General features: G+C 44.3%; 1 protein-coding gene across 1 annotated transcript; it reads left to right on the plus strand.

Moving 5' to 3' along the window:
* The first annotated feature begins 12920 nt into the window (after positions 1–12920).
* Positions 12921–118071, plus strand: TSPAN7 (tetraspanin 7). The gene is made up of 8 exons (XM_082043471.1): positions 12921–13055; positions 95953–96141; positions 98327–98401; positions 99880–99975; positions 101775–101930; positions 106460–106543; positions 116582–116654; positions 116965–118071. The coding sequence occupies exons 1-7, from the start codon at positions 12975–12977 to the stop codon at positions 116648–116650; spliced, it is 750 nt and encodes a 249-aa protein (XP_081899597.1). The 5' UTR covers positions 12921–12974; the 3' UTR covers positions 116651–116654; positions 116965–118071.
* Positions 118072–144179: the final 26108 nt, after the last annotated feature.

Here is a 144179-nt window from a genome sequence, read left to right on the forward strand (position 1 = left end):
TTCCAGATTTAATTTCTCTCTGCCCTCCCTCTACTGTACTTTAGAGTAAAACAGGGCTAAATAATTTATTTCTAATAAGCATTGATTACAAAATACCCTGGTCTCATCCTGCTTAGATTGTGTAAATAGCCTACTAGTAGACTGTTCTGAACTTGACCCTCATTCTGCATCCAAATTCAATGATACAGCCATTCATCAGCTTGGTTTTGGCAGTGTTATACATGTCCTCTGAAATATTATTTTTGGCAGGCTCTCAAAGAGCGAGTGACTTTCAGCATACAAATCTCACTGAGTTGCTGCATAGTCTCCTTCATGATCCTTGATGAGCATGAGCTCAAGATCTTGGCCGGCTAGCATAAAACTGAAACCAGTGTATTTGACACTGTAAGTCTGAATAATGATTAATATGCAACTTTAGTGATAGTGGTTGGTATGTACATCAGCTGCTCTGTGACTCTCAACCTCTGCTCAGCTGTGCTGGTTGGCGGAAAGAAGGTGCCCAGGAGGGACCTGCAGCTGGTCCCTAAGTGAAGCAAATGCTGCTGTAGGCTGACTTGTCCCACCAAGAAACATCTGGAGATGGTAACTGCTAAGAGCAGGCCCTTGAATCAGGGCCTTTTTGGTTAGAGAAAAAGTATTAATGACTCTGCATATTTTTGTAAGCTTTGGAAAATTTTAAAAGCAGTTCTATTATTTTTACCTGCCTATAGTTGAATGTTAGTTAGCCCTTGACTACCAACAGAGAAATGGTAGCACAGAACGAGGCAGGGCTGTCTCTGCCACTCAAATCTAGTACTTGAGAGGACTCATTGCCAGTATTTTTCTAAGATCATTGGATCTCATCTCTTTAAGTTTTCAAAGCCTCCAGAAAGAAGTACAAGGTGCCCTGGGATCCTTGTGTGCAATGCGTTAGTGACTCTGCAGCAGTGTTTTGGAAAAGCAGCAGGAAGTATTTGATTGCTGCAGTGATTTATATAATCCAGTAGCTACATACCCTTATGCAAAGGCACCTAGACCACCCAGAACTGAAGGAGTGTTGTGGTGATCTGCTCAAGTCCACTACAGCATAATCAACACCACCACACCTCAACCATCTTTCTTCAGAAACCCCTGCAGGAAAAAAACCTTGAGGAGCTACCCCAACCCTGGCACCATCCTCCGCTCCCTCAGGGGGAAAGCTCAGGACCAGAAGTGATTCAGCAGAAGATGTTGCAGCACAGTATTAATTTGCTTGGCAGCCACCCCACTGCAGGTCTGCTAACGCCACTGTGCAGCACCTTTCACTGATAAACAGTAAAGCCAAAACCCTTGCGTTTCATAGAAGGGAGATACTAAACACGATGCAGTTTAGTGTTGTTTTCTGAAGGCAACAACTTAATCCAGCAAGTAGGAGTCATTCTTCATAATGGGAACCCACATCTCTGTTCTTTCAGCCATGCTAACCAGAGTCCTTGTATTTCTCATGGTCCGGGAGCTGGATCCAACAACCAGAGCAGCTCTTCATGCCCCTTTAACGAAAGAGGAGACATGCATTCAGACTTATTCTTCTGTCGGTTGTGCGTATTTTATGCCACTAAATAACTGTCGCGAAATCTGTGCTGTAAGCCAGTAAAAGCTATTTTGTGATGATGGGGGACCAGGCTCTGTAAAACGTACCCAGAAATTAAACAAGTAAAACAGAACAAACAGCTCTGGCCTATCAAGGTAATTTATATCCTGTTAACCAGAAGGAAAAAAACAAAAGGCACAAGAAACATCTGGACGTGAAAATTAACTAAACCCAGACTAATGGCATAAACAAAAGAGAAATACAGCTTCCAGATCTGTGTAGTTGAGCCTGATGGATATCATAAGCTAGATTGCTAGGGGTTTTTATTTTTAAAAGAACACAACAAATCAGGAAGGAAATTTTCCATTTAAAGTCATAACTACTCAATTCAGAGATTTGTGGGGGCATAAAAAACACAAACACAGTGGAAAAAATCAGCTGCCAACAACTCTAGATGCGTGTTGGGCCCAAAACTAATTGAACTACAATAACCATTATCTGAGAATCATTTTTGTTGCAAAAATTCACAACTAATATTATTTACAATCTGCTATATAGCCATCTGCAAATCTAACTGAATTTAAAAAATACATACATGTACACACATAAATGGTCATAAACAACTATTCAAAAAAAATCAGTGTAGAATATACATTTTTAAAGTGGCAGTTAAGCAAGCAAATTCTCCCCATGTTGTAATATTTTCTTGCATCCAGATCATTTGCTCGTGGTAGTGAAGGAATTTCTGGGTTTGATGCATTTCCTTTAAATGTGTGAGAAAGGCTACATATGCTCATAACTGAAGAATATCTGGCCACTGTTTTCACCTCATCACTGACCTTGAAGCCACTTTCCTATTTTCTTGCATATCTAGCTATGAAATCTTCATCCAAACTGCAGTGGGCTCCGCCATCTGTTTGATTCCCCTGCAGATCTGGGCAGAGCAGTTTTGTGATCTGCTTTCCTGTCTACAGTAGAGAGTATTTTTATAAAGGTCACAAATGGTACTGCTTGAAAAACTGGGGGGATGTTGTTTTATTTTCAATGTTGGAAAAAATATCTTTATGGAGCTTTTATTTGCTCGTATTACCCCTCAAACCCACCAAAGCAATTGTTTGCTAAAATAATGGCAAGCTAAGCAAAGCAGAAATGATTAGGTTTTGGATTATATACCATTACGTCTTATGCACCAACAATACTGCTTGCCAAAATCAGACTCCACAAGATTTCTAAGCAGAAAAGTAATCTTCAAATCCCAAGCTAGGTTTGCAGTGCTGACAGATTAAAATGTTCACTTTCTTTACTTAGAAGTTGACCCAATTTGACAGAAAAATCTTCAGGAGAAAGTAAATGTAGAGCTCTGTGTTTTATTTGATACTACTTTACTGACTACAGCAATACTCTGAATGTCAGTGGTGTTATCCTGGTGCTAAAAAATGAATCTTGCATCAAAACATGTCCCTGAAAGGTGCACCTGGTTCTCTCATTCCTGCATGGAAATGGGGAAATTCTTTTCCTATGGTACCACCTCTGTGGTGCACCCACTGTGAATGTTTTCTGTCCTGCTCCTGCGAAGCGATAATATCCTATCAGTTATTCATAAGTATTATAGAGGCCCTTGCTGTGCTTCTGAAGCCACCAGAACCTAGTAAAACAAAACCAAAACCAAAGCCCCAGTATATAATTTAGTTTGACTTTGTGGGACTCGTAAAGTCCATGCAGCTCCTTCACTTACATATGAACTTCCCAAAGGTGGGATAAAAGACCCTGTACGTGTTTGCAGGCTGGACTGGGACTTGGAGGGGGCTGTAAAATGTAAGCTGGAAGGAAAATGAACAATTTGCTTCTCTGAAATGGCAAAAGTGAAGAGACAGAGAGACTGACTTTATTTTCTAAAGCCTATATGTTCTCAGGCACCAAATGGATGAATAAGAGACTTGCTGAGTTCTTCTTCCCGACTGGGGAAACTCACACCAGTGTCACTGGGATGCCTGTGGTGACTCCCTGGGACTGATGGCACACTTTTCATCCCTCATCCATGAAGTCGGCAGGGTGTCATGAAGACACAGAATGTCCTGGTGCTGATCTGCAGCTCTTGCCTACCAGGTCAGAAGCCTAAGGGGAACCTGAGGTCTTCAGAAATTGTTTCCACAGTGTGTTGCAGTGTCAATGTTTATGCAGCCCTTTTTTTTGTATTTCCTTTTGCCATGTGAGATTGAGTATTGAATATAAGTGACTTTTACATCATTAAAAATTCTTCCAAATGACTCAATAAACCTTTTATGTCAGTTCCTAATACAGGTATATTTCTGTTGGTTGCCAGTAAAAAAAAAAAAAAAGGCAGCATTAGCAAATACATACAATTCAGGACAAACCTGTAAAAGAACCATGCGTTTCAAAGGCAGTCAACTGTTACAAAACATTATCAGTCTCAAATATACATGCCAAAAAAAGGAAAGCCCTAGCTGATTCTGTATTACTTAAAAATCTTTGAGTGCATACAGTCTGAATCCAGCAGACCCAGCGTGAAGAGCCAGCAATACAGGCAACCTTTGTGCCTTATGCACCAATGACAGTGGCACCGGGACTTGCCTGCCATGCCCTGTGCTGGAAACAATGGCACACGTACAGGACCTGATCTTCTTGCCCCAGTGGTTGTTGCTGATACTGCTATTGGTTTCACCTGCACGGTGGGCTGAGCAGGCAGCTAACACAGCAAGGGCCTCAGAGAGACTGTGAGACCAAGGCAGGTGCGGGTGATGGTGGCCAAAAGTGATGAGAGATGAGAAGATGCCTATAAGCAGTAGCAACCTTGGGGGCAGGATATCAGTAGATGAAGTGGAAGAGGCATCCCCTTGGAGCTGCAGGGAGAGGAGGTGGCTGTGTGTAATCCACCAGTGCACCGTAAGGAGGAATGGGGGAGCATGACGCAAGATGTCCTGGTGGCTCTCCTGTGCACCTCCCTTCTGCTCTCAGCTCCCTTTGCCTTGAACTCATCCTTTTGCTCCTGCTGCTTGAGCATATGGTGCTTTGTTTCCAGTGCCAGGGAGACTTTATAAACAGGATGCATATGCTTCTTGCATTCCTTGTCCTGAACCCATCTACAGTGGTTGACCAGCTTGGACTGCAGGCATGGGCATGGGCACAGCTGCAACGTAGCTGCAGTGTACCTCAGGCAGAGAGCATGGTGGAGTGTCCAGTTTAAGAGCACCTCCTGAGAGAAAGTTCCCACTGAGGCTTCTTACAGTGTTTTCTCAAACACTTCTGATTCAAGATGTGATGCCTGTACCCATTACCTGTCAGGCCACACCTGGAATATTGTGTCCAGTTTTGGTCCTTCCTATACAAAAAATGTAGACAGGCTGGAGACGGTCCAGAGAAGGGCCACAAAGATGATCAAAGGACTGGGAAGCTGCCATGTGAGGAAAGGATGAGGGAACCGGGCTTGTTCAGCCTTGAGAAAAGGACACTTAGGGGAGACCTCATCACCATGTCCCAGTATTTAAAGGGTGGCTGCAAGGAAGACTGAGACTTCCCTTTTACAAGGAGTCACATAGAAAAGATGAGGGGTAATGGGTCCACGTTGCTCCTGGGGAGATTCTAATTGGACATAAGCAGGAAATTTTTCACAATGAGAACAATCAGTCACTGGAATAATCTCCCTAGGGAAGTGGTGGATTCCCCAACATTGGACACTTTCAAGATTCAGCTGGACAGGGTGCTGGGCCATCTTGTCTAGACCATGCCTTTGCCAGAAAATGTTGGACCTTGAGGTCACTTCCTCCCCGATATTCTGTGACTCTAAGCTGGCCCTGAGCCCAAACAGTCAAGACCCTAGGAAGGGTAGGAGGGTGTGCTAGGGGCCTGACAGACAGTGGTTGTTATGGCTGCTAAGACTGACACAGATTGAGTCCTGGACTGTTTGCTGCTCTTCTGTTTAGAGGAACGGAGCTCCTCACACAATGGCTTACAAAATTGCCATACAGTTGTGGAGGAAACAAGGCTGCTCACTGAAGGAACCTGAGAAGGATAAGCAAAGAGCATCTCCAGAACACAGTGCTGAGGTTGCTCTTCCAGAAGAAAAGGACGTGGGCACAAAGCAAAAAATCCTCCACAAGGGAATAAGAAGTGCTCTCGTCCACCTCTCAGCTCATCCAAGAAACAAGGTGTGTCTGAATGAGCAGTTCACATCAGCTCTGTTCTCCAGCATCACAAGGAAGGAGGCTGCTCCAGAAAAAAAAGCTGGGCCTCTAAGCTGGAGCTGTGTCCTTTGCACATTCATGTAACAGATACCTGTATGACACCTGTAACAGCCTGTCCTCAAAAATCAAGATCTCTGCCTAGACTGGCACTGAAGTGGGTGCAAGGTACGGTCTAAGTATCATTCTTGTTTCTTTGGTTGTTTCAAGATTTATTGCCAGTGTACTTTATCTGTAATGAATTGTTTTTTAAATGTTATTGCTTTCTACAGCTTAATCCTATTTGCCAAAGCATGCCGACTAATTAACTGTTGTATTTTTTTCTCTATTTATCACTAGCATGCTGTTGTAAAATAAATGGCTACTTTAAAAATCAATCCTCTTGTTTTCTGAAGCATGAAGAGGAGTCATCGTTAAGAGGAGGAGAAGAAAACCTAGGCACCACATCAAGAGAAAACACATTGGCTCCAAATTTATGTGGTGTACCTCGAAGTTACTTTCACTGTATGCATGGTGTCATTTTGCCACCTTGAGCACGGCTATTTATTGAAGAGCTCTTGGGCTAACCATGGCCTCTGTGACTGTCTACACGCTGCCCCTTGTCCTCCTCTATGCTGCATAAAGTAAGTATACCTCTGGGCCTCCCAGGGTATCTTCTTTCCCACTGGGAATGAGGTCCTGCCAGTTGTGCCCTGAAGTTAATGACAGAATTTGCAGATCCCTGATGTGACTCTCTTCTTACAGTGCTTTGCCTCATTCTACACTGTTGTATCATGCTAAGGCAATATCAGTTTCCATTGCAGTGGAAGTTCCACATCCTGACCTCCCTCGGCAGCATCCATGTTGTCCACAGTCCATCTGCTGACTCACACCTGAGCTTTCCCAATCCCTTTATCCCTAAGCCGAGGACATTCAGGATTCCTTTTCTGCTTAAACAGCTGCACAAAGCTTAGGTTATGCTTTCCCTGCCTCTAGAACTAGGCCTGAGATGCACATAAAGAAAAGCGAGCCCCAGGCTTTTCTGAAACTGGGGAAAACCACTGCAAATCCAAGCAGCTGCAACTGTTTGGAGTGGTCTCTGCTAAAAGGATGGTGAACATTCCTGCTATGGGGCTTTTACAGCTGCAACCACAGACATGGACAACCCCAGGCTAGAGGTTTGCCAGTGTCCTCCCCATATCCCTACCAGTGGCTGCTGTCAGAGACAAGGTAGGAGTTTGGGCAGGCCCTTGCAGGTGGCCAAGCTGACCCGTCCCTTTCCCTGGTGTTTTGCCAGGCAGAAAGTATCGCACATTATGCAGACACTTAAATGTCAATTAGGGTCTCCATCTGTCACATAAAGGGATAGCTGAACCTGTGTAACAGAAAGCTGGAATTTGCTAGCTTGTCCCTACTTCTTACGTAAAGACTTGCAAACCTGCGATGACAAGAGGTTAACTTCTGCCAGTGCTGGAAAATAGGCCAGGATCCCCAGCTCTGTCTGCACTTGCTTCAGGGCAGACTTAGGAGAAATCTAGTGAAAATAAATCACAGCACAGTCAGGAAAGGAAAAGGGGAGAAATGGAAACAGTATTGAATGCTGTGGTGTTCGAATTTTAAGATGCAGCTCCACCATGCTTCTTGACAGAACTAAACAACAGAAAACCATGGATAAGGGGGACCTCACAGATACTTTTTAACCCCTCATCTTGATTTTTCCAGAAGAAGTGAAAAGGTTCCACTTAAATTTGAGAAGAAACTTCTTCTCAGTGAGGGTGACAGAGCACTGGAACAGGCTGCCCAGGGGGGTTGTGGAGTCTCCTGCTCTGGAGACATTCAAAACCCACCTGGACATATTCCTGTGTAACCTCATCTAGGTGTTCCTGCTCTGGCAGGGGGGTTGGACTAGATGGTCTTTCGAGGTCCGTTCCAATCCCTAACATTCTGTGATTCTGTGAAGTGATCTAATTCCTCTCAAGGTAATTGTAAATTATCTGTTGACTCTAAGAAAATGACAAGACAGAATCTGGCACTGGTATTCAGAACTACCAATAAAGAAAACAATTTAAAAAAGCGAAACCACAGTGTGTGACAAACCAATCTGAGTGATTTGGCAAATGTGCAGGGTTAATTGTCACTTTATTGCTAAAGATTAAGATTATAAAATTGTATGGCTGCATTTCTCTTGCTCTGTGTCAAAACTCATATCATCTGGAAATGTAATAATGCTTCTCCTGAAATAATATAGATATGCTGTTTATGTATTTTTCTGCTCTCTGACCTCTTATCTTTTCCACGTCTTCCACCCTGTCTCTTTAAATGCTGGTGAGCTTAATTTATCTTGTTATGGTAGTTATACTTAGTCACAACTGTACTTCTTTTCCACTTCCTTCAAAGTGGACATTTTGCATAGCCTTGGAGTAATCAGGAAAGTAATCACAAGCCATCAGAAATGCCTGTCTACAAAACAGCTAGAAACTTCCCTTTTAAATCAAGGTATTTGCTGAGAAATAGGAAAAGTTATGAAAAGCAGATTTGTATCAATATTACTGACAAAAGCTAGATATTACATGCCTGCTCTGAAGGGAAACAGGATAAAGGACATCCCTCCACCACACACTCCCTCCTGCCTCCACATAGTACTTGGCTTTTGGGACAAAGCTGCTCAGGCTTTGGAAGCAAAGCTTCAAAAAATCAAGAATTTCACTGCCCCTTTGGCAAGAAACAATCCAGAGCCAAAGGAGATTCACAGAACGGCAGATCCCTTACCTTATCATCTAATAATTATAATAAAACATCACTAAAACAAACATGGCAAGCCAACAAATCTAGTTGTCATCTGGCTTCCAGGAGGCCGAGAATGTAATCTTTATGTCAGTTCTGTTAATCTCTGTACTGACTTTGGTCTTGTAACTAGTTATTTTGTGTTGTTAGAGGTATAAAGTTCACTCCTTTCACCACTTTTCTCCTAAAACTAAGTCTTTTGATTCTTATTCCCTTGACATCTCTTTTTGGCCTAAGATAAGCCAAAAGCCTTAATTTACTGAGCGTAATTCATAAAGCACGATCTGCATTCCCATAAAGCATCCTAAAGCTTTCTTAAAATGTCCATCCATACACTTATACTGCTTGCTCATCAGTTTGAGGTGGCACTATGTTCTCAATACTGCATATCCGTCCCACAAGACCTTTTTCCTGAATTGGTGCTGAATCTGTGTTTCATCCTAACTCATACTTGTTAGTAAGCTCCTGAAACTGATGTCTGCGTTTGCTCCCTTATATCTGTGCTGCAGGAGACTGGATCTTCTTCATCAGTTGTTATAAATGGACATACCTTAGTTGCCATCATCAACATGACATGTGACTCCTTACAGGGCCTCTTCTGACAAATAATTCTCTGAGACTGGCTGTGTACCTCCTGCCATAGCTTCCTTGAGGGCATATAAAGCCTGAAGATTCCTTAGAAAACACATTTTGGGGCTTGAGTCTGACAGCTTGGTCCCATTGATACACCTGCCAAAAGCACACAGCTATCAGCCATGCAAAGAATTGTCTGCCGTGCAGGCGCTCTGCTTTCTTCCAGCCAAATCACCATGTCGAGGTGCTGGTGGGACCTGAATGGAGCCATGTGAACTCATCTGAGACACATGAGACCAGCAAAATCATCAAACTTTTATTTTTCCCTTTGCTTTCTACCTTTCTCCAAAAAGGTTGTCTTTACTCTGCAGTAGACTGACCCAGGCTGTAGGTATAGTCAGCTGAGGACAGACTCTGGCACACAACATGGAGAGAGAAGGAACGAGAGCAAGAAAAGAAAACTCAAACCTCTGATCATCAGGGAGGCTGAAGCAAGTGTGGAACATAAGCCTAAATGCCCAGTAAAGGACAGCAGAGGTTGCAGTCTTTACCTTCAACAGCACTTCAGGGAATCTGGGAAAGGCCAGAGTGAGCATGAAGAGAAGAAAGCACCACATTTCCTTACACCTGCTATAATCACAGAAGGGTGCAAAGCCTTAACACACTTGATACAAGGGCTGTTTACAGCTTTCTATAATTTTCTCCAGAAAGCTTCTGCTTAACCACCAAATAACCAATGTCAGCTTCAGGTAAGGATGGAGGTCCTCATTTTCACTTTCTGCAATGTGATGCTCTCCTGTTTTAAGATGTAGGAGCTCCTTCTAGATTGATGTGCTGTAGGTAGATTTATTAAGAAAGAGAATATTCCCCATGCATTATGAAGAAAAGAAGCTCATGGGCACCACTTATCAGAAGAAAATGCTAGTGTTTTAAAGAAATATTTTTCAAATGACACAGCTAGGCAAAAATGTCCTGTTTTGAATAGCTACAAGAATGTTCTCTCTGTGGGGAGATGTGAAGAGCAATTATGTTCCCAACTTTGCAAACATGAATTAAAGAACTAAAAATGTATTTTGCTTGAGAAAGACTTGCTTTGATTTTGTTCAAGAAACTCCTGAAAATCTGCACTCCTAAATCTGCAAAACTATGATAAAATAATTTTAAAAGGTAAACCTGTTTCCAATGCACACATGAAGGACAGCAATTGTTTGGTAATTACATTTAAGCCGAAAATGTTTGATGGCTTGGTGCTCTGGTCATATTTTAATGGTATTTGCTGTAACCAGGCAGATTAATGTCCAGCTCTGTTCAGACATTCTCATTTTTAATCCAAAATTTGCATCTACATCAAATAAAGTATATGCTTCTTGACTGTATGTCAAAAAGCAACTCAGTGTTCCTCCAAATACAGCCTTGGCAGGAGGCTGTAGGTTTGGGTGGAGATAAGATGGATTCTCTGTTTCTCAGCTCTCAGGACATCATCCCCTCCAGCGACTGACATTTGTGGAAGAAGGAACCATTATTTCCTGATGTGGACTTCTTTTCTTGCACCTCAGTTTTCCCTCTTGTTCCCTGGTGCAAAACTCTCAGATTTTCAACAACATTGTAAAGGGAAGCTCTGTAGGCATTTATAGAGTTTCAATCCTCAACATATCATTGTGAGAAGACTTAGGGTCTGTATCTCAAATTAGGCACTACAAGGTGGAAGGACATAAAATCATGTACTATTGGCAAAAAAATGTGAATCTCTGTCAAAATCAGCGCTTACCAAAATAGCCATACGTGCTTTCAGTTGTCTGGATACTTACATTCTGGTTGATATTATATTTTGTTTCACACTTTCTTAAAAACACTCTAAGAGGAAGGGAGGTACAACCATAGCTACTGAAATAAATGGTTACTGTCCCCTGGCCTGTGACAGCAGCATTTATCTTTTCCACAGTCCATGTGTGAGGGGCAGGAAGATAAGTTTCTTTTGCTTAGCTATTTTCTGTCAAAAATCTTACCATAATTTTTCTACAGTGAATATTTATAACTGTTTTTAGTGTCAATATAATTTTTTGCAGTTACTGCACCTATTCACATTTTAATGGCCAAGTCAATAAAGATTTATACACCTGTCATCTGAATTTTCCACAAAAGTGGTGATTGCTTCAAAATACAGTATCTCCTACAGAATACTCCCCCTCCAAACATCCTTTAAATGCCTTCATTATTTCAGGAAACAGTAGGCTATCCATTCGAATAATCAACTCTTAAAGTCATAAGTCAAACCCAGCAAAATTTTGAGGCAGTCTTCATGGTAAAAATTCTGTATATTACAAAAGCCCTTGCTCAGGAACCATTTTTTTCTCTCTCTGTTTTTAAACACTGTCCCTTGAATGGCAAAGTCTGGTTTATCACTTTGATATGTCTCAGCTGCACAAACTACATTGTTTTTGCGGCTTGAGGAGATATGCTGCTTAGCATTGACCTTGTTTTGATTTTAATGTAGTAAAAGACGTAGTTTGGAGGACTGCTTTGGGGGGTGTGCAAGCACACCATTTAGGAGGTGTGGTACTAATTCCTGCTGTGTGTACCTTCCTCCAAAACATGAGCAACAGAAAGGAAAACCTGAAAGCATCCTTCCGCAGCTGCCCATGGGCTTTGTGCAGCAGTTCAGGCTATCAAGGCACATGTGCAAGCTCATCCTGGCCGTGCTTTTCTTGAAGGCACCACGAGCCTCTTTTATCCTCACCCAGGGGAGGCTGGCAAGACCCACACCATTGCTCTGCTGCCATGGCACTGCAGGATCAGCTTCCTTTCCATTCCTACACTAATATTGTTATTTCTCTGCTGGCTATCCCATGCTGGATTTCGCGGTGGGCTGGTAGCTGCAGTGACAATGACGAGAAGCAGGCTCTCTCTGGGACTCTGTTGGAGGCCCACCCTGGCTCAGTAGTGACGAGGCAGGCCTGTTCTGGCTGAAGCACGGTGTCTCAAAGACATAAAAAAGTACAAGGGTTCTGATCAGTTTAGGCTAATTTTCAATGTTCAGATTCAAGGCTGAGGTGAAGCCAAAGTTAGGGATCTGGCCCCAGCTTCATCCCAGCTTCACGACCTGCTCTTGTAAGGTAATATACATAAATCCTCCTGTCTCAACCCCATCGCTTGCACTGCAGCTGCCAGAGAGGTACGCGCGCGAGGCAGAGCTGGAGGAGCCCTGGCCCATCAAACAGATCTGCTGCAAGCTCTTAAGTACAGCCTGGTTCACCCATATGATATGGCCGTAAGCAAAGCACTGTTAAACCTGCGGTACTTGCACTTTCTACGATCTCCGGATCCTTGCAGCTTGAATACGAACATAAATTTTCATCATAACATTGAAATTTATTTTCTCCCATATGGGCAATTCCCTGTCCAGCTCCGACTTTTCCAACCGCACCTCCCCCATCCCCTGTGCAGGCCAAGAAAAACCTGTGAGCATCTTCACCAGGAAAGGGGGCTGCCAGGGTGGGTGGATCTTTATATTTCAAAACCAGGTTGTTCCCTCCCAACCCCGATATATTTATTCCAGCGAATTTCACCCTAGGGGACAGACCCCGGTTCCCTGCGGTCACCCCCCTGCAGGTGAAATTTCAGCGAGAGCAGATCCCGCCTGCGGGTCGCACCCCCCGCAGCTCCCGCTCCCCTCGGCGGCGCCCCGCGGGCAGCGCCCCCTGGCGGCGGGGAGCTGCGGGCGGCGGCAGGCGGCGCGGTGAGCCGGGCCGGGGCGGGCGGCGCGGCGGGGCGAGCGCAGCGCTGAGCTCACCTCCCTCCGCCCCCCCTCACCCCGCCCGCCTCCCTTTCCCCTCCCCTCCCTCCTCCTCCTCCTCCTCCCGCGCCCAGCCTGCAGCCGGGATCTCAGTATTATGGCATCGAGGAGAATGGAGACCAAACCCGTGATAACGTGTCTGAAAACCCTCCTCATCATCTACTCCTTCGTCTTCTGGGTGAGTGCAGCGCGGACACCCACGGACCGCCGGGCAGGGCCCGGGCACCCCCGCGGCGGCCGCAGCCCCCACCTGCCCGGGGCGGGTGGAGGGGCCGGTGACGGGCGCCTGCGGGGGCTCCGCAGCGCGGCTCCGCCGGGATGTCAGCGGTGTGCCGTGCGGGGACGTAGCTCTTTTGATGCCGGAATATAGATGTGCATACATATATGTATATGCACACATATATACACACACATTTATATTTTTATGAATATATATATATATATATTTTTTTTTTCCCCTCTTCTTGCGGTGAACAAATACCCCCGCGGGGGGGGGAAAGTTGCAGGGGTTTCCCCGGCTGCGCGATGGCTGCCCCCCCCTCTACCGCTTCCCTGGCCGGCTGGACCGGGGTGGGGGGCGCGGAGCGGCCCCTCCGCCCGTCTCCCCGCTGCCTGCCGCATCCCCGTCCCGCCACGGCGCCCGGCGGGGTGCTGCCTCCGTGCCCCCTCCCCGACAACCCCTCCGCGGTGCTCGGCCCGGCTCTTACCTGTGCGCACCGGGTGCTGACCTCCACCGCCGCCCGGTAGATCCGCCGCGCTGCGTTTCGTAACCCGGCTCTGGCTCCCGTAAACCATTTTTATGACCCAGATACATTAATTGAGTTGCAGTGATTGACTGACGGGGAGCCGGGTTTTTCAGGCGACCCCAGAGGCTGGAGGTTTTCGCAGCGTCCTGGCCTGTTACTCAGCAGATCCCTGGCATGAGCAGCGTATTGTGGAGGCAATCTTCTGATTAAAGACCTTTTAATGGTACACGGTGACAACATATGATAATGGCCCCACTGTGTACTGTTAAGAGACCGTAATCTGCACATCATTGATACAGTACACTGAAGCGAATTTGTCACTTCCTAGCAAGAAAAGCTGATTGTGTATTATCATTTTAATAGCTTTATGCTGTGAAAAGTGTCTTTGAAATGGAGTAATTCAGATTTTCGTCATTCTGTTTAAAAATGCATTCTAAACAAAGAATTGCTTATTCATGGAAGTAACGTTTTACATCTTTATAGTGAACATACAACTTTTCCTGTTTCAACTTTTACTTCATTGGCTTTTTTTTTTTTTTAAGGCATAATAGAAAGTCATAAGTCATTTTCCTAATCCATATTTATGGCAGTACCTCTGCGTTATTGACCCTTCCTTCCCCCCCGCATTTAACATACCCCCCCTTGTTTTTTAACAATTTCGGTGGTAACCGCAGCAGATGTGTCTGATGACTGAAATGGATAGGAAGCTGGAATCTTCTGTTGTTTTTTTGCTGTCCAGTAGATCCTTCACGCTAGTCTGAAGGAGGTAAGTTTCTAAGTTTGAACACAGTTTCAAGATTCAGCCTTTCCAGTTTTCTCAATGGATCTACAAGAAATGCCTCTTCTTCCTGCGATTAATGACCAGCTGCAGGAGCTCGGATGAATTCATGGTTATCTTTTCAAATGACGTCTTTTTTAAAAGTGACCGCTGTATCTGCTGTAGCCTGAATAAACAGAGGACTTAAATCAGCATGCCCGTTGAGCTAGCACGTTTCATGAACGCTAATCTCATTAAAAAAGAGAGAATTGTACATTAAGCCAAGCAGCTGGCTCAGGGCATTTGTGCTGTAGGCTGCTGTGATGCCAGGCCAGGTTGACAGCTGGGACCTCGTATGGTAAATAACACAGCTGAGCTCTGGTTTGGGCCATAGCAATGTGTCAGTGCTGATGGGATGCGCTAGTGCAGATTCTTCTGAACTTTATGTCAGGCTCCCATGTGTCTCAGTCTTCTCCAAGGGCATGGCCCACTAACGTGGCTCTTCCAGTTACTTGACACCCAACAGCCATCAGCGTGTTTGTCTGTTTGTGCTCTTCTTTGAGCCTGGAAAAGGAGGAAGAAAATAAACAGCTGGAGTCAGAGTCCTGCAACCGCTGGCAAAATCACAGAATCACAGAACGTTAGGGATTAAAAGGGACCTCAAAAGATCAGCTACTCCAATCCCCCTGCCAGAGCAGGAACACTTTTAGATGAGGTTACACAGGAAGGTGTCCAGGCAGGTTTTGAATGTCTCCAGAGAAGGAGGCTCCACAACCCCCCTGGGCAGCCTGTTCCAGTGCTCTGTCACTCTCACTGAGAAGGAGTTTCTTCTCATATTTAAGTGAAACCTCCTGTGTTCCAGTTTGCACCCATTGCCCCTTGTCCTAGCATTGGTTGTCACCGAGAAGAGCCTGGCTCCATCCTCGTGACACTCACCCTTTACATATTGATAAACATTAATGTGGTCACCCCTCAGTCTCCTCCAAGCTAAAGAGACCCAGCTCCCTCAGCCGTTCCTCATAAGGGATATGAGAACAAATTTCTTTTCCACCATGCTTGCTGTTGGATGTGGTTCCTCAAGGCACTTGCCTAGGGAAACCTAGGCAGATCTCAACAGGAGGAGATAACAAAGGGCATGGTAAAGGTTCAGAGTAGTTGACAGGAGGCCCTAAGTCTCTGTTAGTTGTTCTTCCTTTTAGCACAGAAGAATGAAGGTTAATTCACATTTTTGGCCCCTTTCTGGCTTTTGAATCAACACATTTAGTAATAATTGGAGCAAGGCTGCACGTATTGACATGCGTAGAGCAGAAACATGGTATGCTCTGGCGGTATCCTCATTTTCTTTTTACAGGCAAGTCTGAGAGCTGAGAGATGCATGGAGTTGTCTCAGCCCCCTCCATTATTTTCTGGGGTGCTCTTTGTGCTCTCAAAAGCTGCTGGATCTAGACTCAGCATAGCTCAAATTTGGTCCCTGTGAGTTCTTAGAGCTGAAAATATGGGAAGGACTCAATAGGAGGAACTATTTAAAAAAAATATTTCTTATCTAAATACCAGAAGGAAAACAAACCAGTGCCACAAATGGCTGAAATGGCTGGTTTGTAGAATTTTATTCTGATGGCTTACTCACTTTTTTTTGAGAGGGTGTAAGCTAATTTCTGAAGAAGAAAGCCTTGCGTTGCTTAGCTGCAGTTTGTACAGGTTTCTTTTTCTAGCTGTGAGGATGGAGTTGCAGTATAACACATGGAGGAAAGTGGTCCTGTGACAGGGAAGTATGTGATGGAAACCCTTCAGATATCTGACCGGGTGGTTATGGATTGTGATGTGAGGGGACAGGGAGAAAAAGATCCTTCTTTGAATCCAGTGAGCTGTTTTGAAACATCCAGAAGGACTTCTCTGTATTTACATTATTTATAAAAGAAGAAAATATATGTTTGCAGTACATTCCTATCATGAGTGATTATTTGTCAGTGTTAAATATGAATTGCATTTGTATCAGTGAGTGAGATGTAAGCAGATGAAGGCTTTTAGTGTAAGCATTAAATGAGGCTCCACTGACTATACAGGAGCTGCAGGGCGTTAATGAAGAGACATGGTTCATTCAAATTTCATACTGCGTAGCGTGTTCCTTTCCAAATAGGTTTTATTTAATGGTATTTGTTATTTTTATAGCTTTGTCTCCTCCCCATCACCGTACTCCCAACTTCTTTCTGTAAATGTATCGACATGGTAAAAAAATTCCATAAACAGAGATAACAAGCTTTTTATGTGCTCATATGTATTGTTATTCATAGTACACATTAAATGCCTAAGGTTACCGCTTTTGGTCCTTAAGGGACATAGTAATAAAAATTCAACAGCCGTTTTTTTCCTAATCAGAATTCTGTACTGAATGCATCTGGTTTGGAACTAGTAGATTAAAAAAGGCAATAAAAGCACTGCTTGGCTGTTAGCTATTTTTATTTTTTTCCTTTTGGGTATCATAAATTGCTTGCGTAGAAATCTAAGATATAACCTGTCTTGTTTTCAAGGGAGGATGAATTTTGGATTAGAATTCAAAGTGAATTTTTTATACGGGAGTGAAACCTTTAAGCACCCTTCAGTACCTTGTATTTATCTAGTTCTTAAGTGATCTTATGTCTTAAAATGTGTGTATATGTAACGTTTCATTGTAGGCTTTGAAATATATTTTGTTATCAAATTAACAGCCTGTGTTTTGGGAGGGAGCTTTAAGGGTGTGTGCACTGTTCCTTAAAAGGCTGCAGAAACTGGCTTTCATCTTCCATGCAAATCTCGTTGCCCAATCCAGGCACCCTAGCAAAGTGACTGGCTTCTGATTTTATGCCCTGTGAGACAGTTGGCATTCAAATTAATGCTTTTTGTGTGCTGTCCTGCTGGTATGGGAATTTCTTGCTATTAATTAATGCAATAAAAGCATATAAGTAGAGTTTCCATTCAGATATTTTTCCAAGGTGTGTCACTGATCTGAAGAGCATCTTCTGACCAAGATTGATGTTTTGGATACCAAATTAGGTCCTTAGGACTTTGCTTGTCTTTTGCTGTGTGATAAAATGATAATTGAGATACTTATTTGCAATAATAGTAGTTTAATTTTCCAAGTTTCTGTCACTCGGAAAATGGATCTGTGCATCCTGGTACAACACCTTGGAGGTTAGCAGGTGGCAGGAGAGCTGTGGTGTGTGGTGCCACCTGAGTGTGGCAGGACAGGTAAGTGTTGCTTGGCTGCGAGGCCACAGCTAGCTTTGCGATTTTAAAACAGCTGGAAACTGCACATTTCCATATCTTTAGTCTTCTTCTAGCCAGTTCCTCTGGTAGCTGCGGGAATGTGGCATCACCAGCATGGAGAGGTCAGGTGTTCAGAAGACGGCACCGTGAAGAATGAGGGGCTCAGGACCCCTCTGGCATGGGGGGTGTGGGGAGACCCAATGTCTGCTTCGGACGATCAGCCCCCACATCTGCCTCTTCTCTCAGGCTTCCCCGAAAAGGAGGTGGCTGGCAGAGGGCTGGGAGCGGCTGTGGTGTTGGGGTGGGCAGCTCCTGGTCCTCACACTGCAGGGGTACGGCAGAGGTGGCATTCGCCCACCATTTCGGGAGCTCACAAAGCTGTTTTCTGGGAAATGCCTGAGACAAAGAGCGAGCACGATGGCCTGCTCCATAACACAGATTTATGGCTGAACTGCTGACCCATCTTAAATGCAGCCATTTGAGCCACGCATTATAATACGGGACTAAATTTGCATGTCCCTTTGAGTTACTAGTGGCATTAGTCATCTTCACTATGAATGTCCAGCTGGGTTACTGAAATTACTGCTTTTCTCTCCAGAACTACTTCCCAGTGCTTCTTCATTGGTTTCTGCATGTGTCTGGTCTTTTTAATACCTCTTACCATGCTTATGTTTTGTCTTTTTTTTTTTTTTTTTTTAGTATCTGCTAGCAGACAGTTTTAAAGGAAATATTTTGGGAAATGTTTTAGCTTTCCCATATGGCTTAGATTGCTCAATCTTCTTGTGGTTCCATTGACTGCAAAGTCATCATTATACTTTTAGAAATAAATTTTATTATTTGTATGTAGTTACCTGAAATCCAGAAAAATCACACTCTCAAAAATGCACAATATTCCTGTTCTGATGGACATGAAGTGCTCCATTGTTTAGGCATAAACCTCATGCCGTTGCCTCCTTAAGTCAGTTGTTTCCTGTTCTGTTCTCATAATGACATACATGAAAGATTAAAGATAATGGTGTTTTCTTGTGAGTGTAGCCCAAGATGAATTCTACTGGCCAGATAAATAACAGGATTAAAAAAAACCTAGATGGTATTTAAAAACGTAGCTCCAGAGTCAGCTTTCTAAGGTTCCTGTTGGGGTATTTACCCAACTTGGCTTAGTTTTGCAGGTGGTTTTGGTGGGTTTTTTTGTTTTGATCACAAGCTAGACATGAGGAAGAAATTTTTTTACTGAGGGTGGTGAAACACTGGCACAGGTTGTCCAGAGAGGTGGTAGATGCCCCATCCCTGGAGACATTCCAGGCCAGGCTGGACGGGGCTCTGAGCAACCTGATCTAGTTGAAGATATCCAGATGTCCCTGCTCATGGCAGGGGGGTTGGACTAGATGAGCTTTGAAAGTCTCTTCCAATCCAAACTATATGACAGTCCTAATGGAGGAGAGCCATGCCAGCATGACAGCTCTGGTAAGTGCGAGTAAGCAGAGATAAAGTTGTGACTTCCACTTGTTCTCACAGGTGTGCTGGGAGGAGATGCAAGAACAGTCCCCTACTGTCCCCTGGGGCCACCCGTGGGTGAGACAGCACGGGGAGGGGGAAGCTGCCATGTGGTGCTGGTTGTGCCTGCAGACATCACAAGGATCTCACACTGTTCTCCTCCTTGACAGGGAGCTGGGTTTACCAGTGTGGTCAGCTTATGTATTTTGGAGCACAGGATTTGGCAGGTTGGGATAGCTTTTGCATTGCTGATACCCATTCATGCTCTGAAAATTATGTGTGTATGGTACAAATTAGCATTGTACATCTCATATAAGGGAGTAATTGATTTTGCTGTTGCTTAAATGCTCTTTTTTTTTCCTTGTTATTTGCGTAACAATGCTTCCGTCTTGATGAGGTACCTGCTACACCTTGACTTTTGAGTTTGTATCTGGACAGTTCTCTAGTTTGGGGATGGTAACTTTTTCACATTAACAGGTCAGTTTGGGCTGGTGAAGTGGGGCAGTGGGTGACTTGAAGTGTTTCAGTTATATTTGGGAAGACACAGAATGCATTAATAAACAAGCGGTGGCAGAAGTCCTTGCTCTTTCCCAGGTGATGGGAGAGGGGCCTGGTGAGGTACTGCTACCTGTGTAGTAAACACTAAGACTGTTTAGAGTTCACTCCTGCTCTAAGCAGCCTGTTGTCTGGCATAAACAGTGTAAATACAAATTCTAGAGAAGGGTGCTGGAGGGGGCCTCCTTAGCACTTCTCTGTCGAGAAGGCAGCGGAGTCCTTTTTCTTAGATGCTGGTTCATACCAGCCTTGCTCGTCAAGGAAACAGAGGTAGTTATTGTCGGTAAACCAAGGGAATTTAATATGGGTCCAAGAATCTGATTTTATCTCTGGTTATGTGACTATTTATCCATTCCCTGTGCTGTCAGGGCATTAAATTAGGTTACCTGGTACTGTTAGTTGTCTGCATCTCTGGATTGTTATTACTGTTTCTTCAGTTGTTGCAACTGTCCTACAAATTTATGTGCTGAGGAGCTAATAGATGAATATCTAGAAAGAATCTTTATGTATGTGAGCTTGCAGAAACACCTTCAGTCTTTCACATGCTTTTCAAGCGCAATGATACTTGTTACAGGGATGTTAGCTTTACTGTAGTATCGAATCTGTTCTGCATACACCAAATTTGCGGGTGAAAATCCTGTTGACTTCAGTGTCTTGCAACGTAGGTGATTGAAACTTTAGAATAAAACACAAGACTCCAGAGGGGACTATAAGGAGCAGATGACGGTTAGTGTAAGGCCATTTTTATTTGCATAATGTTATTTCTTTAGGCTCATCACTATTAATTAGCATTTAATCATCTCTCAGAGAATAGATCCTTCACATCAGAAGAGCAGGCCTCTTTCCATTTCCATTTGTTTCACCGTGGTGGGCAGATGGTTTATATGTTCTGTCTTTATAACAGTTCTGGGTTATGATAGGGAAGCATTTAAATTTTTCTTGTGCTAAAGGGACTCTGAAGCATGGCACACTTGTGTCTTACTGGATTATCGTTATTTCATAGCTGAGCTGGTTCTTTGAGCTCTGGGAGTAGGCTACAGGATTTTTAGGAGCTGTAATAAAATAGTAGAAATGATGCTGTTAATATTAATTTTGCTGTAATTTCCATGTAGTGCTTTGCAAGATGTTTTCCAGATTTTTACCTTTTTTTTTTCATCTATATGGTTCTGAGGACAGTGCTAAAATCCTTAAAAGGAGCAAGCAGCCCCCTTTCTCTCTCGGTTTCTCGCTTTCCCCATCTCTCTGAACTGCCATGCTGAGCTCCGGTGTTGGCTGGTCACTGTGCAGTGCCCATAGTGACCCCCTCCTGGAGCCAGGCTGAATGCACCACAAAACACGAAGACTCTGCAGAGCAGCCCGGGCTGGTTAGAGGGCTGAAACTGTGTCTTGCCATCGTTTCTTTCTGGGAGTTATTTGCTATGAGCTTTGAGAAAAGGTTGGGTTTGGTTTGGGCTGCATGTGGATTTGGATGGATCAGGTTGAAATGTTATTTTTAAAAAAGAATATATTCAAGCAGGCTTTTTGAACAGTTTGTTTGCTAGGGGAATGTGGTGGTGTGAATAATGAGGTGATGGACTTAATCTGCGAAAGTCTTTGGACTGGCGTGCTGATACGGTGTGGCGGAGAAGGTGGAAAGGAGAAGGAGGGTAAGGAGAAGGAGAAAAAGGAGAAGGAGAGAGTGAAACCCTGTAAACATCATAGGAAGAGGAGCACTTACATCTCCCTAAAACTGGGAAGTGAAAGAAGGCCCTGCTATATGACCCTTATTACCACTCAGTGCCTTTGAACAGAAATGAGCAACTCAGACCTGCTGGTGCCATAGGACTGAAATTACCAGTGAAGCTAACGAGTTCTGAATGCCACCACTGAAGTATTTTTACAACTCACCCCTAGCACAGGAGAAATTCTTCTTATTGCACGGACCTAAATACATTCCTTGCAACTGAAGTTTCAGCTAGACTGTGCTGATTCAATCCTTTGCTAAATTTTAGAAACATTTATCATTTGGATGGAGTTTCCTATGGGTTGGCCTCCATCTGGCAATGACTTTGAAGTGTTTAGAAAACTCCTTTCAGCATTTTTGGCAACAGAATATGAAAAAGTGCTCATTTAATATGTTTCTAAAAATACACGAGCTGTATCAAAACCTGAAATTTTTGATGGTGTTAGTCCTCTTAGGGATGAAAATTGCCAAATGGTGAATTGGGAAATCCTGAAAAAATGAAGTTTCCAAAGAAACAAGAATTTTCTGAATATGCCAGATAGTGTCAATGTTCATTTTGTAGCTGTACTTGAAACTTAGGCCAGTTTATGGCATCGTGCACTGTGGCATGGCATGCGTTGAATCAGTTCAGCTAGGCAGAACCAAGGCTTGCCCTGCCGAAGATTTGTAAAGTGCGTGGGCTTCAAAGTCATATCTGGGGCTCGGGGCCCAACCAGAGTTGAAAGTTTGTAGCTGAGATGGGGAACCTGTGGTCTGGAGGCCCACGCAGTCTGCGAGGATGTACACCTGGACTGGGATTTTTGTCCATGTTAGAAGATAACACAAAGGTGCGTGACAGTGTACAGCTTGCCTAGGGCTCTCTGAAGGCTCTGCTCTGATCTCACCAAAGAAAATGTGAAGGACATTGGATACAGTTTATGGAAACACATGCATATCAATTCCAAAAGCTATATGAGATGGAGGATTGCTGCAAATTTCCTATGGTAAAGGGGAGAGAGGAAGATCCTATGATTTCTGTTGTGTTCTCTAACAGTCTCCTGGCCAAAACATTGTCATTATGACTTGTGGTTGCCACTACTACATCAAAAGACAGTGAAAACAGCAGAAATCTGTCAGGAAAGTTGTGGCTTTTATTCTTGCAAGAATAGGTTCAGATAAAACAGAGGACATTTTCCAGGTATGTATTAACAGAAGAGAAGATGGAAATTCAATCCTCCTGTATGCAGTTTGCTTCAATAGCACTTAACATCTAACTGGCTCTAATTAGGCTTGGAATGATAACATAATTAAGTGCATGCCATTTCTGTTTCCCTTTGAAAAAAGGAAACAGAAATGCAGATAGGTTACCCACAGTATGTGGATGCTCTCCCTGATGGCTGCATCTCATTGCTGGGATCATTTTTACTGATGCAGCTGCCCTGTGCTGCATTTAGGACTTACTGCTCTGTGGCATGCACTAATTGCAGACAGAGCATGATTCAATTTACCTGTAAAATAATGTATTATAGGAAACAAGCAGCTGATATTATTCCATGTTTAGTGATGTTTTTTAACTTCCTCTTGGTTTATCTGGTACCGAGTTTCTTTTTCCAGTGTGCTTCAGGAAAAAACTGCTGAGTTGAATTATGCAGGTCAAATGACCTGGGGGCTTAAATTGATCTCTCTTGTCCCAGAACAACTTACAGACCATCACCTGAGACTTTAGGGTTTTTTTCACAGGTGAGTGCAGTTTAAAAATTTCTGAAGAAAGGGCCAGGACCTCAAGATGTCAGGGAGCTGGCTGTCAAGAGTGTTTCAGTATTATTTTCTGGGACATACAAACCAAGGATTTATAGAATCATAGAATAGTTTGGGTTGGAAGGGACCTTCAAAGCTCATCCAGTCCACCCCCCCTGCCATGAGCAGGGACATCTTTAACTACATCAGGTTGCGTAGAGCCCCATCCAGCCTGGCCTGGAATGTCTCCAGGGATGGGGCATCTACCACCTCTCTGGGCAACCTGTGCTGGTGTTTCACCACCCTCATTGTAAAAAATTTCTTCTTCATGTCTGGTCCAAATCTCCCCATTTTTAATTTAAAACCATTGTCCCTTCTCCTGTTGTAACACACCTTTCTAAAAAGTCTGTCCCCATCTTTCTTACAGGCCCCTTTTAAGTACTGAACAGCCACAATAAGGTCTCCCTGAACCCTTCTGTTCTCCAGGCTGAACAACCCCAACTCTCTCACCCTGTCCTCACAGCAGAGCTGTACCATCCCTCTCATCATCTTGGTGATTTACAAACACAAGGTCACACCTTTCAAAAAGAAAAGAAATACAGTTTTTGGGGATGGCATTACAAGTTTATTTTTGTCATGGCAGGTAAGAATTGGGACACATACAGGCTTTCCAGGAGGTGATGAGGCCTTGCTCTCTCTACTGAGTATGTGCAGAATCTTTACGCAGTTTTCAGAGTACTTGTACAAAACTCTTGTTGGCAGGATGGGGCAACTGTTGGCTTTGCCCATGGCCTTGTAGGAAAATACTTTACTGTGGAAAAATACTCCTTTTTAAATCTTTCCTCTTTGGTGTCCATCCTTTGAAGTGCTGCTTTCTCTGAGCATCTTTCCAGCACTGAAAGGGCAGCTCTGTGCCCTCCATCCCCCTGCGTGGTGCTGAGCTCACCCACCCTCGGCCAGCACGCTTACCGGAGAGGCATGCACGACAGGACCATTACTCCTTGCCCCATCCCAGGTGATCCCTGCCACAACTAGGGGTCCACCAGCAGCCGCCCAGCCAGAGTGAGAACACTGCCAGGGTCTGCCCTGGGTTGGGCAGGTGTGGGGTGGGCTGTCCCGCTGTGCTCACTGGCCTGTGAAATTGCAAGCTGTAGGAGTCGTGCTTGGACCAACCCCTGTGGTAATAAACTGAGTATCTGATCCAGCAATTGCGTTATTTTTGACTGAAACCAGCAACAAAAACAAAGGCAAAACCTCCCACTTCCAGGAGTTTTGTGTTTTGTAAGCAACGGCTAGTTGCTTTCTGACGTGAAAGATGGTCGTACTTAAAATAGGTACATCTGTGGGAGAGAGAATTTTCAGCTAGTGAAACTGTTCAAAATGGTAGAGAAAAGTTGCCTCAGTTTCTGTGAGCTGGTGTGAAATACATTTAATACTAAAGTAGAGAAATGTGTACTCTTTAACACAAAACTAACCTGGTCCTGGTCATGCAGAAACCTGAGCATGCTGCACCATAGCTATTTTTTAACAGACGTATCAGATTTAAAGTGTTCCCTTCCCCCTCACTCCGTGACCTGAGAGTGCCAGCGGACCAGACAGGATTAATCCCTGTACCCTGAAGAATATCTAGTATTAAAGCAAGGAGCTGGACTGTTTCCTAGAGCAGTGCAATCCCCAAATGATCAAGAACATAACTGAGCCACAACCACTTAGTTGATTTATTCTTTTAATTTCATCAAGTGCTTGGCTTTGCAGTTTCATGCCAGGTGTTAGGCCAAAATGACTTCCTGTTTTTTCCAGCACCATTGAATATGTAAAATATATAAGATGGAAGACCTCTAAATCTGAAGGATGTCAAGAAGAATTTCATGCTGACTCTTTGGTCTTAGGCAATCAATCAAGCTATTAATGATACAAAAAAAAGCCACCTCCTCAGTGAGAGTTAACCCATTTTTCTTCTGGTACCATTCATCAGCTGATCAGTTGTGCACCCAAGTCTGTGTGGCAGTAACATTTGCCTGCTGAAAGCATATTTGATCTATATCACGTTTGTGCAATACTGGTAAGCAAAATGATATGATTTAAAAAGACATTTTAAGAAGAATTAAATCAGCTGAGATTGATGAATACGTGTGGGTAACCTGAGTTTTTTCCACAGGAAATGTATAAAATATCTTGCAAAGTCAGCTTGCTCTGCTTAAAACCAGGGGGAACTATATATGACCAGACTGTCTTATGCAGTCAGCTGAATGTTTTTGAAACTCACTCGTGCATAATATTCATGTTCGGTGAAACAGAAAGTTATTCTGGCTGGGATTCCATAGAATTCCCATAAAGTTGGAATTGGGAGGGTTTATCACTCATTCTTGTGCTGGATATCTCAGCAGGATAAACCTTTTTTTACCTTCCTCTGTCAAGACATGGGACTTACTAATTTCTGCCTCCTGTCTCCACACTTGCATTGGTTGCCCTTCAATTCTGCAGCATGATGTCATTTCACAAGAAATGTGCACTCCTTCAGTGTGGTGGTTCCACTGAAACTCAGATGGACCCCAAAAGAGGTAGGATTGTGTTTAAATTTTGCAGCTTCTATAAAAGCAAATCCTAAACCAGAGATCACAAGAGCAAAAGACTCAAGCTGTAGATGTGTTGATGAGATAGTGTACTGCAAGAACACATGTGAGTCAGCTGGTGGATGAATAAATGCTGAGTTTTATGGCCGGCATCAGAGGGCATGGCAGAGTGCATGTTGTTTGGATTAAAGTCAGAAAAAAATGAAGCCTGGCTGCTCTTTGTATATTGATAAGGTGTTTTTTTTAACCAACATTGACACTTGTGTACTATGTTTTCTCTGTTCTACTGTTGTTCTTCAGAAGCATTGTGTAACTACTTATGGGAAAACGAACTCTTTGGATTTATTTACCAGTGGTAGTCCTTAAAAAATAATAGTTGGCATGTCCTTTTTCTGGGTGGAGAGCCTGATGCAAGTCAAGCAATATGTCTAAGGAACAGTCTGGTCAAATTTGGCGCAGCTGTGACTCACTTATTTTAAGTCACTGACTGTAATAATTATTACATTTTAGCACCCACTTTGACATCTTATTTCAATTCCAGGAATAGCAAACTGAAATAAAAATTACGTTTTACCTGCTGTTAAGGTAGTTTGTAGAGTATGGGAATATTTCTGAGAAGTCTAATGAATACTGCTTGTGGAACGGGATTATTGGATGGAGCAGCTAGCTGCATCTGAACTATGAAATTGGTAGACTGTGATGCTTTTTTATTCTGAAGTTGCATACACAATGCACTGGAAAAAGCATTCCAGGTTGCCCAGTATCTTGGGAGATGGAGCAGAGCTGCTGGAGCATGACAGCAGGTGAGTGGGCTTCCACAGTTGGGAATGGTCCAGGCAACTTTTCCTGGTTTCATAAATCAGACAAACCCTTCTGTGGGGGAAAAAATAAAAAAGGTAATAATTTCTCCTCATGTTGGGCATCGAGGGGATAGTTTTACTTTAAGGAAATAACCGCACATTTCTGTAGATGGATATTCACCTCCATCTTGAAGGAGCATTTGGCTGGGGGGCAAGTACGTTGACATGCTTACCCCAAAGGAAGGAAAATCGGTGTGCCTGCCTGAAGAATGTCCTCATCCTCTTCATGCTCAATGTCAATGATCTGTTGTCTCCATGGTATGTACCAAGTGTGGCCAGCAGGATCAAGTTTAAATGGTGACCTCCAGAACAAGCTATTTTGCTTACTTCTACCATGCTGTGGACATGGAGATGTGGAGAAGGATTTTGCTAACATGGAGCTCTGGTTAAAGACCAGTATGCAGAATTTTGTAATTTGTGGATTCTGCCAGATTTTCTGATTGAGATTGTCAAACGGTTCTGGAAATTGGACTGACTTCTTAGCTAAAGAAGGTTTTCTTTCTACTTTGCTCATACAGTGGATGCAATGACAGCTGTGAAGACTTATTAGCCTTTTTCTTTGCTAAATTTTATTTGGACCACTAAAAAGTACAGTCTGTGTGGGGATGGCAGCTCTCGGGAGTCTGCGTTAGTGCAGGAAAAGTGCCCTGGCATTTGCTGGTGCTGAGGCCACATTGTGCGGAGAAGGTCAGAGTGGGATTCCCAAGCTGCCGTTTAAGGCTAGAAGAGGTTGTAAGGCTAAGAGTTTGGGGCAACTGATTGCTTAGAGGGAGTTTTTAGTTTGGGAATTTCTTCAAGAAGAAGGGAGTTTGCTCATGCTGACACCCTGATCTGTACCCCATACTGTACGTCTGCACTTTCTCCCACATCTCAGTGAGGCCCTTCTGGAAATAGTTAATGCTCTCTGCCCTTGATTTTGTCTCAGAGATAAATTAAGGTTTTTCACTAGCCGAAGATTAAGGTGTATTTTGTTGTTAGGTGAGTGTAGATGGCAACAGCTCATGGAAAGATGTCACCACTCATCCTGGTATGCATCTTGAAGTTGAGTGCGTTTGGGTGAATGGCAGGCTGGTTTTATTTTGATGGTCCTTGTGCAGTTTTACCCTACCATCTCTTGTAATGACTATTGCTCCACTGGTCAGGCTGAGAGCACAGCAGAATAGTTTAGAGCAGTTACTCTTTTGTTCTGATCCTCTGTACAATCTGGTGAACAAGAGGGGCAAGGGTTCAGCAGGGACTCAGCAGAAGATCAGCAATTTCTCTGGCATTCCTGGACCTTGCTACCTAAAAAAGAGATTTTTTCAGGTAAGCTACAGCTTGATTTCTGTTTCCCACTTCTCCTCTGTAAGTGGTATCATATGGAGACAGAGACTGACAAGTGGCTTAGCTCATTCTTTGGTATCTTTTATCACCTGATTTGGCGCAGTTTAAATTACACTTTTCCAAAGGTAAATTACAAGCTGCTTAGGAAAGACTTTTTAATGCTGTTTTTGCTGGCAGTTTATTTTATCCTTTTCGTGTAAGCAGTACCAGTCTAGTATCTAGTGGGGCTGCCTGCTAAGCAGGAACAGATGGCCTGTGCTAGCTGGGACAGGAAGGATCATGGGGGTAGGAGCCAGTGTTATCTTCATATGTGTTTTGGATATCAACATGAATGTTTCCCAGGAGGGAGCACAGCTGGCACTGGAATGGTGGAAATCAGATTTTTGGTATTCTTTATTCCAAGTCTTGGCATACTTGAAAATGAACGTATGTGCTTCATCTTGGGCTATATCAATAATATTGAAATTATACCCCTTCTTGGATAAAATCGCTGCGCTTGCTATTTTTCTGCTTTTTTTGGCTTATCCTGTAATTACAAGTACTGTGTGAAGAAGTATACAGAAGAGACCAGTTCTGTTATGTAATCTGCTTCCATGTACGCTGTGCTACAGGGTGGCCTTAATATGTAGTAACTAATGCAAAACTGAAGGAGGAGAAAACAGAATTACTCATAGACATTTTAAACCAGTTTTTCCCCTGCTGTCCTTGTTCCTGCACTAAAATGCCTCAGTCCCAGGATGGGCAAAAGGCCAGAGAGGAGAGGGGGATGTGTCAGAAAGTGGCTTCCTTGCAGATCTCCTGTTTTGGGGTCCTCTCTTCTTAATGCTGGGCTGACAGCATCCTCCATGCCCCAGTTTGGTTTTCATCTGTAGCAGTGGGCACATCTCTAAGGTGGCAGGGGAAAACAGTGTGGATGAAGAAAGCTGTGATTGTAAACACAGTGTGTTGAGGTAAATCTTTGATTCTGCTAAGGTGGCTAAGGCTTAGCCACAACCACTGAAATCACAGCCTGCTTTGTGTACTGTGTTGTGCTGAATGTTTTCCCATGGCGCTAGCAGGCAAAGGCCAAGGGATCCTAGACATGTCTGTGTGATTATGATTTGCTAGATTGGGCCTTTTGGAGGGCTCTTACAGTATATATTAGTATTTTTCTCCTCTTAACACTAAGAAAATATGTGTCTGGGAGGCAGGAAACTGAGCTTTTTCACATGAAAAAAAATCACAGGAACATCTTACTGAAAAATTCCCTGTCAGACGGGGAATAATATTAATGTTGTTGTTTTCCTGGGAGTTTCCCATGCAAATCCAATTTAGAAGATAACATTCCATTCAGTTGTCCCCCTGCCACAGTTCTGAACTTAAATCCTTTTCCTTCCCCCTGGATGGACAAAGGCTAAGCAGTCTTTGCTTCATGTAAGGTAACTAGAGCTTATGTCAACTGTGGAATGATGTAACATTCTGACTTCTTTTCTCTATAGTAGGATGATAACCTGTACTAGATAAAACACATTAGAAGTGCCCAGAGAATGATGCTGAAGATGACCTAAGGCGATCCTGTCAGGCTGCGACCTTATCCGTGGGCAGCTGAGCAAGGGGAAGACAGTTCGCCTCAACCTGGCCTGGAAGCATTTCTGTCTCACAACTTGATTTATGAAAGTTGTGCTTTCATACAGCTACATCACTGGAATGGCAACATTTTTTGCTGCCTTGACATCTGCTTTCTGAGCATAAGCAGAAAAGGCTGGTGCTGTGTTATGAAAAGACCCATGAGGACTGTCTCTGAATTGCCCTGGGAGAGAAGACCAGGTGAGGCAGTGAAAACTTCTCCTCTCCCCCAGCCCCACATACACATGCTTGAGTCTGGGGTAAAGCCAAATTCTGTGTGGGCTCCCAGAGACGCTTTCCTGGTCATTCAAGAAATACAGAGATACAACTGGTACATGTGGAGCCTCTTCCCAAATTAATACAAGACTTCTTATTTTGGAAACGACCTTCCTTCCATTTAAAGCATCTTTTGCTTCATTTGATATTAAAGTTATCTCAAAGGCAATTAAAGCCTTCTTTGTGCGGTGTTTGTGAACTCTTTTTCTTCCACAAAAGGTCATTTTACTTGAGGCAGTTGCTTCAACTTCTAGAAGTGAATAGCTTTCAGGACACTAGTGACCATATTGCTTTCTGCCGAGTTTTCAAGGAACAGCTGAGATACCTCAGAAATTTATCTTCCAGGTAGTTACAAGATTCCACCAAAGAGATTCCTTGTACTGTCAGCTTTCTTCCTAAAGCTGCCTGCTTACACTAGCAAGACTCTTTCCCACATGTTTGGCAGTAGAAAGTCAGAGAGGCTGTGCTCATGGTGGGCTAAAAGCCTTTCTTTGCTATGATGTGAGTTATATCAAAGGTTAAGAACTCAGATGAGTTTGCCTCTCCTGTGAGAACTAGGACTGCCGGAGGATATTTTCAGAACAGTGGACGTAAATGCTTGCCCCAGTCCTGTGCCCTGCTTTTTCATTGATGATTTCCTTTGTGGAGGTGGGACTAGAGTTACATTGTTGGTCTTTCAGCGGAAGAAAAGGTGAGTTTAACCTCATTTTTTCTACAATCCACAGAATACATGACTGTGGAAAATGGTCACATGCACTTACCCTTGGTGGAGGTGACTGCTGAGATTTTTCTGGCTCTCCTATTCTCTGTTATCTCTGTGATGGAGTGCTGTGGCAAACCTTCCGGAGAACAGCAAAGAAATGAGCACCTGCTTTCGTACCTAAGCTGCTGAAGGGATCAAAGTATTTAATGCTAACTCTCCCTTGCACTTCCCTCCTTAAGCTCTGCTCTTGAGAAACAGCTCATTAATTTCTTAGTGCCCTGGTAAGGAAGGAAGGAAGAGGCAAAAGGCCAATAACAAATGAATTCGGTCCAGGTCTGGACTGGCGGGAAGACCAGGAGCTGGATGGTGAGGAATATGCTTCCCTGTTGTGCTGTATGCTGGTTTGGTTGCTGCTAATATGCTGGCTGCTATATATAAAACATATTCTTGTTGGACAAGAGGAGTTACGTAAAAATTATGGTGAAGGCTGTATAGGTTACGCAGATTCCTGATTTTACCACCACCTTCCTCTCAGAACCTCACACCAAAATTTAAGTGTAGTATCTTTCTTTCCTTTTCAAAGATCTCTGTGTATATCACAAGTTGACAGAGAAAATGTTCTTTATAATAATAATACTTTGACCTCATAAATCAGCTTTTCAGATAGATAGAAATTGGCAGGTTCCTTTTGTGTGGGCTTAGCAAGCACTGTTAGAGGAAAAGACAGTTCATTACCTGCTTAGGAAGGAGAATATCGGTGTCATAACACTGTCCTTTGCTATCCTTTTCTCTAGCTCACTGGTGAAGTCTGTTACAATGAACCACGGACTTTTTACCTGACTGTGAGACTGTCAAGAAAACCACAGATAACTGTAAAGTTTAAAGATTTGCACATGGTTCCTGTTGTAGGAAGACATTGTGGATTTTCACATAACTAATGCTTGTTTCAAATTAGGCCTGAGTTTGGGCAGAGAAAGTGAGGATGCTGGTAAAGACCCAAGATTTTACTATGCTTTGTATTCCAGCAAACAATATGTGAAAGATGATTCATCTAGAAAAATGGAAAGAATTTAGGTAACTTGATCTCTGATGACATGAAAGATGAAGGAAAAACCATAATTTTGAAAAACCATTGTTTTGAAACTCTTTCTTGTCTCTTCAAAGTGCTATAGTTACTGACAAACATCATACTACCAAAGTTTTAGATGTCTCCATTCCTGACATACCTGCCAGTCTTTCTGTGGCACACCTGGGTTGCACCTTTGAGGCTGCCAGTTTCAGGAATTAAAAGACAAATGATGAGGTGTTTGTCCTGAAACACCTCATGATAAAATGTTATTCTTATGCATATCTAACCTAAATAATAACAATAACAACAACAATAATATTTAATGTCCTGGAAGTGGTCTTGAAGTTCAAAGTTCACTCTGCATCCAATGCCTCTAGCTTATGTTTTGGTAGAATAAAGCAGCAAAACATTGATCCTGTTCTTAATACTTCTCCTTGGCCACCAAGCAGGTTCCCTCTATGCCACTGGGTGGTCCCTTCCCAGACAGCTGCTGTGAAGCTTGTCTGGGACACAGCCCTGGTGTCAGTGGAACAGGAGGGATGGACCCACAGCATTTGTCTTCTGGTGTAAGGGTAGCCACAAGGGTTCATCTGCGGTCATTAGACCACTGTTTCATGGCAGCAGCTTGCTTTGGGTCTTTCTGATGCCTCCTCTGGCAGGTACTATTTGCCTTGTACTTCCAGATGGATATGTTTAAGCAATCTTCCCATATCCCTCAAATGTATCACCTGTAGGGCTGCTTGTTCTCTTTAATTTCCTTTCAGAGAGGCTCCTGTGCTTTTGGGTCATTCTTGTGGAGAAGGGCAGTGGATTTCTTTGGTTTTTGTGGTGGCCACTGCTATGTTTGGTCATCATATTGCTAAGGCAGTGCTGTTGCTCCACTGATATGATCTAGTCGCTCCTAGGTAATAAGTAGCTTGTTTTTAAAGAATTCTATCTTCCTTTCACCAGTTTTCTGATGTTTCTAGTGTGTTGGCATTCTCATTTAAAACCAAACACTTCAGTTCCTCCTTCTACCATATTGTCTACAAGCATATACATTTGTTCTGGTTCTCTATTTCCCCATGCCCTTTTTAAATGGGACAATTTATTCAGACTTCTTTTTTGATTTTTCCCCTATGCATTTTGCCAGCTCCCACACTGTCCTTGACTTTGAGGATGCAGAGCTTTTTATGACCTGGTCTACAGGTCATAGCCTAACATCACCCTAATCATTGTGTGGTTTTGCATTTCCTTGCTGCCTTTGGTTAAAAAACCTCTCTTTTTATTTTCATTTTTTTTCCCCATCCAGCTTAAAGGTTTAACATCTGGTTTTGGTTTGGTTTGGTTCAATCTGCCGTCCCCTCTGCACACTCCCTCTATCTGAAACTCTACCCATCTCATCAAGAGTCCAAATGCTCCTTTTAGGCTGTGGTACAGTCTGGGCGTCGGAGCACTCACTGTAAGCTCTCGTCTCTGTGATTTTGTCCTTGTTCAGTTTTTTGGTGAGTTATGTGTTGCAGAAGATCTGCCTCTTAGAGCGGGCAACTGCGCTGTGATGGCAGGGGGTCCGGCTGTGGGGCACGGGAGGTTTATGCTAATGCTGAATTGCACAACCATGCTAAATCCGCCCTGTGCCAGCTGTATCTTGGATTTCTAATGCTTTCCTAATGAGGCTGTGGTTATTTACTGTGCACACTCAGTACAGCTGCCTGCCTGGCCCTCCTCAGCACCTGCGGCCGGGGGCAGCTGCCCGCCCTGTGGGGCAGCCGGCTGAGCCTGGGTAGCATTGCTCACCCTCTCGCTCCAGTCCTCGCTCTGCCCTTGAAATGCGTTGGTCTTTTTTTTTCCTATATTTAGCGGTGTGCAGGAAAAAAAATAAAAAGGACTGCATTGCATTAAAAAAGGGGAAGAGGGAGAGTGAAGGAGAGGTTAAAAAATGGAAAACAAAAGTGCGAAAGCACCAGTTTTGGTGCAGTGTGTGCTGGCACAGCAGGGCATGGCATCGGGCAAGGTGCTGGCACACACAGAGATTTTGGGAGTGCAAACTGAGCTGCGAGCCCTAAAAAGCTTTCTTGTCATCTCATTTGCAACTACCCCCCAGATAGTATGGTCTCTCTGTGAACAGATGAACCGTCACTTGCTGTGTGAATACCAGCAGGTGTACCCCAGAGGCAGTACTGGGGGCAGGCTGCCTGTGGTGTGAGTGGTGACCAAATATCTCCTCCCATGCTCAGGCAAGACAAAACTCATTCTGGAAACAAGCAAGTCAAGCCCAAGTGTGCATCATGTTGTGCTCATGAGTTATCCTCCTGCTGTGGGCAGTGATGCTGTGGGTCGCTGGGTGGCTGCAGTGGGGCAGCAGCTCTTTGCTTGTCTCCCAGTGTGGGGTGGGAGTAAGGAGACTGACTGCATTGGAGGTCCATACCCCTCACCCCCTAATGACCTTTTGGGATTTTTTCTGTGACGATGATATCATGTAATGCTTCTGCGGCTGGAGTTTGTCCTGTCTTTTCTTTGGGCTTTTCTGTCTTCAGATGGCTTCACCTGCCAGGTGTTAGTGTTGTTGGCTGCCTGTTTCTAGCTGTGTGAAATATGAACACCAATGACTTGCAGAGAATTTGGTTGTGCAGGCAAAGATGTATGACCAGAAAGAGTGAGTTAATGGAAAGATAGGAGGGGGAAAGAAAAGGAGGAGGAAGGAGAGAGAGTTAATGCAGAAGAAAACAGGAAAGGGAAAATGATGCTTGATGGGCAGTAAAATAAATGAGTGGCTGGATAGAATAAATTGGGCAGATGGAAGAGGAGATAGGGCTGGCAGGTAATGCTGTTTTATCACCCTGTGCACTTGCTTTCTGGCACATGTCACTTTTCCTAAGGTTGCTTGCCTCAGTAACAGCGTGCCTATATACATGCAGTGAGTCAATATAGCAGTGCTGTGTGAGTGCTGCTGTTCTGCTTGTGAGTGGTACCAGGTAACTCTAAAATGCTGTAGCACTTGGTATGTAGCCTTCACAACCCCCTTCAGTTCCTTGTCCCTTGGGGTGGGGAGCTGCTGCCTTGCTGACCACACTCTTTGAGGGGAAGGAGGCAAAGGGGGAAATGGAGAGGGGCCCGACTGGTCTGTGGGATTTGTGAGGCTTAGAGGGGATTGTGCTGGGATATAAGAACCCCTGGGAAAAGAAAGGGGAAGATATCCCTGTGCTGCCTTGCAACATGCCATCATGGTATAAGACCCCTTTCTCTGTAGGTTGGTCTCTGCAGCAGAATCAGAGGGGCTGGCGGGCAGGTGGGGAGGCAGTGTGGTAGTGAGGGTGGGGAGAGAACCCTCGAGTTGGGTGGCTGCAAAAGTCCCGTGAGCTCCTTTCCCAAATAGCTTCATAATGTCATGGCTCCTGGTGGCATCGAGATTCACAGTGCTTCCACCAAAAAAAAAGTGCCAATGGCATTGGCCATTAGCAATGTAGATGTGCAGGCAGAGCCAGGTAGCAGGGCACCTGTGCCTTGAATCCAGCCCCAAACCTTTGGATATGCTTGTGTGTTCTGAAACTGCATTTTATGTTCTGGCTGCATAGGAAAGGGAGAGCATATGAAAGGTACTGAGAAAACATCTCTGGCTCAAGTACTTATGTCACCTCTGGAGGGACTTGTCACAAAGCCAGTTACAGCAACATCTTTGTCCATTGGTCATGTTGCTGTAAGTGTAAACACTGAAACCCTAAACATACTGAGCAGTTTCCCAGCTGCATTGCATGCAGCTGCTTAATATGCTGTTGCTAAAGGCGTTTGTGCTGTGGAAATGGGGCCTTTAGTGTATCCTAAAGACAGAGCACCCCACATGCCCAGTTGGCTGTACCAGCTGAGCAGGCTCCAAGGGTCTTACTTTCCACCCCATCCCTATTACAACGGCATTTTGTCCCATTTCCTTTTCTTCTGTTGAATTAGAAAACCAGTATCACTAATAGTCCTATTAAAAAAAAAAAAAAAAAAAAGTTCCAGAAATTCATGAGCTGCCTGAGGGGGAATTGAGCACCTCTTTTGTTTACAGGAGCAAATCATTTCATCTTTGCTAGGCTGTGCCAGCTGTGGTTGCAGAGCAGCTTAAAGAGACTTTTCTGGTGACAGTAAGGGACAGAATGTGTTGAGGTGCCCTATAATAGTAAAGCCGTGCTTAGGTGAGCAAGCCTATGTTGGCAGCAGAGGACTGTTTCTGAACATTTGTACTAATAAACTTTCTTTGTGCTCTCCTTGTTTATCTGCTTTGTTCCCTTAAATGATGGCACATTTGTGGATAATTTCCTTCACTGATAAGCTACCCCCATCAAGTTGAAAGTTGTCTATTTTTAAAATGCCAGCTGCCTCTTGCATAAAAAACCCACTGCTGATGTACCGTTGCTTGCAATGCATTATTCAAAGTCCTTTTTAGACTCTCTCAAATAAAGAGCTTCATTAATATTTCAGCAGTCACTGTGATTCTCTCAAAGGGGGCTCCGTTCCCTTTCTCACTTGACATCCCTATATTTTTGTGTGTAGAGAAGATGCTTGGACTTTGAGTTACCTTCGGTAGAGTAAACCCATCATTTTCTGGAGGGAGCAGATCGTAAAAGAAACTTTGACCTTGAGATTGGTGCTAAGCAGATACCTGGTATACCCAGCATCTTACATCAGGAATAGGAGTGGTTTGGGGATGGAGGGGCTGCTTTTGTACACTGAATACCAACTGTTGTGCTCCATTACATGAACTGATCTTTCTGGCTGGCTTTGCTAGCTTAGAGGGGAAATAGGAAAGGGGATTGAAAAAGGAGAATCAGAACAGGTTGGATTTCTTTACAATAAAGATCTACTTAATAAAGTTTTTTTATTTAATATTTACTGCATTTGCACTAAGTTCAAAACCATATTGAGGGCTATTTTCTTCCCTATACTAGGTACAAAGTCTGTGGTAAGGCTGGCCTTTTAAGAATGAACACAGTGATTTCCTCACCTGAGGTGCTGGTGGAAAACCAGTATCAGGCAGGTCTGGAAAAAATGCTTTTGGCTCTAAAGAAGAAAGACTGAGACAAGGAGCACCAGTCATTCTGAACTAGCTGCGTAAGAGCAGTTTTCTTAATCCATAGGGATCTTACTCCTTTCCTTGTGATGCCACAGTAAAAGATTCCTTTGGCTTAATTGTGCATGACAGGTTTTGATGCTGGGAGATGGAGGTCTAGTGATACACAGCTGTGTAATAATTTTAAAAGGTAGTTTCTCAATACATCGAGCAATTAAGTGTTCAAAGGGAAGACAAGCGTTCAAAGCTGTTGCTCACCCATGAAACAAGAGCAAACGCAATAATGCTTGCTAAAAATCAGTGCTGCAGTCTCCTGGGTGCAGGAGAGCTCTGGGATGGAGTCACCCCTGCAAATGGAGGCACATGGGGAACGAATGATGGAGAGGTTGGTCTAAGTAGGGTGCGGACCATCAGTTAGTAAAGAAATAAAGCAATGACAGGTACCGAGGGGATTCAGACAGTGGTTAACTGGACACTGTGTTGCCTGCCTACAGTGCACCTGGGTTGCACATCAGGCAGTTCTTGCACTGTACGGCCCTTCAGTGCAGCAGCATGCAAGTGGAAGTCTGTGGCTTTGCTTGCACAATGCTAGAAATGCTGTGAGCTGCAGTGGCTGAGCATCCAGAAACCCGAACGCTGGTTTGCTGTTGAAGGAAATTATTCTGACCAGGTTTGTTAAGAATAGCTTAATATTTCTCTCCCAAGTCAGCAGTAAAGTGATTTTATGGGCAAGAAGTAAGTTTGGGATTTGGGGGGGTCTTGTTTGGTGTTTGTTTGTTGTTTTTGGTTGTTTTTTTTTTTTTTTTTCTGTTGATGCCACTGTGCTTTAAACTACATTTCATGTTTAGTTATCTTATTCAGTGGGAAATTAAATGACACCTTTAGTTTTGCGAGGTAAATAGTAGTTTTAAAAGTTCCAATCCTGCTTACCCAAAATGTACAGAGGGGTTGTATACTCCTTCAGGAGGAAAATAACAGCTGCTGTTCTTGCAAAATAAAGGGGTTTTTACCTCACCTCACTGGAATCACTCATGACTTTCCCAGTGTAGTTTGTTTAACATTTAAAAAAAGGAACTTGGCTTACAAGCTGTTCAGAAGGTACAGGAGAGCATATTGCATGGTGCTGGGAAGACGGAGAGGATGCCAAAGCAATGCTCATATCTTTAGACCAAAATATTGTGTCTTGGTGGGGAAGATGGGAGGATTAGGCAGTAGACAAGTCCAACAGCCTGCGGAGGTCATGAAGACCCTGTGGGCTTGTGTTGTGTGGTTGACCAGCTGAGGAGGAAAGACTCTGAGTGGAGGGTGCAAGCTTCAACATTGCCATGTTGTTAATGGTGGGTGAACAGAATCATAGAATCATAGAATCATAGAATGTCCTGAGTTGGAAGGGGCCCTTGAGGATCATCAAGTCCAATTCCTGTCCCTGCACAGGACAACCCCACAGTTCACACCATGTGTCCGAGGGCTTGTCCAGTCTCTTCTTGAACACTGTCAGGCTTGGGGCCGTGACACCTCCCTGGGGAGCCTGTTCCAGTGCTCCACCGCCTCTGGGGGAAGAATCTTTTCCTAATGTCCAACCTAAACCTCCCCTGGCACATCTTCCTGCCATTCCCTCAAGTTTTGTCACTGGTCACCAGAGAGAAGAGCTCAGCACCTGCCCCTCCTCCTCCCCTTGTGAGGAAGCTGTAGCCGCCATGAGGTCTCCCCTCAGTCTCCTCTCCTCCAGGCTGAACAATCCCAGTGTCTGTAGCTGCTTCTCATATGGCTTCCCCTCGAAACCCTTCACCAAATTCGTGTCCCTCCTCTGGACACTCTCCAGTAGCTTTATGTCCTTTTTATCCTGTGTTGCCCAGAAGTGCACACAGTACTCCAGGTGAGGCCGCACCAGTGCAGAGCAGAGCGGGACAATCACCTCCCTCACCCGGCTGGCAACGCTGTGCTGGATGCACCCAGGACACGGGTGACCCTCTTGGCTGCCAGGGCACACTGCTGGCTCCTGTTCAACTTGCCGTTGACCAGAACCCCCAGATGCCTCTCTGTGGAGCTACTTTCCAGCCAGGGAATTGAAGGGGTTGGCCCTGACCGGCAGCACTCGTTAAGTGACCTGAGTGTGCGGGAGCTGCGTGGGGGCTGGGTGACGCAGTGGTTATCGGCAGGTGTGGAGCTGGGAAGGATGTGTGCCACATCCCTGTCACAGCCCCTTCGTCACCAGCAGGGGATTATTGTGTCATGCGCTTACTGATTGACCTTAATCTTCCTAATACAGGATCGCCCTCCCTGAGAGGGATGATAAACAACCTGCTGATGGTAATGCGGTAAGCAAACCCCCTGCTCCAGGGAGGGAGTGTTCACAGCGTGATGAGACATGGAGGGTGGAAAGGGTGCTCTGGGGAAAACAGAGGACAGAAGGGATTTCTTCCTGCTTTCCCTACTGCTGTCCATCAGGGCTTTTGGGATTACCATCATCTGATGGGAAGTTCCTCCTTCTCAGATTGCTTTTCCTGGCCAAGAAACCTTCTCCCCATTATACCAGGACTTCCCGAGGTGCTTTGGCTGGCTGCCTTTTGCTCTTCACATCCCTGGAGATCTCTGCTTCTTGTTCCCTTCCCCAGGAGAAAAGGGAAGCATCTCCTTCTTTTGTATTCTGGCCCTGCTACCACTGCCTTTCCTTCAGCAAACTGTTAATTATTAATACAATTAAATGTCTATTACTGGTTCCTGCTGCAATTGTGTAATAGTTGCCTTGCTTTTGCAAGGGTTACAGAAGGGTCCTAGCCCAAGGGACCTATCTGAATGGTGTTTGGAGCCATTACTCCCATCTGCTGGTAAAGTGGTTGACACTCATTATTTTACCTGAATGGTGGCTGCTGGAGAAATTGGGGCCATTGTGTCTGAGGACTGGCCAGTGTAAGAGCAGATGCTCAAAAAGAAACTGGATGCTCAGGTCTGTCTGAACTTGTAACTGGCTTAGCTTGAAAAACGCGAGCCAAATTTGTTTTAATAGCTCTTAAAATTTGCTAAGGGTAAATATTTTCTCCAGCATAGGAAGCAAGGACTGTGTGCAGGAGGGGGGAAAAGATGGTAACCAAAAAGCAGAACAGGAGTTCAATTCTTCTGGGGAGATGTTTGATTCAGTGTCTTAATTGATCGAGTTAGCAATGAAGATACCTTTTTGTAGCTTTAGCCACTTCTTTTCAAAGTTGTGTGTTTTTTGGAAATGTCCTTCAACAGTCAGTATTGGCACTGGTGAACTCCATACACCCTCCAAATTTGGAAGGTTGAGAATTTTATGAAGGGAGAAAGGTGTTAATACTCTTACACTGAGATACATGGGCCTCTCTTATTCCTGTCCATTTTCCTTTCCTTCTTCCAAGTCAGTTCTGAGAAAGGTCTCCAAGCTTCTGTTGCTGAGTCCCTCTCCCAATGGGAAGAAGACTTTCTGCAAGCCTCTTGACTCTTATTTGGTCAGAAAGGGACCAGGAGATTCAGTCAGAAAAGCTGGTTTGGTTGGAGGACAGCCAAGCAAACAGGCACGTGCTCAAATCAGTGAGACACTGACAGAAGTGACTCAGAGGAATTGGCTAATAGGCCCTGCAGCTACAAAGAAGCGTACAGAGCAAAATGTTGTCAGCAGAACATCTGATGATGCAGTAGGTAAACTCGTTTTTAATGGAAACTGGGAAGTGAGGCTTGGAAAAATGTCAGGCGTAGCATTCTAGGTAGAAATGAAATGCTATATACTTGGATGTTTGCAAGACTGTAATGCTTATTTAAGAGAGTAGAAAGGTAATTTGTTAATTAAATGTTCTGTCACCTTGCTCCTGAGTGCCAGCTTGTCTGAGTCACCACTTATCAGCCCAGCCTTCCTTCCTACAAGTGTCACAAGCTTAAATTTTTACTGCAGCTTGATCTACATGTGATCCATAGTGACTCTGCTCATTTAAACCTGTGCAAATGCAAATGTAGCCTGTAGCATACCCAGCATGGTTAAAATTACCTCTTTGGTGGGAACCATGTCAGAGCTGTTGAGCTGGCACGGATTTTCTTCTGGGAACAACCATCGTACTGCTGATGGTATTGCAGAAATGCTGTTGGGTTGAGACAAGCAGAAAAGAAGAATATCGGCATGATTTGGCGTGTCTGTAGGAGGGCAAGAGAACTGAACTGCTGCTGTGCAAAGCGGAGAGATGGCACATTGCAAGTGTCTGTAGTGCAGTGTCTATATTCCTTCTGGTTTTTGTGTCCTTGCCCTGGAGCTGGGGGTTTTGCCAGACATTGGTGTAGTCCTGTGCAGCTGCAGCCTCTTCACAGCCAAGTTTTAGGAGGGGATCTCAGCAGGGGAGGCTTATGGGAGACTCAAAAATGTAACCCAGAGCAATGAGAAAATCCACAAAGCACCTGTCACGCCGCGTCTTGCCTGGGAAAAACATCTGTTTTTAAATCTCTTTGGGACGGTGCCACTTCATTACCCCAGCTCTGGGGTACTTTTGGGAGGGAGCTCTGGCCCGAGGTGCTGCCGTTACTCCTTCCTCATGCAGGGGACAAGAAGGGAGACCTTTTGCTTCTGAGGCTGCCCAAGCCAAGAGGCTATTGCAGAAGGATGCTGAGGAGAGCCTCTTCTTTTCTGGTCATCCTGGTGGGATCTGGGGGCCTTGGGGCTGTCCAGAGGTGTCAGCACACCTGTAGGAAGGACTTTGCTGTTCTTGCTGGCTCGTGGCCTCTTGCAGAAGTGAAGCCCTGCTGGTGTGCCTTTTTGGTAGTAGGTAAGGTGTTAGGTAAGTATGTGCACTGCTGATTTACACCCCTTACAAGACCATCAGCAAAAGATCGCTTATAATTTTGCTGAACTTGTGCGTAGCTACCTCAATAAAGGGGTCAACTGCTGAAAGTTTCTTCAAAACAAGAAAGAGAGGCTTTCCTGCAGGCTTTTTGGTAATACCTTAAAGAGCACATTGCACCAGTACAACACGAAGTGGCTCTTTCTGCTAAGTATAGTGACAGTGCTATTACTACATAGTTAATTAGTTCTTGGGCCTGAAATTAAGCTATTTGAGCTCTTTCACACTATTAGTGGGAGAGATTCAAAGGCTCTTTTCCCCTTTGCCTTTTTTCTTCCTTTTTTGCCCTCACTTTCCGGTTCTTGCTCTTAGATCTGAAATTATTTTAAATTGCCCCAGATGGACCTTTTGGGCAAAATTGTCCAAAAGTGCCTAGACCTGGCCAGCATAAAGAATATCTCCTTGTGCTTGTGCCCATTAGTCTAATAGGAGTGAGGAGTGAAACTCTTGGTCAGACTTTGCAAATGTACCTCTGTGCCTGTTTATTTTGTGTCCTGTAGAGCCTTCAGCTTCCATGCATGCCTTCTGCTTGTGAAGGGACAGCTCACCAGCCTGGCTGAGCTGAGGTCTTGCATGCTCAGACTCAGGACAGGAAAGCCAGTTCACCTCGCAAAGTCACTAAAACAAAAGCTCTGCAAGTCGCTTGGCTGTGCAAACTGCTCCTGAATGAGCTGTATTGCTTCTGCTCTCTGAAGAGCCTCTCAGCCCAAAATGTCCACAGTGAGCCAGCTGTGACAGGGTGCAAGGGAAGGCTGATTTCCCGGGGCTGAATCAGAGGTTCGGTTTTATGTTCTTGTTTTCCCCCTGCCCTCCTCCTGATGCACAACTGCTGCTGATTCCTAACAGCACAGCTCCTTTCTTCTTTCTGTGCATGGGCCGTTCTCTAGAGCTTCATTACTGTCAGTTTGTGAAAAGACTTGTTGAAATGTATTTTGTGATGAGTTTTTCTTGAATGCTAGTACCTGAAGCACTAACATATGAAATGATTTTTAAAAGTAATTTTAGAATTATTAAAGAAAAAGAGAGAAATTAACTTTTCTAGAAGACCCCTTGATTAAACAGGTGGGAAACCCAGCTAAGGAGAAGGAAAAGGTAGTTGTTCTTTGTTCTGCTGATTTTTTTTTCTTTTAAATTCTGTGTCCCTTGTGTAATTCTTGTGCATTCAGAGGCTAATTCAGGAATGCAAGGTGTTTTATCTCTTTTCCTGCATCCTTCCTGTACCGCTGCTTCCCTCCCTGGCCATTGGGGAGGAGGCTGTGGCAGGTGAAGGTCCGGCAGTGCTGCTGGATGGGGCTGGTTCTGTGGGGCAGTGCTGATGGATGGGGCTGGTTCCGTGGGGCAGTGCTGCTGGATAGGGCTGGTTCCGTGGGGCAGTGCTGCTCGATGGGGCTGATTCTGTGACAGGGCCCCGGTTTGGTTGCTGTGCCAGGAACAGAAGAGCTGCTGTGCTACTGCCTGGGCTTGGACAGGTGATCACAGACAGGGTGGCAAACGGGGCAAGTTCCTTTTACAAAAGATGTCTTGCTTCCTAGCAATTCCTGTTGACCTAGAGAGCATTGGACAGTGGAACTGCTGATGCCTCCGTGTTTTGCTGGTTCTCCGGAGAACCGCTAAGTGCAGTAGATGATTGTCTAAAAGCTTTTCAGCTCATTTGTTGAGAGGATGCCAGTGCTGCTGCATGGGCTCTTGCCCACAGCATCTTGCATCACATTCTCTTTGGAAAATGTGGTTCCTTGATTGTGGCAGGGGAGGGATTGACTGCCTTAGAAAACTGCATGAATGTCTAGCTGGAAAGTACAATTTATCCTTGGTGCACTTTTCTGCAAAAAACATACTCTCTGGCGTAATTTGTCCTCGTATGACTAGTGCCATTAACTTTAATGGCTTGCATAATCAAGTTCTCACATTATCCTGCCCTTCACTATATTTTACTTTGCTTCTCGTTCTCATCCAAGCCTCTGAGGAACAGCGTGTGCTGTTTTGACTGGCAACAAACCCGTGCTGGTCAGTGCTGAAGTGCACAGGCTGCACTTCTTGTGGCCATCTGGCCACCTAAGAAGCAAGGATAGCGAGTTTATTAATTTGCCCTAAAAAACCTTTAGAAGCATGTTTTAAATTATAAGTAATTTCAGGGTTCATATTTCTGTTTCCAGGCACCGTCAGCGTCAGTAAGAAACAAAGACAGAGACCAGTAAAGGATTTGTGCGATGTGCACCCAGCACTGGGGAATAATGGGAGTGCTGGCCTTAGTCCAGGAGAAATGTGACCCAGTAAACTTCTTAAAAGACTGTTCAATCGCTCTCTTTATTATGCAGGAACATGCAGGCTGTATACAGGATGAATAGCATTTTCTCAATTGCTGCCAAAGGAAACATTTTCTGCGCTGTGTATAATAATTTTCTCCACTTTGGTGTCGCAGCTGGCAGCAGAAGAAAGCTGCTTCTCACTTTTTCACAGGGGTGATTTGTAATGGTCCAGCTTGAACTGAAGTGAGGCATAGGAGGACCCTCCATGAGTGGTTTGCTTCCTTCAAGCATAGAACAACTCTGTTGGTCAGTATCTTAGCAGAAGACTCCACTGGCTTTCTGTAGTCATATAGATCAGGAGCAAAATAATATAGGAAACCCCTCAAAACCTGTGTTCAGTTTTGGCCCCTCAGTACAAGAAAGACATTGGGGTGCTGGAGAGAGTTCAGCGGAGGGTGACAAGGCGGGTGAGGGGCCTGGAGCACAAGTCTGATGAGGAGCGGCTGAGGGAACTGGGGCTGTTTAGCCTGGAGAAAAGGAGGCTGAAGGGAGACCTGATTGTTGTCTACAACTACCTGAAAGGAGGTTGCAGCATGGAGGGTGTTGGTCTCTTCTCCCAAGTAGCAAGTGATAGGGCAAGAGGAAATGGCCTCAAGTTGCACCAGGGGAGGTTTAGGTTGGATATTGGGAAAAATTTATTCATGGAAAGGGTTGTCAGGCATTGGATCAGGCTGCCCAGGGAAGTGGTGGAGTCACCATCCCTGGAGGTATTTAAAAGATGTGTAGATGAGGTTCTTAGGGACGTAATTTAGTGCCAGAGATTAATGGTTGGACTTGATGATCTCAAAGGTCTTTTCCAAGCAAAGTTATTCTGTGAGTCTACAAGAAAAACACCCCAGACAGTGGGTAGCTAGATGGGAGCAGATGGGAGGCAGAGACCCATCTGCCTGTCTTTGCCACAGGTGGCTGTGCTGCCAGCTGGATGGAGGTTGTCCCCTGACCTGGTCCTGCCATACACCTCTGCAGGAGACTGTTCCCACAGCCCAGCATCCTGGGGCTGAAGGGTCGAGGTACTGGAAAGCACCACAGGGCTGCGTTTGTCAGTGCTGGAGCTGTTTTTGCACCCTGTCTTGGGAACTTTGACCACCGTTGTGAAGCGCGATGGCTTGGCTGGAGGTGGGGGGACATGCTCTGCCACGCAGGGACTGTGGCCTCCTCTTGTAGCTCTGGCTGTAGAGTACAGCTCCTTCTGCTGGCTCCTTCCCCAGCGCTCCTCAGCTCCCCCCTCCCATTTCTGGGTGATGGGGACAGCACTGAGACACCTATTTTACCCCTCACTTGCCACTTCCCCACCCTTGCCTTCCCCATTTCAGTGCATGGCAGGAAGAAGGGGAGACCTTTCTCTGTTTCCCTGGGTAGCCAGGCTGCTTAAAGTAGGATGCGAGGCTCCTTCATCCCTTTCCTGCAGCGCTGCTGGTGATGCAAGCCCTGGCTACGAGACACTGGCCACCAGCAGCCTACAGTGGCCAAGTCATTGCACTGCTCTGTAGGACGTGTGGGTGGTGTTCCCTGCTCTGCCACCGACGCATGACTGGTTAAGGCAAGTCCTTCCACCCCCACTGCAGTTTCTCTGCAACAGATGATCCAGCTTTGGCGGCTCTGTGTGAAAAGCACTATCTCTGAGAATCAGCGTTTCTATATGACACCTGCAGTGATGAAGCAACCAAGCAAAAATCCTTGATAACGTCAGAAATAGTGCGGTGTCTCAGTGTCTCCAGGTGTTTTTTGTTGTTTTGTGGGTTTTTTTAATGCCTCTAGACTTTGCCATTTCCAGTGGTTTATTACTTTCCCAAAATAGGTTTCCTAGGAAAAAAACTTTCCACTAGATTAATTCTGAAGCCAGAGTGACAGGGTGTTTATTTATTTAATTGGTTTTATGTTCCAACCAATAAATTAATCTTCTCTGTGTTTGATTTTTGAGCAAGCAAAACTAAGAGAAGAGGGAATGCATACCAGAAATGTGGGTTTTTCTTTTTCATGTTTTGTCAGAGCTTTCTTTAAATAAAAAGCTTAATTAAACATAGCTCTCTCATTACAGTCTGTATAAATGTGGCAGCTAAAGAACATTACTTGGGCTTGAGAGTAGTTTGGTGCTCCTGTGCAGCCCATCGTATTCTTTACAAAAACAATGGCTGCATATAATTATTGGTTATGCCAACATATTTATCTTTTGCAACTTCATACGTGACTCTGAAATATTTTCCTGGAATTCTGACAGGCTGTGCTTCCCCAGCACTCAGACTATATTTTGCTCCCAAGCTTCTAAAATTGCATTAGAGCGGAGTGTTTTCTCCTTACTTTTAAAATCTAAATTTGTTTTTTATGCTTCATAGGCCACAATGCTCACACTTACTTATACAACCCATCTGCACACAAAATGAGAATGAAATATGCAGGGTTTATTAGTCAGAGGTGGTGAATGGCTTGAAATGTGTAATTAAAGAAAAAACACAAATGGCTCAGTGAATCAGATGTTAACAGAGTAACAGAGGCGAGGAAAAATTTTGTGAATAATATGCTGTTTGAAATGTAGGCTCCCTTAGTTGCCCACAGTTAGTTCCCACCTGTGTCTTTCTACCGGATGATCAGCCAGTAAAATATATGACATCCTCAACTTTATATTCCTTACGGAAATTCTGCTGTTCTTTTGCCCTGATGGTGGACTTTCTGTCCTTGATCTGTTTTAGGGCTAGGCATTTCTGGAGCTGACAATGTACCTTTGTTTAAGAATGAAATGCCCAAACGTTTCCCAGCAATGGTACGGCCCTTTGTCTTAGAACTGAAGCTTTGGGAAACTCTGTTCCCACTTAGAAAAAGTCTATTCCCACTTAATTTTTGCAAACTAGCTTGCATAGTCAAACTTGTGACATCCTTGCAGATCAGCACTCACAAGATTTAAAAAAAAGGGCATAGAAAAGTGCGTGCTTTATTTCTCTTGCTGTTGCTGTAAAATTCTGATGTATTTTTAAACCTTTTCTGATGATGCATGTTTCTTGTGAGCTTCTCATAAATAGAGAAGCTGAACAGAATGGAGATTATTTCTGTTAATTACAGGGTGACATGATAACTTTGAAATGGAGGATAAGGAATGGACAAGCACTTTTGAGTGCTCTGCCCATATTCCATTTTGTGCAGGCACGTTCATAGCTGTATCTGTTAGCATGTTTTTAGGCCTGTGTTCAGTCTTAATAGAGTGACGTTTGTCTCTGGGCCTCCCTCTTACTCTGTTTGCCACCAGTGTGTTTCTGACAATGCCGGCACTGTCTCTGTGCTGTGAGCCGAATGGATGGCTTGTAAAGGGGACTGAGATGTTATACTGGCTCGTCAGTGATGCTCTTCATTTGTATTCTGCTCAGGGAGCCAAGCCGCTGAGGAAGAGACGTGCCAGAACACTTTCCTTATGAGAGCCTCTGCCTGCTTTAATGTTGCCTTGCGCTGCTTTACCTTGGTGAACCTTTCTTTTTCCAGGTGCAGCTACTTCTGCAGCACCGAACTTGGATTTAGGGGATGAAACAGATAAGATGTGTGGTACCTATAGACCTATGGTTTGCTTTGGGCTGTTTTATTTTTGGCTGTGAAATGCAGCATTAGGGAACAGACAGCTGCATGGAGAACATCTGGTGCCTGCCCTTGTCCTGGCTGTGTGGGGGATTCGTGTGGGCAGGGAAATGTGAAGTACATTGTGGGTGTGTGGCCGGTGCAGATCTGCTTCTGGAACAAATAGCTAGTTTAGCTTTTTAGGGAGTGGCACATGCCCTTGGAAACATGAATGGGAAGCTCCCAAACTGCTGCTGTTTTAAATTGAGAGAGCTGGTTTTGCTCTTAATCTAAAAGACCACATGTGTGATACCTGACTTGCTAGTAGAGTATGTTTTGCCTAAAATGATGCAGTGATGCATCTACGGTAGTGAGATAACATGTTGACAAAGTGTGATGTCCTTGCTCTGCTGCTTGAGACGGTGGCAGCTTTCAGGGAGAAGGAAGGACATTTTAACACTATCAGGTAATTTTGTTCCCAAATTCTTGAGTACTTTCTTGTTAAAAGTCTTCTAGTATTCTTCTGCGCTTTTCTGGCAAATGAAGAGTGCTGGTTTTACACACTGTCATCCTTCCTTGCTTTTACTGCGGCAGCTTCCGAGCCTGTTATGCGATGGTCCCATTTTCGGGACTGCAGATGCAGCACACTGCTGTCACAGGAGAGACCAGACGCCCTGAGTGATGTCCTTGTACACCGCGCTGACGGGGGCCAGGCAAATGCTGCTCGTGTCCCGGCAGCCTGTGATTAATGTAAAGTTCAACAGCACCAACCTTCACCTTCTGCCCTGCAAGTCATGCCCACCAGCCAGAGAAAGGTCTGACTGTTTGGGTGTTGGCTCCCATCTCTTCTGCTGCCCACACGCCGGTGTGATTTTTCTCTCCTCCATCCTTTCTTCAGCTCCCTTTTGCCCTCTGCCCTTGAAGACTCCTGTGTAAAGGCCAGATCAAAGAGTCATCCTGGAAGGAAAACGCAGAACGGAGAAAAGCCAATTTTGGTGAGGACTGCAGGTCATACGTCAGGTCAAATCAGTCCTCGATGGAGACAGCAAAGAAAATGTAACATTGCAAGAGCAAATGCAGTTTGCTGAGGCAAGGTCCATGGCTGGTTTTGATAGCTTGAGGGTCATCTGCATGACTACCTCAAACCCTCTCTGCACTTAAACTCATATGCTGCCAAACTCTTTCAAGTGGGGGAAATAAGGTGAAGAAGAGGTTGCTGGACGCTGGCCAGGGCAAGTACCTGGCCATTTGTGTGAGCCACATTATGAACAGGACAAAGCTGTTCTGACCTTGGTGTCCCAGGGAGTGCCATGACATGAATGAAGATGCCCATTTCTTGCACTGTACTATTGATTTCCTCTGAGGCTCTCATTGTCTGCCTGCCTGTCCTGGATGACAAAGATCTAATTCTAGATTTAGATAATCACAGGTTGAGTCAAGGTCAGTAAAAACTCCTGGATATATTGCCACAGGAAGCTCTTCTTAAAAAGCATTTGTGATGAAGGCCTGGTAACCAAAAGAAAGTTCAAACAAATTCAGATAATAATGTATCCTGGATCCATGCTAAACAGACATGTGATGGCAGAGAAAGCCTTTATCTTTCCGAGCTGTGAATGAATAAAAGTGACTCCTAATTTCAAAACAAAGTTGGCTGGAAAAATAAGTGCTGCTGCAGTCAGAAAACTACAGCTATTTATTAGGTCCAAGCAGGATTATGGATCCTATATACAGAGCTAGAACAACAATGAAATATTCTCATCAACCCCTACCTGATAACTTTCATTACTCCTTTGCGTCATCACAGGCTGACAGAAAGTGAAATCCTGTTACCTCTTTTTTTTTCATCAGAGATGGGTGCAGGGAAGCAGGCTTAAAGGAAGTCATGTCACAATAAGTGAGGCAAGGTGGAAACAGTGGATGGGTCTGTTTGGTCCCTGCTTCATTTGGAACCAGGTATCAGAAGGAAAGGTCACAGCATCCTCCTAATGGAACAGGGTGATCTGTTGATGTCTGAAAGCACTGCTGTTTTCCATGCGTTATGGATTTGTTCTTGTCACAACAGACACTGTATCAGTGGAATTTCCTTGTGAAATTAGAAGGAACATGATCACCTTCAACCCTGAGAGCAAATTAACTTTTTCAGCAGGAATTCCCATTTGTGTTTGCACTGCATACTGAGGGGAAGAGGAATACCACAGATTTTGTGTCTAAGCAGAACACAGTCTGCAACTGGAAAAGTCTGTTTTTGTTAAGTAATTTTATGTGCTGGTGACTGGACATTTTCCATTTGAAATTTTCATTTGAAAGTAAATTCCTGTCAGCCCCTCTATATATTGGGCTTTGGGTTGATGAACAATTTCTTGCAAATCTGTACATCATCTCTGTTATGCCTCTTCCTTTTCTGCTTATCCCAATGCTGTGCAAACTGATGGCAAGAAGAGAGTGTGACTCAAATTGTTATTTGTTAGGCTGTCTGTTTGGTATTTTTCTCCTAAAGGAATTCTGCTATTTCAAAGCTAATCTTTCAACCAAAACTAGGCATGTGCAAAATTGATAAATAGGTAAAGCAATCAGCCTACTTATGTGTTCCAGCAATAGGCCAACAGATGTAGTCTGTGATACTGGTTAAGCAAACTGTGTAAATTAACTACATTTTAATCAAATGAAGTGTAGCATGGGGTTGCTCCAAGACAAGTGTTTAGAATAAAGGATCGACTCTTCGTTCTGCAACATTTTCAGCAGGCTTCAGGAGACATCTTGAAACTAAATAGTCTTTTCTGACTGTAACTTTTCAAGATCCTTAAGGGTGATCTCACTGCCTCTTTTTAATACTTGAACTTCTGACTAGACTGAGCCTCTGATGCAGATGTCAGCATGTTCCCAATTATTATGGCAGTGTCCTTGAGTGCAACCATCTCCAGTCAGACAAATCTGCACAGTTGAATATAGCAAAGTGCTGTTTCAACCCCAGTAAAGGTTTCTTCCAGCTGACATAGCATTTGTTCTCAAAGTCAGTTCTTTTCTTCTTTTTCTTCTTTTTCTTCTTTTTCTTCTTTTTCTTCTTTCTCTTCTTTTTCTTCTTTTTCTTCTTTTTCTTCTTTTTCTTCTTTTTCTTCTTTTTCTTCTTTTTCTTCTTTTTCCTCTTTTTTCTTTCCCTTTCCTTTTTCCTTTCCCTTTCCCTTTCCCTTTCCCTTTCCCTTTCCTTTTTCCTTTCCTTTTTCCTTTCCTTTTTCCTTTCCCCTTTCCCCTTTCCTTTCCCCTTTCCTTTCCCCTTTCCTTTCCCCTTTCCTTTCCTTTCCTTTCCTTTCCTTTCCTTTCCTTTCCTTTCCTTTCCTTTCCTTTCCTTTCCTTTCCTTTCCTTTCCTTTCCTTTCCTTTCCTTTCCTTTCCTTTCCTTTCCTTTCCTTTCCTCCCCTTTCCTCCCCTTTCCTCCCCTTTCCTCCCCTTTCCTCCCCTTTCCTCCCCTTTCCTCCCCTTTCCTCCCCTTTCCTCCCCTTTCCTCCCCTTTCCTCCCCTTTCCTCCCCTTTCCTCCCCTTTCCTCCCCTTTCCCCTTTCCTTCCCATTTCCCTTTCTCTCCTTCTCCTTCTCCTTCTCCTTCTCCTTCTCCTTCTCCTTCTCCTTCTCCTTCTCCTTCTCCTTCTCCTTCTCCTTCTCCTTCTCCTTCTCCTTCTCCTTCTCCTTCTCCTTCTCCTTCTCCTTCTCCCCTTCACCTTTTTCTATTCCTTTCTCCTGAAGCCATTTCAGGGAAGACAAGTCACGTATCTTGTATTTGCATCTGAAAGACACAGCTGAATATAAATTCATGTCTGTTTTTCAGTTGATATTCCATGCTATTTTTTGGCAGAAATCTTTTCCACAGGCTCATCTATGGGAGGAGGGGGGATCTCTGAATGCACCTTGTTCAGGGTGTCCGCATATACAAGTTTGCCTTTCTTCCCCTTTAGAGCTGTCTGAGCTGTCTGCCTGGCTGTAGAAGTCCATCTATAATATATGTTGGCATTATTACACTGAAAAGCAGGGAAGTGTCTCTGTGCTTGCCTCATAATATTCTTTTGTTATGAAGAAATTTTGCCAGAATCAGCCTATCTTCTATTGCTGTATGAAGTTTCCAGAATAATAATTGATGCTGACTTCCAAATATTTAGAGTTCTCTAATTAGAAGAAACTGTCTTTGCACTCCACAGTAGGGGAATTGTACATACCTTTCTTGCCCTCCTGGCCCCAAGGGAGCTGGAACAAATGCTGTGGTGCAAGAAAGCAACTGCTGATCTCCTGTACCATGCAAAAGGTCCATGAGCTGTGGGACGGCACTGCCCCGGCTTTGTAATGTTTTCCAGAGAGGCCATGCCCTGCCAGGAGACAATTCAGTGGAAATGTGCTGACCCCAAACCTGGAACATAATCTGAAAGGTTATGCTTTTCTTACTTGCAAGAAGTTAGGCCTGATGTTTCAGTGAGGATATAACATGAACTGTTATTCTCTGGTAGTGCCCTAAGTTGTGTTTTTTTTTTTTTTTGTGGGGGGGGGAAGGCTTTAAGGCTGGGGCTAATGATACAGTTTTCAAAGAAATATTACTCTAAAAATATGCTGTCATACTCTCATACGGAGTAACATCAATGAGAACCTCAGAGCACATTGGAGTGCGGTGCTCCCTTATGTAGTAAAAGACATAACCAAAATCCTTTAAGAAAAGAAACCTAAAATCCATCTCAGACCTCATGTGCTGATGCTGTAGAGCATCTTCGCTTTCTGGCTGCATCGATCAGGAAAGAGCTGGAACCGTAAGCATTGGCTTCTGGGTGAGGTGTAGTGCCCACAGGTAAATGTTACGGTGCACACACACAAATTTTACCATGTTATCTGTACAACAAATCTTGTGATTGCAGCCAAGCCCTGAGCTTGCCTCGAGTCCGCCTGTCCAGCCAGTACAAAGCGTGACCCCAACACAGCCTGCCTTGTCCCAAAGTAGACACTGACCACGGGTGTTTCTCTCTGCTTAATCTGCTGGGGGATGGGAGTGATACACAGCTGAAATTTCTCTTGTTCTGCTCAACTTTGGTCAGTTGAATCTTGTCCTTAGTAAAAGGCACTTCCCTGCCATCACATTGACCAGAAGCACAGACTGTTTGTGTCTGAATTTTCAGTATTAATGAGGTACTCGATGCATGCAAACTTCACTGAGGTTTGTTGTAGCTCCTACGGCTCTAGTGTCGTCGTAGCTCTTAGTGCTTACAGTTGTAAAGCTGAGATCCATGGAAAACTAGGAAATAATGTGTTGGAGGGGGAATGCCAGGAGGTTATCAAGTTCTTCTCCTTGCTCACTGGTATTAATCTGCCCTGTGTTGGAAGAACTCTGCCTAAAATCTATTCCTGTGCTTTGTTGTCATTATATGTAGTTTTTATAATGTTAGATCTGAATCATTCTTGCTCCAGTTTAAGCCTATTATTCCTTATCTGCCATGGTTACGGAGAACAGATTGTTCTATTGACTTCTGTAGCATGTTTCTATGTACATAGAAGTCTATTATTACCCTGCCTATGGCATTCTCCTCTCTAGATGAAAACAGCACACTTTTCTTTAAACTCTCCTCACAAGTTGTATTTTCTAGATATCTTTCTTGTTCTTTGACCTCTCTTCCTTTGGTCCCCATATTTTTTTTAAAGTACTTGTAGCAGGAGCTGATCCTTCATCTGGGGCCTTATGAAGCCGAGCAGAGCAGAAGGATGACCTCTATTGTAGGTCATGTGTGCTTCTGTTTATACATCCCAGAATATTCAGTTTTCATAACAGTATGACTTCACTGAGTTATGTTCACCCTACGGTCTGCTCCATCCCAGATCTTTCTCTGAAGAGCTTTTGTCTGAACAGTTTTCCCCAACCTCTGTTTGCACAGTTGGTTGTTTCTGGGTATGTGTAATAATTGTACTCCTAGCCATGTTGAATTTCAAAGCATGTCTTCAAATGATGAAATAATCTCATATAATCTTGTCTTCTGGTATAATTGTGTTCCCTCCAGACTTGTGTGCTGCAAATTTTAATAAGCATGTCCTCTACTTCCTCCTCTCCTCCACTAATGACAGTAGGAAATAGAACGAAGAACAAGAAAAAAAAGGGGGAAACCTACTTGACATCCCTTTTCACTTTTACAGTGACCTATTAATGACAGTTGTATGTGTCCCCTATTCATTGCTGGTTTCATCAAGACTGTGCTCGCTTCATTTCTTACAGAACATCTGTGGATGCAGCATCCAAAGTGGTTGACTATATGGGTAGAAATAAATTATAAAGATATTTTTATATACAGAGAGCTGGAGTTTTCCTGAGAAGTGACAACTCGTGAGGTGCTAATATACAACCTTTCTCTTCAGTTTGACTGTAGTCAAGTTACAGCAGTGAATGATCATCCAAAATGATGGTGGTGTAAAAGCACAGGTTCTTCACTTGAAAATCTTAATTTCAGATAAAAATCATGCAGGAAGATGTAAATCAGTCATAAACGTAAGGACTTGGGAAGCTGTTAGGTAGCAAATATTGGAACGGCCACATTCCTGGCTTCCAGTGTTACAAGGACATGCAACAAGATGCTGGCATGAGGGAACATTTGCATTGAAAGACTGCATATTAAATGGCCCCATAGACTTGAAAACTAATATAGTTCATAGACTGAAGGCAAATGTAGGTTCAAGTACTATATATATCCCCAAATCTTTTGCCAACGCGTGGGTTTTACAGTAGGTACTTTTTATAGTACTTTTGCACTTCTTTATGCGTGTCTTAGATGTGACAGCTGGGGAGAATGAGGATAGCGTGTGTGGCACAGACAAATGCTCAAACTGAAATAATCCAGAAAAAGAGTCTTCGTGCCACTTTGTCTTTGGGTTTCTGATGATAATAGCAGATGTCTGCAGTGACGGAAGATGCAGGCTCCTGCTGTGAAAGGCTGTAATAATGAGAAGCATTTGATGAGCTGACTCTGTTTCATTCTTACTGATGAGTTGATACTTTAAGCATACAAGTAATTACAGCAACTTTGATCAGATTTAGTTTAGGTGCAAACTGATTCCAAGAGTCGCAGCTTGCGTGGACTGAAAAGTAACTAAGATGTGGTATAGCTGGGTGCACTCTCTTGCTGGGCTTTATTTTTCATTTCTTCTCCATGTCTGTTTCCCCATCTACTTGACACTGATTTTATGTTAAGTCTCTCTTTAGACTTGACTTGTTGTGCAGTCTTTAGTATTTAAGGTTGTGTGGCATCATTTTGGTTGCATGATTATCAGAAGTATAGGGAAAACAGTCGTCTTGTTATATATGAGTCTTACAATGATGCACTGGCAGAGTGAAACTGAAGTATTACCTACCTATTGCGGCAAACCTTGTGTGTCTCATTGCCTACTTCTGATTGTGTTGAAAAAAACTTGAGGGACCTTTGAGAGCGCCAAAGCATTGGAGCAGGCTGCCCAGAGAGGTTGTGGAGTCTCCTTCTCTGGAGGCATTCCAAACCCGCCTGGATGTGCCCCTGTGTGATCTGCTCCAGGTGAACCTGCTTTGGCAGGTGGGTTGGACTACATGATTTCCAGAGGTCCCCTCTGACCCCAGACATTCTGTGATTATGTTATTCTGTGACCTGTACAGGATGAGAAAGGCAGGGGCTGGGGCTAAAGTTGCACCAGCAGTCATTCAGGGCTGGTGGACTGGAACACTTCCCAGGGAAGGGGTACTGATACCAAAGTATCTTCACACATCGCTGCTAATCATGGGAAGGAAAGTGCCTGAGGGAAGGACAAAACGCTGTAAACAAGTGTGAGATGGAAATATGTGCAGCAGTCCTTTCGGTTGTTTTGACTGAGGGGAGGCCAGTAGGAGGTCTGTAGCAAGCTGTTGCTTTCTCCAGGTGAAGGAAAACATTTTAGGAGTAATTTGCCCCTGCTCTGTTTTGCTTTTCATTCTTGTGAAACACTGGGGGTTGAAGGACAAATGGGCAGCAGTTATTGTTTCATGGCCAGCACCTCAGGGAAATGGGTGCAACCTGGTAGCTGTGCTGCTTCCCAAGGAATGTGCAGGCAGGGAGCTCTGCAGGCAAGGTGTGCCCTGCCAGCTCTGACAGCTCTGGCTCCACTTTCTCTGAAACGCCTCCCAGGTCTGTAGGGAGTTGAAATAAATATCCCTTTCCCCCTCCACAGGGTCTTGCTTTGGGTTGTCTTACATTGAGAAGGACCAGGTGTCTCCTGTGCTACCCGCTGCTAGCCAAGCATGACTACCTGGAGAAGAAATGGGCCACTGCACCGGGAGGGCTGACCGCTCCTACCATGTCTCTCCTTGCATGCCTGTGAGCAATTACATGGTGGCTGTGAAATAGAGGGAGACAGGAGTGGGTCATTTTTGGAGTGCTACTGGTGAATGTATCACAGAGCTGCCTGCCTTCACACCGCCCCAGCAGCAGTGGCCCTGTTGTGAGACTGATGCTATAATTAGCTGGTGGCAATTAGCAGCCGCTCGCTTCTGTTGCAGGGATTCAGGCTGCCCAAAGCAGTAAATGCACAGAGCTATGGGGTCTGTGCTTTGATGACTGTAAGTATCTTCCCAGTGCCAAAACCACCTGCCTTCTGTAACCTGGATTTCAGACTGATTTGTGGCTTTATTTTGGTAATTCAGCAGTAGATAGGTCTTTGCTTTCCCCAAGTAAATGGTAGGAAATGTGTTGAAGCATGAAGAGGCCTTATTGCTGTTTCTATGCCACTCCTTTAATTTATAGTAATCTTTCACCTAATAAAAAGACCTTACTGATTAGAATATGTGCAGATCCCTTTCTGGAGACAATACCAATGCATTCATTTAACCTGTGTTCTTACCACGTTATTCCACCCTGCTTCAACTACTTGGGAATACAGGAACTCTTACGAGGGTGGAAGCTCCCTTTTCACTGACGGCATTTTCTTTGCTTAAATGTGGCAAGATCCTGGGTCATTTTTAATTAAGGTTGCTTTCACTATTGATGGATGGGCAAAATTATGTACTCCCGACTCTCCGACTTGCACCATTTACCTGTGCCTATCTCATGGAGAAGAGATTGTGGTAGTGTACACTGCCAAATGTTGCTTTTGCAGGAGCTAAAGCTGGGGGAGGAAGATACCACATCCTATTCACTCTATTTTTCTTTTTATTAACAACATAATAGGCCAGTACATCACGATTTGTTCTGACTTTTAATAGGTCAGTTAACTTTAATGGTTTGGTACCTGCCTCATCTGGCAAGTTATCCATTTCCATTATTTTTTTCTGTGGTAGTAGGAAATGTGCTTCAGGGAAGGTGCAAGTTGGTGGCTTCATTGAAAGTTCTTAGTATTAAATTTGTCTTCCGTTTTGTTCTTGCATCAAAGGCTTTCACTGTTTAAAAGCAAAAGAAAAGCATTGAGAACTCCATCAATTGGGAAAGGCTAAGTTTAATTTTAAAACTACAGTGTGCTCATGAAGTTTGTTACCCAGACGAATGAATGTATCCTCTATGAGATTCCCTGTAGTGTTTCTGTATTTTTTTAGTACTTGTTTATGATACAGCTGCTGATAATATTTTCCTCTATATGTAAAATATGTGAATACTGATTTCTATACATATTCACTCATGTATTGCTTATTTTAAGAGTAGAAGAACAGTTCTTTGAAACTGGAAGGAAAAAGTTTGAATATAGTGTCGAACAAGGTGTCTTATATCACACCCTCTCAGTCTCGCCATCTTGCTTCATGACACCAACTGTTGTGTTTATCTTCTTGGTAAAAGCCAGGAACTGTTTTTTTTATTTGCGATGCAGAGGCCAAGAACTGGCCTAACCTTCCCTTCCCCCTCTGAAAATGCTCACCATACTTCAGGGTTTGTTTCTTGGTGTGGTGTTTTGGGTTTTTTGGTTCTGTTTTATTTTTCTGGCATGTCCTCCCACAGCACTAGCAATTCTCTGGCGGTGAACATGACTCTGGGAAAGACGAGTGAGGTCTCACATCTTCTTGGTGAGCAGGGCAGGATCCAGAAGTCTGCATCATACCAGACTGAGCAAGACTGATCGTGACCTGATTCTATCACACTCAAATGCTGCCAGCAGGAGCTTAAAACATAAACTCCTTTTGGTGCCTGCAATGGCAAGATGTGGTGGGCCTGCCCTGCGTTTGTTTGGAGAGCTAGACAAACAGCGTCTGGAAGTATAATGAGTACTAATGGCCTTTGGGGCTTTTTTTCAGGGTGTTTTTTTGGTTTTGGGTTGGTTGGTTTGTTTTGTGTGTATGTTTTTGTTTGCTTGGTTTGTTGTTGTTTGTTTGTTTAACCTAGCATCTAAAGTGTTCAGTTTTGCTTATCGCAGAATTTGGGTTGTGCCTTGATCACCCTTTTTTGCAGCTGTGACCAGCCCTTAGAGTGCAGCTCTCCAGGCTTTGCTTTTAATTCGAGCTACTGGTTTGCATGGAGTCTCATTTAATGCCTGGGCACTAGTACAGCTTCTCCCTCTCTCACGCAAGGGTAAGGCCATTTATATGAAAAAGCAGATAGAGAGCTCAGCAGGTCTGTGCTGGATCTCTGTAGTGTGGCTTTGAACCATTAATCTCTCCTGTGGTGGCTGATGTGCTGTAATCCTGAGCACCTTGTTTGTCCCCATCTTTTCCCTTTTTCTGCCCTCTTCCATGAATTATTGACTGTTTCATGAATGCAAGTACATTTTGGGAGATTTTGCAAATGCTGTTTATAGAATCAACATGTTTGGTACAAAAGATAGTTCTAAAAAGTATTTGGCATCAGCTAACAACACTGTAATCCTAAGCACCTGCTTCACAGCCAGGTTGCTGTGACCCTAAGGACCAGATCAGGAATTTTTAGGAGCAAAGACTGATTGCAATGTATGATACTAGAAGTATCTGCTGCCTGACATACGGCGAAACTAATGTACAGCCTTAGTGGCTGTATTTATAGCATGCAACAGCCAGATACACTACAACAAGCAGAACTGCTCTTCAGTGTCATGGGAATTCCCTAGTATTATGGCTTAACAGAAGGATGGGGCCACCTCCTCCCTGAGACATTTGGTACTCAAACCCTCCAAAGCAATTTTCATTAGACAGTACCGTGTGCCTGGTGTGCTGTTCTACGCCGAGGCTGGCACAAACCAATTTGTTGACGCTCTGTTTACCTTGTACTCCGTACCGTGCCGTGTCTCAGACAGCAAAGGAAAGCAGCGTGTCTGCTGCCCTCATCGCCTGGGAGAGGGATCAGGATGGGAAGCAGAGCATCCCCCTGGAGCTGGAGCCGTTGCCCATATATCTGCTGCTCACATAACCGGTAATCTCCTATGTTCAGCACGAAGCGTCCGGAACAAAGTGCTACCCACGCTGTTCCGCTGCTGACATCCATCGTTCCAGCTCCCATCTGCTCACAGGTTTTCAGGGCATCAGCTGTATTCCCAGCTGCTGGTCCTCTCATGTATCACTTAGGTCCTGGGACAGGCTTCAGGAGGAGTTGTCCCGTAACTCCATCCTAAGCGCTGGCAAATTACTGCTTCCAAACGTGGCTCCTTAAATTTTTCATACTTGGATATAGGTGTGTGTGTGTATATTCATCTAATGCAATGTATAAAATCATATATGGAAATTCTTGAAAAATAATTTATTTGCTATATGCTATTGTCTGCTTTGCTAGGCATATCTCTCCTTGCTAGGTGTGCGCTCTCAGCCCCATTTCAGTCCTTTAATGTCTTCAAGTGTTAGATGTGTTTTGCAGTCACTCAGGCTTCCACAGAAACATTTTTCTCCTCTGGACCTTTGAATTTCTCTGCTTGAAGCCAATCAGAGGTGCAATTTGAACAGCCATAACTTTAAACACGTTATCCTGAAGGAGATTTGCACTGCAAGAGAAGTGGGAATTTTTCCTTTCCCCTGGGACTTGTAGCACTTCCATCTTATCTTGGAAAGGACCCAAGATACCAATTTTTAACATTCTTACTCTCTTCACAAGAAAGTGTAAGTATTCTACATCATCTAAGAGGCTTTAACATCCTCCAAGCCTTGTAACCATCATATTGAAAGGATACAGAAAATAGTTGTAGTAGGATTTGAAAAGCTGTCTGATGCGTTTCCAGAAAGGTGGCATACGAAAGATACAAGGCAGTGGAGTGTAAGGATGGCTTTTTTTAACATTTCTGTCTTGCCATCCAAATTCAACTGTGGCTTTACCACCTGTCTTCAATCCACAGTTTCAAACTCATGCTGAAACCACCTTGTATGCTCTCCCTCCCCATCATATATTCCAATTCATACTCTCAGACTCTGCCACAACGTGATTTAAAGGGACTCTAAATTTGGCAGGAAGAATGTGGCTGCTGTAGAGTCTCTAATCCATCCTTCTGTATTTTACTCATCACTGACAGGGGATTTGGAGAGGGTGGAGATCTGAACAAAGTGTGTAAAATTTGCTGCTGACAGCCTGATAATTAAAGGAGAGAAGATAACAGTATATGTAATAATATTGTTACATATGCACAAAGCAGGGCTGATCTTAATGTTGGAAGCTGGGTATTTATGAGCTATGTGCCTTTAAGACCTACATAATGCTGCCACATTACCTCAGGGTTTTTCTTTTGAATTTCCAGCTTCAGAAAATCAAGCTTGCTTCTTTTTCGCGGGTTTATTTGTTTGTTTTTCTTCCTTCCCCTGCCAGCACCCTCAAAACCCGGGGGTGTTTACATGAAAGAAGACTCACTGCTCATAAGATATTCTGGTGTGATAAGACGTTGCAGTAAATAGAGGTAGAATCATGTGGGCTTCACTGTCATAGAGATGACATGTTTGAGCTGACTTTGTTACCTCCCCTATATAACACCAGCTTTTCGACTTAGGACAGCTACAACTAATTTTTCTCTATTGCTCTGTGACATCTGGTGGCAGCAGCAGGTAATGCAGTTAATTTGCTGAAAATCTTGCCAGGAGGGTAGCACAGACATTAGATTTTGAAGCTTCAGTAGCTTGGCTGGAAAATAAACTAACTTGGCTCTTGGCATTGTATTTTGGTGTGGTCTTCCCCCGTGGGTAGGAATACTCCTGCAAGGATGAGATTTGAGCAGGCCAGACCCTTCGATATGTTGTGTTAGTATATATCGCATTAGAAATTAAATGGTAAGTTTGAGTTACAGGGTGCATTGTGATCTAAAATGTTGCCAGTGAAATTTCACTAAGAAATGCTTTGATGTTTAGAGAGCATAAGTTTGATGATAGCAATGCTGCAGAAAAAAAATGAAGGCTTTTGGCTGCCTCTCCAATATTTTCTTGTTCTAACAGTTAATTCCCCAATGAGCTGGAGTTTGCTGGTTAGCTCTGAGAAAATGGCCAAGCCTGAAAATTAAATTATGCTGTCATTCTCTCTAGAAAGAGAATTATTTTTGCTTTTACTAGAAATGATTGAGTCCTTTCTGTCCCTTTCTTTTCCTCTCCTCCTTCAGTGCTGAGACACCGATGAGGATAAAACCAGCAAAACGGGCAGCAGATGGACATCTGTGTGGAGCAGGTGCAGCAATATATGAACTTGCTGTAGTTCCAGCACAGGGGCTTGAGGTTTGTGTGTGGCTGCTGACAAAGTGTCAGTGAACTGCCCCCCGATACTCAGCTGCTGTGTCACTAACAAATAGCATCGTTTCTCTGTGAAGACTGGTATCGGGAAGAGGTGGATAAAGTGTTGTTAAGAGGAAGGGCAGCTTGTTTTGTAATGGTTTGTTTTACGCCTGTTTCTGCCTTCTTGCTGGGTAAGAGTAGCGAGACCACAGTGAGGATGTAAAGTGACAGTGATTAATTTTGTGTGGTATACTGCAGATTGCATTCCCATTCCAATTTTAGGCAGAGTGCTTGAAAAGCCATGTTTCTTTTCCCCCTAGTCTCCAGTCCCAAGAAACCAGCCAGCTGGAAGCGTAATCCTGACAGCTTCTTAGCTGTGCACCACGAAGTGCTGTATTCAGGAAGGAGCTTTTCCACCATGACTCCTAGTTTCGCACTCTGTGTCATCTTGCCAGTTCTTACATGTCAATGGCATGGCATTTTCAGCAGCTTGTCCCATATTTCTCTGGCAGTCAAATGAGCCAATGGCTACGAGTATCTTCTTTTTATTCTCTTCCTTGTTTTTCTTGTTTGCTTGTTCCAAAGCCCCCTCCGTACTGCATTTTGTCTAAGAGATTCCCCATCTTTACTGCTCAGGCACAGTTGCCATTTGTTCATCACCGTGGCTTTTCTGTCAGAGTAGACGACTGGATGTCCCAGTTCTCGGTGTTTGGTTCCAGACGCCCTGGAGATGGGGCAGAGCAGGAATGGCTCTGCAGACAGCCCTGCTGCCTGCTCCCCAGAAAAATCCCAAGGCAAGTGTCAAGGTTTATGTCCGTCAGCACTTCAGGGCTAAACTCTGTGTAGAAATGGCTTTAGGAAAGACTGGCCATGTTCAGCAGATAGGACAGTTTTGTGGCAGCCTGAATTCCACTGGAGCCCTGATGCCAGTGTATGTCCTACTGAAATACCCATGGAAAGCAGAGGGACTGCAGTGGACTTTAGGTTGCCCTGGACGTGCTCCTTGGTAACTGGCTGATGATGCTAAAGTCTTATTTGGACTTCACAGCACTGGACACTATCACAGAATCACAGAATGGTAGGGATTGGAAGGGACCTCGAAAGATCATCTAGTCCAATCCCCTGGCCAGAGCAGGAACACCTAGATGAGGTTACACAGGAATGTGTCCAGGCAGATTTTGAATGTCTCCAGAGAAGGAGACTCCACAACCCCCCTGGGCAGCCTGTTCCAGTGCTCTGGCACCCTCACTGTGAAGAAGTTTCTTCTCATTTTTAAGTGGAACCTCCTGTGTTCCAGTTTGTACTGGAACACTGCTCCTTGTCCTACCGTTGGTTATCACCGAGAAGAGCCTGGCTCCATCCTCGTGACACTCACCCTTTACGTATTTATAAACATTAATGAGGTCACCCTTCAGTCTCCTCCAAGCTAAAGAGACCCAGCTCCCTCAGCCATTCCTCATAAGGGAGACGCTCCACTCCCTTATTAGATGTCTTATGGCAGAAGAAACCTGTTGGGAAGGTACTGTCCAGGCAGAGGTGGGTTTCACCAAGGTGCCTTGGCAAGCAGCCGTGGTTACAGGCAGTTGTTCCTAGCAGAGCTGGTTACAGGGGTGCCGGTGACAATCAGGGACATGCTGCAAACCATGCTAGCCTTGGGACTGATCACCACTGAAATAAGGGCTTGAGCTCTATGTGAACTGTCACTGATGTATTCTTGCCACAGCCTTCTGCTTTCTAAACAGATGAAGTCCCAGCCCTGTGAGCCAGGACATTCTCCAGCCATGCAGGACAGGTGGGATCACAGAGGGTGTTTTGGGGAGAACAAAAATGCTCCAGCACAGCAGGAGATATGGTGCTTCTGGAACAAGCATGTTATCTTGAAGGGCAGCTGCATGTTATCACTGTTGTTCTGGCACATGGAGCCGGGCTGTGACCAAAAGGATTGAGAGCTCCAGTGAAAGGTGTCAGGGCAGAAAAAGAAAGGATCGGGATACCTTGAGCTTATCGTCCTTTGTGGTTTGCTTTGGAAAGTTTTAACAGAAATCACACCACAGAAAGGTGCTCAAATTAGTGCTTCCATTCCCACTTTGTTCTGTCATTCATAAAGCCATGAGTATAATCCATTATTTTGGATGTATTTTACACAGGAACTTTGGTAATAATATCTGAACAATTTCTAGATAGGCAGAGATGTTTCATATTTTTTCATAGTGTCAGTGTGCCATCCTATGTCATAGAACAAAAAGCCCCTAAGAATTAAAACCTGTGTTTTACAAGCATGTTTAGTAGTCTGACTTATACCCAAGTCCATTATAGCTTATTGGGTAAAATATTTAGCATATGTGTTTTGCCACTGTGAAAGACAGCTAGATTTGATTAGATGTTTAAATGTTTTGCATGGGGAATTGAAATGAAGCTCTTGGCTGGTGGCAGAGGCAGCAGGAAGGACAATATGAAGGTATGAACTACCACAAGATTTCCCAAGTAACAAAACTGCACTCTGGAATCTTTTGTGGTCAAGGTGACTTAATCTTAACCTACACAGCAATAATTTCATGCTCACCAGTGAATAAATGATCATCGTATGAAAATCTGCTCAATCGTTTTGTGGGGAAAGAGCAAGTGCATAGATCTTGGGTTTTCAGTTAACCCAGGGGAGTCTTGCTCTACCTCCTGCCATGGAAAATGGTGTCCCCTTCATATCAACTACCATCTCCTCTGCATGGCAAATAGTAGTTTCTGCTCCCCTTCTTGTCAGCTGGGTTTTGTGTGGATGGGAAATAAACCTGGTGTGCTGAAATGTTTGGTTTCATGTAGTGCAGTGGCTCCACACTTCCCTGTGGTGTAGCCCACAGCTTCGTAGGGGGGGTTGTTTCCTGGACCTTCAGTATCGTGTAACACCCCCACAGTAGTTATACCAGTCACTTCTATATGAACATACTTACCTTGTGTATTTCAGCTGCATTTATTGCAATTTAGCAATTGGGTCTAAGTAGTGACAGGACAGGTCTCAGCTTGCTGTTGTACACAGCATAGGAGTTAAGAGCCTACTCATAAGAACATCCTAACACTGTTCACTTTTAGCATCACTGGGAAAAACTGAGTCCAGGAACCTGACACCACAGAGCCAGGAGGGGTTTGCAGTTGCCTCCTTTTGTTCAGAGAATGCCCCTGCATTGGAATAGAAGATTTCATTTTAAAACCTTCATTTAACATTTGGGAGAGATTTTTTTTCCTGTCTAGTTATAATTGTTAAAATAGGTCAAGCCTGAGATCCAGATCATTATAAATCATTCCTCCTTTAAAGGCAAATGTTTTCCCATTTGGCCCAAGGGACTGAAATCAAGTCTGACAAGGCGCACAGACCTGCATTTTATTCTTGGCTTTTCTGCGCTGCCTCTGTCGCATTTTTCTCCGTCTGGAGAGCAGCGCTTACCTTGCACTGCTGTTGTGGGGATTAATTAATCCCTCTATTTGCACAGCGCTTTCAACGTGCCCAAACGAAATGCTGTTACTGTAATTGCCTTGTGGCTCTGCGCAGCCTCTCGTGACAGTGGGGTCTGAGAGCCAAATGGATGGGCAGAGCAGCCGGGGCTTCTCAATGTGCTGCCTTCTGAGGTCTGCCTGTCCCCCGCTCGCAGCCAGCCCAAATAGAGGGGGACACCGTCCCTGCCATGGGGTGCACCCGACCTGTGGGTTGGGCCCAGGCTTACCAGGGCTCATGCAGGTTCCTGGGTTGTTTTCTTTGCCCCGTGGCTGGAGCAGCCTCTGGAGGAGGAACTGCCTGAGCTGGTGATGAGGCTGCTGTAGGAAAGTCTTCTTCAGCAAGACCAGTTTTCAAGTTGCAGGTTGCTGTGCATCTATCACTGACTGCTAGAAATTTGGACCTAAATTTAACAGCTGAATAGTTTGGGTTGGAAGGGACCTTCAAAGCTCATCTAGTCCAACCCCCCTGCCATGAGCAGGGACATCTTCAACTACATCAGGTTGCTCAGAGCCCCGTCCAGCCTGGCCTGGAATGTCTCCAGGGATGGGGCATCTACCACTCTTTGGGCAACCTGTGCCGATGTTTCACCACCCATATTGTAAAAAATTTCTTCCTTGTGTCTAGCCTGAACCTCCCCTCTGTTAGTTTAAAACCATTACACCTTGTCCTATCACAACATGCCCTGCTAAAAAGGCTGTCCCCATCTTTCTTACAGGCCTCTTATAAGTACTGAAAGACATCAATAAGGTCTCCCCAGAGCCTTCTCTTCTCCAGGCTGAACAACCCCAACTCTCTCAGCCTGTCTTCACAGCAAAGCTGTTCCAGCCCTCTGATCATTTTGTGGCCTCCTCTGGCCCCTCTCCAACAGGTCCATGTCTTTCCTGTACTGAGGCTCCAGAGCTGGATGCAGGATTCCAGGTGGGGTCTCACCAGAGCAAACCACAGGGGCAGAATCACCTCGCTCGACCTCCTGGCAATGCTCCTTTTGATGCAGCCCAGGATACGATTGGCCTTCTGGGCTGCAAGCGCACATTGCCGGCTCATGTCCAATTTTTAATCCGCTGGTACTCCCAATTCCTTGTCTGCAGGGCTGCTCTCAATGCCTTCATCCCCCAGCCTGTATTGTCACTGATGTCCATCCCAACATTGTGCCATTGACCACTATTCACTGGATGCAGCCATCCAGCCAGTTCCTCATCCACTGAACAGTCCAGCCATCAAAACCATACCTCTGCAATTTAGAGGGGATTTGGCCTTTGCTTAGAAGAATGTCAGACCACCACAGGATGATGTCTTAGATCATATGCAAATGTCTGAGGACAAAACAGTCACTTAGCCATCTTAACAGTGGATTATCAACTTTATCTGTAATCTTCTAGGCATTTAAGGCCATAAACCAGATCACTGGTGCTGTCTTTAGAGGGCAACAGGGTTTGTGTATTTTTTTGACAGTGGGCTGTCTTAGGTACTTCTGGTCTCACCTACTGGAATTTTCTTTGTTAAATATCTGACTGTAGTGTTTTGAAGGGAAGGGCTGGTTCATAGTAGAACAGGGGCAGGTTGAAGGTATAACAAGGCTGTTAGCCACTTGCAGCTATAGCAAGAAGCATTTGCATACCAGTGATTGATTTTCTTTACATGTCTGCTTATAAAATAGATGCACTAGTAAAGCATATAAGGCTTCACAGATGGGCTGTAAAATATCAATAGAAACATTGTGGTGGTGTTTGCTGTTCCATTTCCTTCCTTCTCTTCTGTTGCTGTCTTGCTTTATTGCTTTTGATTTTTTGTCTTGTCAGTCTCTATTTCCTCTGTTCCTTGTTGGCAAAGTTCCTTCCAAGTGGAACTGGCTGCCAGCATGGTGATGCTCATGCAGCAGTGCCCCCACCTGCCAGTGCCCATAGTCTTGGTGAAGGTGGCTGTACAAGAGCTGCAGAAAATGCAGTCCACAGATGGACAAGGGGTGGTAAGCCAGAAGAATTTACTTTGCTGTCATCCTCATGGTGGATCCTTTTCCAGTGATATATTCAGGACACTTGGATGCCAGTGGGAGGTAGCAGAGTATAAGATACACAAAGAGGAAAAGGCCTCCAGAGAAACATCCAAGTTATTAATCATGTGTCAGGTGACAAATTTAGGATGATAATGCTGCATGGACAGTGGTGGCTGTGGTCAGCCTGTGGTGACCTGCTGGAGCAGCAATATGGGTTTTCCCTTGCAAGGAAGAGGACGAGTACAAAAAGGACATCTTTCTTAAGTTACCTAAGCTGGAGAATTGCTACATAGGTGTCACCTTCAGAAAATTCAGCTCAGACATGAGAGAGGAGCTGTGGGGAAGACTTGAATTACTCCCCTTCTCTGAAGAAGAAAAACAAAACGTGATTGTAGGTACAAAAGTCCATCTAGGGACACCACAATGCCTTGGCATGTTTCTGGTGTGAATGCTGGTCTCGCCATGAACATGCTTCCTACATATTGTCTGAAAAGATGTATTTTGATCCTCTGAGAACTTAGTTGCACCCATCTTTATTTTTTCAAGTCTATTCTGCATTAAACATTCTTGCTAAATGGAAGATTTGTTAGCGACTCACAGCCATGGGAACTGTGGGATGAGACCTGTATGTTTACGGGAAAATCAAAGCTTGGAGCTAACAGACTTGGCCCAATTCTCACGCTGGGGTGATATCAGTGTCTTGTGAGGTAGGGATTACTGTCATTTCCATCTTTCTCCATGTGCTTTGCCACAACGTAAATGGCTAATAGATGGCACTTGATATAAAGCAGCATCTGTAAGAGGGTGAAAGATAATGACTGATTAGCTGCACAGCTGACTGCCTGGGTATGTGTCACGTCAACATATCTTGACCTACCTCTTCAGGTAAAGCTGTATATCCTTTACTTTTCTCCTGCCGTGGGTTACATTTCACAGAATAACCCAGTGCCTTCTGGAGGGCACTCCCTTAGTAATCAGGTTCCTCTTGGCCATTGCTAGAACTATTTTATGACTTTTTTTTGACAGTGTCCCTTGTGCTAGCTACTCTGACGTGAACTTGTCCTCCAAAACAAAATTACCACATTTGCCTTGGGTAATACTCATTCTGCTAATGTGCTTTGCTGTGATAGGGAGAATGACTGTCACTTGAGATAGCAGGAAAAGGAAATGAAGAACTTTTCAGCAGCATACAAATCATATTGCTTTCTCTTCCAGGGAGCCAGCAGGTACCAGTGGCTGGTGTGAGGTGGAGGATTGCACGGTATGACCGTGATCCATGCCATACGCAGGCTGTGCCTTCCTCATGCATTGCATGCTCCCATCTCCCTCTTTCCCCTGAAAGTGAGAGTATAGAGGCTGTTATCTCTTGTTCCCTGGCTGATGGAAAAATAACCTTAACACTCCTCTTTCTACATTTTGTGTCCTTGCTGTTAAAACCCTGTGTTAGGGACCTTTCTTCTGCCCTTTCCATCGTCTCTGCCCAAGCTGGGTGCCATGTCCCCACTGTGCCGGGTCCTTGTGCTGTGGGCTGTGGGAGGCTGAGCCCTGCATTTGGGTTCTGCTGCCTCTGCCTGAGGGAAACCAGTGTGGGTGGGTAGCTGGGCCCTCTGGCGTGGGGAGGCAGAGTTTACATCTTGTCTTTCTGCACTCCTACATAGCTTTGGCTGTTGGCTCAGCTCTCACTGCCCTTATTTCAGTTTGGTTTGTGTGAGGGGGAGGTGGATAGAGGGTAGGAGGGGTAACCTCTGTGACTGGAGGGTTACCCTTCCTCTGACTTTACTCTTCAACATGATGCTTTTCCTTGGCTTCTTCAGCCCCTTCTGCCCACACAGTTGGTGGTACAGGAGCTGCATGAGCAATGCTTAGCTGAGCAGTGGTGACACTGCAGCCTTGCCATGTCACACAGTGCCATCTGGGACTCATCAAGGCTACAACCTCAGTTTGATACCTTTGGTCACCTAGGGCATCTCCATACCTGTGGGATCCATCCTGTGCTCGCTCAACCCACCAAAGCCTGATTTAAGTCCCCAGTTTCCAGGATGCAAGGCCTTGGTCAGATCTGTTTGGCCTGGGGACCATGGGTGACCTGAAGAAGACAACTGGTGACACCTGAAAGTCACAGTTGGGCAGTCAGGGACTTTCTTGGGCAAAGCACTATTTTTGTCCTGATCAGGGTAGAGGACAGGGCACAGAGTCTGCTTGACACTCCTCCTCACCAAAGGCAACTTGTCACCCCAAGGATCGGGCTTCTCTTGATATGAAGAATGGGATGGGACGGTGTGAGGGGCAGTGGAGGAAGAGGAAGGGGTGGCAGCCGTCATCACCCTTCCAAAAGGAGCAGCCCAAGCTGCAGCTCCTCAGGGTTTGGCTTGGTGGCCCTGGTTGTTTTTGCCCTCCCCTGGGTGTTGCCTCTTTACTGCCCCAGGCAGCTCTGTTTTGCTGTCCTCCTGGTGGCCACTGGTGTTGGACATGACGAGATGTGCTCTCTCTTGCTCGTGTTGCCTGGTACAGCTGCAACCTCTCTCCTGCTGCCCCATTTCTGCCTATCTCGTCCTCGTCAAATGAGATGCAGACTGTCAAGAAACTAGGCTTGTGCATTAGTACATGTCCTGATTTTGTCTTCCTTTCTGCTTCCCAGGAGGCAGGAGGGAAAGGAGAGGGAAGAGACAGTGAGTGGAGGAAGCAGACAGAGGGTCTACCCATGGCGCTGCCAGCAAGATGGCCAATTTTCAGTGGGGGATGTTTTCTCCCGCTTCCTCTGTGTCTCCTGGAGGTGCTAGTGGAACAAACACCTTGGGAGGTGGCCTGGGAACAGAGGATGGGAAACACCCTCTGGTTTTTCAAACCAGGGGCCAGAACCAAGGCAGGAGCTTAAGTCACTTGAATATACTCCGGATTTCATAACATAAGACCATTTGAGTAAAACTTACGGGATTTATTTGTGAGTTTATATGGGGTGGAGTGTATGACTTTGTATTTAGTTTTGGTCAAAGTATTTTTAGAAGCAGGTTAACTGATGTAGAGTATTCCTTGGTTTTCATTGCCCTGCTATGTGATGCCAGTCTGTCATTAGTAATGTTGCATTTTTATTGTCTTTCACTTCTAAAACAAAATAAAGGAAATGAATTTCATCGGAACTTCTCCTCAAACATTTACTGTGCTCTCTCACTACCTCTTAAATGCTTAAAGTTGGTTCAGAACTGAGTATTAATAGTTGCATTGTATTCATTTATTTTTAACTTGACTCTAAGCCTGAAAGCAACCAAGCAGAAAAAAGTGTTTAATAACCGAGAAACTTAGAGGAATGGTACACATATCTCAGTGTTGTTAACATCCTTCAGCAAAAAAGATTAAGTGCTGCTGTCGTCATTTAAGCCTTGGGAGGTGGGAGGGAGTGGAAAAAGGGAGAGGGGAGATGTCTGATCCACTTAATGCAAAGTATAAATTGATGTCATTTTAATTTTCTCCTTATAAGATTTACCACTTTACATGTAAATACCAGGCAGCGATGTGGCTATGCTGGATTTCCTATTCATATGGAGAATGCATTCATCTACTGGAACTTAACTGATCACATTGTGTTAAGAGGAGGATAATAAAAAGCTATGGAGTGAATAATGGAAGGATTTAAAAATGAGGCATGGGGGGCAGAAGATAGAATACAGCATAATTTTGGAGGTAAAACTACAGTTGAGATTAACTGTATGTTTCTGGACATCTGGCTGATCTAAAGTCTGTCTGACGATTATCTTGTAATTGTTAAACCTGCTGCCTTTATGTATCGGATTAGGTCTGTTTAAATATGTATGCAAAAAGCAGAGTTGTTATTGATTCTGTGCAGCATAATTTGATCCGAGTTTGGAGTCAGTTTTATTTCTACTTTAGTTCACGTATATTTGGTTCTTGTTTTTCTTTTTCTCAGAAGTAACATCAAAACAAGAGCATCCATGAGAATCTTAGTGATAGGAAATAGTGTAAGATTAAAAAGTTAACATTTTTAGAGGAATTTATTTAGTAAGGAAAAATGGGCATCTTATTAGTTACTAAAAATGCATCTTCTGAACAATTGTCTGAAAATTAGCATCTAATAATGCTGCATCTGTATTTAATACCATTCACTGTTACAGATTTTTAATTAAAGACTTTTGTGGTTTTGCCAATTAGTCTGAGATCCTAACCTTTGTGCTTAACAAAAATAGTTGAAGGAGCTCTGCTGACAAACTCAGTGTTATTTGTAGAGAAAGAAAAGTACTGGGAAAAACACATTAATATCAGCTCCCATAGAAACACTCAAGCATTTCATTAGCAGTTGTAAGCTGGAGAGGCAATAGGGAAGGCTGTATTAGGCAAGAGGTGGTAAGTGGAAAATTGGCACCAGAAAATCAAAGTTTCATCATTAATAGCTCATTACAACTGCAACATCATCTTATTGTTCATGAGTTTGCATTTCCATCATGCCCTGATCACAAGCGTTTAAGGCAACGTAATAAATAAATTAATTAGTAACCCAACCTTCATGAGTGAGGAAAAACCAACGTGCTGGCTCAGTGCCAGCAAAACATGTTCTGCAGGCATCTGCTCAGCATCAGCACAGCACCGGCCACCGCGCTGCGAGCGGGAAGCGCAGATCGTTCCTCAAGGCCCGATGGTCAAAATGTCACTGATTTTATGTTCTTTGCAGGGTGTATTTCACGTGATCTTTTCCTTACAGGGCCTGTCTCTGCCGGTCTTTCTAGTTACACGGCTGTATTAAAAATCCACTGTAAATATGTTGCGTCTTTATTAAAAGGCTAAGGGTAAGGAGTTGAAATGCTGACTATTTTGGTTTGTTTTTATAAGATGGATTAAATGAAAAAAATGAACACGTGTCAAGGGATGTAAGAGAAGGGACAGATTAATGCAGGCATGAAAGAGGTAAGAAATATGATGTTTATGTAAAGTCAGGTTTCTAAAGATGTTTAGGTACCTAAAGGTGCAGATGGGTCCTGGGGTTTTCAGATGGTCTGGTTGCTGGACCTCTGTGCGACAAAAGACAGTCTTTGGAAATTGGGTGCCTATTTTCTACTGCATTATCCCTTCAGAATGTGTTGGTGCTTTTAAAAATTTCCCTGTTTACATGCTGGGCTTCTTACAACCTCTGGTAGTCTGGTTTGTAGTAGTTAGCAAAGTGTTGCTGCCTCTGTAGTTCATCCTCTGCCCTGCAATGCCCAATCTTAGGTGCAGTCTTCATGGTTTGGTAGTGTTGACAGCCAAGTGTCAACACTGGGTTTCTCGACTGAGAGATTGACAAAGGAAACAGAGGACGTGGGAGCTCACAGCTCTGGCTTAGTGGTTAGATACCTAAAATCTGTTAAAATAAGAGACTCATAGTCTACCAAGTACCTCTATGGATGGAGGCTTCTGAGCCTTTATTTCAGTGTTTCTGCAGAGTCTGGCAGGCATTATTTTGTGGGCGTGGGTGCTCTTTGTACTTCGGGGAGCTAAACACTCGCTTACATGTTACAAAAGGAAAACTGAGATCTGAAAACTCTCTTCAGATAATGCTGGGTGGATTCAGAGCAGGGGGCTGAAAGTTTATCAGGCATTGCCAAGTTAGAATATAAAACCTGTAAACCAGAATGAGATCTTCCCCACAAAAATACTTTTTTTTTTTTTTTTTTTTGCAGACAGGTCTGAATTAAACTGACTGTTTAGCCAGTTTATGCATGATCCACATAGTCACATGGGTTCTGTGTGCTTGCAAACAAGAGTTAAGAGCATGACTGGAAACTACCTTTAGACCTTGCAATTGCACTGTTTTGAGGGTGACTCCTGTTGCTGCTGGAGGAAGATGAGGAACCCATGGGGCAGCTTGGGAAACGGTGCTTTCTGCAGCAGTCACGGTGTTTCTCGAGGCTTCCTGCAGGCACCAGTGACCCTGACGTGGGGTTACATACTGGAGTTGGAGAAGCTTCAGTCTTCTGATGAGGATTTTAAAGAAAAAAAAGATAAAAACTTGTTTTCTCATGCCATCTTTGCTCCCTTTCCAGGTTTTGCTGCTAGGAAATGCATGTGTTAGACTTGGCATCCAAACCGTGTTGTGGACATTCGCTGCTGTGCATCTTGAACGCAGGATTACTGGGGGTCCTAGGCAGTGTGGACCACTTCAAGCTTTAGTCCACTTCAAGGTTCAGGGGCTTCCCTGTGCTGAGTGCAGGTCAGGCAAAGCAGAAATCTCTTGCAGAGAGCTGCGATTTGGGGGGCAGACAGCTAGGTTAAAAGGCAGATATTAGTATGTTCTAACACGGAAAAAGACCTGATTTGGTTTTTGTGGTATGTAGATATTTCTAGAACTGTAGAAGTGTGGGATGGAAAACACCTCCGCGAGGAAAGAACCTGACTCCTTACTACCACTGGTAGGTACATTGTCCAGTGGCTTTGTGACTGACCAAACTCTGTCTCAGAGCTAAATGGGTCTGGCCTCCAAAAGTCTTGTCGAAAGGCTATTCAGAAACTCATCCGTGTGAGTGGTTAAACACATAATTTTATCCTGAGACAATACAACTGTGCTTTTGTACCCATGCAGTTCATTGGGAGTGAAGAAGGGAAGCCAGCTGAGCTCATAGACAGTTGGCTTATTCTCAGGTATTGCTGCATTCAGCAGAACAAGCCACATTCTTCTGTTCTTTCCTCATACAGTAGGCTGATCAGAGGTGGAAGAGCTAGGCATTTCTCCTCTAGATCTTCCACATTCTCGTTGTGTCATATTTGAACCTGGACAGCCAGAATCATACTCTACTTCAGAGGAGATTTCATCATTGCTTTGGTCTGTAGCGTCCATATTTCCATGGGCCTACTGGAAATACATCATTTGCACAAGCATTTTTCACATCTGCATTGCATTGGTAGCTAATACTCACCTTCTGAGCAGCTGGTACAGGTCTTTCACCTGCAATTCCTCATGACTGAGACCAGCGTATGGCAGGGATCTGTATTCGTACACTGAGGACATCACACAGTTAATCATGTTCCTTCTGTTTTGGTGTGAAACGCCTCCATTTCCTCCAGTGTCCTCTGTGTGACAGTGTTGGCCAGTTTCATCACCAATAAACTTTCCTTAGGGTATTCGTAGATTTTTGTGATGCTCATAAAAGTAAGTCAGCCCAGCTTGCAGAATTTCTCTAATAACTCCTATCAGCAAAGGCTACTGCAGCTTCCTCCGTGTTGCCAGCATCTTTATCATCAGACTGTTTCTGTACAGCTTTTTTTTTTTTTGTGTTTTCCACGTGGTGCTCTGTCAGCAGGTTTACTGAAGGGAAATCAGATGGTTCCAGTGGTATTTCTGTTGTATAAAAAGTGAGTCAGCTTTTCAGAAAGAGCTATTTGGGTTAATTTGTAATAACTAAACTTCAGTAAGCCATGCTGCATGGCTTTATCCCACTTCGTACTTACCTCTGTGCCATCATTTTATGAAGCAAATGAGGCCATCTAGAAAAAAAATATTTTTATGTTGAAAACGGACATCTATTTAAATTAATAAAACATTTTTTTCTTCATTTAGCAACAGTAATGCAGGCAATGCTGCTAAAGATGTACACTGGTCATCTTGATTTGAAAATTAATGCTGGTTTTAAGTTTCGAAAGGAGTATTTTCATAATATTGTTAAATTTTAATGGGACATTATGAGTTTGAGAAATAACACTGAAGATGAAGCCTTGCTGGCAGCTTGTGGCTGGGTGCCAGCCATTCCAAAAGAAGGAGACAACAGCTCATACCCAGCAGTATGACTGATTGTAGATGCTGCAGGACTGTTTTTTTTTTTCAATAGGTGGGGCTTGTTTTTTCATTTCTGGTGGCACTTTATCAGCTTGGATAGAGAAAATGGTATCAACATTTTCTATTAGGCTTTACTTTCTTCTTGTATTTGTTTTCTTAAGCAGTGCAATTCCTGCAGTGATGCAGCAGGGTCATATTTACTTGTGTTGACATTAAAATATCCATTTGAATGAGAAAATATTTTCTTCAACAGACCTTCGATACACGTGGAAATGTGTTTCAGAAGCCCTTACAGGTCTGAATTTATCAGCAAATTTGATCAAAGTGCGTTCAGCTGACTTTGTCAGGTTAGCACGAAGGGAAGTTTGGATGCGTCTGAGCAGTCCTGTTGGGGGAGAGTGCAAAGTATGTAGAAAGTGCATTATCCATTATAGTTTAAGCATTGCTTTGCTTTGAAGAATATTCTTAAGTATTCTTTATATGCTCTAAGAAAGTAAGTAATAGAGTGTAGCAGAAAAGAGCCATTCTGTTCTACCTTTCTGTATCCTTTCTGTATCCAGCAGATCATGAGTGGCTTTTGAACGCCCCTCCATGGAGGGAGGAGATCTAGACCCACTGAAATGTTTGGTGGCTTTCCCGTGGGGTTTTTTTTTGGCTTCCCTTTGTGTTGGGCATTTAGAAGAGAGAAAATGGAGCAAAATAGCAGCCAAAGATGAAAAAGGTGAGAGAAAGATGGCAGAACCTCCTTAAAACAGTTTGGTTTATTTTTCGTTGATGGGTAAAGATATATACCAAAACTGCTCCTGCCAGATAATAAACTTCAGCTAATTTTCTTCAGGACAACACATTTGCTTTTGAAGATTTGCTTTGCTTGCACTTATTTATGATTTCTTTTTCTCAATTCATGTTTTCCTGTATTCCTTCTTTATTTATCTTCTTGCTGTTCTTGCTCTCTCTCATTAACAGGATGTTCTGCTGCGCTGTCAACTGTAGCACAAAATACTCAAGGTGAAACTTCTCCCAAGCATTAAGCCAGGCCTTGAATCGTTCTGGCAATAATATTTACATATAATGGGAGCAACGTGATTGTACTGTGGGACCATTCTCACCTTCTGACTTCCCAAACTACACTGGCCATTTTCATGAAGGGAAAAGTAATGTTTGAGAACTTAACATCCTTTCTTTATATGTATAGCATACCCAGGGAGCAGGTAGCAAGAGCAGGCTAAATATAACTATTCCAAACCTACCAGGCTTCCTTTCAGCCTTGTCTAGGGTGTGCTGATGTGTTTTTCTCACTGAGGGCCAAGGGGATGCCCATGCTAGACACCTCGAACTCTGCAGTGCTGCCCTGTGTGCAGTAATGTGATGAGTATTGCCCAGTGCCTGTTGATCTGGCTCCTGTGCATCCATGCTCCCTGGTTTCACAGAGCTGTGGCCCTTGCACTCAGTCAGGGAAATTAATTCTCTGACAAAAGGAGAGGCATCTTTTGGGGCGTGAATTTGCCTAAGTTTTGTTTTGTAGGCAGCTTCATCTCACGGTGGCATCGTTTATCCCATGTGAAGTATTCTTGTGATGTGTTCTTATCTGGACACTCATTTATCCATTTGTGCCTCAGCATCCAGCCATAGTTTTTTGCCTTCATGAATGGCATGCACCTTAATGTTTAAATAAGTCCAGGTTGTTTTACTTCTAACCAAAGTGTGCTCTCTCCCCAAGCCAGAGGGAGGATCCAGAGCTCCCAAACATCCATCCTCTGCTTCTGGCTACTAAACAACACCAGACTGCTCTTGGAAGAGATTCATCAAGTTCCTTTCCAATGTTTGGGGCAGGGGTGTCAAACTCCTTTTCACCGGAGGCCACTTCAGCCTCGTGGTTGCCTTCAAGGAGTAGTTACATTGATACAGTCCTAAAATTACATTCATCCCTTTAAAGGCAACTGCAAGGCTGATGTGGCCCCCAGTGAGAATGAGTTTGACACCCCTGAATTAGGGTATGAAAATGGTTGTTTGTTTGTTGCTCCTGTAATTTCACTAGTAAGATAGAAGCTGGGAATCGGAAACCTCAAATCTAGGAACCTGGTGCCCTTAGAGACAAATCTTCTTGTCTGGTCTATTGGTATGGTTAATGGTAGAAGGGATTAGTTGTAAGTGATCTCTAAAGATCTCTAAAGAACTCTAAATCAGATTGGTTTTCTTTCTTGCTGTATTACAGAATGGTATGTTTTGCTGTTGTTGTTTGTGTTTTTTAATTGACAAGGCATTCATTTGGTATTCGTTTGTGTCATGCATGGTGTTTGAGTAACCTACAGGTCAGTGAGCTTCAGCCCTTCTCTACATAATTCACAGTGTATCTGAAATATCTATTTGAAAGTCCAACCCTTTTGGCACAAATAATAAAGATTCATTCTTGTTAATTCTACATTTTCCTGTTCTGGATGTGGCATGTTTGGGGATCCTTTCTACTGATAATGAAGGCATCTCTGCAGCCATAGAGCAGCAAAATGCACTGCAAAATGCATCAAGCCTTTGCAGTGTAGAAACTTGTGATTGAAGTACCAAGATCGATGTCGGTGAAGTATGGATGGAAGTGTCTATGTGTGAAAGCTCCATAAGATACATCAGAACAAAGGTTAAAGGAACAGCATGTTTTGCTATGGTGCAACCTTTGTATGAGTTCTATCAAGGAACACAATGGCAAGGAGAGGAAGAAAAACCTGACTTAAAGTCAGGATAAGAGGAAGAACAAAACTGGAACCATGAGATGCCCAGATAAAGAAAAAAAAAGAACTCTAAAATTCAGGAATTTTTGTGTAAGACTTCTAGGGGGGACTAAAAATAATGAGGCAGAAGTTTCTGAACAACATGCAGTCCTAAATGGTATGGAAGATGAGCCCCAAATCATTTTTTTATGTCCCATTGAGAAGAACCTAGGAGATGTTGTGAGGACTAGGCACCCAGCATCTCCTGACCTCTGTGGTGTGTGTATGCAGGTGATCCTGGCCAGACTAGATGGCTGGACACATGCATCTTGGTGCTTATGAGTAGTTGAATGTGAGGGTGTCAGTAAGTAAAATCAGCTTTGGAGTTTCATAAAATAAAGTTGCCTTCTGCTTCGATGAAGTTTTACATTGAGTTTTGTTACACTGATCTACATCCATAGGCAGTGTCTTGGAAGTCTGAGTGACTTACAGGCTGAGGAAGCCAATGGTGATGTAGATTCTCCCAGGGAAGTTCCTGTTAATTGTTGGGCTGTTTCTTCTTCTCCAGAGGTTCATCTTGGAGCACTCCCTGTTGGTAACACTTAGATGGGAATAGCAGGGTTTTTAAGAAGCAGAACATACTGGAGCTGTTTGTAAGGGCTGTCACAGCTGGAAGCAGCCTTTGTTGTCTGTTTTCTCCATGTGAATCCCAGGAAAGCACATGATTCCCCAGCTTTGTCTTCAGCGATGCTGCGGCAGGAGAGCTCCCTGACAGCCTGGCATGCTTGGAAGCCATGAGGTCCACATTTTAATATAATGCATATTAAAATACAGGTCTTTATATTTTTATATGTAAATGAAGCAGGAGAATGTGCTCCTTTTATATATGCCTGGAGTCTGGAAGTGAAAGCACTGTAATGTGTGTAACAATGTGGTTGGCAAAATGAAACACAAAAGGGTATATCTGGTCTTTTCTCATGGTGTTTTGTGTCAAGGTTTTTGTTTTTCTTTTTATCATTATATGTGTAGCAACTTTGTTTGCTGTCCCCTTCCTTGCTGATACTGCTATTTTTTGTTCCCGGACTGCCAGGCTCTGATACCTTAAGCTTAATGTAGCCCATTTGGTAAGCCACCATGTCGCTGGTGTGTCATCCTGGATTAACAGTGAGCATCAGCTACACCCAGACAGGATGGCAAATTCGGGAGCTACATTCCTGCCTGGAGCCACTCACAGTACGGTCTTAGTGACAGCTGCTGGAAATGTGTAGTAAGAGCTGGTGAAGTAAAATAGGAGAGCTTGGTAAATGCGTGCAAGAGAGTAATCAGCTAGGAATTTGTATGGCTTATGCTCAGCCTTTTAATGCCTTCTATTTTCTCTCATGAGTAGGCGGCTCCCCAAATTGGAACCTTTAAAGAACATAGATGAGGCTTGAACAAGACTGACTGGCAACAGGGCAAACATGAATTTTACAACAACCAGTCCAATGAAATAAAACATAATAATAATATTAAATAATAATAGTAATAATAATAAAACATACATAAAATATGTATAATTATGGTAATGTTAGCTTGCCTTACTGCTAATATGAATGCTAGTAAGATAAATATTGAATATCTGTAAGTAAACTATCATTATACTAGCATGCAACCTCTCTTCTAATTGTAATTCTTCTTGAGAAAGAGGCAATGGTTTTCTTTAATCTTTTCAACGGGTGCTCTACACTGAATCATTTTCTTTAATTGCTGCTCTAAAACATACAACGGGTTTTTTAATGCCTACTTTTTATATTTATCTTTTTACTTTCCATTAATTGCAGTACTTCCATTCAAGCTTGGAAATTAAATTGCTTCCTCAACATATTTCTTCTCTGCTGTATGTAAACATGGGCTTTTTTTTATTAGCCCTTTTTCCGGTGAAGCTGAAAGTGCCACAGTGCTGAATGCATGGGGAAGATTTTGCCAGTTGTCTTAGTTACTGGCGCTTTAAAGGAAACTGAGAAGAGTTGACACGTGGGGCAAACCTCCTCTCTTTCTCCTACTGTGGGGAGTTTATCTGGTGTTTGGGGGACCAAAGAGCTGCACCAGGAGCCAGCAGGATGCCTGCTCACCTCTGCCTTTCCAGTGGCTGCTCTGAGCAGCTCAGCCAGGCTTTGCAAGTTAGTCTGAAGTTTGTGTGCCACAGCTCGGGATCGTGATAAAGTCCTCCTCTCTCCTTTCATTTAAACAATCCACCTACTTCTTTTATTTGCTTTGATCATGGATTTAGTAAGTATGTTAATGGTATATCAAAACCTGATTAGAGCTGATGAGATGAATAGGAAAAAAAGAAGTCTAAAAGTATTTAAAAATTAATTATCTTTCATTGCAATAAGATACGCAAAGTCCCCTATGATTTGGTCCATATGTTTTTTAGGACATTGTTTTGCTTTTTCAAGAAAAGAAAACTTGTAGCAGAAAGGAGTGAGCCACAAGTATTATATATAGAAATCAAAGAGCTTGATTTAAAAAATAATAATAATCCATACCTTCTGCAAATCTTTCACTGCATCTCAAGCAGCAGGAGATTCCCACTCAGGAGTTTTTTTGGTATTTCGCTGGTGTTGACAAAGGACATTTTGCAGGCCAGATGGAGGTACGTGGGCGAGGACTAGTGCCCCACAGATGGAAGCGGCAGCTGTTGCCTCCTCAGGCTCGCAGCAGCTCAGCCATGAATAACGAGGGTGCCACGGGAGCCATGGCAAAGCTGAAAGGTGGGATGAGGGAATCCTGCACGTGTCCCTCAGTTTCTGGATCCACACAAGAATGTAAGAAGTGGTGGGAGACCTGTGGTTAAAATATTTCATGACTACCTGACCATCCTGATGGGGACTAGAGTTGCAGGTTATCTTGTGTCTCAAAAGAGCATTAAAGTACCAGCAGTATAGTTACATGTGTGTTATCAGCAATCTGATAGTATCATTTGATATTATGATTATCTGGTATTTTCTAGTCTTGTTTGTCTGTTGTTTTTTTTTTAAACACCACAGAACTTCACAACTTCATACATCTGGGTTGAAGTTCTTAAAGTTTGGCTCCTGCTTCTGGCTAGCTTCTTTGGTTTTATTCCAGCCAGATTTTAGCTGTCTGAGAGCAAGGCTGGATAAAAACAAACAAACAAACAAACTAGCAAACTCTTTTTTTTTTTTTTTTACATGAGAACACACACAGTCATACACACACTCAAAAGTGTCAGTATTTTCATTAAGCAACTCTAATGCGTAGCAAAAACCAACTTATACATGAGGGATATGCCTTTATTTTCAGACATACACAAGTACAATACCCACAGACAGGTACTCGTGTATCTCAACCGTTTAAGCAACAGTATGTGTATATGTATAGAAATACAAACCACAATTCGGTTGTTTCTTTTAGTGTAATCCAGAAACTTTTGGTGAGTGGTTGCATGTCATAAACTATTTTGAAATAATATTTATCAGCTCTGATGTACTGGATGTGGGGGTGATCTTTTTGAATTTTGATTCTGGGAAATGTTTTTATTTTAATAAGATGGTGCACTACAAGACCAACTCACTGAAATGTGTGCTAAATTCTAGGAGCATGCCAGGGAATTGCAGCTTCTTTTCTGCAGTGCTTCAAATCTGCTTTGCTGTCAGTTGCCCTTTTCTACCAGCCTGGCTCATGGAGCAGTCATCTTTTTGCTGCTGAGGATAAGGATACTCTGATAGCATAGCTTCACACACAAAGCCAAGCATCACCTCCTTGGATATCTGACTTGCTTACAGATAAAGCCATTGTAGTCCTGATAAACCTGCAAAGAAGTGAGTTAGTGGTCACTCCAGCTGGCAGCTGGTCTCACCCAGAAGGCCCCTGACGTCCACATAGATGTTTCAGAGGCATGTGTGCCTGATTTATCTACAGGCAGTTGCTGATTTTAAGGATTGTGCATTGTAAAAAAGCACACTTACACATCTCACAGAACTTTTAGAAGTTAGGCTGCACGTGATATCTGCCTACTGTGTGGGCTCTGGAGGAACTGACAAAATTGAATTTCATCTGCCTTCTACCTCCTCCTTTAGCTGTTAGGAAGATAGGACTTGAAGGAATAACCGTGGTTATTAAATCCATCTCCCAGCAGTGCAGGAGAGTGCACAGACCATCTGCACACCACAGTCCACGGGAACGCCTTCCTGTTGAGATTCGGGGTGGATATTTCCTTCCTCTTTCTAAAAAAAGCAAAGCAACTTGTGGCTTTGACTTTAGCTTCTTTAGAAGGAGCAGTGCATGAAAAGCAAAGCCCCACAGTAATGAAAGGCAGAGGGGCATGAAAAACTGTTGTGTAGCCACAGAGCCAGAATGCAGGACCTTGGCTAGGACAAAACTACGCTATTTTAGAGTGGAAGAAACCATGCTTTTGCCCTCCTTAGCCTTGTTTTGTTACCTGTTTTGCTTCCTTGGCTGCATTGCTACCTGTGTTTCAGAAGAGGAGCAGTAGCTAAGGTGTGAGTGAGAGCAAAAACAGATGGTTATTGAGAACATCATTGGTTTTGAAGGACTGACTTGGGTACGCTGAAACGTGAACACTTGCTTTCTCTGGACGGCCCATGTGAGCTCAACAGCAACATAATGGGGATCCACCATATGTACCTGCCTGCCGAAAGCAAACCTGTATCTACCAGGGAAATTTACTGCAGCACAGTACCTGAAAGATCTGGAGAGAAAAACATGGCTCATGTGAAAGGAGAAAAGGAAAGGGCCAGGAGTTTGTTTATGAAAGAAATGTGTTCTTTCTAGAAAAAAAGAAAAAAAAATGTGTTTAGAATGGCAACTCTCAGCTCCTTCTGTCTGTGATTGGAAGAATGTAAATAACAGGTAATTTTCCATAAAATGAGATCAGTACATTAGGGGTTTGGTTCCAATAATAAAATCCTTTTTAAACTTCAAGCAAACCCCTTATCAATTCATTACATATGTTCCTGAGCTGATTTTTGCATGGATTGAACTGAAATGAACGCTGCAGCTGGCAACCTCTTTGCAGAGGCCACCCGGCATTGCACGGGTCAGGGCTATAAGCCACCCCTGGCCTCTGGTTTCCTCCTCATGGCTTCCAGCCAGTTAGGGATTTTAGTGGGGCCCTCCTGCTCTCCGCTTGTACTGCTGCCCAGCAGCCCCCCTCCCACGGGCAAAGGGAGGAAAGCCGCCCAGATGTCATGTTTTGCAGGCAGTGGTCACATTGCCGGCTTCACCTCCTTCCCTCCCATGGCACTGTTCCAAGGGGAGGAGGCTGCTCCCAACATAGTCATTCTCATTTCTACCCTAAATGCATTGGTGGCCGGTGTGTGCCCACTTTGTTCCCAGCACAGTTGTTCTTTGGCTTAAACAGCCCTCTCTTGTCCTTGATGTGTAATCCCCTTACAGGCAGGTTCATATCCCTTTACCCCTCTTTATCCCACTTCATGTGGGGCTTTGAAAGCCACGTGTCCCGCCTCCTGCCAGAGACACTCACTGTTGTCTCCTTATCCTGGGAGTCTTTCTCTGAACCCCTTGCAGTCACCTCACCTTTCTTTAATGGGGATAACTGGACTTTAGCCCATTGCAGACTGCATTGCAGCATTGCGGCTGGGGCTCCCCGGTGCCATGTGCGGTGCCAGCCTACGCGCGGCCTCTTCCGGAAATACCTTGCCCTGGGAAATGCACCGTTGGGTTGCACGTGCCATTTTCTCCATGTGTGTGCCGTGAGTGGTTCCTCATAAACACTGTGGTCCGCTGGAATTCAGAAGTTCTTTTTCTTCACTATTACTTGCAAATTTAGGAGCTTGAAACTCCTGGCCTGGGTCCCAGCAGCACAACCTTGAATTTGGTACTATTGATTTTCAATGCGTACCTATAACCGCACATTTCAATGCCATGTTCTGCTATTTCTGAAGGTTATTAGGAGCACAGATGCTTGAATACAAAATGATTCCAAGAGTGTTTCACACCACTGCTGTTGTGTGCGGTGACTAATGAGCTTGTATATCACTTTTAAATTCTTTTCAAGTTCTTTTACTGCTAGATGTTAACTTTGTAAGACCAGCAGATGATCAAACTGATAGCTCTGTGTTTCCTCCAGTTCCCACAGCCAGCAAAGTGAGAAATCACTCTGGGTCTCATCCTCCTGTAGATGTCATTACTGCCTCTTGTAATATTCAGAAGAAAGCTGTGTAAGATCAGCAAAGTCATAATTACAGAAATATAGTATCCATATGGACAGTGGCAGACTAGTGCCCAATTAAGGATGGAATTGGAGTTACAGTGCTCTGCATCTGTGCAAGAAATACTGTGTGCCCAAAAGGCCTGCTGACTACCTTTGTCCTCTGGGCATGGAGAAACCTTTTTCCATGTGCTCACCATGTGGGCATTAAATGGGTGCAATAATTCCATGGAGAAGCTTCTTCTCCTAAATTGTATTGCACCAACTCCCCTTCAGAGTTGTTTTGCAGAGTCTTTGTGACTGTACCTATTCTGACAAGTTTTACGGTGTCTGCTGTCATCCAATGCATGTAACCAGTGCAAAAGAGTATGTTTTTTTCTGTACATTTGACTCAGGATGCACACATAGTATTTTCTTCCTCTCTAGAGCTGGATGAACTGTACCGCATGGCCACTGTATACTCCCTGCATCTTCAGTTTTTCGTTTTATTCCTGTTCAGAAATGAAGAAATTTTGACAATTTGCTTGGGCTTAAGATGGTGTAGTATGATGCTGTAGTTTGCTGCTGCTTATCTGAAGACTTTTACACATGCAGAGAGGAATTCCTGTGCTGACTGATCTGCTGAAACTACCAAAACTCCTTCATCAGAGACTGCCTCAAAGTCTTCCCTACCCTCGTCAGTCCTGAGGTTCAACAGAGTCTTTCCACTCAAGTTTAGACCATTCTTGTGCCAGCATGAGCTTTGAATGTAGTGCTAGTTTGATGGCCATGGATAGCACTAGAGGCAGTTCTTCAGAGTGTTTCATTTTCTTCCTTTACTTTCTTCACATGGGGATTGTAGGAGTTTAGATTTTGCATGAATTTATTAGAAGGCAAGCAATCAACAGGAGCATTTAAGAAACAATAAAGGATTTAAATACAGGCGTCGTGGTTGAGACGAACAAATGACATAGACCAAGTTCTTCCAGGATGAAAGTAGTAGATGCCGTTTATTGCCACAAGTGCATTTTTATACAGTTTTACCAATTCATGTGTCTCTTCACTATTGGTTACAAGTTACAGCAGTAACATCTCATTGGCTATTTTTGCTATCATCAGTGTTACTCTTTTACTCCCTTCTCTCTCATGGGTACACCTAATATCTCCAGATACTCCTTTTCTCCCATCTTTCTCACGGGTAGGCCTTAATATCTTCAAGGCTAATTTCTGTTCCCATGCCCTCAGTCAGGGATTTCACAGACCCATCATAGTCCCCCACATAGGGGATATTCCTGTTTCAAAACATGTAGTCTCAATTATCTTGCATTTTTTACCTTTTGAAATCTTAGATCTCAGTAAAATTGTAGAATTGTCCTAAAGTATGAGGTCAAGCTATGTTATGCTGTGTAAACCACATTTATGTCATCTTTGTGTAAATATTCTCTGGCTGTATCACTTGGCTGATGATCAGTTAGTTCTTTCTATTCTGCTACATATTGTGCTAGACCTTCAAAACAACCACTCTTTCTTTGGTTAGGAATGTGCTTTTTCATTGATACTTGACTGAGTATATGCATGCTTGAAGTTATACTTGTTGAAGACTTGGCAGTTTTCAATACCATGTTAATCTCTCAAAAATAAAATCATAGAATCATAGAATGTCCTGAGTTGGAAGGGACTCACAAGGATCGTCGAGTCCAACTCCTGTCCCTGCACAGGACAACCCCACAGTTCACACCATGTGTCTGAGGGCTTGTCCAGTCTCTTCTTGAACACTGTCAGGCTTGGGGCCGTGACACCTCCCTGGGGAGCCTGTTCCAGTGCTCCAGATTGTTACATTCTTAAAAGCAGGGAAGCTCAGCAAGAAGGGGAGGACATGTCTAAAAGATGGACATTTGGAAGACAGTAAGCCTAGCCTGCCCTAAATATTTGTTAAACTGCAAGTAAACAGAAAAAAAGGCCACGTGGTAGCCACAAATTTCAGACGTGAAAAAATACTCATAACTTTGAGGGGGACCTGCTGGTTTGTTTAGACAAGCAGATGTGGAATTGTGTCCTTTAAATAGCTGCCCACCTGCCTGAAGCAGGCTGCAGCTCTGCAGAGGCTCTGGCTGATGAGCAGGTTGATGCTAAAGCCATCCAGCTGCTCTCCAGAAACACCCTGTACCCTCACAAGCTTGGTCTGAAGCAGCCTTGCTCCTCACCAGCCTGGGTTTTGTTCCAGTGGCCACAGACCACCATGTGGCTTCCTCACAAGTGACAGCAGTTGACATCTGTAGGAGACATGACATAATCAATCAGTATTTGGGAAGAAGGAATGGCTGCAAGGTTCAAAGCCATTCTCCACAAGCTGATGATGGGTGCTGAAGGCACCTCCTTTCTCTAATTATGTGCTTTAGCTTGCAGAGTGGCATGCCACTTTTGATGTCTCCAAACTGTAAGTTCTTTTTCCTTAGACATTCAGTCACGCATATTTAAAGCTATGTTTCAAGAAATTAGGTCTGAAAATTCCCAGCAGAGAAGTATTTTTGCATTTTATTTTTATCCAGAGATGACCACATTTTTGTCTGCAGCTGACTTAAAAGATACATCAATTAATAGAGCCACAAGAGACTAAACTGTAAACCAGAATATTTTCTCGCATTAAATGAAGTGTCTTACATAAAAATAAGCCTCATGATGAAGAACTTAATGTTACTAAGATTTCTGAATATCTTTCTCTAAGTGCAAGGTGTAATAAAGCTGCGTTTTCCCCGTAAGAATATGATTGTTTATTATAATAATTCATTACATACCTGGCCTAAGTACAGGGATAAGGTCCCAAACCTCATTGTTCTCCCTGAATCTTCCTACAAGTGGCAAGTAATTAATTATTTCCTTATAGGAAAATTCTATAAGAACAAGTATTTGCTACTGTATTAGCAAGAAATGATTAGTTTTGAGTCATACTGCAAGGGTGTTGTCAAGCTCTTGTGTTGTCTCTCCCCCACTGCTTGGTTGTCATTTCTGCCCCAGCCTGCATGGAAAGCATTATTAAACCTTGGTGTATCGTTAGTGTATGCATGGTTGAGGGTGCTGGGTTGTATATAAAATGTTCACTTCCTATCAGTGGGCATTTAACACTACCTCCTTGTTGTTGGTAGAGGCACTGTTGGAGTTAGGGATAAGTGCACACTCTTGCCTGTGGAGTCAGTGGTGAGTAGCCAGATTAACTGCATTCTCCGTAATAACTTAGTATTCACCTAGGTGTCTGTATTATGAGAGTTGGTATTTTACTTCCTCTTAATAATTTTTTTCACTGGCACCGTAGTTCAGCCTCCAAGGGTATTAATCTGTTGGTGGCTCGCTCATGGCTACTATTCATGCACTTATAATAGTGTCACAGCAAGGAAAAGCACTTGAACCTTAAAAATAATTTCGAAAAGATATAGGGTACCAGTTCACTAACAGAAAGCAGCTGTGGAAGAACAAATCGTTAAGCTTGATGTCAGTGTATCTAATAAAAATCTCCTCCGCTATATTTCAGGGCCAATCTGGTAGCCATCCCCTAGACCTGGGTGCACCACATACTCAGCTCTGACCCAGTGGCCACACAAGAGCAGAAGCCACATCCCCGTTGCCATAGTTTGCACGTGCTGCTATCCGTGATGACAGTTTCTGTGGGGAAGGCATGGACCAGTGGTTTTAATACATAGGAGCAGCAGTTTTGAATGGAAGCAGCTAGAGCTGTGGTGGATAATGAATTTTGTGACAGCAGCTAGAAACTAGATGGATGCTGAGCAGCAGGGATCATAACTCAAATAGATTGCTGGGGCGAAGGGATGACCTGTTGTTCTGGACAACCTACATGTGCAACAGGAAGACACAACCCTGCGCCGGAATTGTTGCGGCCTACCCAGGTGAGACAGGCAATGGATTGCAGAGAGGAATGTAATCGAACAAATTAATCTTAGGGCATTTTTTTCTTTAGATGCTTTTAGCTGGATTTTCGTAGGAAGGAGTTACTTAGATGGGAAACTCTGTCAGGACAGGAGAGGAAGAGGAAGGGTAGGCCTGAGTTAGAAGAGCAGGGAGACAAAAAATTGTCCTGTCAGATACTGGCGGATGGATTAAGAAATGGTGAAGTCAGGGACTGGAAGGTGCTAGAGCAGTTATGTACCAGAATGGCCACTGAGGGTGTTTTCTCCTTGCACAAGCACCTTTACTGAGTGCCTCTCAGTTTCCAAATGGTCCTGAAATGATTATTAATTGGCTTGCAACATTTTCTTGTATAGAGTCTTCACTGAGTAGAGTATAATTACAGTGGTTTTTAGAAAAAGTCAAGGAAGTCTTACTAGAACCATTTGTTTCTGTCTATCATCAGAATTCCTTTTTTTTTCTTCTTTTAAAGCACCTTCGTTTTTGGTGGAAATACCAGGCAGTATCATTGGTGATTAAACCTTTGGTGGTGGTTTTGTGTTTAACTCTTTCCTGTCAATGGGCATAATTTTTTAATTTTTTCCGAAGAGGAGTTAAGGACATGAAAGAGTTGCCTTCTTCCAAAGACACAGCTCATGACATCTTCGTTTCTTATTAGCTCCAGCAGAGATTGATCCTGTGCAAAAGGCAACTGGGATTGGTTTTGTAAGTGTAGCTGCGACCACCAGATGTGAGGATAGATAATTCAGCTGTGTTGCTGGCTTACATGCATTTCCACGTTGCATCATATCTTTTCTTATTGCTTTGCTCCTGCCTGTGAAGAGCTGACATTGAAGCTCAAAGGAAGATTTATGTTTGGTTTAGTCACCTGCCTGCCTGATTAGAGCCTGGAGACTGAGGCAGGAGAAGATTCAGAGCCAGCCATTCCCATTGCTTGGCAGGCTGCAAAGGAAGAACATTTTGAATGTGATCCCTTGCCTATTTTGGGAAACTTCTAAAATTTTCAGAGGTAGGCCAGTTATTTTTAAGGCTCTCTGGACATGCTTTTAATGCAGGATTTGTTCTGGATGCTGTCAAGGTCAACCATTTTTTTCATGAAAAAGTTTCTCTCCTTTGGGAAAATGTCTGGTAGTTCTAATTAGCTGTGTGCCTTCATCCTCTTTCATTTCCTCACAGCCTGCTAAACCTATCGCTAGACCTTTCAGCTTCAGCCAAGATGGATTGCATTAGTTCCTGTCTGCCTTCCCCTGGCTTCATCCATTTTATGTGCAGACTTTCTCCAGCCTCTTTGAGGAGAAGACTGCAGAAGAGCTGTGTGGAGAGAGTGCACCTTTAACAAAATGAAGGGAGGCTTGTGGTCGGAAAAGAAAGTATTGGAATTGAAGAGTTGAAAATATCAGCAACATGGGTGTTTTCCTTGCATTTGGCTTTTTGTTGCCATTTCAGATCTCTTTTCAAGTTCCACACGTTTCACATTCATTCAGCAAGGCTCTGAATATGAAATTAAATAGAAAAATGGCACCTACAATGAGATCCTGATTAATCTTAGTTCTGTGCATTAAGAACCGGTCCAGGGAAATGCTGAGCTCTCCTCACTGCTTTTGGAAGTAGGAGGGATTGCTGTGTGCTCAGTATCAGCCAGGATTGACCTCCAAATCTTATTTTGCCAGAGTTTAGGAAGGAAAATAGCTGACATCTGTAATGAACAGGAGGACATGAATTATGTAGACAAATAAACTAGCGATTACTGCTGCACATTTATCTTCACCTCTGTAAATGATAAACTTTAAATGTTCCATATGGAAGCCCTGTGTATAAATTAGTGCCTCTGCATTTGGGCCTCTTGAATCTCTATGGACATGTGATGTGGCAGCTTTCCTATCTCCTACCTCAGTTTGAGGCAGCAGTTCTCATTATACCATGCTACCAATGTTCTGTGAGATCTGGGGTATGAAGACAGCGGACTCAATTAGGATGCAGCATGCGTTCAGTTGAAAGGAGTACACAGTGTTTCCCTGCCTAATTCTGACAGAATTAAAGATAGCGTACTTTTCAAAGTTATTCTCTGAATCCTCTTATTTACATATTCCCTCTCTGTTACCCAGAAAGAGGGGTTGATAGTTTTATCTTTGTCCTGCCACTATTAAAATAAGTATGCTTAGGTATTTTTGTGTTGCCCTTTAATTAAGAAAGTGAGTGTGCTAGTTCTAATTTCAGAAATGCCCAGCATTGCCAGAATATCACTTTCCCCGGTGCCAGCACATGTGCTTGTATTAATGAGGTTGGCCATATCTTTGCTTGTGTGTCTCTTAAAAGCAGATTGTTCACTGGACAAGTGAAGTTAGACCTGACACTCGTTCAGTCGTATTTCTGCCTGCCTGTTAGCTTTTTTACCACATCCAGTCACTTCCAGAAATGGGGACAATGCTGCAGATAACATTGGAAATATGTGTACTAGTGCTGAAGAGTATCTCTGTTTCACTGAAATCAGTGACCGGTGGGACATCATGCTTGAGAAGAGACAGGACAAGGCAAGGAGAGATGCTTTGTTGGTCCTTGTGCAGTCTTGCTGTCCTATTGACAATCCCCAATTCATTTAGATGCGTTAGTAAATATGCAATACGCAGAGTAAATGTGAGATACACAGAGATGTTAGCTGGGAAGGAGAAGGGGAATATAACGGTGGTTGGGAAGGCAGTGAGGTTTGGGCATGATGTATATGGCCAAAGCAAGGGGTAGTGCTGGTTGGATTTTTTTTTTTTCAAGAGTATTATTTTTTTTTAAGGCAGAACATGACAATTCATTTAGATTAAAAAACTCAATGGTAATGTCTTGATTTCAGTGGAGTTTTTCTTAGAAAAAGACCAGGTGGCCTACCTGCTTCATTTCCTGCCATCACATCAGTGGAAAGTTTCTGGGGTGTGTTTGCTGATCCTGAGCTCACAAGCAATGAAACATGAGACCTACTAGTGCTAAACAATGCAATTTCTCATTGTGTGTAGTCTTTACAGTCCTTGTCCTACTTAGATATCTCCTACTTGTGGGTTTTTTGCTTTTTTTTTTTAACCTTTAAAATGCTTGACCTAAATGAAGGTCAGGCCTAATAATGTTTTATTGGATGCTACATCTCACATTTCTGGGCTGAGGAAACATGAGACTAGGGGCTTCCACTGCGGTGAGTTTTTGTAAGGAAGTCATGATCTACCTTCGATGAAATCCAGGATGAAATAGCTTTCTCATAATGTTGAGGGCTGGAAAAAAAAGAGCACAGAAGAGAATCAGAAGTTGCAGGGTGTTCTTTTTTTTTCCTTTTCTGGTCCCCCAAAAAATAGTGATTCAGGAATGCTGGTCTTGAAAGACTGGTGCAGTAATGGTGTCTTAATTTTCCCAGCTTCTTTCTTTGGCATGTCTCAGCCCAAAAGCCTGTGGCAGGTATCAGTAACTTCCACACCTGTGCTCTGCTGAGACTGACAGTAACTTCTCCCAACTGGGGGGCCAGCAGAAGAGAGCTGTCGTGCTTGATCTAGTGGGGCTTCTTTGTTGGTGGCTGCTAGCAGGAGATGCTGTGGGTGGTGTCAGGGATGAGGACATTTCCTTGCTGGGTGGACTCTGAGGCTTGGGGTTCTCCTGAGAGCAGTCACACGTGAGGCTGGAAGGACAGTGCCGTACATCAGGAGGCAAAATCATAGAATCATTTTGGTTGGAAAAGACCCTCAAGATCATTGAGTCCAACCATTAACCTATTACTGTCACTAAACCACGTCACTGGGTACCACATCTACACATCTTTTAAACACCTTCAGGGATGGTGACTCCACCGCTTCTGTGGGCAGCCTGTTCCAGTGCTTGACAACCCTTTTTGTGAAGAAATTTTTCCTAATATCCAATCTGAACCTCTCCTGGTGCAACTTGAGGCCATTTCGTCTCTACCTATCACTTGCTACTTGGGAGAAGAGACCAACACCCTCCATGCTACAACCTCCTTTCAGGTAGTTGTAGACAGCAAGAAGGCCTCCCCTCAGCCAGGCTGAACAGCCCCTGTTCCCTCAGCCACCCCTCATAAGAAGCACTTTTACCTGGAAACATGTGCAGAAAAGGAGCATCCATCAAAATAGCATGAGAGACAGGAAGTTTGAAAGCATTAAAAAGAACTGACAAAAACCAACTTGCAAGCTCCTTTCATGGACTTGAAACCAGTCCGAATTTCTGGAGGCTTGTTATGGCAGCAGGACAAACCAGGCCTGCCCTCGCTCCTGGCACAGATGTCTCTCTTAGGATGCCATCTGTTTGGGGATGGGTGCATGCTTCAGCTGTTTTATCCAGGTGTGGGTGGGCTACTACAATGTAAACCAAGGTTTGTATAAAGTCCAAAGAAAACTTCAGAGCACTTTGCTGAATCAAAGCAGTAGGTGTGTTTATGACAGGACTTGAAATGTGGTATATTGGGGTTTTATCAGCCTGTCTCTATCTGTGTGTGGTGTAGGCAGCTCCACCTCAGGCCAGCCATCACCTGTGAGACCCAACATTGTGATGAAGGGGGCAGTCAGAGATCTGCTTTGGGAGGGCAGGTGTCCATGTTGGGGGTCCCAGCAATGGTGGAGAGTGAGCAAAGTGCCCCTGATGTATCTGTGAGCCTGAGTGCTGCCAACCCAGCCCTGGAAGTTGCTCCATGCGCTTTATTAACCCTGCAGCAAGGGCAGCAGTGTGCTGCCTGCCCAGGGCTCCTGCCTGGCACTGCATCAAGGAGGCAGAATTACCATTAGTGGCTGGGCAAGGGGATGGAGTGGTACATAACAGCTGGTATGTATTGAAAATGGCTGAGCTATCTAGATATCCCTTCCCTCTGCATCCTTCCTCTGATCGGCTGCCCTTATGCATTTTCAGACTCTGAGCTTGAAACAAGCAAACAAAACAAAACCAACAACTCACAAAGTCAGAGGTGCTTGAGGGAGGTGGTGAAGGCCAGGTTTGCCTTCATCACATCATGCTTGACACAGCTGGTGTGGTATAAAATGGGGTAGAGACTCAGTGAAGCCACTCTGACCCTTCTGCCTGACAGGTGCTGTGTGGGGAGTGGAGTCCCAGCCCTCCAAAGAGCAGCTACTGATGGTTCTCCCACAGCTCCTTATGTTTGGGCAGGATCTCTCCTTTAGTTGCCTTTTTTTTTTTTCCCCCTTTGCTAACGGTTGTTTTTCTGTGCCACTCCAGATGTATCATTTGGGGCATGGTAGGCTCTGCAGCTGCCAGTTCATTTCTTCTGTGTCTGCTGAGGATCTGGAGTGGGGTTTTGCAAACCTTTTAGCACAGGCTGTGGTTCTCATTCAATTCCAGGACAAATCTTAATTCCTTGAAGGGCCACTTGAAGGCCAGGTTCTGCTGAAGAAATCCACCGATGGAGCAGGACTGCTGCTCTCTTGCTCTGTGTGTGCTGGCTTTTGCAGTTATTTATAAGTAAAGCTGCTCTGGATGATGAATCTTGGCTCAGGGGGACTCTAAAAGTCAAGGCTTGTGGTGGATCTCCTCTGTGTCGGGATATCTGAAACATTTTGTATGTCTCCAGGAGAAGATGTATTGATCATATCCATATATCTATCTGCCACTGTTTATCTTGATTATTTCCTAATCATTTTCCATCATGCCACTGAAATGTATGATAATGGTCTGAATGGAAACATTACAGTGGGGAGTGGGAAAGATTGGGTAGAGACTGTGAGTTGCAGGAGGTTCTCTGAGATTCCTTTAGACCTGTCAGATGCAGATGGACCCAGATCACCCAGCTCTTGAACCTGTTGGGCCTGACCCCCAGGTCTTGCTGGACACAGAATTAGGCTGGCATGGTGGTTTCAGGTCAAATGAAGGAGTTGCTTCTTTAATCAGATACCACCGCACAGGGCTCATTTCCACAGCCTTTTGGGCAGAGAAGTAAAGGCAAGTGCAGTGATGGTGAGTGGCGGGAGCGGTGTGTATTTCTGCTGCCTTGTTTTCAGGACAGCACTATCCTGGTCTTCTGTCTGCCCTTGTCCCTCTCACTTTTAAAGAAAACAAACCTAAAAAACAAACCAAACAAGAGGCTGGTACATTGATTGCTCCCTTGATAGTGTGATGTAGCAGAGAGGTAGGGTTAAAACGTGTAAGGAAATAAGGTTTGCCTTTGAGTGGAGGTGGGCATTAGTCAAACCGCTGCTCGTGCCCTGTTAAATAAAGGTCGCTAAGAGATTTTCAGGGAAGTCTTCTGTTTTTTCTTCTTCACAAGCGAAATTCCAGCTGGTGCTGCTGCAACCCACTGTGCAACTGCAGCGTGTCTTTGTGGAAACGTCCCATCCCTCTGCACAGTGCCAGGCTCGCTGGGGGTTTACGCCTTCACCACAAACTGTGGGATTTCCTTGAACACTTGTGAATCAGGGCTCTATTAAGACATGGAAGGGGAATGAGCCACCAAGAGGCTTTGCTTCTTTTTTCCAAAGTCTGTGTCTACCATAAATTGGATAGGCCCCCCTGAGACAGGGGGAAAACAAACTCTTAAAACGCATAGTAAAGGGTTAGTAATTGTTTCAAACAGCTATCTAAAAATGCTTTTTATTACAAGGCTTGAGTTCTCTTTCAAATGTGAAGCTGCTTGTTCATTTTGGCAGTGAATGCTGCTTTTACATCTCCCTGGGGACAGTGGTAAAACTTTCAGCAGCTCAGGCACAGAAACCAGCCCTTTGTCGAACTGGAGGCGAGAAACCAAAAGTTGTTCTGTGGATTTCCGAGTCCCCCACAGCTCGCTTTTGGACTTTACTGATTAATCTGCACCCTCTGAAAAAGCTTTTGTTAGGGAGAAGGGGGAGAGAAGTGAAGACGGTGTTGTGTGTGGATGGCACCCAACTCAGCGGAGGCGTTTGGTGCCTGTGGGTAGGTAAGCTACTTGGTGATTATTTTTGTTTTGACACTCTGCTGTTAGTTGGTGGGGTACAAGAGCAAGGAATCGGCACTTTTCGCAGAGTTGCACTGAAAGATGGACAGGAGCTGGATTTATTCCTATCACCACTGTGGGCAGGAGAGCAGAAATCCCTGCTAATCCTGTCCTGAAGGTGTGACAGAAATGCTGACGCCTGCCTCAGCCGTTCAGGGGGAGCACTGGGGGCTCGGGGAGACAGAGGGACATGGTTCCTATGTAGCCTCATCTAAGTGTTCCTGCTCTGGCAGGGGGATTGAACTAGATGATCTTTGAGGTCCCTTCCAATCCCTAACATTCTGTGATTCTGTGTGTGGGTTTCCCTGGCAGTGCTGTGCCCGATGTGCTCTGCGTGGGAGCCAGGTGGGGGCACATCTTCCCTGCAGCTCTGGGAAGCATGGGGGGAGGAAGGGGATGAGCTAGGAAGTGTCTAAATTGCCAGGTGAGATTGTTTTCCCTCTGGTATAAAAAGGATCTCCGATCTCTGAGGACATGTTAATTTGCTTTTGTCTGTCTGTGTCTCCCCTCTTTATTCTCTCTTCTTTTGGTTTCTTCTCTTCCTCTGCAATCCTTCCCCTGTATCTTGCTTCAGAGCATCTATTTTGTATCCTCACTCCTCCTGGCATTTTCCTTATGTGGCTCTGATTATTGAGCAGCTCTGCTGAATACAATTCCCTCTCCAGAGAGGGAGAAATGCTGCACCAGAGCAGCTCTTGCTGCGGCTGCTGCAGATGCAGGTTGAGCCGAGGACAGGCTCCTTTGCCTGCTGGTGCTGAGCAGCAGGATGCTGGAAAGGGCGCAGTGGAAAGGCAGTGATGGAGATGCAGCCTCCATAGTCCCTTTTGAACCAGACCAGCCTAGGTAAAAAAAAGCCAAAAAGCTGCTTTTGTTTTTTCCTTTGAGCAGGTTTTCCCTGAATTAATTGACATCAACCTGTATGAAAAGTAGCTGAAAGATCTTACAACATAGCTCAGCTGGGATTTTTAGGGGCAACATACCTGTGAACAAGGATCCCCTCCCTGAACAGCTGCGGAGCAAGCCTTATGTAATAGTGTTGAATTTCAGGATTTCACAGCAGTATAAAGATGTTCACATTCCTGTGTAGCCTCATCTAGGTGTTCCTGCTCCGCCAGGGGGATTGGACTGGATGATCTTTTGAGGTCCCTTCCAATCCCTAACATTCTGTGATACTGTGATTCACAACAGAAAACTTGGAAAGTGAACAGAAGAACACTGTCAGGACATTTATTCTACTCCTGCCCCTTGACAGTGGCTTAGAGGAGCTAGTAAGAAGTTTTGGGGGAATTCACGAAGCATCTGCAGAGCTGGCACTCCGGACTGGCCCTTCATGTCCTACCTTTGTTTTCGCCGTGGGAATGAGTTAACGTGTGTACGGTTTTGAAGCAGCATCGGTCAGCATGGGGTGAGCCATCAGCAGATGGTTCAGGAATCATCCCGGCTGTGGCCACTGCTCGACGTTGGGGTACAGCACACTATAGGCATCCCCCACATCCCTGCTGGAGAGGGCAGCCCACATGTCCTGGGTGCCCTGTGGCATGGTGGCGTCTGCTTGCAGGTCTCAGGCAAGAGGCTGGGTGCTTCCAGGTCCCACTGGTGTCCTCCCACCCTGTGTCAGGGGGAAAGCCTCTCCACAGCCTGGGGCTTGCTTGCTGTATAGCCTGGGGAGTCAGGCTATACACTTGCCAGAGTGATGCACTGCAGGGGATGCTTGTGTTCCTGAAACTTTAGCATTAAGAAGGACAGGATGTCAGGCAGCAGGTTTTTGTGGCTCAGGCAGTTTTTGTGGTAAAACTCAGGAGGCAGGAGGTGTCTGTGGTTATTGTTGGAGTTTGGTAAGACTAGTGGAGTTGCCACCTCTCTCAGTGTGCTGCAGGAGCAGAGAGCCTGTTCCTGCAGGCGGCACACTGCATCCTCCCTTGGCAATCATCGGCTCTGCGATGATTAGTCCTAGATGTTTGTCCTCCAGTGGCAGTCTTAACGAAACATCTCCAGATTCTGGAAATTAATTTTCTCTGTCCGTCCCTCTGGAATTAGTAAGAGTCTTGAGGCTTCCTTCTGCCAACACAACAGCAATAATGAATCACTTCAGATGTGTATTGAATTCAGATGCCTTCTGTGGTAGCTCCTGACAGCTTTCTCCTCTTGCTTTTGCAGATCACAGGCGTTATCCTTCTCGCAGTCGGCGTTTGGGGCAAGCTCACCCTTGGCACGTACATCTCTCTCATTGCTGAGAATTCCACCAATGCCCCCTACGTGCTCATCGGGACGGGTACCACAATCATTGTCTTCGGGCTTTTTGGCTGCTTTGCCACTTGTCGTGGCAGCCCATGGATGCTGAAACTGGTAAGCGTGCCAAAGTGCCTTGAGCAAGAGGGGAGGAGGTTTTTCTGATGTATTGGGATTCCCCCCACCCCCTGCCAAGCTTCACCAGATGTTAATGTGGTTTTTTAGGCACATAAGCTAGATTTTATTGATCTTAATGTTCAACACGTGTGCCTTTTGGACAAAGAAGGGGAAAAAAATCCTTGCCAAAACCAGTTGTTGATTGAGTATGAATGAATTTTGCTACTGCACAGTGTGCAGGCCCATGTGTGGTTGAGTGCAGGGTGAAATGCTGCCGGTGAATTACTCTGTGAGTGATTATACAATCATTCTGTTTTTCTATGAGCTAGATAGATAGGTATATTTTCAATCTTAAAAATATCCAAAGCATCATAAATGTGTAATTCATTTGAACTGTATTTTACAGGGATAATTTTAATGCTCTGATGTGAAATCTATGGAAATAAATAGTTGGTACCTTCTAAAAGCACACCAGCCTTTCTTTTTCTCCTGATGTTCACTAGAATAAAACAAGTCAGCCCCAGAAGGCAGAGCTCTCTATGGTATGTTTGTCCTAATCTCAAAAGCAGTGTGAACGCAAGGTACACTAAGCAGGGGCACAGCAGCTGTCTCTCAGTCCAGTTTAACATCTCTCCCTATAAGTTTCTCTGTTCTGAGTTTTCCAGCCCACCTTAAAAGGCAAAGCAACTATGCGTTAAGCAAACCTAAATGATAAATGGTGTTTCTAGGAATATTCAGGAGCAAAATCGTACATGTCCAATGATCTGAAGGGTGGAAATAGCACTTGCAATGCACTGAGATAGTGGAAAAGGGCTTGACAGTACAGTGTGTCTCCTGCTACAGTATCTGGGGGCTGATTTTCTAAGGAGATGGGACAATTCTCCAGTTTGAACTGGACTTTTAGAAAGGATGTCTTAAAGAGAGTTAGTTTCCTCAGTTGATGGCACAGTAGGGGAGAGGCAGCAGCTGCAGATCGGTCAGCAGGTGTGTGCTGGTGGCCAGTCGCTATCTACCTGGTGCTGTCATAGGTGCACCACTGCTGTCTCTTGCTGCCATGTGCTGTCAGGGCACGTGTAGAGGCTTGTTGGAGTTACTGCAATCCAGATAAGAAAGGGATATAGGTAAATAACTATATAAATCCATAGGAAATCAGGCTCTGGTAGTTTCTTCATAAGTCATGTAACTTTTTTTAAAAGTATGCCACTTACAGTGGCATGTGCTGTTCCAAGCACATAGTTTTATTTTCATTGTACACCCAAGAAATATTTCAAGACTTTCTGTCTTTCCTGAACAGAATACAGGCAGTGATTTGACAGCTGCATTAACTGGAGAGAATGATTTTTCTACTTCTCTCTTCGGTGTTGTCCTCCCTTCCCCAGCAACTTTCCATTAAAAATAAATTTCCCTTTTTCCAGATCCTGCGAGGACTTTATTTAATTTAAAATGTTTCCTTTTTTAATTAATTGCTATTTATCACATGGAGAAAAAAGATAATTTTCCTTCCAGTAGATAAAGCCCCAACTTCAAATTTTACCATTTCGCTTTGCATTTTTTTCTTTACCTTCTTTATTTCTGCTTAGATGTATTTTTAACAGTTTGTGAGTGTCCACACTGAACGCACTGTTTTCAAGGTTTATTTAGATCTGGATCTAAATGCTGCTTCTAAAGCCAAACACAGGCCTTGGCTCAGCAAAGTATTTGAGGCATCTGTCCGGTATTACCATGAGAGTATTTCCAGTGAAGTCAGTGGTTCAGTTCATTCATTGCAGAAACTTCAGGAATCGGGCAGCAAATCCCAGTCTAGCAGTGAGATAAATACAAATCAAAACACCTGGAGAAGCTTATTTAGTTTAGCAGAGTGCCATGCAAACTAAATGGTCTGTATTGCTAATGGCAAGATCAAAACCTGATTGACTTGGATTCATCTCTGGCATGTGAGTGTGTTTTCATTTACATGAGAACACTAAGAAATGTGGGAACAAAAATCTCAGAAAAGCCAGTACTTGGGCAGTACGTATCATTTGTGAGCTGTATAAACATGTATTCAGGCTATAACCTATGGTTTATTAACATCTTTAAAGGGTGTCTAGGGCAGAAAGTTAAATATTATGTGATACCTGAGCAGCATCTGTGCTGAGACAAAAGCCTGTCACATTCTGACTCCTCTTGCTTCCTTCCTTTTCAGTATGCCATGTTCTTGTCCCTGGTGTTCCTGGCTGAGCTAGTGGCTGGCATTTCAGGGTTTGTGTTTCGTCACGAGGTAGGTGGAAATGTGCTGAGTTTGCACTTGGCAGTGCCTCCCTGGGCAGGAGCTGCTGCGAAGTTCTCTGGAGCGTGGCGAATGTGTAGGTCGCTGAGCTCGGCGACTCCAAACGCATCTCCAGGGATGCAGCCGATGTGCAACAATAACATATACAGCTCTTAAAAACTGATGCGATTCCAAATGAAGGGATTTAGCCAAAGCTCTTGGCCTCAGCTGCCTGATAATTTATTCTGGAGCTATCGTTTTTTTCTGTGTCCATCATGTAAGATCTTCTTTACTCTTTTACATGTGCTGAGGGCTGCAAAATAGATTAAATACTTTTCTTAAACACAGCTTCTTCAGCCAGGCAAGTGCTTGTTTATATAAGGCAGAGAGCACTGCTTCATCAGACTCAATGTTTTGTAATTTTTTTTTCTTTTTTGGGCTGGGAGGGTGTGGGATGGGATTTTGTTTCTATCTGGAGAATAAGGAGAGATTACAAATAGAGCGAGGTGGGAAACTGGAACAGGAAGAAGCTTATTAAAAGCATGATGGGTTAGATTTGTAGTAGCACTTCTGCTTTATCCACTGTAATCAGGTCTGTCTCTGCCACTAAGTCCATGAACCTACATGCCATTAATGCTGAACCAGGACAGCTCCAGAGACACTTCTTGTCTCTTCTCTTTTTATTAGCTGGTTTCCTGATTTCCTCTTTTGACATGAGATTTCCCTTGCTATAGGCTTTTCTGGTGTCTACCCTTCCAAGTGGTGAACAGTTTTTAATTTGACCCTAAAATGCCTGTCTGTCTACTGAGGATTGACATTTCACCTGGCCGAACCTGTGGCATCCTCAGCATGAGGCTGCTGCTCCCTTTTTGGAGAGGTGGTCTCTTCTGAAGGTCACAGCCATGTGGGTTGCCCAAATCATCTGCTACCCTTTACCACCCAGTCAAAGTGCCTTTCCTGGTAATGTCCCTGACCTTCTACAGTTGAGACACCTCTTGTTCCTTACCCAAATGCCTTTGGTGCTGGAGATAAGGGCTGCCGCCTGGTCGGGGGGTTCATGTCTTATTTGGATACCACTGGCTTCTGTCACCAAGGAATCTGCACAAGCTTCAGCTCCCACCAGGCATCCATGAACTGAAAGGAGCAAGCAGCCTCCTTCAGACTTTGTGCTGGAACAAGGTGTCTGGGGAAAAAGCAGCAAAGGATGTCTTTCTTATAGATTAAGTCATATTCTGTTTTTTAAAACGGAGCAGTTTTCTGGGGTAGTTTTCTTTCTATGTCCAACAAACCCCATTTGAAAAACGTCATGAGTGAATCCTTACGGTTAACAAGAAGCTCTGCCAGCTCTGAAAACACGCTTTAAAATGAGTGGAAAGGGCTACTTTGTGTGCCTTGTTAGGTTTAGAAATGCATTTACTTTCTGCAGAAACTGCTTTGGATGTTATGGTCTTTGTTGCTCACGTGGGCTGTTTTTTTCCTCGCCCTCATAGATCAAGGATACTTTCCTTAGGACGTACACTGAAGCAATCCAGAATTACAACAAGAATGATGAGCGGAGCCATGCAGTGGATAACGTACAGGAAAGTGTAAGTCTGAAACTGAATACTAAAAATTAATAAATAAAGAGAGAGAAAACATACATTCAGATTTGATCACAGAACATGACGTGGATGGCTCAATCTGCAAGTTCTATATTGCAAGCAAAGTTAGAGGCTGGCAAAACCGATCTAAACAAAAACTGTTTCAACTGATATGCCTAAGTTTTAATGAACGAGCTATCTAATTAAGATAGGGCCAGTATCACTTGCTTGTTCTTGGTCCCAGAGCTTGAATTAGGTTTAGGAGCCAGTTTTATCCCTTAAGAACAACGCGTTCTTAAGGGAATTTGTCAATTTGAGCTGGGTGAGACAGGAGTTTATAATCTAGCATACTATATAATTAATAAACTGCAGCAGTTCTCTTCACAAGTATAATGAGGGGCTGGCGAAGGAGACCTAGTGAGTTCAGGGGAGAAGGAGTGTATTTTCTCAAGAGCAAAAGGGAGTGGACAACTGTGCTGCTGAGGCTGGCGATGAAGGTTGTTCTCTGGCTGTGCTGAAGGGATGGATTGTCCACTCAGTGAAAGAGCCTTGCTGACTCATGGGGTGCAGTGACAGGGCACTGGGGGGTCACCTTGCCTTTCAGAAGGGCACAGGGCACGAGCAAATGCCACAGCATGGCCAAACTAGTTGGAGATGCCAACCATGAGGGACCAAGTCCACCAACTACAACACAGAGTGATAAAATTTGCATTTAAATTCTCACTGGAAACTGTACCATAGCAAGAAGCTATCCCTTCAGCTCATAATACATCCTAGGAGCCAATTTGCTTTTCATGTGATTGTAACTTGCTAAATGGCTGAAATTTTAATGTAACTGTATTGATGACTTTAGATGTTCTTTAGAAATTACAGGGCCCCTCAGCATGTTTGAAACTATGCTTCTAACCTGGCTTCTCCTGGTTCACAGATTACTGTGCTAACCTAAACTGAGTATATTGTGCCATCAAATTGTCTGTTTGCCTAATGTTAACCCTTAGTCTGAATTTCTAATTCCTTGGAGTTGACTAAACTAGTTTTGAGTAACTGTCCAGTGTTTCTGTCATAGCAAAGCATTCATTTTATTTGTAACTCTGGTTTTCCAGGACCTGCATTTATAAGCCCTTTTCATGCAGAGAATTCAGCACATATTCCATATCTCTGAGTGACTGTCTTCTAGTTTAGCATCTAGAGCAGAACATCCTTCCCAACTTACATTTTTTCAGCTGATTTCATAGACACACTTTATGAACATATGGTCTCCTTCTATTCATGGCTCAGTGAATTTTCCTAGAAATTATTTCAATGAGGTAGAGAGGCTTGCTTCACCTTAGCAATTTGTACTAGTTTAACCCTGTTTGCATTACATGTAATTCTATGTAATGCTTTGGGGTTTTTAAGGTAATTTTTTTTTTTTTACTGCATTGTGGGGCTCTGTCTTGAATTTCCAGAATAGCCTTTAATCAAATAAATAAATAAATAAGCAAAAGAAGCAAACGAATGAAAAAGAACCAAACAGACCTTCAACTTAAAAAGATGGCTTTTTGGCTGGAACTTTATAAAATGTTACAAATACCTTTGCTCATAAAATACTGTTTTTTCAGTAGGTCATCTACTCCCATCTTCTGTAAATAACAGTCCTGATACTTTTGTGATAAATGGGGTGTGGGGTGGTATCTACTTTTCAAAACTGAAGACGACCTGTCTTTATTTTGGTTATGAGCTTATTAAGTGGGCAGTAGCAATTCTGTACTAGCTTTAATTCTGGTTGGTTGGTTTGTTTGAAATCTGCTTCTTATACCTTGTAGCTGAGCTGCTGCGGCATTCAGAGCTACACCAACTGGAGCACCAGCCCTTACTTCTTCAAACACGGCATCCCTACAAGCTGTTGCATGAACTCCAGTGACTGCAATACTCAGGATCTGCGCAACATGACTGTGGCTGCCACTAAAGTAAACCAGAAGGTACCAGTAACATTGTGCCAGGGCCGGTTGTTATGAAACCATGCAGAACGCCAGTGGAGCATATGGCTGCTTACAATTGCATTTCATTTGAAATAGTTGGTTGATAACGTGTGTATTGGGCTGAAATGATGGTAAGGATGGGCTTTAGCCCCCACTTGCTTTAAAATTCTTTAAATTGGCCTTTCTAAAATGACAACAGGTGCAGCAACATTTCTGATGAGGAGGGGATTTGTTCCCCTTCCTCACAGCAGAGGTTGGTTGGGGTACAGCACTGCACAGAGGGACAGTCCTGGCCAGACACTTGACTGCCCTTGAGGCTTAGGTTGGTCAGCACTTGTCTGCTCTCTCCTGCTGGATGTGGTGGGGGTTTGCTGAGGACAAAGACATAGTGAGGTGGAGGGAAGGACAGGTTTTACTCTTGCTTGTGTTCAAAAACAAGTGCAAGAGCGTAACTGTTGTCCCAAAGAGAGAAAATACAGGTGATGGACAGCAAACATGGTGGCTGGCTGGTACCTTTACAGTGACTCTTAAGATCTTCAAACGTGTGCAGCTTCAAGCATAGCACAGCAAAAGTGACCCCTCCCCGGGGTCACCAAAGGAGCAGGTTGGGAAAACAGAATAGGGTTGGGAAAGCAGATTGAGAAAACAGGAAGAAAAGGAATAATCAGAGAACAAAAATACAGAAAACACAAAGAAAGGGAGGAAAAAAGAGAAAATAATGCAGCATATATAGCAGACACTACACTGCAGAAATACAACTCAAGTTATTGCTTTACGTGCTAGTGCACCGTCAATGCTTGCTTTCTCACTTGAGATTTGCAAGAGAGGCAACAGACGGTTTATTGGTAAAATGAATGGTGGTGTGGCCAAATCACCATGCTGAGTTGCATCGTAGCTTAGTCAGGTTTAAGGATTCTTTTCCTTTCTGTTTTTGTTTTCAGAGTTGGAATGAAAAAGATTAGTAAAAGACCTGAGTAGTTAACAGGGGAAATATGGAAATGGTTCTCTGTCTTCTGTCTCTGTCTTTTTCACCTCAGTCACCTGTGAATCAGGAGGCTGGATTGGAGGCTGAGGACAGCCTGAAATGCCTTCCTTTGAAAACCAGTCAAGTGGACAACATTTCTAGCGTGTATTTAAAAAAAAAAAAAAAGGAAACAAAAAAAACCCTAGAGGATTCTTTTCCACTAGGCCTTTTTTCTGTAATAGCTTAATGAGAGCCACTTGTTGAAGATATATGTGGAACATTAGTGACATCCATCTGCTAAGAAACTCACAGTCACCACCAGTAAAGTAACCTTGCTGTGTGGCATGAGTATAAAAGATGCATTCATTTGCCCTCATAGTAACTTTCTGTTTTTATAGAAGTGGAAAGGAGTTGAGAGGCAGGACAGGGTGGATCTAGGGGATGTGCAGTATGTCCAGCATCTGCTGCAGGCAAAGCCCCTCCTAGGCAGCCCACCTTGAGCCGCTGCTTCTGCCCACCTTCCCAGCAGGAAAGCTTTCTGGTGTGACTGGTCCTCTACCAGCACATCCCACCTTTTCAGTTCAGGATGGTCGTGCACTCTGAACCTTTCCCAGCTGCATAACCAAGCAGGTGCCATTTGCATTCCCACCACCGATCTGGTGTTTCCTCCGAGTGCCAGGCTTGCTCTGCATGCACAGAGAAATGTGTGTCCCCTTGGGGGTTCCTCGTGGCAAAGGGTGCTTGCTAGATGGTAGGAGGACACTGAAGGATAAATGAGCTTGTGCTAGTCCAGGGCTTGTAACTCGTTTCCAGCCATGCTTTTTCTAAGCATCTCTTCCTGCAAGTGCACAACTTGCCTGACAGAAGAGGAACGCTCAGGAAGCAGTTGACTTAATTACTTGATTAAATTGCAGAGGGAAAATTCGAATGTTCTGAGACATCTGAAAAATTGTATCCCATTTTCTGAGATAGCCATTTATAATCAAAAGTTGTAAAGATTACTGTTGAGCAGTTGCAAGGTCTTGGAGTTGTCCCAAACATTTGAGCAAGGTGCGATGTTTCTGAAAGGGGCATGAGAATAAAAAGTAAGCAGAAGGAAATATTGTGTGGCCCTATGCTTTCTCCTCAAATAGGAAGCAAAATGTCCTTGCCTCTGACCCAAGCCCCTTGCTTGGAAATAGGCACTTTCCTCTGTGTGTGTTGGAGAAAAAGGAAAAGATGTGTGTTTTGTGGAAGACCCTTGTTACCATTCCTGTAAATAAGTATATTTGGAATAGATGTTTTTGATGGACCTTGCAAAACTATCAGTAAGACAAGTTCTCAATGTGCTAATCTAATTATTAGCAGTTTATGAGGACAAATGATGAATTGTCCAAAAAGGATTAAACTAATGATCTAAGTGCAGGACTAAAAGACAACGTTCCTAGATTTTCTTTGCCACCTCTGCCACTAACTTGCTTATTGACCTTGAGTAAATCATTTACTTTGTCTGTCTGTTTCTTTATCTCAGATGGGACTAATACCTAACTTTAAGAGCTGTCATTACGATTAGCTAATTGATGTTCAAATAGTGCTTTTAATCTTCAGAGCCCACTGCCAACAAATCTAAAGAACTACTTCTCTCTAAAATCTTGATAAAGGAACAGATGCGTGGAGTGAATGATTGGATAATTGCTAAATTGTCACTTCTGTCCTCTGAATCAGCACCCAGATGTGCACACACAGTGGTCCACATACTTCTGTCCTGTATGTGCAACTCTTGGATGCTTCTTGCGCTCTGCCTGTGTGCACAGCAAGGACGGAGCAATTAAGCCGTATTTATGCAATGCACTTCAGGAAACAGATGAATGTGATTTGGGAAAACACAGTCTTCAAATGAGGAGAGTAATCAAAACTATCTCCCTTTCATGTTTTTTTAACAATATCTTCTGTCTCCCTCAAATTACCATTGCTGTTAGATGTTGCATCTTTTGAAGGCTGCTGCACAGAACAGATTTCGGAAGAGCTGGGAGAACATTAAGTCATGTCAGACGCAATGAAAGCACTGTTTGAGAAGTCTAATCTCATTTCATAACATGTAAGACACACACAGCTATAGTTGCTTGATGTGTTAAATAAGGAAGCTTGAATCTGACATACTGTACACTGTAGCAAGTCATAATTAAGGATTAATATGTACACTTAAACATTTCAGAACTGAATTGTAATTGTGCTGGTCCTCAGCTACTATTTTGTTTACCCCCTCATTACTCTTAGGATTCAATAAAATGTTTTCTTATATTATAAAGGAGGCTAAAGAAATTATACAATTTAGTTCATGAATGGCCTGTCTCTAACAAAGGACGTAATTTTTTCCTACTGGGTGTTATTTTTCACAAGCATCTAATTCTCTGAAGTGATGTAAAGAGTTCCTAAAGTGTTTGCTGAAGTGAGGGGAGCGTGGACAGAGGGGGAATGCAGAGACAATTCCATCTTACAGGACAGGAGTCCATACTGGGAAAAGGAACTCACTATTATTTCTGTTTTTTTCCAACTTCTGATAAAGTGCATAAAGTTATACCATTAGATAAAATGCCTTGGAACTGGCTTTACACTGAGAGTGGCGTTGGTCATTTGAGGAAGATTGGCAAAAGGGACGAAAAGGTGACTTTGTATTGTGTGGGCAGATAGGTTACTAATGAAGGAAAAAAGAGATGTTATCCTTTTTTTTCTTCAAGTTTTGCATCACTTGTTTGGGTTCATTTAGACACCACAAACTATGAGAACTATAATAATTTCAAATTATTTTTTTGTGGGGTAAAGGAAGTAAGGGCAGAAACTTGGTGAAAATTAGCATACTGAGGGGGACATCTCAAAAAAGCCCATTCAAGAGAAGGGCAGAAATGTGTCTGAATCTTCTGGCCCCAGTGTGGGCTGTGAATTGAAGCACGAGGAAGCAAGTCATCTGATAGAGTCAGGGTCTGAGCTAGAGAGAGAAAATTGGGTTTAGGTATCAGGACAGGGAATTTTATGTCCAAGAGTAAACAAGCCAAGAAACTTCATACAAAACCCTTGATAACTTTGTTATATGGTCTCAAGTTATATACTATTCAATACGTTGCCTGGTGTCCTTTGACAGGTGAAGGCAAGCAGAATGCTTCACTGGACACCTGAAGCATGCTGGTATTAAAGATCCAGAGTATTAGGAGATCAGCATCACTTATTAGTTTTTGATATCTCTATTGTATTATAACATCACCATATACTGTTAGTGATTTTGTTTCAGGTCAAAGCTATATTCATATATTTAAAACAATACAAACTGACTTCAATAAGACCTATAAAAATGAGTCCGACATCACATTTAGCTTTTAAAAGTACTGAAATGCATTAGTTCTTAAAAAGAACTGGTTTTGCCACCACTTTCCATCATTCACTCAGAATTGCTATTAAATAAAAAGGTGACATTGTTGGAAATTACAGCAAAAATATTGTCTAGCCCAAGTCCATTTTAAATGAGAAATTTCTATGTATGCATTAATGGCAGGGAAGGTCAATACAAGGAATGATTATCTTTGTTTTTCAGGGCTGTTATGACTTGGTGACCAGTTTTATGGAGACAAATATGGGAATCATAGCTGGAGTGGCTTTTGGGATTGCGTTCTCACAGGTAAGTGGATAAACGCTTCCCTTCCCCCCTTTCTATCCCTCTCTTTTTCTTTACTTGGACTTCAAGGAAGGAAGGATTATGGAAAGGGACTGAACTCAGCATGCTCGTTAGTCCTGAGGTCATCTGTTCATTGATTTTCTTTTTTTCAACTTAAATGAAGTTTCTCCTTGGGAATATCAGTTACGGTTCAGCTAATGACTAGCTCAAGGAAAACAACTTGTCCCTCCACTGGGTCAAACAGAGGTTAACCTAATAAAACATTGGCTTAAATGGAGCATAAACAGCTAAGAAGACAAATAGCTTATCCATTGTTTGGATAGGCTTCTATCTTCTAAGCACTCTTATTATTAGTTAAAGGACTCTAGAATTCAAATAGGAGTATATCTTCAGGCCTCCCCATCCTGCACCTGGAGCCTGGAGGGGGCACCTGGTTTGAATGACAGATTTTATTTATTTTTTTCCTTTCAGAACTGAACACTGAGCAGAGATCTGCAAAAATCAGATTGTTGAACCAGCTCCCTGCCTGCACCAAAAGTAGTTTGGCATGGGAGGGACAAGAGGAGAGCTGAGAAGGTGTTTACTGCTCCCTCATATTCAGACGTTACCTAGATAGGACTTGGGGAAACTAAAGGTCTGGTCAGAATCTTCTGATCAAGAAGGGGCAGGAAAACAGCTCTGTCTTTCAACAAGATGCTCCTTTGTACTTGTCACTCCATGTGTGATAGCAAGGGCTCTCCTGGAAACATGCAAAAATGAGGGAGAGGGAAACTTGGGCAATGCAAAAGTGCTTGCAAAATGGTTCAGCAGAAATGCACAGCGACGTGTATGATGCCTGAACCACTTTTACCCGAGAAGCAATCTGCCTTCTCTCTGCAGAGAGCACATAGTACAACTGCAAACATCATATTCAAAAACTATAATGCAATTTTTGTTTGCTAAATTCACACAGTATTAAAAATCAGGGTCCTGAGGCAACACTGAAAATATGAATATGTCTGTTGAATGACTTAAGTTTATCAAGTGGCTGGAAAAAATGAGGTGCTAGGAAAAATTATTTGACTTCTTCTTAAAACTCATGAGTTCAGTTTGCAGGCTGTAGGTTTACACTGTGCTGCACTGGAAACAAGAGATTTGGCAGTGCTGTTGCTGGTGGTGGACAAGTGAATTAATGGGAGGGCTGTGGTTGCCCTCTTGCCCCTGCTGCCCCATGTGGTCAGCCCTGTGCTTGGCTGCGTGGTGGTTTAGTCACATCTCTCTTGAGTTTTAGTTTGCTCAGCAGTTACAATGGCCTCCAGGTTCTCCAGAGTAACTGTCCCCAAGCCATGTGGAAAATGGCCACCACATCTTCTCGCCCAACATACATGCAACCCAAGGGAGCCCTAAAACTGTTTGGGCTCAGACCAGCTGACTGCTCTGCCTTGGGCAGATCTGGAAACCTGATGCCTTCTAGCCTAGGTGTTAAATGTGAGAAGCCCATGATTTGGCCTGTCAGTGTGTTTCATGTACATAAACTTTGGTTCATTGTACTGCCAGCATCCAGAGCGTGTGCATGGGTGTCAGGTCTTCAGGATAGAGAACGGTGAAGCCATCAGTCTGGAATTGTTGGTGCATGGAGCAGAGGGAGGTTGGTTTGTTTGTCTGTTTTTAATAAGCTGTTCTAGTTCTTGTTGAATGGTCACGGTTGTCTTGATATTCTTCTCCAACCTTGATTATGGCTTGATTACTGCTACAGAACTCCGAGCTCTTATTTCAGTTTGGTTTCTAGAGAGCCAGAAGGCTATAAAGCATCTTTTTAAATGCCACATGTAAAACTATCCAAAAGAAAAATGGGGTGACTAGATTTTTACAATCCATATGCTGCTGGGGCAAATGCCTCAATCAGGACCTGAAAGCCTTTAATCGGTATATTGTATGTATGGTAGGCAAAGTGTCATGTTATCTTGCCTGAAAGTTGTTTGCAGCTGGGAGGGAGACTGCAGGAAGACTACAGCTGAAATTATTAGTAGAACCATAGAATGTCCTGAGTTGGAAGGGACCCACAAGGATCATCGAGTCCAACTCCTGTCCCTGCACAGGACAACCCCACAGTTCACACCATGTGTCTGAGGGCCTTGTCCAGTCTCTTCTTGAACACTGTCAGGCTTGGGGCCGTGACACCTCCCTGGGGAGCCTGTTCCAGTGCCCCACCACCCTCTGGTGGAAGAACTTTTTCCTCATGTCCAACCTAAACCTCCCCTGGCACATCTTCCTGCCATTCCCTCGGGTTCTGTCACTGGTCACCAGAGAGAAGAGCTCAGCGCCTGCCCCTCCTCCTCCCCTTGTGAGGAAGCTGTAGCCGCCATGAGGTCTCCCCTCAGTCTCCTCTTCTCCAGGCTGAACAGACCAAGTGACTTTAGCTACTCCTCATATGGCTTCCCCTCTAAACCCTTTGTATTTTGGCTTATGCCGGATGTTTACCCTAGGCCGTGAGTTATTTGTGAGCAGGACAGGAACAGGCGGGCGGGCAGAGTGTGGCCTCTGCCCCAGGAGCCACTGAGCACAAGGCGAGACCAGCATGACAGGCTGCAGGCAGCACGGGGGGAGGCACAGTGCTGCTGCAGCTCCCAGTGAAAATTGAAGCATGTTTTGATGTGGCGTTGGCAGCTCAGGCTGCCTGATGGCAGCGTGTGCCCTGCTGCCAGCTGGGGACGTCGCTCCCCTGCGTAAGTGCAAGGCTTTGGCACTCTGAGTAGATACTCAGCTGCTTGCGTGTTTGTGAATGTGTAAAAAGGAGGAGAGAGAGGATGCAAGGCAGAAAAATGCACCTCTCCCGGGGCGTGAAGAATAGAAGGTGGCCAGTTATTATTTATTGCCTAATCTGTTTTGCTGGGCCCAATTAGGGACAGTGTTTACAATTTGATTTCAGGTTAACCGTGGCTGGCAGTAATGCCAGGCAGTGCTCCAGCTGTAGGCGAGGTTTCGCTCTTCCTAACGAGAATAGGCTTAATCTAAATAAAAGACAAATTAGATCATGTTGCTCTTCTACAGTAAAGCATGTTCAATGCCTTTCCTTCACGTGATTTGTTAGGTGTTGACTAGTGTGGGGAATGTGCTGATTCCCAGAAATAGGGGAGCTTGATGTAATGGCATTACACATCTTACAGGCCTGGCACAGAGCTCCCAATCAGAGTCAGAGTTTTAAAAAAACTGCTGTGTTGCTGACACTGTCTGCACTGCTCCTCGGGTTTGAAATAATAAAATAAAATTCGACTGTGTTTGGAATTAGATGCCAATGCCGACTTCCAGCTGGAATAATTTCAGTTTAGCAGGTGCTCTTCAGAGCAGCAAAATGATCGCTTTATTGTGCCCAACAGAGAACAAAATTATGCAAGCAGCACAGATGATGAAGTTTTGCCTAGATAAAACTACAGTGCAGGGGCACAAGAGGCAAAGTTTGGACGGGTTTATAGATTGTGGTTGCAGTAGAGTCCCTGAGTAGGGGAATCTCAGTGCAGTGTTAAGGCCAAATTATTCCTTTTGTACTGAAGGACTGGAACCCAGGTGCCTTCCACGTGCTCAAAACCAGTTCCTGAGCACCCACAGTTCCCATAATTTGAAGATGTGTCCTCATGTGGCTACAGTCCCTCTCTATGGCGCAGCATTTACCTGTATTAATGTTAATGTGAGTAGCTCTGCCTGACTGTGGACACAGTTCTGGTGCAGACATCACCTACCTTGTCTGCTGCAACTCCTCTCAGTATAGAGAGGCTGAGATGTGGTCCTAGCACAGGATTACACCTCAGTCACCCTTTGCACCAGGGTTAGGGAGTGGCATCTGTATCAGGATCCAATATGTGACTCAAAATCTAATATAAGATTAATTTTGTGGCTTCTAAATACTAATCACTGTGGAGTCAGCATGGAGATAGGACCTGTGCCAGAGGCATACCACGGCATAGGAGGCTGACTCAGGTAAGTGACATGTGACATAGAAAATTCTCTGTCTTCTAAAATAGGGTCAGGGAATCTGGATGCTTGGTGATTTGCATTTTGAGAAGATGGCAAGGTAAATCATTGATGGATTAAAACAAAACAAAACACCACGGCAGTTTTAGCTTACCTGATCTGCTGATGAATTCCAAGTTAGTTCAACACATTTCTATTTACAGAAATTCTCTCAAAGAGTAAGAAATGGTGAAGATACCAAGACGCAAAATAAAATGAAATTTGAATTGCACTTCAGTCTCTCTTACAGCTAATAAGCTGTAAGAAATATGTCATGCAGGACAGCTTCCAGTCAATTTTAACTTCTGCAAAATAACTATATTAAAAAAACAGTTATTATGTATGTGATAGGAGATAAGATTCCTAGGAAGTCACTGTGTATAGATTTCAATGGTCAGAACTGAGATATGCCTGAGATAACTCCTAGAAACCATGGAGAGCTGAAGAACTCAGGCACCGCATTGTGCTCTCTCAAATGAGCTTTGGCCTACAGGATGGTAGTACAGGAGACACACCTGAGGGATGTTGGTTCCCCAGTGCTCTAATTTGTCAAGTTTCCTGTGGCAAGACCAGGTTTTCCAAGGCAAACTCTCAGTTTTCCATAGAATAGTCTGGAAGACTAGCATAATCTTAGAAGAAGGGGAAAAACTGAGAGAGAATACAAATGCAGAAACAAGTCTGGCATCTTAGCACTCAAAAAACTGGGGCTATAAAATAAAAGTTTAGAAAATGAATAAGTGGATAAAAGTTGAGATGAGGCACTTGAGAGACAATGGGAATGAAGAGAAATGAATGCAGGTTCTAGCAGCTACTTTATTTGCAGGAATCCTTTTATGCTGATTCCTCAGGTTTTTCAAAGGAGCTGTGGGGGCTGTGGGGACCTGCTGCACAATAGGATAAGGGGCTTCCTCCCATCTGAAGAGCAGAAGTTGCAAGTGATGCAGCAAATGCAGAGAGCAAGGGGGCTGGAGAGCACTCATTTGTGGTTTGCACACTGGGAGCCTCTAACCTGATTTAAATACAGAGGACTGTAGTTACGGTTGTAATGAAGGAGCACCATGAGGAAAATTCAGCAACTTTAAATGGTATTGCTTCTTGACTACAGGAGGGACAGTGCTCTTGTGGTTAAATGTGGAATACTGCACACCTTGGAAAATACATGGTTTTACACATTTGTTCAAACTACTTCTAAGATATTTATTATAGCTCTGCTATATCCTGGTAACAGCTAGAAATGCTGTATACAATGTGTATGCAATGGCTCAATATGCATGCCATTATTTTTGAAAGATAGAAGTTTAACATTATGGTACTATAACCACTTAAATGCATAAAACAGCATATGGTTAGAGCCAAGGATTAACAAGTGGGCCAAAAATCAGAAAGATACATTAATGTGTAACCTGCCAGTTGTCTTTGGAGTGACTTGATTAAATCAAAACCTTGTCACATGCCTGCAAATGCTACAAAGCTTAGACACGCTGATTATTAGAGTGACAGCCTGTGTAAATCAGAAGAGTCTCTAAGTAAAGGTAGCTGAGGAAGGCTGTTACAGCTGAAGGGGGGAAGAAAAGCCCATGGCTTGCTATTTGTACAGGCTGCAGCATATTTCCCTGGTAAATGTGATACAAGCAGCAGATTGTGTCCAGGAACAATGATGGTTGTAATTTGGATGCTCTTGATGGGAAATAATAGGTAAGTCATGGTACAGACAGAAAAGAAAAAAAGAAAAAAGAAAAGAAAAGAAAAGAAAAGAAAAGAAAAGAAAAGAAAAGAAAAGAAAAGAAAAGAAAAGAAAAGAAAAGAAAAGAAAAGAAAAGAAAAGAAAAGAAAAGAAAAGAAAAGAAAAGAAAAGAAAAGAAAAGAAAAGAGAAAAGAAAAGAAAAGAAAAGAAAAGAAAAGAAAAGAAAAGAAAAGAAAAGAAAAGAAAAGAAAAGAAAAGAAAAGAAAAGAAAAGAAGAAAGAAAGAAAAGAATCACAACAGTAAACTTGAATGTATATACCTTGTTGGCCATTGTAGGATGAGGGAGGAACCGATTTGCGTCTGGATTGGATTAAGTGCCGGATTTTGCACCTGGGACACAGCAGCCCTGGCTGTACATACAGACAGGAGGATGAGATGCTGGAAAGCAGCTCCGCAGAGAGGGATGTGGGGATTCTGGTCGATGGCAAGTTGAACAGGAGCCAGCAGTGTGCCCTGGCAGCCAAGAGGGTCACCTGTGTCCTGGGTGCATCCAGCACAGCGTTGCCAGCCGGGCGAGGGAGGTGATTGTCCCGCTCTGCTCTGCACTGGTGCGGCCTCACCTGGAGCACTGTGTGCACTTCTGGACTACACAGGATACAAAGGACATAAAGCTACTGGAGAGTGTCTGTAGTAGGGCTACAAAGCTGGTGAAGGGTTTGGAGGGGAAGCCGTATGAGGAGCAGCTAAAGTCATTGGGTCTGTTCAGCCTGGAGAAGAGGAGACTGAGGGGAGACCTCATGGCGGCTACAGCTTCCTCATCAGGGGAGGAGGAGGGGCAGGCGCTGAGCTCTTCTCTCTGGTGATCAGTGACAGAACCCGAGGGAATGGCAGGAAGAAGTGCCAGGGGAGGTTTAGGTTGGACATTTGGAAAAGGTTCTTCCCCCAGAGGGTGGGGGAGCACTGGAACAGGCTCCCCAGGGAGGTGTCACGGCCCCAAGCCTGACAGTGTTCAAGAAGAGACTGGACAACACCCTTAGACACATGGTGTGAACTGTGGGGTTGTCCTGTGCAGGGACAGGAGTTGGACTCGATGATCCTTGTGGGTCCCTTCCAACTCAGGACATTCTATGATTCTGTAGAATTTGCTCAGTGAAAATAAATAGGAATAGGAAATAAATAGGGAAATACATGGTGAAGTTCATCTTAATGAAAAATGCAGTAAGGTGCAGAAGTAAGCTCTGAGACCAGCTGAGGAAGGTGAGAGAAGGCTGAAAGGTACCACAAACACAGAAAAGGGATAGCGAAGCAGTGCGACAGGGCCATCCAGAGGCACTTAGTCTGTTCTGCCTGTCAGACCATGAAGAAACATATATCAGGGATGTGCTGTGGGAAATTATCCAAAATTGAATTGAGCTCATGAAACATCACACGAGTAAGTGGTGGGAGTGTTAAAGACTCTGTGATAAACCTGCAGAATGTAGTGGGTTTTCAGCAACGCTCCCCAAATGGCCAAATGGATAAAATCATCCTCCTGGTGACTGGAACATTTAAGTGTGGAAATTTAAAGTTCAGCCTGAATACGTGTACATCCTCACCGTCACCAGTCCATGGTGTCCTGGGTGAGTGTGTGTCACGGAGGCACCCCGAGGTTAGTTTAAGGGACAACAGGGTCCAAACCAACTTTTATTAAACCGGTGAGAAACAGGGTTTGAGCATTTCAAAAGTGACTTAAATACAGGTTCAGTTGAGGAAAATTATTAAGGGGCAGCAACTAACACAACAGGCGATCCACAGAGTGCATGCACATGGCTTCACCAAAACAATGCCGGAGCCGTCTCTGAGTCCGGGAGGAGTACACACTTGGTTGTACATGGTGTGGGATTATTTAAAGAGATACACATACTCGTATTGAGTACGGAAAGTTAGTACACTCGCAATTATGCAAGGGTAGATTTATAATACACTCGCAATCCTGCAAGTGTTAATACACGTGCAAATGTGCACAGAATATTACACGTGCTTATGTGGAAGCACGGGAGGAAAATACACCCGCGATTGTGCGAGGAAGTAATTTATACATGTGCTCGTATTGAGCACAGAACGTACGCGTGCAAATGTGCACGGAAAGTACACGTGCTTGTATTAAGCACGGAAAGTACGCGTGCAAATGTGCATGGAAAGTTACACATGCTTATGTGGAAGCATGGGAGGAAAATACACCCGTGATTATGCGAAGATTAATTTTACACATGCTCATATTGAGCACGGACAGTTACACGTGCATATGTGCACGGAAAGTGTAAATACACTTGCAATCCTGTGAGTGTTAATTTTACTCACACCCGTGGCGGCAAGGCAAGCGGAGTCTCCGTCCCAGGGAGGGGGGCTCTTGGCGGCAGCATCTCGCTCGTGCTCCGAGAGACCCGCGACAATGGGCAGAGTCTCGACGAGAGTCCCGTTTTTTATTGGCTGATCAGATCTGACTGTAGGCATTCCAGAAGCTTCTCTGCACCCTCACCCTGTCTGCGGGGTGCCCCTGAAGCTTCCAAACATCCCCCACACTGGCCGCGGGCGCCCAGCGGCTCAGTGGCGCCTCGGCACTCCCTTCTCCTAATGGCCCTGGCCAGGGTGCTCTGGGGCCAAACAAGAAGCTGTTAGCCTCAAGTAGCAGAGAGAGAGGGAGATGTGCCTATTTCTTCCATACTGAAGGAGGGAGGGGGAGAGAGGGGGGTTTGCATCCTGACACAGTGTGTAAGCACTCCAGCTGCGAGATAAGTTTCCTGCTTGAGCACCCATCTAGAGAAGTTTAGTAGAAAAGGCAACCAGATAGCTAAAATGTCTTTGTGGTATCAAGTGAAATTTTCAAAAGCTGAGGAGGGTTTTTGGCACCCACATCTCTTTGGGCAACCGTGAAAATACAGCCCCCAAAACCTAGAAGCTTAGGTTTTTATGGGAGGTTGGTCAGGAGGTGGAATCTGTGCCCCACCTCTAGTTAAAACCAAGGCACTGTCATCCTTGGTATTTGGTGCCAAAATCGGGAGGTGCACGTGGGAGACAGAGGGGGTTCAGCCTGCTTTAAAGGTGACTCTGTGTCCTTTTGAGATACCCAGAACTGTTCTGGAACAGGAAAGGGAGCAAATTTCTGGCAAATGAAGCGGGGCCTGACCAGGAATGTGACATCTTAGGAGCAGAAAACAGTTTATCCGGATTTGATGTACCCTGGCTTGGTCTTGCTCTGAGCTGATGCCAACCCAAATCAAGCAATTGGCTAGTAGAGAAGATGTATATTTTGACAATGATCACGTTAACAGGGAGCACTGACGGTCTAGGGGAAAAGACACGCAATCCCAAGCATGAAATAGAAGAAGGAGCCAGTTGGGATGAGCAGCCAGCCAGGCGTTACCTACGTGTGCTCTGCTGGTCTGAGGGAGCTCCATTGCTGCCAAAAGGTTGTGATCCCCCTCCTTAAGCACTGTTCCCCCGACAATGCACTCTGCCAGCGGCAGCAGGAGATGGGCAGAGGTGGTGGCCCATGGGCACATCTGGAGCAGCTGTGACAGCCCTCGCTTGGAGCCAGGTCCAGGGAAGGCTGGTCCCTTTGCAGAGATGGCCATCTTGCCTCACCTCTGCAGCCAGGGATGAGCTGTAACAATCTGGATACGCTCATGAGTTAATTAATTGACTCATCCAAATGAGAAAAGCAAGGTTGAATTATTTATGGTATATTAACGCTGTTGGCATATGCAGGAGATGCTAACAAACTGCTATAGGCAAAACGTTGAAATGACTGAGTGCTTATTGACGAGTGGAAGCCAGGGATCTGTTTTCAATAATCTGAGTGACAGCCCAGGGAACAGCAAAAGACATTTTTAAAATTTATTTCCAGATTTATAACGCTCATTTCTCCGGTGCTGCATCATTTATAAAGAAAGCGTAACCACTCTGGGGCATTTGGAAGCTTTTCCCTGGCACGCTGTTAACAAAGTGAAGGGGGCTGCTGGCTCTCGGTGGTGGCGAGGGACCCAGGTGGAGCTTGCAAGTAACCTGCAGCTAGTAGGGTGCTGGTTTATCCCCAGTGCACCCATCCATGTCTGACCCGGCCAGGCAGTGACGACGGGTTTGAAAAGCAGTAAAAAGACATGCTGTCTATCAAATAAATACACCCTGATAACAGTCAAGAGGAAGATCTGACGAAGAAAGATGGGAGATTTTAATGCTGTTTTTCTGATGAGAATGGTCCTTAAAATAGGGCATAAATATGCTGTGCATAGTAACTCCAGAACATGAAATCTTTGCTTACCATGGTCCCTCCTTTGCTCTGAGTTCATTTAATTTAACTTCTATTCTACTTTTATTCTTGTCCGGAACAGTTGATTGGGATGCTGCTGGCATGCTGTCTGTCCCGGTTTATTACTGCTAACCAGTATGAGATGGTGTAACAAGGTGAGCTTTCCCTGCTTTCTATGCGGTACGCTATATATGTTCCTGTATATTGTCATGGCTGTGCTGCTTCTGCTGAAGACAGCAGGCAAGTTTTAGATGTTCAGCATGTTCATGGAAAATTAAGTCTTCCCACGGAATACTTTGCTTTGGGTTTTTCATTGCAATATTCTCTTGGGTGGGGGGAAAAAATAATAAAAAAACAAAACCAGGGAAGCATACTATTGCATATCTTGGTTTTCTTCTTAAAAAATATCCCTGCTGTTAGTGACCAAAGCAACCCACTCCTTTTCTTTTATCATCCCCACCCCAGTCTTTCAGAGCGCGAAGCCCAGAGCCTGTCCCAAGATCAGGAGCTGCAGAATTGGAGAAAGACTGAAACGAATGTTATAGCACACACTGTCTCTCGCACGCACGCACACCCACACCCCGACACGAGCACGTGCGCGCACTCGCACCCCACCTCCCGAATTCTGTCTCATGTGTAGTGTACCATTCTGTGAAGTACCGCCGTGCCACCGACAGCAGCTGGGTCCCCTCGGCCTCTGGACCCCGACCCCATCCACGCGGCTGGGCATAAGACGGCACCGTATGTATGTTCTTGGTCACACAGTAGTTGCATCGTAAGTTAACAAAGGTAATTCATTAACAGCATTGATCGGGCTGTGCATGTAGTGACTGGAGGGCATAATTAGCCTTTCACCATGGTTAATAAGTGTTGCACACATTCATATAAACCGGTATATGAAATATATATTCTTTTGGTTTTATCTTAATTTCTTGTTTATTGCTTTACTAAGGTTTTTCATCCTTTCCCCCTGCCCTGCGCCTGCCCCCCCTTCCCTAAAAAAAAAAAAGGAATCAGTAACATAACATAAAGATACTTGAAAATGATGTTAAAATGTTGTGCTTGAAGGGAACCGTTATTCCTGATGTTCTTCTACATCTTTGATTCTTACTCAGTGTTGTATGCCTAGTGCGTATCCCGGTAGGCTTTGTCTAGTGCATTTTGCCTCTGAACCTGATCCTGTGTAATACTGTTATTAAGCTGTGTTGTTGCTTACTGTGAAGGCAGGAATTTTGCTTCCTTTATTTTTATTAGGTAGTTATGAACTAATTGAACTGTGCTGTACTGCGGCCTTCATACTTTTTTCCTGTTCTTTCTTTTTCTTTCTTTTTGCATTGAGGTTGCAGCCACCAAATACATTGTTGAATCAAATCTAAATAAAGACACACACACACACAATCACAAAAGAACAGGCATATGAAATATTTTTGGGGGAAAGCAAAAGTTTAAAACCTTTTTAAAAAAATAAGACTTTTTTAATAATGCCTCTGTCTAGCATGCCAACGAGAATGCATTGATATTGTGAGTATTTGTGATATACGTATTAATAAATGGAACCATTACAAATTTGTAGCTGCTTCCTTTTCATTCTTTAGTCATAACAAAACTCTTTCAAAGGGGGAAGTGAACATGAAACGCAAGGGCACAGCTTGGAGTGACATGTCTTTATGCATATTTTAGCAGCTAACTTGCTTGTGACAGAAAAATGTTACTACCCTTGGAAAAAAAGAGAAAGAGCTGGAATTGTTTCAGAACTTGTAGAAAAACCTTCCACAGCTGGTTTCACCACGTGACAAATACATACCCTCTGCTTTGCAATTTTCCTTCTTGTGACTGCTAACGATCTGCAGTGTTTAATTATCCCATCCTTAGTGCTGCATGTGGTTTTGGCATCAAGAGTTTCTCTCGGATTTTGGTGAGGGTGGGGAGAAGAGGGATTTGGGGTTGAGGATGGTGGGTAATAGCCATCTTTGCTGCATTTGTGGAAAGGTAGGCACTTACATTTTTCTCCTTTGAATACTTGAAGTGTTGGGACATCTGATGAGAAGCCCATGAAAGCTTAAACCTGGAAGTTTTAGACCAAGCCCTTACATTGCCAACATGGCCAGAGAAGAAGACTCGAGGAGGGAAGCCCTGTGGACTCCAGCCTGTGGACAAGCTGCACAGTGCCTGTGTCCACACAGCCCGTACTACTGCCAGAGTCCCAGCCTGTCCTCTGTCTGTCTGTCCAGCCACCAGTGCCTCCCACCTTGTTACTGCATCCCGGGGGAGCTGCCCTCTGTGGTGCCTCCAGCACCAGCTCATGATGAACTTTTGGGTGGTGATGGCGTGGCTGGTACACCCTCACCCACAGCTGTGGAAGGGCTTGAGCCCCAGGAGCAAAAATCTGTCAGCACATGCTGAGGGCAGCATGTCTTAAAAAACCCCTTGTGGCATCTTTAGCTTCATTCAGAGAGCACTTCCAGAGCAAGGAAGAGAAATAGAGATTTTTAAACAAGAGAAGAGGAAGCTCGTCCACAAATTTAAATCTGCCCTCAACAGAGCATCTGCCATGAGGGAGCGGGCCACCTTTAAACGTGGAGAATACCAATACAAGTCCTGCATAAATGCTGGGCAGTTTGCATGTACTTTGCTGAGGACAAAGCCACTCGGTACGGGTTGCAGCGCTCGCATTCGCAGTTCCTTCTGAAGGCTCACAAACAGTCGCAGCCGCTTGCTTAGTTGCTGGGGCTACACAATGCTGGAGCAATGCCCATCTCCCACAGGAAGTTCACAGGGGGATGCTTTCCCACACCAGAAAGAACTGGCCCACCAGCCACTCCAGTTTCCCTTCCCTATTCATCCCCAGGCAGGTTTCCCCTGCCCCATGGAGGGGAGGTGGGGGGGATGAAGCTGCCAGCCTCTCCCTCAGTAGCCACCAGCAGCCTTCCAGAGTGGAAAAGCACCAGCCTCTCCTCAGTATTATTTCCTGTATTTTTTTTTTTTTTCCCCAAAAGAAAGAGTTGTTTGTGTGAAGAGCTGTTTCTTTTCAAGATGCTGATGTTGGGTGACAGGTCAGCAGGCCCCCAAACTGCTCCAGCTTGCCCATCCCCATTCAATAAAGCATGTGCTCAGCTTTACGGCGTAAGCCCCTGATTTTAAAGCCCATTCAGCAAAGCCCTTCAGTCCGTGCTCCATTGTTGCCCTCAGCCCAGCAGCATTCCTGCTTGTATGGGGTAGGTGTGTTAATTGGCCTCTTGACAGCATCCGTAGAGAGGATCAGGCTAGTGAAGGACCTGCCAAGGGCTTCCCTGGTGAAATCTCCCTGGCTGGGGCCAGGGCCAGGCAGCAGCTCTGGGGGGAGTGTTGCACTAGCTGGCCCTGTGGCATCCCCTGCCCTGGGCGCAGCATCTCTGCCCTTCCATGCTTCCCTCCTGGAGGGAGAAGCAAAGTGGTCAGTGGAAAGTAAACAAAGCCTGAGCTGCTGAGTGTGGGTTGATGTCAGCCGGGCACAAATGTGCAGCGCTTTCCCTGCAGAGGTGAAGCTTCCATGGGTACCGGGGGATTTTGCTGCGGGGGCTGAGGTTCACCCACCAGCACAAACTGAATCAGGGGCAGAGGGGCTGGCTTCTGCTCTGCTGGGCTGGATCTGGCTGCCTGATCCCTCCCTGAGCAAATTGCATTCACTGCAATCATCAGACCCAAGCCGGGCAAAAGAAGGCCTGTTACTTTAGGACAACGGGTAATGGTTTTAAATTAAAAGAGGGATACAGGATAGATATAAGGAAGAAATTTTTTACAATGAGGGTGGTGAGACACTGGCACAGGTTGCCCAGAGAGGTGGTAGATGACCCATCCTTGGAGACATTCCAAGCCAGGCCGGATGGAGCTCTGAGCAACCTGATCTAGTTGAAGATGTCCCTGCTTATGGCAGGGGGGGTGGCATAGATGTCCTCTGAAGGTCCCTTCCAACCCAAAGTATTCTATGATTCTATGAAGGGTGGGCAGGTTTGGGAGTTAAAGTGGGTGATGGGGTAACTGGATGAGTCCCGAGAGGGGTGGGAGGAATTGGGCATGGCTGGTGGATGAGCAGAGTGGGAGATGAAGCGGGACTGTGGGAATAGGAAGGGACACTGAAACCACCGCATTTTGGTCCTGGTGAGCTGCTGCCTTGGTTTGGCTGCAAGGTGCACCTTAGCTGGCACGTGCATCCCGTCCTGAGCTGCACCCCAGGGCTTGCCTCTGCTGAGGAGGACAGCCCCAAGCACTGTCAAGAGGATAACATCTCGCTGTGAAGGTGAATTTTCACAGCAGCATCAAACTGCAGCTCTGGGAGCAGGTGGCCATGCAGGGGGCCCTGTCTGGCTGCCGCCATTCTTGGGCAAGCATCGCTGCAGAGGCTGGCTTTGCAGGACTACTTATGGCATTTCAGCATGTTGCCCCTCAGAGAATACAATGCAGGGGCTAAAATGATCTTGCCTTCTGTGGCTCTTCCCCTTGACTTTAATGACTCATTACTCTTTATGATCGTTTCAAGATTAGAAAATTAATTTGCTGTCAGCCAAGCCCTGTGCATAAACTACCTGGCATCCCACTGGAGGCACAGAATTGATCTGGATGTCACATTTCTGCCAGGGCCATGTTAGGGCTGCTTCAGTATGAACATGTATAGTAAAAATAGAAATCTTCATCATTTGGCATACAAATGGCACTTCTGCTTTTTTGTAAGTAAAAGTGTTTTGCGCTCGAAACGCGTAAAACCTGGTCAACTTTCTGCAAGCTGCTTTTATCAGCCTAGCCTAATTTTGAAGAAAAAAGCTGTTGCTTTTGCCTTTTGCTTGTCATTGCACCTGTTCCTGTTGCAGCCAGGAAACTTTTTATTTAAATGACATTTAATTTTTGTCCGGCATCACGCAAGATACTTGGTATGTGCAAGCTCATGAAAAGCAAGCTGTGCTGAGGCAGCACCTCCTCAAGCTCCGGAGTCTGTTCTGCTCCGTGGTAACTGCAGTGTGGCTATTTTTGGTGTCTGCTGAAGCCATCTTTAGGTGACACCGAGTACTTATTTTAGATTGCAGTCCTTCGTGTAATCGATAACTGGGGAGTGTATATACGCACACACACACATATAACATCCCTGGTGCGTTATGCAACAGTGTAACTCCTTCCTAATGTGATGTACATTCCAAATTCAACTACTAAATCACAAAAATGATATTTTTTAGTTCACCATACTCATATAACACAGTGTCTTGGCCAAGACTTTGAGGAGCAGTAGATTTCAGGCAACCCCTTGGAGGTATTTCCAAAGTACGCTAGCTTTCAGATAGTGCCAAGCAATCTACCTTTTGGGAATCCAGCCCGTTCGAAACCTCTCAGGGCACTCAGAAGTGTAAAGTCATTTTTGAAAGCCCTATCTATTCTTAAAATGGAGATTATTCATCCAAGCAAAAAACATCAGTATTTTTAAACTTGCAATTATTTGCAGAGGGGACACAAGTTCATCTTTCTGGCTTGCATGGAAGCTGTACTTTGTTTGCTTTATCTCCTTGGGAACCAGAAAATGTGATGCCCAGTAGAACTGCTGGGGTGGGATAGGGGGAGAATAAGGAGCAAAATACATAAGCACTTCTATTTTTTTCACTGAAAAGGGTTTTAAATGGGAAATATTTCAACCTGATCATGTGTCTGACACGGCGGTGCAGCAACCTCCAGCCCCAAGCTGAGCAGGCTCAGTAACTCAGCCCTGCAGTTTGCGGTATGTTCCCGAGAGGATGGTTGCCTGCCAAGACACCTCTTATGTGCTGATGGTGAGAGCAGCCTTCTGTGGGAGTCTGTAGGTGTCCAAATGCTAGAAGCTACCACCGTGCACATATGATGAAGTTCCTGGCCAGTGTCAATCCCTGGCACTACCTGAGGCTTTGCAGGAGCGGTTTGACACTGGTAGTTTCCTACTCTGGCTCCCATGGGCTTTACTGTTCTTCTGTGGGATTTACCTTTAATGTCATATCACAGAATCACAGAATATCAGGGATTGGAAGGGACCCCAAAAGGTCATCTAGTCCAATCCCCCTGCCGGAGCAGGAACACCTAGATGAGGTTACACAGGAAGGCGTCCAGGTGGGTTTTGAATGTCTCCAGAGTAGGAGACTCCACAACACCCCTGGGCAGCCTGTTCCAGTGCTCTGTCACCCTCACAGAGAAGAAGTTTCTTCTCAAATTTAAATGGAACCTCTTGTGTTCCAGTTTGAACCCATTACCCCTTGTTCTACCATTGGATGTCAACCGAGAAGAGCCTGGCTCCATCCTTGTGACACTCATCCTTTATAAACATTAATGAGGTCACCCCTCAGTGTCCCCTTCTCCAAGCTAAAGAGCCCCGGCTCCCTCAGCCTTTCCTCATAAGGGAGATGCTCCACTCCCTTAATCATCTTTGTTGCCCTATATAAGTTATTGCTTGCTCAAAAGAACTGGTTAGTGCTTATGTTGATTATTTGGTATCTTCAGCCCTGTAGTTATTTGTAATTAAAAGCAAACAAAACGTTGCTGAGAATTTTCTTCATGCTGGAGTTTGTTATGACCCAAATATCAGATGAATGACCCCTTCTCAAGTATAGGAACTGGTACATTGAGCCTGTGGGTTACTGCTGTGTGTCACCCCATTTGACTCCGTGCAAAGCTGGTATTTGCAGGGCCAGGATCTGCCTCCTCCCTGACGGCAAAGTGGAATTCAGTCCTGCGGGAAACCAGCCCAAGCCCTGAGCGCTCCCAGTGCCGCCCTGGCACCAACAGCCTGCCAAAATCAATGCTGTGCCTTGGGGGAGTATGGAAAACAGGTCTCCATGTGCTGTATGGAAGCACGAGGCAGCGTTAAGGTATGAGACTCAGAAAATCCTGGCTGGCACCACAGCAAGCTTGAGCACTGAACTGAGCATACACTGGTGTAGTCCAGTGGTCTTTGCAATGGTGGGGTTTCTTCCCAGTGCTTATCTGGATAACCCAGATGCCCCCTGCTTGTTTGGACTACGCGTTTTTAAGTGGTACAATGTGAAAAGGAAATCAAAAAGCCAATCAAAATAATCTCTGTGAGACCCATCCAATGAAAAAGTTATTGGCAATTAGCACTCTTTTTTATAAAAAAGTAATTAGCCTTCCTGCCCTGAGAATTAATGAATGTTTTTCATTACACCCCAAGGGGTAGTCAACCCAATAATAATCCGCTTCAGATGAATGTTGTTCTAAAACGACATTGTTTGACAATGCAGGCAGCAGGATGGTCACAAACAGGAGGCAACCCTGTGCTGGTGAACACTGGATCTGGCTGCTTCAAAATGAAAGGCCTTTCATAATTTGCTTGGGTTAGTGCAATAGACTCAACTTCTTACTCATTAAGGAGCTGAACTGAAGCATATGAAAAGACCAGTGCCTCATTTGTCCCTGGATGTGATGCTTAGGAAGGCAACAGAGATGCACTAGTGCTGGCTACTACCTTCTGCTGAATGTGTCGTAGGGCTTGACAAGCTGGAACATGACTTGGCTGCTTGGTTGTCTGCATGTGGTGATTTTACTGTCTGAGAGGTGTTTGGTTGCCAAGTGGCAGAGGGTTGTGTGTGCCTGCTGCCTCCCCTTCACTGCTTAACCCATTGGCACCACAGGGAATGATCACCAGACAACAGCACCCCTTCCCCATTGCTCCTGTTTACTTTTTGGCATTTTCAGTGAGATACGCATTGGTGCAAATGCAAAATTCGCATTGACTTCTCAATTCAGTGGCTGTCCTGCCCTGACAGCCCATCCACGGTCATCACGGCCACCTGGTTCTCCTCAGGGTGGTGAGGTGCAGTGCAGGCAGGTGCTCCCTGTCGGAGGAAAGCCCTCAAAGAGTGAACAGATGAACGACAATTTCCCTTCCCCTGCCCTGGGAGCATCCTTGCTGCTCCATGGGGCAGGGGTCCTCTCCAACCCACATGTCCCATGCGGCCCTTGCTCAGCCTGGGTCTGGTGAGGACCCAGGCTGCTGCCGCTGCTGAGCAGGGGGGCTGCTGGCACAGCTTCCTGCAGCCAGGCTTTAAAAACTTCCCCATTATGTTTAAAAATCTGAGAATTCCAGTGAAGAGCTGAATCCTTCCCCACAAGCTGGGATCCAAATTAGGAAGAAGTGGTCCAGGATGAGGCATGGGGAGCTTAGCCTACAGGGCTTTCCCTGTGGAAAGACAATATAGAATCATAGGATTATTTTGGTTAGAAGAGACCCTCAGGATCACCGAGTCCAACCATAACCTAACTGAGGCACTAAACCATGTCCCTAAGAACCTCATCTAAATGCCTTTTAAACCCCTCCAGGGATGGTGACTCCACCACTTCCCTGAGCAGCCTGTTCCAATGCCTTACAACCCTTTCCATGGAGAATTTTTTCCTAATATCCAATCTAAACCTCCCCTGATGCAACTTGAGGCCATTTCCTCTTGTCCTATCACTTACGGGAAGTCTAATTAAGGAGGCAAGCAGCAAATTTACATGCCGCAAATAAGACCTTATTTGCCCACTTCTTCCCCTGCCATCTCACACTTACTTGCTAGGGAGCCCATCCCCACCCCAAGGCAAAAATATGCCTCCAACCTCTCCCCCTTTCCAGCCCTTCCTGCGCTCTCCGGGGGACCAGGGACCTTCCACCCCATGGTGAGAACAAGGTCTGCTGGGAGATGGTGCTGCAGCCCCGGAGGCAAACCTGTGAGCACTGGAAAAAAGTGTGGCAGCTGGCTCTGGGGCCAAGACAAACTTTAATAGCCAGCTCTACCAAATGTCTCTGTGGTGGCCACGTCTTCACTACTGCTCCACAATATTATAAAACAGTCAGATGAGCAGCAAATGTAATGATTGCTTAACTTGCGATGTGGTACTGCCTGGAGGCGACAGTGCTGTATCACAGCACCGTCTCAGAGGATGTGTCAAGGAAATACAGTCATGCCATGGAGCTAAGGCTGTAGGTGTAAGGATAGGAACAAACAGGCAGAAAATAAGGAGGAGAGAATTAGGCGGTGTGGAGGCGGCGCAGTGAGCACAAGGCTGCATTACAGTTACTTTAGGCAATCTCAATTTTGGCATTTCATAGATTATGGATGCCTAATTTCACAGTTGTAAGCTTGAGCACACATTTGTTTTGATGTAATTACTTAACATCAAAAAAAAAAAAAAAAAAAAAGAGGGAAAACATTATTTTCATGTGGAGCCATAACCATCCTCTGAGGTACCCTTAGCAGGGCTGCAACCCCTAGATCAGCCCCCTGGCTGCTTGTCACACCGACTCTTTATGGGGTGGTGGAATGGGACTGCTCAGCTGCTGGCCCGCAGGCAAAGCTGCCCGGGCTGCGGAGAGTCAGGATTAAGCGGATGCTCACGCAGAACCCCTGGCCTTCTGGAGAGGTTGATTCCTGTGCTGTGTCATGATTTTGGTAAAAAGGGAAATAAAGGTCCCTCATTTTAACAATTTCTAGAGGAAGTTTTACAAGGTGGGGGGAAATTCCAGTTTAGAATTGTTCAGAAGTCAACTAGCTGTCATTAGCTTTGAAACATGAATTAGTAAACACTTAACTGCCACATTTAGAGTATCTGGGCTCAAGGATTACAGATTTTGGGAGTATAATAGCATTTGAAATTAATGTATGTGTATTTGCAGTTTTCACTTTTTAGAGAGTTGCACTTTTTTTCAGTTGATTTCTGCTTTTTTCAACGAATTAAATGCGTGAAGACTTGGTGTGATCGTACAACAGAACCGAGGAAGATCAGGGCTAGGTCTCATATGGATTCACACAGTGTGCTGGAATGTGTACTTTTTATCATTCATTTTCTTGCAATACCAGGAGAGGAAATCTTTGCAGGAATGGTTGAAGCTTGGAAAAGAAAGTATCCTTTAATGGTAGCTAGCTGCTAGTATCTGCAGCTAAGACAGGTCAGATTCTAAGACATAAAGGCAGCTACAAGCTCAAGAACAGGTGGAGTTACGGGGTGAGTATGTTTTGGTTCAGTAGGAGCTGTGACCCAGTGCACAAAAGCACTTACTGAAGTGGGAGATGCTCATAAACCCTCCCTATAAATCACCTGCCCCACAAAACTCCTGTTAATATAGTACTTAAGGAACTTATTCCAGGTGGGCACAGTGAACGTGAAGCCTGGATGGCTATTACCTATGAACTCCCCCGCAGCAGCCCCTGGGCCGGGTCTGTCAGCCCCTGGCAGCTTGTGGGGCAGTCACTGTCCTTTCCAGGCTGCTGCCACTGCCATGGGGTGGCACGTCCAGCACCCCCTCTTTCCCTGGCTTCCCACCTGGATGACTTTGCTGGGCTTCCTAAGGACGGCTATGCATGTCTCTGAGCAAAGATAGAGTAAGGGAATGGACACTTTTGCTCTTTTTTTCACATTTCGTCCCGAGTCTTTGAATAGCTTCCTTCCAGTCCTGAGGTGTCTGTGGTGTGCCTAAGTTTCCCTATCAGAAAGGATCTTGTGATGGTAAGGTAGGAGCTACACAGAAATGCAGGCTGCCCCTGAGCTGCAGGAATAAGGAATTCGGCTATTTCCATCCACAGAGTTGCAGTCTCAGTTTAAAAAAAAAAAAAGGCAAAACCCAACAAAATACCAAAATTATAGTAACTTCTGAACCTGAACCTTTTCTCTGTATTGCTGCCTGCAATTAATTTGCCTGCAGTGCTGAAGGTAGTTCCATGTACCTGCGTATCCCAGGAGGGTTTCAAACACTGCACAGGTACAATACTCAGGAAGCAATTTTTAGCTGAGGCCCAAATGAGCTGTTGTGTTTGTCATTGGCTTATTCCCAAACTGCACAAGCTACAGCTGTTACTGTTCCTCAGCCTACCTCATTGTCTCTTGCCAGCCAGTGCCTTGTAATTGAGAATAATTTGAGCCCCGTCACTTTATAAGTAGGATAAGTTTTCCAAGGCCACACTAGTCCTGTTTATGGTTGAAGAAGTCATGCTGTGTGCGCAGGTGTCCAAAAACCCACAGCAAACTCTGTTACCCCATTGGGGAAAAAATAAGCTGCTTTTAAGACACGGATTGCAACAAAGCACTATATGTAGTGCCTTCTCGCAGCCCAAAGAAGGCAAAGATAGATCTAGCAGGTGAAGAAGGAGGTATTACCATGTGTGTGGCCTCATTCATCTTCTGACAAGGCTGTGTTACTCGGCTGTGCTGAAGGGCAGCTGTGTGTGGCACAGGGTGCAAAGTCCCCACCTCACCCCGGGCTCTGCTTCCCCTGGCACCCAAACGCCAGCCAGCTGCCAATAAGTGGCCAGGGAGGGCTCATGTCTTGCTGTTGTCACTGTCATCATCTCCCAGTCGTAGTTCCCCTCCCGCCCAAGGGTCTCCAGCCCTTCCCTGGCAAACACACAGGCTGGTGGAGAGCAGAGCATCACCTGGTGATGTTAAAGGGTCCCAGCACTCAACAGACATTTGGAAATTCAGCCATTTTGCAACAAGTCTGCCAAAATCACATGGGGGCAAATAGCAAAGGTCCTGTTTTTGCTGCCATTATGAAGTTAGTCTGGTCCAGCTGACTAAACCAGAGTCATGCTGTGGAGGACACAACCCACAAGCCCAGCTGTCCAGAAGAGCCACGTTTCTCAGTCCTAGCAGTCCCTTTCAGCCCTATTTTGGTATAAATGGTGCAATTTTCAACACCACATTCAAAAAACAAGCTTTTTGTTCTTTCTTTCCCAATAAACATTCTCAACATTCTGATTCCTTGAGAAAGATGCACATCTATGCCACGTGGGCAAGGTACCAATGAGGATGCACGTCTCTGCATCTAAGGCACAATCCCAAGACAGCCCAACAACCAAGGGCCAGTTGACTAAACTGAGTATATTAGTAGCAGCCTAATGAGCTGTCCTGTAAAATCTTTAAAGAGGAAGGTGAGCATGATACACCAGCCCCTCATGTGAACCATATCTTCTCTGTGTTGTGCAGATTAATGAGCAGAAGAATCCCTAGGCACAAAAAACCCTATACAGACTTTCCAATTTATCAGTGTTCTTTATTTTTACCACTTACCCTTCAGGGAAGAAATATGATCAGATAAACCATGCTGAGGTGACATTTCATATACTGAATATTTTCTGTAAAGTATAAAGTAAGCATGTGGTGGTATGCACATCTGTGTATGTGTGTAAAAGACAGCTATTATACCATGTATCATCATCATCGTATAGTATACCATTATACCTTATACTCTGAAAACGAATGAATTTTTTGCTTTATGGGATGGCAGAGTATGTGGCAAGGCAAGGACAGGGTAAAAGTGACTGAATGCTTCTAAAGCAGATACATGTTTCTGAGAGGCAGCTGAGATGTATTTGGCAGGTCGGCAGCATGGGCAAACCAGGCACTTTCTTTGAAGTATTCCCAACCATGGCAGTCCTCTGCTTATCCTAGACCACGAGCAAAGGGGATGCTGAGTTTCTCAAGCTCCATGCCCGTGCACAGGATTTTTGCATCCTTGAACGCCATGGTGGAGTCATCAGGCAGAGGCTCCATGCTATATAATGCTGCATCTCCCACACACCCACTCAGGAGATTGAGAGATGTAATTTCAGGTCTGCAAGCTCTGACAGTGTCCCTTTCAGTGCTATTGCAATTACGCCTGTTACACCAGCGCTCTTTACTCCCACTTAATGTATTGTGGCACTCGCAGTGGTGTTGCAACAACAGCTGACAGATCCCCTGCCTTTGCAGATCCGCTCCTGTCAGGTTGCAGGTGCTTGCTAATCGGATAATGCTGTTGTTTTGGTTGCACTCACGTTTGTCTCTGCTAAATGACAAGCAGGAGCTTGTACTCTGCTTTCTGGTGCTTCCCTTTCAAGCTTCACAGTTGTACTTGCCATTTCACCTCCTGAGCGTATCAAAGTGTGAGCGTATCTCGCTGCTTTGTGATGCGGTGGCAGTTCAATCACGGGGAAGGATGCGCGGTGGCACTCCCCAGCAGCGCCTGGCACCCGGCAGCCCTCATTAGCCTGTCAGGGAGGCAGCTCTGAAATTGATGGGAAGCGAAGGGCTCTCACCTGAAACTGGTCCGCGCTTGGTTTCTGCTGATTGACCTGCCAGCTCCACTGGGGGAAAACAAGTTATGCTGGATGCCAAATATTTGTGGGTCCACTCCCTTCATCCCAGGAGCACTTTTAGTCAGGAGCCAGGGAGGAAAAGGCAGGAAGAGAGGAGCCCCCTCTCTCCAGCAGTGGTCGTTGCTGTAAATCTCACTGTTGATAATGAGACCAGGTGTAAACGAGGTACTGCTGAAACACACAGTTAGACACTCTTGATCATCGGGGGGACACTCAACCCAGAGATTTCAGCACCAAAACCACAGGCTTAAAACAAAAAATTCTCATTATGTAGTCATGACCACAAGCACCAGACTGGGGTTTTGCAGAGCACTGGAACAGGCTGCCCAGGGGGTTGTGGAGTCTCCTTCCCAGGAGACATTCAAAGCCCGCCTGGACATGTTCCTGTGCGACCTCACCTAGGCATTCCTGCTCCAGCGGGGGGATTGGACTAGATGATCTTTTGAGGTCACTTCCAATCCCTAACATTCTATGTGATACTGTGATATTCCTCCTGCTAAGCAAGCTCGTTTGCCAGCACCCAAGGCCCAGAGCAGCTCCAGCCTCTTCCAGGAAGGGCTCTGCCCATCGTGCCCCACAGCCAGGGCTCCTCAAGGGCTCTCACTGCAGGACCTGAGCTTTCACGTAGCTCAGGTGCTTGGGAGAAGACTGCCCAATCAAGGAACGGCACAATTAATAGATTGCCCTCCTGCTTGAGATCAGAGCAACTAATTTTGCTAATAACACCATTTCCCACTTGCCACAGATAAAGGACGTCTCATTTGGTGCAAGTTGGAAGACCCTGCGCAGTGCAAGGCTCAGTCTCTGCACACAGAGGTGACCTTCAGTGAAGCGTTAAGCCCAGCAGCAAATCTGAAGGGACTGTATTTCCTAGAGGGTTACTGTACAGCACCAAGTTTCCACCTACTTTTGCAGCACCTCGAACATGGAGCTGGGAATAGGCTCCAGAATACAGCCAGGCTAGAGCATGGTGGCATTCGAGGACTGCTTGCTATATGAGTTTAGTGGGCTTACTTCAGAAATTTTACTTACTACAGGCCAGCTGCCAGGCTTAAAAGATTACGTATAGGGAACATGGAAGGATATTGTGGGAAAAAAAAAAATCATATAAAGGCCTGCCTCTTGGTAGGAAAATGGGAAACAGCACAGTCAGTGTCACTTTTTGTTGGTTTTAGTGGTGGTTGGGGCTGCAAGGCTGAGAGTGAAGATAAGAAGGGAAGAACATGACTTCAGAGATGACACATTAACATAAATGACCTACCTAAGACCAACATTGTGCATAAGAACTCAGAAGGAAAAATATCCTACATATTTAAAACCGACTTAAAATAAATAATTAGCCTTGTTAATCTAGCATGTTAAAGAAACTCTCTAACTCCAGACTGATCAGCTCTCAACACATCTTCATTCAGGACCTTATGGGTGTACAGGACGTCTCTTTATTCAGCTACAGAAAATAAACCTACATGGCAGCCTCTGCATGGGCACAAAAATCACACTGAGCAAAGCAACACGCCTGCAACAGTAGTGAACAAACACAACTGTGACGTGATGTCTAGAAAGTCTCAAAAAGCCTGTGGCTGGAAATGCCAGAGTAAAGCAGACAAAGGAAAAGTGCACATAAAATTCAAGGGAAAGCGGGAAATGTCTTCTACAAGGAGTGATGACAAGGTAGATTGGATGCATACTTTGAAGAGCTTCCAACTAAACACAGTCACAAAAAGCTCAGAGTGGGAAAAGCTGGAAGGTGAAGGGAGTTTACAGGAAAGATAGGAGCAAGTTCATATGCAGTGAGAAGACAATCTGCATATTTTAGGGATCTCATTAGTGAAAATGAATAGTGATGCTCATAGCCAACCATGGCCATACAAGCAAGCATGGGACCAGAAAACTCAGGAAATTTAATATGAAGATTGAAACTTGCAATGTCAAGCTTTCCAGTGAGGGAAATCTCTAGATCTGTCTAGACCTGTCACTAAATCCACTAAAGTCATTGAACTTGAAAAGCAGTAGGTCATGAGATTGCACGTACCTGAGCTGTTAGGCCCGAGACCAGGAGGATGCACGTCACCAAAAGCTGCAACAAGAACTAGCAAAAAGCCTTTCCAGGAACAAGAGGACTACCTGTATCCTTATGAAAGGCACAGGGTTGTCACCCAGGGGCATAAAGGTATGTCACGGAAAATATGAGAGCTGTTCTTGCTACCACCTGCAATGTTTCAGAAACCTGAAATTAAGAGATTAAAAGAAGCATTGCAGAAGAAGACTGCAGATAGCATAGCTTGTAGCACAGGAAACAAGAGAAAGCTTCATAACAGTGGAAGAGGGGCAGGTACCAGGTCTTGCTTTGACCCTTAGGCAAGATCACCGACAGCAGGAAGAGACCAAATTCTTCCACAAATCAGCTGTTCTGGCAGGATTTATCAGCTGCCGAAGGATCAAGGGATGCTCCAAACCAGAGTTCTGGCTGGGTGTGAAGGTGAAGACATCAGCCCTGGAGAGCTCATGGCCCTCATATGAAGGGACAGAGATCCCCATAAATTGCTGCAGCTTAATGCAGTCCTGCTGGAGGCTCCAGCATGCACAGCAGGCACCACGGCTGAGACTGAGTCTTGAAATAACCTTCCGGAGTGCTCTGAGAGCCAGAAACACTTCACAGCATTATTGTAGGAGCAAGAGAGTCTTGCAGGAATGAAAGCACCCATTGATGATGTGCCATGCCGGGGCAGGCAGTGATCAGAATCCCAAATCAAGGAGGACATTGAGGCAGCCAAGAAGATACAACCCAAACCTCAGCAGCACCAGATGTCAATTATAAGCACCAGACAGCTTAATTATGTCTGGAGAACCCAACCACAAAGACAGCAAAGCCTGCTGATTATAAGCAACGTTGAACAAGCTGAGAATAAAAGGGGTAAACAAGGAAATTTAGAAACTGCAAAGAAGGCTGAAGTAGGTCAATGTGTTCCCACCCAGCGATGCAACTCAAACCACTTACTAAAGAAACTGTTTTGCCGAGATACAGAATAAGTATGACAGCTAGAGCAGTGGATGTAGAGAAAGGGTGAGAGCAAGGATCTGAAGTATTTACCAGCATCACCATTCAGTATTTCCTCCTCCTTCCCCTTCAACCCCTACAATCAGGCTTGTGCTACAGGCCAAAATGCACCTGTAAATAAATAATAATACTTTATCAAGCTATGGCAATGACTGTAAAATGTTCCATGGTCTCTGGTTCCCACCTTCACAAGTGTCTGTTGCATTAGGATGGCCATATTTTTACTCTTAAACAATAATCCATCAAACAGTATGACATTAGGTGATATGCAGCACAGACTTAACATGCTTGGTGAAGTTGATACAATGGTCAAGTGTTTCTGCTTTTGGAAAGCTGCTGAACTGAGATTAAATCATTGAAAGAGTGCAAGATGTCCACAGGGAGAGCTAAAGAGAGGAGAGGTGGTGTGTCACCCCAGAAATCCAGGCTTGAGTAGTTGTACCCTGCAGTGAGCTTCACAAGAGGCACAACAAAGACAGGGAATCAGTTTGGAAAGACCTGACAGGCCATGTAGGTCACTGTGCAGATTTTTGACGGTCAACCCCTCACTCTGTAGCATCCTAGTAGAAACCACTATATTGCCACAGAAAAGGAAAAGGCAGGGAGCACCACCCTGGCAGGTAACTGTGAGTGCCTTTGGAAGTAGCTTGCAAGTTTGGAAGAAGAATAATGTCAATTCAGAACAGCAGCCAGCATGCCACCCAGTAATTGTCAGTGTGTTCACTTGATGAGATACAGGCAAATGTTCTGGAGAAAGCAGAAGCCTCCCATGTGAACATGATAAACCCTACTACACTGTATCTCCAGCAAATAGGGGAGAGCTGGGAAAGAAACACGGCCAAAGAGGAAATACTGTCACCAGCAACAAACAAAGTGAAGGATGGTGTAATCAATCCCCCTACATATTTCCAACATGAACATTCAGTCATTTAGGAAGTATTCATTAAAATTGTGGATGCAGTATTTCCCACGATGTTGAAAAGGAAAGCATCTGAGGGGGAGTGTGGGAAAGCACTTTGCAATGGCTCCACTCCCTGACTTTGAAATGGAGAGGAAACAGCCTGAAGTCCTGGGATGGACAGTAAGAAGAACCTCTGTGCCTACCTTGGTTGGCAGCCAAGTGGGGGCTCTTCTCCCCCAGGCAGCTGGCTGAGGGGCTCGGGTCAGTGGTGTTAAATCCCTGCTGATCCCCATGGCATCCCGAGTCCTCCAGCAACGCTCGTGCCCCCGTTCCCTAGAAATGCTCCCAAGTAAATAACTCATCTCGCAAGCACAGGAGAGCTGTGGAGTTAACTAAACTATTCACAGACTATACTGGATACCCACAGCTCTTTCAGATCTAATCTGCTCTGGGTATGGTAGCTAGGATTTTATCACAGACTGACTTCTACTGTCCTTTCTAACTACCAAAATATGACTTCTGAAAGGGCCTCCATCTGTCTCACATCTAACTTTCATTTATTAAGTTGTGCAATATCCCCATTTGGCAATTGGCTGGAGGTTTGTTTTGTTTTGTTTTGTTTTCTCCCCCTGAGTTATTCACAGAGACACAGAGCTGGCTGAGTACATTAGATCATTATATGTCTCTTAAAGTAGTTGCCTGATTTATTTGAATAGGGATTAGCAAGATTGTTTTCTTTAAATGAATATAGTAGCCTACAATTTTCAAATGATAATTTTTGTCCATTGTATTGATTTGTAGTTAAAGGACTTTTATGTTTTCACTACAGTATGAGCAAAGCAGTTAAGTATTGCTGCTAGAAAACCAACAGTTTTAAAATTTTCTTCAAGACTGTGAAACAACAGATGCACAAATCCCATTGAAATTTAATGCATATTGACCTCTCACCCCTGTAAGTTGCTTGAAAAGCTCATTTGTAGAGCTTCCAGAAGTAGCTTTATACACAATTAGTAATTCTTATAAAACATTCCTCATACAACTTCACATATTGTTATTTTGGGAAAAAAAAAAAAGAGCATTCCTGACACAGTGTTACTGTGTTACTGACATGCAAAAGTGTTTCAGCCCTTTCCTTATCTGTCTTTGTCTCTCTGAAGTCCTACACCTCAGTTCAGCTCTCCATGGCTTTTGCATCCTCAAACTGTGGAGGGGAACCTCGGTCTAGCTTATACTTCTATCATCTCACTTCCCCCTCCAGCCACATCCATAATTTTATCCTATGTCCTTCAAAAAAATAATGGAGCTTCTGCAGCTCTAAGGAGCTTAAAGAAGCCACCCAAGTTTTCCTTTATCAGTGGGCAATATTTAGATAGAGAGCTGGCTAGTCAGGATCCCATGCACACTGCTCCATCAGCTGCATCCTCAGCACATAACAGCTGGTATAACACCAGCAGTTGGTGTGGGCTTACTGTATCTGAGGTTGCTCCAGCCTCTCCTAACTGTTCTTGTGTCTAACTCAGGGAGATGGACACGGGTCATGTTATTAACTTGCTTTCATAAGAACTCAGGGAAAGCTAAAGAAAGACTCAGAGGAGGGTGATGAGGCTGGTGAGGGGTCTGGAGCACAAGTCTGATGAGGAGCAGCTGAGGGAACTGGGGCCGTTCAGCCTGGAGAAAAGGAGGCTGAGGGGAGATCTGATCACTGTCTACAACTACCTGAAAGGAGGTTGTAGCATGGGGGGTGTTGGTCCATTTTCCCAAGTAGCATGTGATAGAATGAGAGGAAAAGGCTTCAAATTGCACCAAGGAAGGTTCAAATTGGATATTAGGAAACTTTTCTTCAAAGAAAGGGTTGTCAGGCATTGGAACCAGCTGCCCACAGAAGTGGTGGAGTCACCATTCCTGGAAGTGTTTATAAGACACGTAGATGAGGTTCTTAGGCATATGATTTAGTGCCAGAGTTAGGTTAACAGTTGGACTCGATGATCCTGAGGGTCTCTTCCAACCAAAATTATTCTGTGATTCTATGTGCCGTTCCTTTCTCACCCTTGTGTTTGTAGAGTTCATCCAGGTGTTGACCCCATGCAAGCCCCATTTATGCTGTTTATGCCCATCTGTCAGGCTTTAGCTGTGCTTGGCATTGACCCCCTGACACAGATCGGGTCTGCAAGCAAGTGCTGACTGCATGCAGCCCCTTCTACACTTGCTGGCACACGGGTAAGCTAATGCAGCCACTAACATCTCGTTTCTGCAGCGGCATTATCTGCACGTTCGCAGACAAGGCCTAAGCTGGGCTGTCAGAAAGGAATGCTTAATTATTTGCTGCCTGTCTCCCACGCAAGGTTCTGCATGAAAACCACAGGATTTAATTCTTATTGCTGGAGGGAATGCGATGGGGCAAAATGAAGTGCTTAGAAACCCTTTTCTTTCCCGATCATACTGTGTCTGGCCAAATTATTAAGTCATTCTCTGTGCACACTCACTGGGAGAAAAATAGTAACAATAACAACAGCAATAATAATATTATCTTAATGAAATACTGTAAAGAGAAACTAATTAGTAAGTGTTGCAGTACCCTTTCTGTACATTCGCTAAACAGCAGAGGAAGCACTCATGTCTGTGTGTGCTGGTGGCAGGTGAGTAATGAGGGCTCAGCCTCCTCTCAACATATAACTACCAAAAACTTTAGAATTTGTAAGGAGTAACATATAAAGCAGGCATTAATTTTTTATTTCTGTCCCTTTGTATACATACCCTCATGCATGCAGAGACTTGATAGCTTATATTTCTGTAAGAATACAAACAAATATAACCCATTCTGCCCCAAAAGTTAAACTGAATTGCAGCTCAGCAGCAATATTTTCAAAGACTTTTTGATGGTCGCTTCTCTGCCTTTGAATACATTTTGGCACTTGAATCTTTGGAAGAGGGGCCTTTACAAGTTTGGGTCTGAGGTGTCATCTGGTGCGTGCTCTGTATCTTTTAGGATCTGTGTGATCGCACATCACTGCACATCTCATGAAATCAGCTCTGCTGTGCTTATGCATTCACAGCACAACTCTGATCCAAACACAGCTCCTTATATTGACAGGAGATTGGCTTTGGGGTGTCTTATCTACAATAATGCTCACCGTTTGCCTAGTCTAGCCAAGAAAACACTGAATAAGACATCTACCATTTAAGTCCTGGCTTCCTTGCTTCAATATGAAACCCTGGCATTTTCTGTGGGAACAAGAATCTACCTGCATGTCTTTGTCTAAAATTTCCTTTCCCTCACTGATGTGCAGTGTGTTGCAATTGATGTGATTGCTTTTGTCCTATCCAAGGAAGGACTGGACTTCAGCAATGCTGCAAAAACGCAGTGGAGTTTGAAAAAATTACTCTAAAAGCAGGGAAAAAAAAATCTTGAAAAGCTCTTTGAGATGTAAGCTGTTACATAAAAGGTCAGCTGATATTGTTATTACTTTATTAGTCATTATTGTTGATAATGATGAAAATGCTTGCCTGGCTTCAAAAGGTCATCCTTTCTGCTGTGATTCAATCCCATTTTGAAGGCTGAAGCCTTCATCCCTCCAACTTCATGTTGATTAACTTTGAGTTTGCTAAAGAAGCAAGACAAATTCAATCCATCACTTGATTTTCAGTCCAGGTAACCTCAACAGTTTTTAAACTCGCCAGCCAATTTAAGCAAATGTGACAGAGGGTCAAAGATGTCCAAGACAGAAATTTCCTGAGGGTTGCATGAAAGCAGGAAGGTGGATGGAAAAGACCCTATTAACATTCCCTGCTGAGCGAAAGGGCACAGCATGAGTGTAACTGCTATTACACAGTACAAAGTCCTCTTAGGTGCTCAGCCTTAAACCATGAATCTGTAGAAAACCAGGTCTCACTGGATCTCGTCTTCAAACACTTCTTTGTTATACTCTCTTGCTAGCAAACCCAATAACCTCCTAAGTAAAGATTTGAATTGTAGATGACAATACGGCCTGTGCTAGCATGTAAAATTAAACCGTGCCATTATTTATAGCTCACCAAGCCCACAGGGTGCGGTATGGCTTTACCTGAAAGATAACAGGTTTTCCTCGTGGTGGTGGTTTGGCTCTTGCCCTGTTTTCCTGTGCAGCGGTAGGGGTGATCGGAGTACAGCTCCTCAGTTTATTATCACTGTTTTCATTCTTTCTGACCATGTCTCAGTTCTCAGCTCGACTCAGTTTCTTTTTGCTTCACCCTGTCATTATCTACGTTTTAACTTGCTTGGCATATGGTTTATGTTCTTGTCCTTTACCCAAGCAATGCCAACTCCCCCCTCTAACAAGTTCTCACACCTGTGAAGACGCGTGTGGATCCAACTGCAAAAGGAAGTTTAACAAACGCAGAAATGATTTCTAAAGCTTCTCTGGAAATTAGTCACTTACAAAGAGACTTTTTTCCTCTAATAGTATTTCAAGGCCAAATCTGTCCCTTTCTCCCCCTGTTAACTTCAGTTCATGAAGCATAAGACTTTTTAGTTCTGCATGCTGGGAAGCAATTGTGGGGCAGCCAAACTTACTTATCTCTGCCCTCTCCATTTTGGAGATGACTAGAATTCACTGAAATTAAACCTAAAAGGTTCAGCAAATACTAATTTGTATTTTATAGGAAATTAGGTCAGACTGCATCGCAGGCATTTTTCTCATATCTAGTTATAGTCTTAAAAATGTCACAGCCCCAAAGTTTGTAGACACAGCACACTCTAAATAAACAAGAGAGAATGATTTCAGAAAGTAAATCATAAATTCACACACGTGAGTAACCCCTGTGTGTCTTGACTAAAAGGCTTAGTATAGTGTTTCTGTGCTTCCAGTCAACCAGCTAAAATCCCTTAAACTCCAGGGCTCCCCCAACAAACTGCTCACACGTCCTTCCAGGGTGCCCTCTGTTTGCTGAAGTTATTCACCAAATAATTTAGAATGAACGAATAAATGCGAGAAAATCGTGACCTGCTTATGGATGATTACCAGAGGAGAGGGAGGGTCCGCAAAATTTATCAGATTCATTACTCACTGGCACTGAAAGCGATTCACCTGGCTCTGCTCCCAACCCTCCCTGTGTAAATCACATCCCTCACAACCCGAAGGAGCCTCATTTGCCAAACAAGCGGAGCAGTGGCGCTCGGCTAATGGCTTCGGCTGAGTCACAGTTTCAGCCCTAAATCAGGAGATCTGAAGGACACTAAATATCTACTTTTAAGCAACAGCTAATCGGCAAGGGAAGGGTTTTCCAGCGAGCCACAGATATCTCGTGGAGCCACCAGCAATTTATCCCCTTCCCATTGCTATCGACAGCACAAAATACCACCTCTTTCAGCCAGAGTCATCCAGCCATTACGGCACATAAAATATTGATGCAAATTAATGTTAAAAAAAAAAAAAAAAAAAAGGGGCGCGGAAGTTCCTGTAATTCTATCTGTACCATAAAACTGTGTTTCTTCGAGAGCTTGTCCGTGCAGGAGCAGGCGATGGGCTCTTGCAATCTGGACCCGCGGCGCTAGATGGCAAAACAGCGTCAGTTTTGGTAGCCCGGCCCGGGCTGCTGCTCCCGGCCCCTCCGGCCCCGCAAAAACCAGTGGCTGTGGGTGCAGGCCGCCCGTGGGCATCCCGCGGAGGGAGGCTGTGCACCCCCGGCCCTCCAGCCTGGCCCCCCACCTCCTCCAAACCGCTGGGGGAACCTGCAACCGCAGAGATCGCACCTCAAAGATCGGATGCGGCTCCTAAATGCCCTACGGAGCAGACCACAAAGGCTGGTATAGATGTATAGGTGGTTATTTTTCTTATCGCTGTTGCTGGCATTAGTTGTTTGCTCTGCAGTTGCCCTCAAGAGCTCTAGATCCCCTGCAAGACAAGGAGTCCTCACTCCAGAAGAGATTACCCAGCAAATGGGTGGAAAAACTTGACTCCCTATTGAACAGAAAATTTACATTTGATAGTCTCACAGGGAGATCCCTCTCATGTATATTTTATGTCAGTCTATGCACTGGCTGTTGTACTTTGTGAGGGAAGCTACCACCTGTGCAGTTAAGCTGCAAGGCATTTTTATAATACGAGGAGTCTGTCCTTCTCTTCTTCATGTGCAGATAATACCTGTTATGTTAAAAGGAGTTATAGAGGAAAAGGTGGAATCCCCAGGATCCAGTTTTGAATCAAATGATCAAAAATCTTCTAGGTCAAAGTCAAAACAGTGATCTCTGGGCAGGCTAATAAGTTACCTTCCTATTTTTCTCTAAGGGACTTAGAGTTATGGTCATGTCAATAAACTCCTCATAACTGCAACACTGTAGTTCATCCCATTTTAGGGATAACCTCTGTTCCCATGCCATATCTAACTGTTGGAATCAGTTTAAGTTAGTGATTGCAACTTCTGCAGTTTCATCTGAAGGCGATATCCAAACTGGTCTGTCCTTTTAATGGCTGGGAACTCAGAGAGCTGATGGCAATAAGGCTGCTCCTCTCCACTACAGCTGCAACAGTGTGTGTATAAGGCTCTGATGTTAATGGTCATGATGTGACCCCCTCGGAGATGTCTTATGTGTAGTCCCCATCCTTGGGAGCAATTGAGCCCATATTGCTGAAGCATGACTTCCAAAACAGAGCTTTCCCACAGAAAGCCTTACAGGAGCTTTCAGATGTGTTCCCCCTTTAATTTTTCTCTCTATTCTTGCAATATGCAGCCCTTCCCCCTCTCCCCTGCCTTTGATGAGGTGCTGGTCAGAGAGTCCCAAAATGACCTTCCCCTAGGAAGCTCAGCATAACTGTTCATCAGATGATGGGGCCATATCAATTTCCATAAAACTTTGCACCTGGGGATAAAAGGGCAATGGGAAGCCTGAGTGGGCATCGCACACTGTGTGTTTTCTCTTCAGAGTTGAAAAAGTTCACAACAGTTGTCAAGTCCAGACAATGTCTACCTTTAGGACAGGATGGGACTAACATGAAAAAATCCTGCTTTCTGCTGGTGTGGGCTTTTAGCGAGTCAGATGTATTGGGCTCATCCTTGGCTATTTAAATAACACTGTCTCACTCTGTATAAAACAACTTATAAGATGAATGCAAAAAATAGCTACGGATCATGAAGCAAGCGGGAACGGATAATCAATTTTTATCACTAATATTGTGGGTAAGACCAATAACTCTGCATGAGTTATGCAAGTCTCTACTCTGAGCAAATGTGTTTTCCTTTCCAAGCAGTCTCATTTTAGCCCAGCCTTAATAACAGAGAAAGTGTTGAGTTAAACACATTAGAACAAAACATTTATTCTCATTGTCCATCATATTTCTTTTTAAAATGCAGGAATGTGAAATTCTCATAGGTGGGCTGGTTGTGGGATGCACAATAACGATGGACTAGAAAAGCCTTTCGGCTTTACAAACATGGGTTCCAATCAAGCTTAAGTAAGTGACAGGTGAAATGGGGCTATTGATTTCAATCTAGTCCTGTTTGGCTACAGCAAGAAACTCGGCACAACAGTGTCTTAGCACTTAAAGGGATGCTGTCAGCTAAAACATAACGCTTCTGCTGGAGAACATCTGCAGTGTTATTCATACCAACTGAAATTACTGGAAAGGTGGAGATTACTTGGTCTGAAAGACATCAGAGATATCTTCCCCCATTTGGGGAGGTATGGTTAATTTGTACTTTTGGCAGTGCTTTCTGCCAGACCTGTGCCCCAAATATCTTTTCCAGTTATGTGGCAGAGCAGACATGATGCATGTGTGCAGGTCAGGGTGGGAAACACATTTGATCTGTCAAAGGAAAAGATTCACATGGAGTCAGAAATGCTCTGATGAACAGGTAAGGTCATCATCATCATCCTCTTTACCAGGCAATCAGTAAAGTCTACCTGATTTTCCTTTCTGCCCATGTACCCATCTGCCCAGCAGCCCACCTGGAAATCACTGTGGAGCTTTGGCTACCAGGCCTGTAGCAACCTTCTGTGAGCACTGGTGGTAGAGGAGGACAGCATTGCCCTCCAGCCACATTACATGGGGCAGGTTCATCACTGGGGGGTTTACAATGTGAGTGCTGATGAATCCAGACCTGGGTCAGGAGGCCTGTGTGGGAAGAGATGATATTTTTCTGCCTTGCCGTGCGCATGAGTAATTTTGTGTCGTTCAGACTACACCTTTGGTTAAGGTTTGGTACATGCGAAGTGAAAAACCTGGTCTTTGGTTTATGATGGTCAAGGATAGATTGCATAAGGCTCTGAGAAAGAGAGAAGACAGAGCTTTCTGCAAAACAAAATACAACTGCTGGGATGTAAAATCTACCAGGGGGCCTCAGAATCAGGTGTACTCCCTGAAACTCCTCATAACTTCATTTTGAAAAACCACGAGATATCAAATGGAGAGAGGGCACATGGAAAGCATGGGATGGAACGTGGTGCAGAGGTCTGTGATGGAGTCCCATCCAAACTGGCACACCTGCGCAGTGTAGTGCAGTGCCACACGGGGACACAGGCTCGCATCCCAAAAGCAGCCAAGCCCTGTGAGAACAGCGGCTCACACAAAGCTCCACACCAATGCAGCTGTGCTGCTCCTCGTTACAGAGACATGCCATGTTCAACCAAGGAGGTGGGTCTATGGCCCTGCAGGAAGTCCCCAACAGGTCCTTGAAGCAAATGCAGTGTCCGAGGTTGTGTTCCCTTGCAGTCGAGAATAAATGAGACAGTCCTTGCCTCGCCTGCGGGGCAGAGTAGAGCTGTAAGTAGGCTGGGCTCACAACTCTGTGGTGAACTTGCAAGATTAGACCTTACAGATCCTATTTCAAAACACCCCAGCGTGCACCATCAGGACTTGATTTTTAAACACCTTTGTGCTCTTTTGGGTGTGTAAGTGGCTCCGGAATGAGCTCAGGGAGCTCTGTTTAAAGCCTGGCCTTCACTGCAACTGCCTAATGCCTGAATCTCTGGCCCAAGGTGACTGGCTCAGGACCATGGCAGGACTCAGAACCAGGGCTAAAAATGCAAGAGTTTCTTGCTCCCACACTGCTTTCTTATCTTTCCCATCCTGGCTCTTGGTGCACCTCTCCTGCTGCTGTTCAAAGACATAGCAGGGTTCAGTGGAGGCTGTGCAGCTGCCCTCTCGGTTTCTTTACACTGGATTTGTGTCAGACGTTCTGCATCATCAAATGTAATTTTGAATGATTTTGTAGTTCTAGGTTAATAAACTTCTTACCATCACAGAGGAACTGAATCATGCATTACTCCAGTTGCTACAATGGACCTTTTTCTTAGCCATTTGTGTAGAACGCACAGTTCAGAATGATTCTCAACAGTGCTACATTTCCAGATTCACATTTTTAATTAAACAGCATTTTCTTTCTTTTGTTTCTAAATGGGCATGCAGTGTCGTCTAAATCTCACAGACCTCCATGACTGGTACATCTCAAGACCTTGTAGCTGCAAAGCTCCACTCCTGCTGTAGAGAATAAAATATCAGAGAATAGTGAAAAAGCATAACTTACGCCAAACAAGCTCTCTGTGTGATTATTTTTTTTATTAAATTACATGGAAAAAATTCTTATCAATTCAAAGTCTCTTTGTCGTGACCCAGCTTCAACATTATCTGAAGATTATGTTCATCACTCATTTAGTGAGGCTGTTTGTCAGTTTAGGGGAGGAATGGAGTCAAATCCCCTCTGACTCCAGGAGAAGTAGGATGAGTATAAAAAATGTGCTGGTGGTACTGTCTACAATGTAGCATGGAGTAGTAGTACGTGGTAGGTACCTTCTAACACATGTAAGAGGGTTGGATGCCTAATGGTGTTCTAAGAATGACCTTAAAACACATGCAATTATATGTTTTACAGATATGGATATATATTCTGGTAGTTTCTTTGATGATGTGGAAGTCAAATACTTAGTGATGGAGAAGAGGGCTTTTGATGCCCCAGACTGCTGAATGCTGTGTGTGTTTCTCCTCTGAACCCACCACTTACTCTAGCTTGAAGCCAGAAACATAGTTTAGGATTTCTTACCAATTTTCTTAGGTGTTGAATGAGGAAGAAATGTTTTACAATGAGGGTGGTGAAACACTGGCCCAGGTTGCCCAGAGAGGGGGTAGATGCCCCATCCCTGGAGACATTCCAGGCCAGGCTGGACGGGGCTCTGAGCAACCTGATCTAGTTGAAGATGTCCCTGCTCATGGCAGGGGGGTTGGACTAGATGAGCTTCGAAGGTCCCTTCCAATCCAAACTACTCTGTGATTCTATGACCCAGGCATAATGAATACAGGGAAACTCTGATTTACTTTTCAGTCACGCCCTTACACTTGGAAGCTGAAGAGGATCTAGCTTTTGTTCTGAACCCCACTCAGCCCTTCACCCCGTGGTAGGGATGGGGGGTCTGGCAGCTCATCTGCCTACTCCCATTTCTTCCTGCAGGCACCATGTTGTATATCCCTCATGAGCCTGACCACAGCTTTCAGAAACATCCAATAAATCAACAGTTAAAAGTGACGAGGAGACATGGGGAGCAGGTGCTTATTATCTGTGCATCTCTGGAGAAGAATAACCCACAGTGTATTTCCATGCTGGTTTGAAATGGAATATGACCATGACCCTGCAAGTGGCTCTG

The sequence above is a fragment of the Streptopelia decaocto genome, assembly GCF_964273445.1.
Source record: "Streptopelia decaocto genome assembly, chromosome: 1".
Classification (NCBI taxonomy): Eukaryota; Metazoa; Chordata; class Aves; order Columbiformes; family Columbidae; genus Streptopelia; species Streptopelia decaocto.

What these genes read in the sequence shown, in the direction of transcription:
- TSPAN7 (XM_082043471.1), top strand. Translation starts at nt 12,975, where the DNA reads ATGGCATCGAGGAGAATGGAGACCAAACCCGTGATAACGTGTCTGAAA. An exon ending in GCCCATGGATGCTGAAACTG is followed by an intron (nt 96,142 to 98,326) that starts GTAAGCGTGCCA and finishes CTTCCTTTTCAG; the next exon opens with TATGCCATGTTCTTGTCCCT. An exon ending in CCACTAAAGTAAACCAGAAG is followed by an intron (nt 101,931 to 106,459) that starts GTACCAGTAACA and finishes TTTGTTTTTCAG; the next exon opens with GGCTGTTATGACTTGGTGAC.